Here is a 109,539-nt window from a genome sequence, read left to right on the forward strand (position 1 = left end):
TTGGGGTTGGGGCTGTGGCTCAGTGTTCCATCCCCAGCAGAGAAAGGGGTGGGGTGGGGGAGGCAGGCAACCCTCTAAAACAGCAATGTGCAGCAGAAATAAAATAAGTGCCTTGTGCTCAATGTAGATAGTCTACATTCTAGTGTTATCAATTCTTATGTACAAACCTGACTCTGCTGATCCCAGCTGTTTGCCCTAAAATCAAAAAGAAAAGGTGTTGATTGAAAGCAGGAAAGGAACTTTGACCAGTGCAGCTACACCAGGGAGACAAGGAAACCCTGTCCTTACCCTGTGTTTAGGTGCTGACAAGGGCTTTGAGACTTTCTAGAAAGGGAAATCATTGTCATGAATGTATAGGGGAAATTGTATGTAGGAGTTAGTATTTATTGTAAAAGAATAATATCATATTATTATTGCAATAGATGATATGCAAATAATATCATAATATGTAGAATTGTATTAGGTTAGGCTTCAGGCATCTGTAGTCTCATAACATGTCTGTGAGCTCAAGCTCATTTGCCTCCTTGAAACATGTCATTCTATTGCACAGACTGACCTCATTATTTTCTCTCAGTATAAAGTCCCCCTCTTGTCTACTCTTTCCATGTCAGGTTTCAGATGCACCGACATTTTCCAGAAAAGCCACAGGCTCATCTGCATCGTACCTAAGAAGCAATGTACCCCCAGAAGCTGACCCAGGGCTCTCAGCTTCCTGGGTTTCAACTGATAGTCAAACCAGAAAGAAATAATAACCTTGCTCAGCTCTGCCAGAAAGCTCGCTTATAAAACATAAAAATTTGCCACTTGGGGCCAATACAACTTGTCATATTAACCTCAATAATGGAAAAAAAACGGATTAGGGATGTAGCTCAGTGGTTAAGCACCCCAGGTTGGATCCCTAGTACCAATAGTAATAATACTAATTAAAGGAATTATTTTGTTGATACAACTGCAGAACTGAAAGCTTGACACCTAAGAACATGGAGCCTCTGTGAGGACATGGGCAACAAAGTCAATAGAGTCAAGGGTGTGGCTGGGTCTGAAGAAGGTGACCCAGCCCAGAGGATGCTGAAGAACTCAGAGGTTACAAGGGGGGCTGGAGACAAGGGACACAGCTGGCCCAATGTGCTGGCTTTGTGTTCCACACGGCATGGGTGGTGGGAAGGAAGCAGGGCACCTAGCGATGGCCAGCTGCCATCTCTTTCCTTATCCCAAGATCCACTGGGCTGGAGCTGGCTTTGGCCATCAGGCAGAGGTGAATTTGGCTTCGGCTGGTGGCCTGAGGTCATCAATGAACAGTCAGGGTCTGTGGTCTGAAGGCCAGAGGCTGGGTGTTTGGTTACAGCATCCCAGGAAGACTAATACAGTGACCACCAGCCCTCTGACCAGTGCAATGACCTGAGTGTGTCTGGAGCTGCCACATTGGAACTGAAGGTCCCTTAGCTCTGAGTGATGAGCATGTGGAGAGGTGGCAAGCCAGCCATGGGCTGGGTGTGAACTATGAGCCTGCTGGTCTCTGCCCACCACCTCGTGGAACCAGGGCTCGGAGAAAGGAATGAGGACACGGGTCTCCCAAGTGTCTCTGCAGAGGTCAAGGATCAAAGGTGGGTCAAGCTGGACCACTTGTCCCCAAGGCATGGAAGACCCCTCTCCCTTGGCAGGCTCAGGTGCCCTCTGGTTGGAAGAGCAGGGTCAGGAAGTGCCTGTTCCACAGAGTTGCTCCTGTGGAGGGACAAGGATCACAGAGAGATGACTGAGGACAACAGCAGGACTCAGCCAGGTGTCCTCAGGAGGTGAACAGCACCAGGGGCGGTGGCCCATGTGGGTGGGCATAAGCTGTTCTGTCCTCTCCAGAGCAGAGAGAAGGCAGCCTCCAATTAGATCCCCCCAGACCCATTCACCTCAATGAGACCTGAGAGTGTGACATCCAGAGAGCAGCTACTGCCTGAGGATCTACACCTCAGACAGGAAAAGCCACTCATCAGGATGGACTCCAGCCATGACTGACGTCTGTCTGCTCAGCCTGCTCTGCCCTGGCGCCCTCCAGCCACAGGAACAGCCCACCAGCTCCCAGCCCTGCCTGGCTTCTGGTCGACTTGAGTCCCTTCAGCTCTCACCTTCCTCCTTCACTATTCTCCTTTTGGAAAAACCATACCACTCTCATGGACTGCACAAGTAAACAGGGTTTTTCATACTCATATCAAATAAAGGAGACTTCAAGCCAAAGGGAATGAAAAGGGATAAAGATGGACATTACATACTGCTGAGGGGAACCATACACCAACAAGATGTAACAATCATAAATATATATGCCCCAAACAATGGTGCAGCTATGTTCAAAAAAACGCTTCTCAAGTTCCAGAGTCAAACTGACCACAACACAATAATCTTGGATGACTGTAACACCTCTCTCACCACTGCACAGATCTTCCAAACAAAAGTTGAATAAAAAAACTATAAAACTCAATAACATAATCAATAATTTAGACTTAACTGACACATTTAGAATATTTCAACCTGCATCAAACAGAAACACTTTCTTCTCAGTAGCACATGGATCCTTCTCTAAAATAGACTATATACTATGCCACAAAGCAACTCTTAGCAAATATAAAAAAAGTAGAGACACTACCATATATTTTATCAGATCATAATTAAATGGAATTGGGAATCAGAAACAAAAGAAAAAGTAAAAAATTCTCCATCACCTGGAGACTAAACAATAGGTTACTGAATGAATAATGTATTGCAGAAGGAATCAAGGAGGGTATTAAAAATTTCTTAGGCATAAATAAGAGCATAGAAACAATTGATGAAAATCTGAGACACTATGAAAGGAGTCCTAAGAGGAAAATTCATTGCATGGAGTTCATTCCTTCAAAGAAAAAATAAATAAATAAATAAATAAATAAATGACCTCACACTACCTCTCAAAGCCCTAAAAAAAGAGGAACAAACCAGCAGCAAAAGCAGTAGAAGGCAAAAAAAAAAATTAAAATTACAGCTGAAATCAATAAAATTGAAACAAATGAAACAGTAGATAATATGGACAAAAAAGTTGGTTCTTTAAAAAAATAAATAAAATTGACAGACCCTTAGCCATGCTAACAAAGAGAATGAGAGAGAGAACTCAAATTACCCGTATACATGATGAAAATGATAATATTACAACAGATATGACAGAAATACAGAGGATAATAGAAGACATTGAAGTTATCCACAAATTTCTTAAGTCATACGATCTGCCCAGATTGAATCACGAAGACATACACAATTGAAACAGACCAATATCAAGTGATAAAATAGAAAACACAGCTTACCAACATTGTACACCATGATTAAGTGGGATTCATCCTAGAGATGCAAGGTTGGTTCAACTTACGCAAATCACTAAATGTGATTTATCACATCAATAGACCCAAAGATAAGAATCATATGATCATCTCAATAGATGCAGAAAAAGCATTTGACAAAATACAGCACTCTTTATGTTCAAGACACTAGAACAACTAGGGATAACAGTAACATATCTCAACATTGTAAAGGCTTTCATGCTAAGCCTCAGGACAACATCATTCTAAACAGAGAAAAATTGATGGCATTTTCTCTAAAAACTGGAACAAGACAGGGCTGCCCTCTTTCACCACTTCTATTCAACATAGTTATTGAAATGCTGGCCAGAGCAATTAGACAAATGAAAGGAATCAAAGGGATATTTATAGGAAAAGAAGAACTTAAATTGGCACTATTTGCTGATGATATGATTCTATATCTAGAAGAACCGAAAAACTCCACCAGAAAACTTCTAGAACTAGTAAATGAATTAAGCAAAGTAGCAGGATATAAAATCAACACCCATAAATCAAACGTATTTCTGAATATCAGTGAAAAAGCCTCTGAGAAGGAAATGAGAAAGACTACCCAATTCACAATATCCTAAAAAAAAAAAAAACTTGCAAATCAACTTAATGAAAGAAGTAAAAGATGTATACAATGAAAACTACAGAACCATAAAGAGAGAAATCAAAGAAGACCTCAGAAGATGAAAACATCTAACTTGCTTTTGGATAGGCAGAATTAATATGATCAAAATGACCATACTCCCAAAAGCATTATACAGATATAATGCAATTCCCATCAAAATTCCCAAGGCATTCCTCATACAAATAGAAAAAGCAATCATGAAATTCATCTGGAAAAATAAGACATGCAGAATAGCTAAAACAATCCTTAGACTGAAGTAGGTGGCATCTCTATAAGAGATCTTAAACTATACTACAGAGAAATAGTAACAAAAACAGCATGGTGTTGGCACCAAAACAGACTGGTAGACCAATGGAACAGAATAGAGGACACAGACACTAACCCAGAAAATTACAATTATCTTGTATTAGACAAAGGTGCCAAAAACATGCACTGGAGAAAAAAGCATCTTCAACAAATTGTGCTACAAATACTGGAAATCCATAAGCAACAACATAAAATGAAATCCCTAGGTCTCACCATGCACAAAGTGCAAATCAAAATGGACCAAGGACCTAGGTATTAAACCAGAGACTCTGCATCTAATAGAAGAAAAAGTAGTCTGTAATATTCATCATGTGGGATTAGGCCCCAACTTCCTATAGCCCAAGAATTAAAACCAACAATCAATAAATGGGATGGAATCAACCTAAAAAGTTTCTTCTCAGCAAAAGAAACAATTTGTGAGGTGAACAGAAATCCTACACCCTGGGAACAAGTTTTTACCCCTCACACATCAGACAGAGCACTAATCTCTATTGTATATAAAGAACTCAAAAAGCTAAGCACCAAAAAAACAAATAACCCAATCAACAAATGGGCCAAGGACGTAAACAGACACTTCTCAGAAGAGAATATACAATCAATCAACATGTATAAGAAAAAATGCTTATCCTCTCTAGCAATTAGAGAAATGCAAATCAAAGCTTCTCTAACCTATCACCTCACTCCAGTCAGAATGACAGCTATTATGAAGACAAACAACAATAAGTGTTGGTGAGGATGCAGGGGAAAAGGTACCCTCTTACCTTGCTGGTGGGACTTCCAAATTGGTGCAGCCAATTTGGAAAGCAGTGTGGAGATTCCTTGGAAATCTGGGAATGAAACCACCATTTGACCAAGCAATCCCTCTCCTCAGACTATACCCAAAGAACTTAAAAACACCATACTACAGGGACACAGCCACATCAATGTTTATAGCAGCACAATTCACAAGAGCTAAACTGTGGAGTCAACCTAGATGCCCTTCAGTGGATGAATGGATTAAAAAAAGTGGCATATATACAAAATGGAATTTAAATCAGCAATAAAAAAGAAAATAAAATCATGGCATCTGCAGGTAAATAGATGGCACTGGAGAAGATAATGCTAAGTGAAGTTAGCCAATCCGCCAAAAACAAATGCAGAATGTTTTCTCTGATATAAGGAGGCGGACTCATACGGGGTACATAGAGGGGAGCATGGAAGGATTTGATAAATTGTAGACAAAGCAGAGGACCGGGATCGAAAAGGAGGGGACAGAGGATTAGCAAGGATGATGGAATGTGAGGGACATCATTATACAAAGTACATGTATAAAGACATGAATTGGGTGTCAAAATTCTTTATATACAAACAGAGATGAATAATTGTGGTTTATATGTGTAATAAGAATTGTAATGCATTCTGCTGCAATATCTTTATCTAAAATAAATAAATAAATAGATAAATAGCAGACGGATTTTCCCAGATGTAAATCCTTTAAAATTTTTTTTTTAATATTTATTTATTTATTTATTTTTAAGTTTTTGGCGGACACAACATGTTTGTATGTGGTTCGCAGGATTGAACCCAGGCCGCATTCATGCCAGGCGAACGCGCTACCGCTTGAGCCACATCCCCAGCCCAGATGTAAATCCTTTAATGTCTTTGAATAAAACTGTCAAAATTAAGTACTGCCCAACATGGCTTATCCACAGGATTTTCTACAGTATTTTTTTAATACAACTGAACAAAACTAAAACATCAGAACCCTTTGTATTTCTTACTTGCATAGGATTTATTCATTTTGGCATGAATCTTTCCAAAAGAATCTTTCTAGTACTCAGAAGAAACTGCAAAAATTAAAAGATTTCCCACATTTTTCACATTCATAGGGCTTCTCTCCATGAGAATTTTCATAAAAGAAGAAAAATAGGTCTAGAACATGAAGCTGATAGAGTAGAGCAAATCGTCCCCATTCAAAGTGTTTTTTTCCAGTGAGGGAAATGACTTTGAAGACAACAGGGAAAATGGAATGATTTGCCATATTATTTCACATTTAAACAGTTATTCAGCCAGATGTGGTGATGTATGCCTTTAATCCCAGAGACTTGGGAGGCTTAGCCTGAAGGATCACAAGTTTGAGGCCAGCCTCAGCATTTTAGAACAACCCTAAGGAACTCAGCAAGTCTCTGTCTCAAAATTAAAAATATCAAAAAGAATGAGGATGTGTCTCAGTGGTAGAGGGCCACCACACCAAATCTGCAGTACAATCCCCAGTACAATATTCAGTAGAGTGAGCAGTGTGTTTGAAGGGGACAAGAAATATTGATCCACCACATTTCACACTTAAAGAATTTTTCTCCAGTAAACTTCCAACATGTTGATGAGAAGAACAGTAATAACAGAAGTCTTTGCCAATTGTTTTCATCAGTACAATTTCTTTGCAATATGAGTTTGTTCATGTAAGTGAAGCTGATGGGATGCAACAAAGGCTTTTCCCCATTGTTGACATTCATGGGGCTTCTCTCCAGTATGAGTTCCTTCATGTGAGCAAAGATGAGAGGACTGAGTGAAGGCTTTGCCACACTGCTTACATTGATAGGGTTTCTCTTGAGTGTGAGTCCCTTCATGTCTGTGAAAGAAAAAGCAAGAAAAAGACTTTTCCACATTGTTGGTATTCATTAGGCTGCTCTTCTGCATGAATACTTTCATGTATGTGAGGTTCACTGGATGTGTCAAGGGGTTCTCCACATTGTTGATATTCATAATTCTTCTCTAATGTATGCTATTTTCATGTCTGTGAAGATGATGGGACTGAACGAAGGCTTTGCCACACTGCTTACATTCATAGTGCTTCTCTCCAGTATGTGTCCGTTCATGTCTGTGAAGGTTAGAAGAATAAGTGAAGACTTTTCCACATTGTTTGCACTCTTTAGGATTCTCTCCAGTATGGATTTGTTCATGTATCTGAAGGTAAGACAAAGTAGTGCAGGCTTTCCCACATTGTTGACATTTATAGGGTATGTTTTCATATGTGTTTTTTTATGTGAGTGAAGGTTAGAGGACTCAGTGAAGGCTTTGCCACACTGCTTACATTCATAGGGCTTCTCCCCAGTATGAGTCTGCTCACGTGTCTGAAGGTAGGAAGAAGTACTGAAGGCTTTCCCACATTGTTGACATTGATAGGGCTTCTCTCCAGTATGAGTTTTTTCATGTGAGTGAAGGTTGGAGGACTGAGTGAAGGCTTTGCCACACTGCTTACATTCATAGGGCTTCTCTCTGGTATGTGTTCGTTTATATATATATATATATATATATATATATATATATATATATATATATACATACATATATATATATATATAGAGAGAGAGAGAGAGATGTTTCCAGAATAGAAAATACATGTGTTGTGAGAAGGGAAATCGCATGGAAATGGAAGGCGATCCTCAGGGTTATACAAAATGACATATAAGAGGAAAGGAGGGGTAAGACAAGATAATACAAATGGAAGAAATGATTTCCAGTAGAAGGGGTAGAGAGAGAAAAGGGGAGGGGAGGGGAGGGGAGGGGGGATAGTAGAGAATAGGACAGACAGCAGAATACATCAGACACTAGAAAGGCAATATGTCAATCAATGGAAGGGTAACTGATGTGATTCAGCAATCTGTATACGGGGTAAAAGTGGGAGTTCATAACCCACTTGAATCAAACCGTGTAATATGATGTATTAAGAACTATGTAATGTTTTGAACGACCAATAATAAAAAAATAAAGAAAGAAAGAAAGAAAGAAAATACATGAGTTTAATAAGCATAGGAAAGATATCTTGTTCCTTACCACTAATAAAAAAAGGAATTAATAATGAATAGAATTTTATTTACCAATCTATGAAAAACTCTTTATTTTTATTAAACCCAATGTTGACTAAGTAGGGGGAGTTGGTATCTCAAACATTAATGGGTAAAAACAAGTGAATAGTATTGTTTAAGACAGTGATCTAATTTAGAATTTTATATGCCATTGATCTAGGAATGATCTTGAGGTATTTATGTCAAACAATCTTTCCATATAAAGAAACAGTTGTATAAGCATGCTTAATAACTTTACTTAGCAAAATTAGCTCTAATAGCTATGCATAATCTGTGGCTTTACCAATTGAAAAATATCAATGCATGCAGGGCATTGCCTCATATCATTAAAGTCGAGAAAATGTCTACCATGTTAACGTTTTTTATTGAAATAAACCATTGGCTGTTGAGCTGATTTATTTCTGTCTGATATTTTCAAAGTAACTATTTTTAGAGTGATTTTTTTTGCAATAAACTGTTGATAAGGGCTCAAACTAAGGCCCTGTTTTTAATGTTTTACGGTTCTCAAGGCTTTTTTTTTTTTAATAACTTAAAAGGAGAGTAACATGTTTATCCAGGAAGCGTCTTCCTCCTGGAGCCAAGACTAGAATTCTAGTCCTTTTCTGTCTCTCTGTTTTTGTTTTCCCCATTTGGTCTCCATTTAAACTGTGGTGCAACATCCAGCCTTGGCTAAAACTACGTTAACCTCTGTGAATCCCTTAGAATGTCTAGGGCTAACTGGATGATAAACTCATCTTTTGAAAATGGGTGTCTCTCTATAAATTTAGGATGTTGTACTGTCCGTTTGAGTCTCTCTATGAAAATAATAGGATTTTCCCAAGGACTTTCTATAATCCTTTCGTAGGCATCCTGTTTATTTGTTGGATATTAATCTATTTGGGGAGAGATTGATTTCTATTCTGTGTTCTTGGGACATGGTTAAGATAAATCTCCTTTAAAATTGTTTTAAAGGGGCTGGGGATGTGGCTCAAGCGGTAGCGCGCTCGCCTGGCATGCATGCGGCCCGGGTTCGATCCTCAGCACCACATACCAACAAAGATGTTGTGTCCGCCGAGAACTAAAAAATAAATATTAAAAATCCTCTCTCTCTCTCTCTCTCTCTCTCTCTCTCCTTTCTCACTCTTTAAAAAAAAATTGTTTTAAAGATGGCCCTCTATTTTAATGTTTAGCTAAATAATAGCATAATATGTCTGTAGATAAGATTAGAGCCTGGCATGAATTTTGAAATATTTCTGTGTATGAATTTGGATCTCTTGAAAATCTCTTGGAATTTGTTTTGGTCCATATTAAGTGAGAGAGGTCCCCTTTGATCTTACTTTCCAGTAGGTAATTTTTTAAGGCCTTCTTTGATGATAGTAGTTTAGGCTAGATATGAAAATGAGATACCTTTTATTGATCGTTGTCATTTTCCAATACACACACACACACACACACACACACACTACTTGATCTGCTGCATTCAAGGAATAAAACACTCAAGGTCACTCCAGGTGAACTGGGCTGGTGCAAAATAATCACACAGAGACAGAAACATACCTTTTTCTTTGGGTTCTGTGATGGTTCTTCTGACCCAGCTCCCACAAAGGAGGCAAGGCAGGCAAGAAAGAGAGAGCAGGCCTTGAACCCACTTTTATTGGGGAGAAGCCATTCAAATGAAGCAAGGGGTCAGGCTTCAGGGGGTTGAGTCTAGCTTCCTGATGTCTTGCTGTCAGCAGATTGACCTACAACTTGGAAGGCCACACCCATCTCATGAGCTGTGTGAGAATCCAAAGCAGAGCAAGAGAAGGGGACACACAAAGGGAGCTTCCATGGAACACTCTATCCCAAGGGCAAAGGGGCAGGATTACAAAGAAATAGGTGAGTGCAATTCGACCACAGTGGGTAAGTCTACTCCTAAAACCATGCCCTGATATCTGAGCTAGAACAATGCCCAAGTCACTATGAAATGTAGCGATTGGTCAGAGCCCCTGCAGGACTTAAAGATGTGTTCATTCAGGACAGCTCTTCACATACTCCCCACTTCTTAATAAAAAAAAAAATGGGGAATTATATCCTTCAGCCACTCTATTCCTGGTCAAAGGCCATTATGACCTACTATTGAGACACAAAAGAAATTAGTAGAAAATATAATTTTAATAACATACCATATAAAATATTTCAATAATTTAGGACTAAAAAATCATTTAATTAACTTTGTGAGATCCAGGTTATTATTATTACCCTGCCAAACACTCATCAGAAGATTCTTAATCTTTTCCCACTTTTATTGGGAAGCATTGTGTTTAGCCAAAGTAACACAGACATATTTAATTGGCATGGCATTTAAGCTTTTACTCAAATCACAGAGCAGAGGACATTATTTATTACAGTGGCTTCTAGAGCACTTTATCTTGGTTTCAATCCTTCCATTAGCATTTGCCTAACTATGAAGGATTCTGGAAGTAATTTAAATCAAATTATTAAGAAAATCCATGTTATCAGTTTTGAAACATAGTCACAAAGGCTGTAATTGTAAAAGCAAGGAATAATGTTTAATCTAGTCACTTCAAGGATAATGAGACCAAGAGCTTGGTTAATTGGCATGCATCTGTTTCAAAGCCTGAATGTTAACCTCAGCATGATTAGCTGGCACTAGGTCAAAGGAAGATTGAAGAGGATTGATGTCCTTTTCCTTTGCTACAACTAGTGATAAAATTAGGCAAGTTGTACCATTCAGAGGTTACAGGATATTTAATCATCTTTTTCTCTTAATTCTTACATTGAAGGAGTCTTTTATTTCGGTCAGTAATGTAAAATTCTGGAAGCAGAAGTTAAACATCAAACATCCCTTTGGATGTCACCTTCACTGAAGGTCAAGATGTTACTAGCGAATCCTCCAGGGGTCATGGCAGCATAATTGTTTTTCTGTCAATCCTAGAAGACCAGTCTAAAATATACCCACCAGTCTATTTCTAGATACCTTATGTCATACTGCTAAGATATTTGCACAATCCATCTACTTCTGAAAGGTGTCAATTTCTTCTGTAGAATAATTAGGACAATAATACATTGGTGGACATTTTATGTAAATAATTGGCCTGTATAGAAAAATTCTATTTTAACAATTTTTCTATTTTGACAATTATCCAGATATATAGTCTTATTATCCAAGGGCCAGCATGATTGACTGATTTATGTTTCTCATACGCTATTTTTTTTCTCAAAAGATACTCCCAGACAGCCTGTTTACCATAGGATCAATATATAGATATAACTGACCATTACAGTCGTATGATCATTCTGGTTTCATGGGTTGAACTTACAGTGCACAGTGCAAAGCATATTAAGAGTGGAAATGAGAGGGGGGCCCACAGGGGTCTCTTCATAATCATTACTTACCTGATAAGCTCATGAAGCTGCATGGCTGTATACTCTGCAGATGAAAATTTACCTTCCTGGGTGAGGTTGTTCAGTCATATCACAATGACAGGTTTAAACTACTTTGAATTTCAGTTAATTCACTGAATCATGTTCAATAACATAAGACTGCTAATATCACAATTTAAGAACAATTTTGAATTATTTGTAAGACCTAGTATGTGCATACAAGGTCCTTCCCCCCCCCATTTTCTATATTTAATAAAATTGAATAAAGGCTGGCATAAGCCATAATATCACTAGTTTTAAGTGATAGGCAATAGTACAAGTATTTAAATAATAAGAAAGGATTCATTATCTCAAGCTGATCATAAAACTTCACAAAGGTCATCTACTAGTTATGTTAAGTTTAATATTAATGAATTGGAAAGGGACCATGTTAAATAGAAATTAGCCTTCATTAATTGTATGACTTAATTTTTACTTTAATAGAATTACTAAAAATGAAAACATAGCCAAAACTTATATTTTGAAGTTAGCTCTAGATAAACTTTAATGACTATCTTAATTTGGAATGAAATGAGACAGAGTTTATAACTTAGGAGTGGGGGTCTTTATTAAGGGCGTGAGAAATATGTAAACATCCATCTAAAATAGGAAGTCCGTAGACTAAATAAGCCTGGGGAAGATGTTTTGTTTTTTACCATTAATAAAGAATGAAATAGACAAATGAATAGTCTTTTATCTATGAATCCATAAAAAAACTATCATTATTATTATCAAACACAGTGTTAACCTAAGTAGGGGGAGTTACTATCTCAAATATCAATGAGTAAAAAAAAGTGAACAGTATTGTTTCAGACAGTGATTTAATTAGAATTCTACATGGCATTGAACTAGTGATAACCTTTTGAAGGATCTATGTTAAAACATTCTTTGGGTAAAAAGAAATAGTTGAAAGAAAATTCTTAATAAATTTACTTAATATAGAAAATTAGCTTCAATAATTATGTATAATTTGTGGCCTTACCAATTTTAATAATACCAATATATGCAGGACAATATTCCACACTATTAAGGTTGATAAAAGGTCTATCATGTTAAATTTCTTATTGAAATAAGCTATGGGTTGTCTGTCTAATATTTTAGGGATAACTGTTCCCAGAGTTATTTTTCTCAGGGATAAACTATTGACAGGGGCTTGAAGTAAGGCCCTGTTTTTGTGTTTGGAGGTAAAATTTTATATTCTTAAACATTGTGTTTTCATTAAATGGTAAACAGATGTGATTAACTGTGTATTGCAAATAACAAGATATTTTTTATTAAAATAAAATAATTTGCCTAAATTTAGAAATTTACAAGGATTATTTCAAAAAAATTGGGGTCAACAGATGGGAAAGAGAAAAAGTTCTATTTTAATTTTTTTATTTTATTTTAATGTTCTTTAATGTTCTTAAGGTTTTTCCTTAAGGACAAATGTTAATACACTGATATAAACTAAAGTTCAATCTATAAGTTAAAAGACAAAGATTTCTTAAAACACTAATTTAAGAAATTAATGTTATGGGTAAATTGAAACATTAATTTACCCATAACATTGTGTTTATTAAGTTTTTTTTTTAAAGAGAGAGTGAGAGAGGGAGAGAGAGAATTTTAATATTTATTTATTTTTTTATTTTATCGGCGGACACAACATCTTTGTTGGTATGTGGTGCTGAGGATCGAACCCGGGCCGCACGCATGCCAGGCGAGCGCGCTACCGCTTGAGCCACATCCCCAGCCCAGGTAAGTTTTTTCTTTCTTTCATTTTTTTTGAGCAAGTAAACTTGAAGGAATTAAGAATGATACAACTATGGTTAAACAACAACTGTTTTTTTTTTTTTTGGATTATTGCAATATATTATTTCTGTAAGAGCTAAACAGAATTACTATAAAAATATCAATGAATTGTGATGCTATTACTCTTGACTGTATATTAAATATGTTCATATCTTCCAGGTATACAGGTCTTAAAGGCAGAAGTTTTAAAAGAACATTATTTCAAGCTGGTGTCCTTCAAACTAAAGTTGTATGGTGATTTTGGGCTCATAAGTATGATAAACTTTATTAGAAATATATTTATATTCTTTTATGCTCTATAACTCAACCTGTTATCAATAAGATATAAAGTTTTATGTTACTTTTTACACTGTGGGATAATTTAAATATATTTTTAAGCTAATGAAAGCCTAAGTTATATAAAGGTTCAAATTGTGAAACACAAAATTGTTCTGTTACTTTTTCACAAAAGGTTAAAAGCTCTCAGCCTTTCTCTAATTTATACTTTAAATTAACATCCTATTGTGTTAGCTAATATTCATGTAACCTCAAGCAACATTATATGTAAGCTTTGTAAAATGATATTTAAGAAACAAAGATCAGCTTCAGAACTAGAATACTTCACCGAAGATTTGTAGGAGCTCCACCTTACTGAGATAAAGCTCAGGCTCCCTCCTTCCTACATGTCAGACTGTTTTTTCTTTCCTGAGAGCTGGACTTATCTGTAGCCTGGGTTTGGGAGAGACAGCAGCTGGCCATCATTCTATCTGTACACAATATAAGCTTGCTTTAATTTGATTTAAAATTGGAGTTGGTGGTCTTTTGTTTGCATTGTGGTTCATCACATAGCACTGTCTTTTGACCTTCCTTTCCAAATAAACACCATGAGAGACACAGCAAAAGGCTGGTAACAGAGATAGCAGTGACAATCACCTTATTTTTAGCATGTTTGCTACCTTAAATATTTGGACTCAGGTATGTATGGAACTCTTATCAATGACCACACAAGGCCCCAGGAGAGGGAGCATGGTCCAGGATGGCAACCAAGGCCTTGGGGAAAGAGGAACATGAGTGCGGGGAACTGAGAAGGCTCTGAGCTCAGGCAGTGCAGATAAGAAGGGGACAGAGAAGAGCAGATCCAGGTAAGACTGGGTGGTGGTGGCGCAGGAAGTTCATCAGACCCAGGAGTGAATGGGCATCCATGCAAATGCCTCCTGCTCTACAGGCATTAGTAGACCCCAGGACCAGCAATGTCCAGGCCCCTTGGGCCCAATGACCCCAGCAAAGCACAGCAAGAACACCCAGAACTTTATAGCAACAAGTAGGACCCCCTGCAGCACAGGGCAAGCACTCGAAAGCAGGACTCCTGGGAATTTATTGGCTGTAGTGTTGAGAGTGGTGTTGCCCTCATGAGTGCTGACCACATCCGGGGTGCTGTACCCACTGTGGACTTCACATGGGCCATGACCACTGGGTAAGAAGGTTGCAGCTCTAAAGTGTCTGGAAACCTTGAAACCAGTGCTCCTGAAGTCCCACCAGAGACCCTGCTGTATCATGTCCAAACAAGAATTCCTGGCTATGACCTGGGGTCTTTTGCCAGTGGAGGCCCCATTAGTGATGTGGGGCAGATGAGGCTGGACACCCAGGGAAGATTCAGGGAGCCAACTTACTAGCTGCAGGGCTCACAGGGGTATCCCTAAAATTTTCTGGACCTCCAGTTTGAAATTTTATTATGTTTACCCCCAGTGGGAGGGGGTGGAGGTGTACATTTTTTGTAGGAGTCTACATAAAGAAAATTATGGTGAGGGTCTCTGGAGAAGCTTATTTAAGAATCTTAGGTGGAGAAGGGAGTGCCACTACATTAGGACATCAGACTGGGACCCTCCTTACCTTGCCTTTTGTTACATACTTTGTATGAAAAAAAATCATCACATGATGTTCCCAGGGCTACTGAGGTACCCTAAACAGAGAGAGAGGTCCAGCCTAGATTTTCTGGCATATTCCACCTAAGTATTAATCTTGGGGAGAGAAGCTAAGTGGATATCAGTTTTTAAAATTAACTGATGTCAAGAACCTTCAAGAAAAAAGGGACCAGCTGCAAATGTGGAGAAAACACCTGCAGAGCTGCATCTACTCATGTGGACAGTAGTGGGGTCCACACACACAGCAGCAGCAAACTCACCCCCTGAACTAGGGGAGGGCTCAGTGCTAGGGCACCTGTCTAGCAGGCACAAGGCAAGATTGGGTCCCTGGCACAAGGGGAAGAGAAGAAATAGAAAGGAACTCAATTAAGTACAGGGCAAAGTATATTTTGAGAAGGTGCCTCTCCAGACAATACATACAAATTACAACTTTTATAATGCCCTTTAATCTGCCTACATACAACACATGAGACTTAGAAGAAACACGAGTGATAGAGTGGTGGTCCCAGAGGGTATGTACAGAAAAGGGTGACTTGATCTTTTATATGCGTGTGCACGTGCACAAGCATGTGAGTGTGCATGTGTGGGTGCCAAAACTCACCCCATTTTTAATGTCACTTGGTGCTTATAGAGAACACTCATGTGAGAGCCAGGCCATTTTTGATAGTCTCTGTGACCCTGCTAAGGTGGTTTTCTGGTGCTTGGTGCATGGAAGGGAAATTAACTAAAGTTCATTATATCATGAGCTCTTAATAAAAATGAATAATTGGTTTCCTTAAATATTGAAATAGTTCTTCCACCCGTTTTCAACATAAATTGTCTAATATACATTTTTTTCCAAGTCCACTCCAGTTTAGTTCAACTGAACTAATAATAATTTGGAAGGTGTGAATTAATGTTCTTATGATGATCATCATTATCTTAGAATCTTAGAGCTTGAAGAAGAAACACATGAAGAAGTAATTCCTGCATCTGAATGGGTGACACCTGGAAACTGGACACAAACAAGGCACATTTTGATTTACATCAGGGATTCAGGAAACACCCAGGAGCTGAGCACAGTAGCATATGTCTGTGATCCCAGTGGCCATAGCAGGAGGATCACAAGCTTCAACCCAGCCTCAGCAAGAAATGAAGGCCCTTAAGAAGAACTTAGCAAGATCCTCTATGAAACAAACAAACAAACAAAAAATTAAAAAGACCTACAGATGGGGCTCAGTGCTTAAGGACTCCAGATACAATGATGATAATGTTCCTTTTCTCTTCTCCGTTCTCTGACCCTGGTAATTATTTATCTAAAACCTCTCACAATTTTTATTTTGTCATAACATATGTAAAAGTCATACGATATTTGAGGACACAGAAAATATCAGAATTACATACGGAAAAAGTTTTCAAATTATGAGACCAGAGTTTTAAAATACCATTTATTTGATAAAGCCTTTAGGGAAAAAAAATGAACAATATAAGAGAAAACGTACTTAATGGAAGGAGAGAGAGAAAAACTCTAAAAAAGAATTAAAATGCTGTGACTGAAAGTTAACACAACTTTTTCATACACACATATATGCACAGTATATATGATTATGTCATAATATGTGAGTTGACTACAGATGCAGAAAAGTTAAAATACAGAAAAATTGAATCTAACAATAAGAGAGATTCAATCCAGAAAAACGTGCTACTTTCACATCTTCATGCTGAAACAATCCCTACATCCACTCCAGGCTGCATTTTTATGACCTCTGAAGAGACACAGGAGGAATGAAGGCACACACACTTTCCCCTCAGTGACAGTGGTTTTCTCAAACAAGAGATTGCTGGCTGAGGACAGGGCAGGACCATATCAGGCTGAGGCAGCGGGATCACAGGTTCAAAGCCAGCCTCAGCAACTTAGCACCATGACTAGTGAGACCATGTCTCAAAACTGAAAAAAAAAAAAAAAATTAAAAAGGACTGGGCTGTGGCTCGGTGGTTAAGCACCTTTAGGTTAAGTAGTAGTAGGAGGCGGAAGGTGGGGCTAGAGGAGGTGCTGTTTCTGCTGCTCCCTGGTGAAGCCAAGGACGTAGGCAGGCTGCTTCTCCACAAGGTCTCGCCTAGACGGATCACCGCATCTCAGAGAGAGGGAGAAGCCCCCTAAGCAGTGGGTTTCCACAGAAATCACCAGCGCTGTGACCACCCACGCAGAAACCAGAGCCCCTGGGCTCCAGTGAGTCTTCGGCCTCTGGAGCCAGGGCCCGGGTTCGAGCCCACATGCGGCTCTCCAGCGGCTCAGCAGAAGCGCCTCAGCCCTCTGCAAAGCTCCAGGCTGCGCTGCTCCCACGCAGCTCACTCGGCTGCTACCTGTCCACAGCTCAAGGCCATCGGCCAGCTCCCCCACCTCACCGGACACCCCGGTTCTGGAAGCAGAGCAACTCCATCTTGAATCACCTTCCTTGCCATTTTATGGGGGACATGGCTCACAGATGGAACTGCCATGTCAGCAGGTACCTGATTTCCAGCCACCCCCCAGCGGTGATAACTGTCACAGTGGCCTCCCAATACAAGATCAGCTCTCAGGTGGACAGGAGTGCAGTGCGCCGCCCACCTGGAGTGAGCTGGGGCGGAGAGGCCCCGCAGTTGGGACCTGATAAATAAGAGAGGGAAGGGGACTACAATCTGGGACACAACTGAGAGATCAGGACCTGGGAAATCTCTAGGTGAGAGAGGGAGATGATAGCATACTGGGGGCTCAAGTCGGATGAGTGGCCACAAAAAAGACCTGTGAGACACTTCTCAAAAGAAGATATACAATCAATCAATAAATATATGAAAAAATGCTCATCATTTCTATCAATCAGAGAAATGCAAATCAAAACTCTGCTAAGATATCATCTCACTCCAGTCAGAATGGCAGCGATTATGAAGACAAACAACAATTAGTGTTGGTAGGATGTGGGGAAAATGGTACACTCACACACGGCTGATGGGACTGCAAATTGGTACAGACAGTATGGACATTCCTTGGAAATCTAGAAATGGAACCACCATTTGACCCAGCTATCCCTCTCCTCGGACTATACCTAAAGGGCTTAATAACAGCATACTACAATGACACAGCCACGTCAATGTTTATAGCAGTGCAATTCACAATAGCTAAACTGTGGAGCCAGCCTAGATGCCCTTCAGTGGATGAATGAATAAAAAAAATGTGGCATATATACACAATGGAATTTTACTCAGCAATAAAAGAGAATAAAATCATAGCATTTTCAGGTAAATAGATGGCATTGGAGAAGATAATGCTAAGTGAAGTTAGCCAACCCCCCCCCCAAAAAAAAAAATGCTGAATGTTTTCTCTGATATAAGAAGGCTGACCCATAGTGGTGTGGAGAGAGAAATAGATGAATTCTAAATAGGGGACAGGGATGGGAGGGAAATGGAGGGGGCAGGGGATTAGCAAGGATGGTGGAATGTGATGGACATCATTACTCAAAGTAAATATATAAAGACATGAATTGCGTATCAACATACTTTATATATAAAGAAATGAAAACTGTGGTATATATGTGTAATAAGAATTGTAATGCAAAAACAAACAATCATCATCAACAACAATAACAACAAAAAAACAAACTACATGTATAAAGACATGGAAAACCAAGAGACCTGGAAAGTTGAAAGTGGTACCAATCATTTAAAGAGCAGTAGGGTTTCCTTGATGTGAATCCTTTCATGTCTTTGGAGGAAACTGGGAAACCTGAATACTGCCCCACATGGCTCATCCACAGGATTTTCTGCAGTCTGAGTCCTTTCATACAACAGAACAAAACTGGAACATCTCAGACTTTTGTATTCCTTACTCACATAGGACTTATTCATTTAGGCATAAATCTTTCCAAAAGAATCTTCCCAGTCCCCAGAAGGAACAGGAAAAATTTTCCACATTTCTCACACTCACAGGGCTTCTCTCCATGAATATTTTCATAAAAGAGAAGAAAAATAGGTCTGGGATGTGAAGCTGATGGAATGTAGCAACACCCCCCCCCCACTCCTGTTCAGAGGGTTTGTTTCACAGTGTGACTGAAATGGCTTTGAAGGCAACAGCGAAAATGGAATGATTTACCATATTTTTCACATTTGGACAGTTATTCAGTCAGATGTGGTGGTGTATGCCTTTAATTTCAGAGACTTGGGAGGCTGAGGCTGAAGGATCACAAGTTTGAGGCCAGCCTCAGCACCTTAGGAAGACCATAAGGAACTTAGATAGTCCCTGTCTCAAAAAACAAAAAGGAATGGGGATGTGTCTCAGTGGTAGAGGGCCACCAGACCAAATCTCCAGTACAATCCCCAGTACAATATTCAGCAGAGTGAGCCCTTTTTTGTGTTTGAAGGGGACAAGAAATATTGACCCACCACATTCCACATTTAAAGGATTTTTCTCCTATAAACTTCTAACATGTTGATGAGAGGAACAGTAATAACAGAAGACTTTACCAGTTGTGTTCAAGAGTACAATTTCTCTGCCTTATGGGTTTCTTCATGTAAGTGAAGCTGAGAGGATGTAACAAAGGATTTTTCACATTGTTGACATTCATAGGTCCTCTCTCCAGTATGACTTCGTTCATGTATCAGAAGAGAAGAGGAATTAGTGAAGGCTTTCCCACATTGTAGACATTCATAGGGCTTCTCTCCAGTATGAGTTCGCTCATGTATCACAAGGGAAGACGAAGTAGTGTAGGCTTTTCCACATTGTTTACATTCATAGGGCTTTTCTCCAGTATGTATTCTTTCATGTACGTGAAGTTCACAGGATCTACCAAAGGCTCTACCACATCTTTGACATTCATAGGGCTTTTCTCCAGTATGTGTTCTTCCATGTCTGTTTAGCTGATAGGATGTAGCAAAGGCTTTTCCACACTGTTGACATTCATAGGGCCTCTCTCCAGTATGGGTCCTTTCATGTCTGTGAAGCTGAGAGTATGCAGCAAAGTCTTTTCCACATTGTTGACATTTATAGGGCTTCTCTCCAGTATGCATTCTTCCATGTGTGTGAAGGTCACTGGATCTAGCAAAGGCTCTACCACATTGTTTACATTCATAGGGCTTCTCTCCAGAATGAGTTCTTTCGTGTATGTGAAGCTGAGAAGATCTAGCAAAGGCTTTGCCACACCGCTTACATTCATAGGGCTTCACTCCAGTATGAGTTTGCTCATGGGAGCGAAGGTGAGCAGACTGAGTGAAGGCTTTGCCACATTGCTTACATTCATAGGGCTTCACTCCAGTATGTGTCCGTTCATGTACCTGAAGGTAAGAAGAAGTACTGAAGACTTTTCCACATTGTTGGCATTCATTGGTCTTCTCTTCTGTGTGAGTTCTTCCATGCATGTGAGGTTCACTGGATGTATCAAAGGTTTTTCCACAGTGTTGACTTTTATTGGGCTTCTCTCCAGTATGGATTTGTTCATGCATCTGAAGGTAAGTTGAAGTAGTGAAGCCTTTCCCACAGTGTTGACATTCATAGGGTTTTTCTCCAGTATGCATTCTTTCATGTCTGTGAAGGTTAGAGGGGTCAGTGAAGGCTTTTCCACACTGCTTACTTTCATAGGGCTTCTCTCCAGTATGAGTTTGTTTATGTATGTGAAGCTGAGAAGATCTAGCAAAGGTTTTGCCACACTGCTTACATTCATAGGACTTTTCTCTAGTATGAGTCCATTCATGTATCTGAATGTAAGAAGAAGTACTGAAGATCTTCCCACATGGTTGGCATTCATTGGTCTTCTTTTCTGTGTGAGTTCTCCCATGCATGTGAGGTTCCCTGGATGTATCAAAGGTTTTTCCACAATGTTGACTTCCATTGGGCATCTCTTCAGTATGGATTTGTTCATGTAGATGAAGGTGAGTTGAAGTAGTAAAAGCTTTTCCACATTGTTGACATTCATAGGGTTTCTCTCCAGTATGCATTCTTTCATGTCTGTGAAGGTTAGAGGACACAGTGAAGGCTTTTCCACATTGTTTGCATTTATAGGGCCTCTCTCCAGTATGCATCCTTTCATGTTTGTGAAGCTGAGAGTATGCAGCAAAGTCTTTTCCACATTTTTGACATTTATAGGGCTTCTCTCCAGTATGCATTCTTCCATGTGTGTGAAGGTCACTGGATCTAGCAAAGGCTCTACCACATTGTTTACATTCATAGGGCTTCTCTCCAGAATGAGTTCTTTCATGTATGTGAAGCTGAGAAGATCTAGCAAAGGCTTTGCCACACCGCTTACATTCATAGGGCTTCACTCCAGTATGAGTTTGCTCATGGGAGCGAAGGTTAGCAGACTGAGTGAAGGCTTTGCCACACTGCTTACATTTATAGGGCTTCACTCCAGTATGTGTCCGTTCATGTATCTGAAGGTAAGAAGAAGTAGTGAAAACTTTTCCACATTGTTGGCATTCATTGGGCTTCTCTCCAGCATGGATTTGTTCATGTATCTGAAGGTAAGATGAAGTAGTGTAGGCTTTTCCACATTGTTGACATTGATAGGGCTTCTCTCCAGTGTGTGTCCATTCATGTCTGTGAAGGGAAGAAGAAGTACTGAAGACTTTTCCACATTGTTGGCATTCATTGGTCTTCTCTTCTGTGTGAGTTCTTCCATGCAGGTGAGGTTCACTGGATGTATCAAAGGTTTTTCCACAATGTTGACTTTCATTGGGCTTCTCTCCAGTATGGATTTGTTCCTGCATCTGTAGGTAAGTTGAAGTAGTGAAGCCTTTCCCACAGTGTTGACATTCACAGGGTTTCTCTCTAGTATGTGTTCTTTCATGTCTGTGAAGGTTAGAGGGGTCATTGAAGGCTTTTCCACACTGCTTACATTCATAGGGCTTCTCTCCAGTATGAGTTCGTTTATGTATGTGAAGCTGAGGAGATCGAGCAAAGGCTTTTCCACACAGTTTACATACATAGGGCTTCTCTCCAGTATGAGTTTTCACATGTGAGTGAAGGTGAGTGGACTGAGTGAAGGCTTTCCCACACTGCTTACATTCATAGGGCTTCTCTCCAGTATGAATCCGTTCATGTATCTGAAGGTTAGAAAAAGTACTGAAGACTTTTCCACATTGTTGGCATTCATAAAATTTCTCTGTCATATGAGTGTTTTCAAGTGAGTGAAGGTTAGCAGACTGAGTAAAAACTTTGCTATACTGCTTACATTCATAGGGCTTCTCCCTAGTATGAGTTCGTTCATGTCTCTGAAGGTTAGAAGAAGTAGTGAAGACTTTTCCACACTGTTGGCATTCATTGGGCTTCTCTCCAGCATGGATTTGTTCATGTATCTGAAGGTAAGATGAAGTAGTGTAGGCTTTTCCACATTGTTGACATTGATAGGGCTTCTCTCCAGTATGAGTTTGCTCATGAGAGTGAAGGTGAGCAGACTGAGTGAAGCCTTTCCCACAATGCTTACATTCATAGGGCTTCTCTCCTGTATGAGTCTGTTCGTGTATCTGGAGGTAAGATGAAGTACTGAAGGCTTTCCCACATTGTTGACATTCATAGGGTTTCTCTCTAGTATGTGTCCTCTGATGTATTCTAAGTAAACTGGGATAAGCAAAGTCTTTTCCACATACCTTACATTTGAAATGTGCTTTCCCAGTGTGCCTGATCACGTGACATCGAAGACTTGTGAATGAAACCAAAGTTTTACCACCTTGTTTACATTTATGGAGTTTCTCTCCAGAATGAGTTCTTTCATGTTCTCTAAATAAAGTGCGGGAATGAAAGGCTTTCCCACATACCTCACATTGAAAAGGTTTACCTCCACTGTGTGTTCTCATGTGTCTTTGAACAGCTGGGAGAGAAGAAAAGGCTTCACCACATTGTTGACATTCATAGGGTTGGCACTCAGTATGAGAATCTTCATGTCTTTGAATGTCACTGGAACAACTGATGACTCTTGCACATATTGTATTTTCATATGGTTCATCTCCAGTATGTGTTAACATTTGTGTGTGAACACTTTTGAGAGAAACCACAGATTTTCTGTATTGTTTCAATTCACATGGCTTCTCTTCACACTCTTCATGCTTATAGTGTTCATGCCCACAGTGAGATCTGAAGTGCCTGTGAAGGTATGAAGGACATATGCAGTCAGTTGCACACATAATGCCATCATATGAATTCACTCTATTAAAATTTTTCTTTGTCTACTTAAGAACTGGAATCTCATTGAAAATTTCCCCATACTGTTCTTTGCCTTTGAAGTTTACCATAAGATTTCTTTAAAGAATGATCAGCACATGATTAATGCTTGATTCATTCATGATTTTGTATTTATTTAAAGGTGCTAGGCTTACATTACTACCAACATCAGGTAAAGACTAGGTTTTCCAACTTGTTCAAACTGCCAGAAAATAAAGAGATTGAGAGGAAACAATGCTTTGCAACACAGCTTGCCTATGACTATTATCCAAATAGTGATATTTACATATGCAATTTCATAGTACTTTTGCATGTCAAGTACTTTGAAAAGACTGAGTATATTTTACAGTTAAATATACATGTATGTAAAATTGATTTCAGTTATGAATAAACTTTATTGATTTAAATGTGGTGCAGAGAAGAGAACCCAGTGCCACAAGTGTGCTAGTCAAGCTCTCTACCACTGAGTCATAACCAAGTCTCAGTTAAGTATATGTTTTTGGTAAAAAATATTGTGAGAATAAATACATTTAAAGTTGTGCACATTTCTTGCAAATTATATGACATTCTCAGATTCCCTCAAGGATTCCTCTTCTGAGTACAATTACCTTAGATTACTCCCAGAATTATTGATCTGATCTTCAATGTTCTGGTCATCCCATCTCTTTCCTAAAATGCCAAACCAAAACATTATAAATTTTTAGGAGATAGAAATGCTTTTCCAAATTTATGGAGCATTTTATGCTACAATAATTCACCAATTGATTGTCTTTTCATGTTCTACATGAATGACCAAAATAAACACGACTTCTCTATGTGATTAAATAACTACACAACATTATTACCTATAGAAGCCAGGTTTCTGAGGACTTCCAGCATCACATCTCTGTAAAGGTTCTTCTGGGAAGCATCCAGCAAAGCCCACTCCTCCTGGGTGAAGTTCACAGCCACATCCTCAAAGGTCGCTGAGATCTAAAATATCCCACAAATGTGTAGTGGAGGCCAGGAGAGATTGACAGTGTGAGAAATCTATACTTAACATGCATGATGTTCACATGATTCCCTGGCCTTCCGATTAATTCCACGATTTTGTCCATGAAATCTTTAGTGTACTTAAGTCCTCACAGCCACTCCAACACTAGAATTGGGCCCCACACAAGGTAAACAGAGAGTGTTGTACACCCTTCCTTTGGTGAGTTCACGGGAAGTAAGAAGGGCTCTCGGGTCACCCTTAACTTATTTGATGATTGCATCTCTATCACCATCCTACCAACATCCTGTGCAGTAGAGAGCTAATATTAGCATTCTCCATATTATGTACCCTTAGAAAAGAAAGCTGTCTGAGTAGGAAATTGCTGGAATCACAAAACTTAGCCTGTGAGACAGATCCTGCCAACCACAGTGGCTCACTGGGCCTCCACGTTAATTTAGACAACATGGTATTTACTGATCTCCTGTTTCCTTCTGAAAGTCAATTGTTCCATCCTTAAAGAAGTGCCTAGAATCAGCCCCAACCCACACCCTCCGAGTATGGAGTCACTAAAGAGATTCCCTCATAGACAACAGTTAGACGATCTTCCACACAGGTTGCCACAATATGTTCACTGGGGACTGAGCTCAACTTGGATGATTACGCTGAGGACAACAAGAAGTTTGCAGGAGCTTTACTCCAGAACAAATTTACCCATTAGTAATCAAGCATATGGATTAATAAACACAACAATATAATAATTTCTAGTGGTTAATGTCAAAGCAGAATGGGGTGTATGGAAAGATGGCATGTGTCTTAGAAAAAACTCAATGACCCCCAGAAGTCACCTTATCCAAACAACAGCCTTACAAAATGATATAGGTCTGAAAAACAGTTTTCTTAACAGACGGCAGAAAATCCTTTTCCAAACCTCATGGCAACCATGAATGTCCAATGATTCTCAAGCTCTTCTGAACAGCAGATGTCTCACTCAGGTCATGTACAGTCATGAGACACACACCACGGTTCTGCTCAAGGACACTTTGATCAAGATAGGCCACATGTACAATGTTGGTCTGTCATGAAAGAGATTCCTCATTCCTGTAGCACAGCTGGTGCAAGAAAACCTCAGGCACAAGCACTTCCAGGGTGTGTTAAAGCAGCAGGTTTGCAGCCCAGAATCCTGAACTATGCCACGCTGACTGCTTGTGAAACAGGCCACTCCATGTGGGACTCTAAGCAGCCTATGATTTCTGCACATTGTGGAACAGCCAAAAGGACCACCTACCAGAACACGACCCTGCCACTCACAAAGAACCATGCTCAAGGACTCAAGACACATGGCATTTGAAGGAGGACAGTATCAACAGAGGCTAGTAGAAGCCCAAGAGAAAGCCTTTAGTGGGCTGTTCTTCAAGGCATGGAAAAATTATGGGTGACAGCAGGTGTCTTGGGGAGAGAACACAATGATAGTCCAGGCAAATGAGAATCTACATGCCAAGTACTTCCTCCCTCTATTCTGCAGACAAATGTGATTTATTGTACATTTAACTGTCAAAGACTAAAACCCATTTCAGAAATTTCAAAGAAATATATTTTTATTTACTTACTTATGTGTGACAAATTGAAAAACAAATAAATAAACAAAAACACAGTGTGGATCAAATCCAGGGGAGCAGAACCACACAGTCACATCCCTGACACATTTGATGTTTTGAGACAGGGTGTTGTATGTTGCTCAGGGCCTCCTAAGTTGCAGAGACTAGCTTATAAACTTAGGATCCTCCTGCCCCAGCCTCCCCAGCAGCTAGGATTATAGGCACTCACCACTATGTCTAGGAAAAATTTACTTTTAGAGAAAAATAAGCTAAACAATTTTATAAAAATGATAAGCACAAAAGAAAAAAGATCAAACTAGACACCAACATGACACAAATCAGAGTCTGGGACCCTCAGAGTACTACCACAACATAGACCAGAACAGAGCCCAGAAAGAGACTCCCACAAATATAGTCAACGGACCTTGCAAGAAGGAGAATCATTTACATCCAAGGTGATGATGACTCCAGAGAGAGGGAGTGTTCCACACACAAGCAGAACCATGAGAACAAGAACATCATCATGTGTGAAAGCTCCTGAGGTTCTCCACAGCTCCATGAAGCAGTCTTGGAGAACAGTGGAGAGCAGCAAGCAGGGTGTGACCTTCACTCCCCCTTCAGAAAGCCCCTCTCTGGTGCAGGACAGGGGTGTGACCTCCCAGTGTGAGACCCTAGTCACTGGCTACAGACTGCACACAGCAGATCTTTCCCAAGTTTCTTTAATTTCTATTAAATTTATCACAGAACTAACTATGCTAACATCTTAAAGAAATTTTTAAAAGGTTCTCACTGTTCTAAGTCAGAAGAAATCACTGTGAAAAAGTAGGTGGAATTCCTTAAAAAGAGTTAACTAAACCCACAGCCTGCATATAGGAATAGTAGCAAATTATTGTTTTGCCACTCAACCACCACCTGAAGTCTAGAGAAGAAAGCTGAGGGAGAATTTCTTTTGGAAATCAGGTTTCAAAAATACCCAGGTTCAGGAGGCTCAGGCAGGAGGATTGCAAGTTCAATGCCAGCCTCAGCAACTCAGGGAGCAACTAAGCAATTGAGCAAAACCCTGTCTCAAAATTGAAAAACAAAATTTTAAATACAGGGGGCAGGGGATTTGGCTCATTGTTTAAAAACACTTGGGTTCACTCCACTGTATTGTGCCCCAAAATAAGAATACCTAGGTATACAGAGGAGGTAAGGAAGCCCACACAGGCCAGGAGAAACCCTTTCAGAGAAGATCAAGAGCTGCATTCATTGCAAGCTCAGCACTGGTGTCTCTCCAGGCTGGGGTGGGCAGAGTGCAGGACAGCAGAGTCTGAAGCAGTACCAGTCTGTGTTAAAGCAGAGGCCCCAGCACGGCTCCCTGGAGGAGCCAGAGCACGGAGCTCTTGCTGTTGCCACTGCTCTTTCCTTGCTTCTGGTGAAGCAGCAAATGAGGGCAAGGACACCGAGATCTGGCAGCAACACTTTAGTAGTGGCAGCAGAGCCCAGAGTAACAATTCCCAAAGCCTGAGCCTGAGCACATCAGGGCCTTTACTTTTAAGCATAAGAAACTTTTGAGAACACTGAGGCAGGGGAGTTGGTGCCATCTATTTGATATCCCTTACAGGGACACATGCTTATCCACCGCCTAGGGACTCAGCTCTTAGAGGCCAGGGCCTTTGGCTGCACTCAACCAAAGAGGGGCTGCTCTGTCCCTGCTACTGTGTGGGCTGCTTCTGCTGCTTGGTTCTCTCCTTACAGGGACCTGTCTGCTGCCAGCCTGCAGGGTGAAAGGTCAGAGAGCAGAGCTGCTGGGTGGCAGCTTGCAAATCCACAGCCTGGCAGCTCCCAAACGGCTGAAGCTTCCTTCTGTCCCACCACACTGGCACTCAGGGGAGTCTAGAAATGGACTGAACACAAGCCAATTCACCACACACCGCAGACCAAGCAGTTTTGTGGGGAGCCAGTCTGAATGACTCACACCTTCCAGTCCTGAAGCAAGAGATTCTGACCAATCACTACATTTTATGGTGACTTGGGCATTGTCCCAGCTCAGGAAGGCATGTCTTCAGGTGTAAGTGTGTCACCCACAGGGTTTTGCTACACTCACCTATTCTTCTGTAATCTCACCCCTTCGCCCTGTTTGGGATAGAATATTCCATGGAAACACCCTTTGTGTGTCCCCTTCTCCTGCTGTGCCTTTGGGTGTGGCCTTCCTAGATGTCAGTCAACCTGCTGACACAGACATCAGGAAGCTAGACTCAACTGCCTGAAACCTGACCCCTTGCCTCATTGGAATGGCTTCTCCTCAATGAAAAGGTCCAGCACTTTCTCTCTCTCTCTGTTGTGCTCTCTCTTTCTGCAGACACTTAAGGTCAGAGGAGCCATTACAGGACACAAAGAAAAAGATATCTGTTTCTCTTGTGTGAATATTTCATGCAGCCAGTTCACCTGGAGTGACCCTGAGGGTTTTAGTGTGAGGAATGTGACAATTGGTGGCCCATATGGCCACTCCAGTGTGATTTTTATAAATTTAGTGCATTTGGAGTTTCTCTTCAGAAGTTACGCATGCTTCGGATTGCAGAGTATTGTGGGCTGAATTGTAGAAAGTAAGTGAATTAGACAGAAGAAAAATCTGTGAGGTTAAACTTTTAAATATTTGGGAATATTCTGTCTATAAAAATATTTTTATAATTCTAGACTCTAAATAAATGTAAAGTGTTATTAAGATGATTAGTGGGATATGATTAGTGGGAAAAGTGCTTTTGTGGACTTTTTGGGATTGTTTTTGTGAATCTTTATATTTTGAAACATTAAGATATTTTTTTTTTTTGGAGGGTTTATGTACTAGAAGTCTGTGCTGGGACAGTGAGAAAAAAGGAAGAAAATTTTCATGCTGAGAGATTCTCCACCTGTAGAAAAGTGAATTTTATACTTTTATTGTTTTGTGAATACTCAGAAGGTTCTGAACCTCTGCTACACTCTTGTCCTATGGATCAGAAAGACTGTAACTGAGCCTAGCCTCTGCTCCCTGTGGTGTCTGTAACTAGAGCCACCGCCAGCAGTGCTTTGAACCCTTAAGCAACCTGGCCTGGGTGCAGAGTGCCTTAAAATCTGAGAGTAACACTGGTGTCTGAAGTTAAAACTCACTTTTAAAGGACCCATGTGCTCCCAGGGGAAGCACAAAAGACAGGAGGACACTGTGAAGGGATCATACAGGAAAACATCCAAAATTGCAAGAGTGTGAACAGCAGTGCAGGTCTCCAGATGAGGCTTCATAGGAACAAACCAAAGGCAAGGCAACCCGCTGGGAAGCTCAGGGAGCCTCTGCCCTGAACAATGGGCTGCAGGATCCTTGCTGTTTCCATCACCATGGTAACCGCCCAAAGCCTGGCTGGCCAAGTGGACTTCCTGGTCCCGCCCCCGCATTTCCAAGGCTTCCTATTGGTCCTTCCACTGTCACTCAGACAGTACTTCTGGTCCTGCCTCCCAGCCACTAACCTTCCTTCCTGTTTCACAGATTTGATCCTGAAACTACAGAGCCTGCACTTTTAAGAATCCAACTTGTAAATGCTAAGGAAAGACATCTTTTTCAGGAAAAAATCTAATTCCACAGGTTACTGTGTGGCAGCCCAAGTTTAAGTTATTTTTGAGTTCCACAACCTGACTTTTCTCTATGGTTGTAACTAAATAATGTTCTATTGATAAGAGATATCAAACATATGCCTCTTATGTTTTGCTTTTCATTTTGGAGGTTATGGGAATGCATTTGCTTGTTGCAGGAACAAAAGCCGGCAATGTTCCTGTGATAATCAAGAAATCCTTATTCTCATTCCTATGTAAGTCAAAAAGAATAAAATATACATAAGGATCTTATTTCAGCCACATCGTGGGAATCACATTTAAGAATGCACTCTTAGTTAAAAATAAATTGAAATGGATCCAAAATATCTTAAGAACCACGTGGTTACATAAAGTTAATACAACTACAAGTTATGCTCTTTGAATAACCTATAGTTGTTGATCCATAAAATAATTAACATATGTCAAATTATTTAATTAATATATATTTATCTAATTGTTTTTCTTCAACAGAAAACTCATAATTTATATATTTCTTAAACATGCATTTACCTAATGCTCTGCCTTTTAGTTACCGATATTTGAGATGAATGTATTTTACTATAAATTTACTTTCAAAACATAATCAAGTAATCTCAAATTACTGCACAAATTTTTAGAATGAACAGATATGACTTTGTTTATAAGAACATCCAACGGCTTTAACTGTATTTTCATTCAGACATTTGTTATGAAAGTGCAATAATTTGCTTAGACTCTAAGGTTTTCAGAAATTGTTCCAAAGTATAACTAGGAAAAACTCTAAAAGAAAAAGATTCTTCAACAGAGAGAAAGCACACATAGGAGGTCCTAAGGAGAAGAAAGGAATCATCTTTGGGTGAAACAGGTCTTTATATTCTAGATTTTAATGATAAAAGTAGTTGTCTAAATAGAAAGATCTTTACATCGTTATCTAGACAGATGACATAGAAAGTTAAAACAATTGAGAAGAACATGTATATGTACTGGATTGACCATAAAAATTTAACTGATTAATTCAAGGATATTTCAGGGTATTTCCCTAATTTTACTATGCTGATATGAGCTAAAATATTTGCCCATATTTTGACAAGATAAAGACCTATTAAAATGTTAAGTTTATTTTTGTTAAAGAAGGTCTTTACTGCCTAATGATTTTTTACTGTTTCAGGTAAGGATTAATTTTGGTGAATAAATTCACATCCTTGACTAAACACTAAATATATTAATCTGCTGACTTAGATTCCAATTTTGACAATTCTCCTTGGAGGACTAAAATTGACTCAAATCCTCTGCTAATTCCTATATATTACTTTTGTTGGATAATTGTGAGATTTGGGAGAATATTTTCTTTTAAGAGAGAGGGAGAGAGAGAGAGAGGGGGAGAATTTTAATATTTATTTTTTAGTTCTCTGAGGACACAACATCTTTGTTGGTATGTGGTGCTGGGGATCGAACCCGGGCCGCACGCATGCCAGGAGAGCGCGCTACCGCTTGAGCCACATCCCCAGCCCCGGGAGAACATTTTGTTAAGATTGATATTCTTCAAATTAAAGTCACACATTGGTTTTTAGCAATAAAATTTGCAAAATTGGTTGGACATTCATTGATATAAGTCCTCTGACTAGACCTATTATCCACAAAAAATATGGTAAGATTTATATGTTATTCCCTCCACTGGGAAGTAACCTTCATCATATTTTCTAAAAGATAAAATTTAAGAGACACCTATTGAAAGGATAATATTCTTTCTTTGTTTTTTGAGAGAGAGAATTTTTTTAATATTTATTTTTTAGTTTTCGGTGGATACAACATCTTTATTTTTATGTGGTGCTGAGGATTGAACCCAGCGCCCCACACATGCCAGGTGAGCACTACCACTTGAGCCACATCCCCAGTCCTGAAAGGATAATATTCTAAAATACAGAGATATTTGGAGACCTTCTCTCAAAAAGAGATTGAGACCTTCATAAATTCTGGAGCTTTCTTGCAGCCCAGCTTTATAGCCCAGAAAGTCACCAAAGAGGAGTTTAGAAATTACAGATAACAAAACTCTGAGGAGCATAACACAAGGCTAGTTTACATTTTTGCTGGCCTCCACATCAGAATTTATGAAGGTCATTACAGCCTCAGAGAGGGTCATTTTCTGGCCAGGAAAGGCCAAGATTGATGAGGTGTCACTAAAATTTCAGAGAGGGCTGCTATCTGCCCAGAGAGAGCCAGACATGGGTGAGTTCAAGGCACGGGCAGGCATTCCAAGCAAGATCAGAATTTGCAGTAATTTCTAGTAAACCTGAAATTAGCTTCTCATGTCTTTGTGGTGAGATGGCTCCCAATTTTAAAGAGGGAATCAGACTGTGTTTATCAACAATCTCCTACAACTTACACACAAGAAGAAATACAAAAAAAAACAGGCTCAATAACTAATTACCGCCCCCCACACACACACACAAAAAGGCTCTGACATGTCAAACAGGCTTCCAGGAGACAGTGAAACCTGCCACCAACTTTCTACTGCTTTTTTCCAGAACACAGAAGCTGAGTTAAAACCTCCTAATTCTTTCTGAGCTCTATGTTACTAAATTATCAAAATTAAATAGATAAAGAAAAGTATTATATAGAAAAGGAAAGTATGAATGACTCTCACGATTATGAATGCAAGATTCCTCAAACATTACTTTATTGAGTCCAAAAATAAATACAAAAATTATACACCACAGCCAAGAGGGAATTATTACAGCTATGCAAGGCTGATTTAAAATTGGAAACCAATTAACATTATCCATCACGACAAAAAGCTAAATAATAAATATTGATTATATGAAAAGTTAAAGAGAAAAATCAAGAATAATGAAAAACACTCAAGCTCCGAAAAATACCATGTCTTTATAGAGAGACAGCATGATCTTTTACTCTACATGGAATTCCCCAAAGAATCATAAAAAGCAATGCCATGACATCAGTGTTGTCCTGTTAATAAACAGGGCAATGATTATCCTGTTGACAGCAGCAAGCTGAGCATGGAGGCCATGCCTCTGATCCCTGTTACTCAGGGGGCCGAGGCAGGATGATCCCAGCTTGGAGGCCAGCCTGGGCAATTTAGCAAGACTCTGTCTCCAAACAAAAGCATTAAAAGGACTGGTAATGTAGCTCAATGGTAGAACAGCCCTGAGTCCAACACCCAGCAACAAAACCATAAAGAAAAACAAACACACACCACTTATACAGCACCAATGAAAGAGAAATACTCATATATAAATCTGATAAAAATCTGTATGACAAAAACTGCTAACTTACAATGAGACTATCAAAGACAAGGAATACACATGGAGATATTTGATGTTTACACATGGGAAACCTCAGTGCTATCATCAATTCTTACCAACTTCAGTTATGGATTCAATATAATCCTAATCAAAATTCTTTTAAGTCATTTCTTCAGTAATAAAAGATCCAGAACAACCAACATGGTAATGAACACTCAATTCACAGGATGAACACTACCTGAGGCTAAGAACTACTAAAAATCTACAATCATCAAGACACAGTGGTATTTGGCACAGTATAAATCTATTCCATTGATCTTTGTCAAAGGAGCAAAGGAAAAATCAATGGAAAATATTCTCTAGGAAAATACTGCCAAAACACTTGGATATTAATGTACAAAGAAAGGAAGCATTCTCACTTCACAAATATAACAGAATCAGCTCCCAGTGGAGTCTCAAAGTTAAAGTAGGACACAGTGCTTGGGCTGCAGCTCTAACACAGCACCTGCCTGGCACTTAGCAGGCCCTGGGATCACTTGTCAGCACCAAAAAAATTGCCTATACATCACAGTACTAAATGCAAACTTCAGAACTTCACTAAAATGACACAGAAGTACTTACAGAGAAATCTGGGCTGGCATGACAGCTTCATATGCAACATCAAACACATGATCTGTGAGTGAAAAACTTGTAAATAGAACTTGATCAAAATGAAGTTTGTGTTTTTCAAAGGATACACTTGAGAGAATGAGAAGACATGCTGGAGACCTGGACAAAATGTTTTCATGACACATCATGACACTGGATTGGCATTCAACATGCAGGAAGAACACTCAGTAAGAAAGCAAGCAATGTGGAAGAGAACAAAAGATCTGGAAAGACACTCATCCAAGAAACAGAGACAGTTAATACATGTGTGAGAAGATGTTCATCAGGACATAATTAAGAAACTTCCAATTAAACAATTAGGTGCCACCAGATACCCACTGGAGTGGTCAAATGCCAAACAATGACAGCCCCAAAAGACAGTGAAAACATGAATCAGCAAGAACCCTTCCCTTGCTCATGTGAGTGGAGAGAAGAACACTCTCTCTGGAAGACGGTCACACACTTACAAAATAAACATGGTGCACTCTACAATTAATTCACCACACTCCCAAGTGTCTATGCAAATGAGGTGAAAATTATGCACAGAAAACTTCTCAGCAGTGACTACAGCAGCCATATCCTTAACTGCCCAAAGCTAGTAGCAAGGAAGATGCACCTTTCAATGCTGAATGGACAAGCTGCAGTTTAACCAACCAAACAACATCACCCAGAAAGTGAGCTCTGCAGCCTGCAAAGATACAGCACCCTTAAAGGCAGACTGGAAAGTGAGAGAAGCCAGTCTGAAAGGCCAAGTGCAGTAAGATTTCAAGTCAAAAACATTCCAGAAGACTAAACATTACAGATGCACTAGTAGAACTGATGGGTGCCAGGAACTTAGGGAGCAGAGAGGCAGGAAGGGCTGGGGAGGAGGGATGAACAGGGGGAACACAGGAGTCCCAGAGCAGTGAACCTCTTCTGCATGACATTATTATGTACAGTACATGACACACACAATCACACCAGACAGAGGAGGAATCCTAAGATAAAGGATGGATTTCAGCTGATGATAAGGTGTTGTGAGAAACTGATGTGACTCCATTTTTAAAAATAAATAAATAACAGCAGATTCTACCTCAAGGCCTGTCCTAGGGAAGGAGGCTGAACCACAGAGCACTCCCTAGCAAACCTCCAATCAGCATGAGACAGGGAAAATACCTGGAATGCCAGATGAGCCCCAGTAGTTTATTGTGGTGGTTGATAACACATTGGGAAACCATGTAGTTTAGCATGTATACCCCTTGTGGCCTAAACTAATCAGTTAAAATGAATCCCCCTCTTGCACTAACCAACCACCCCTACCCAAATTTTTCCCACCATTGAATGTGCTAATCAATGTTAAGAGTTGTTGTTTGACTTTCCCGCAGTATGGGATGATTTATTGTGTGATGTTGTTATGCATAGAGTATTCCCCACAAACCTATAAAATCTCACTGGACAAAGGACGGGGACTCACTCCCTGGGACTGCTGAGTCAGAAACAGTTGTGAGTCCAGTCTCAAGCTTGCAATAAAGACTCTTGTGTGATTGCATCAGATTAAGCTCCTGGAGGTCTATTGGGATCCCACGAATCTGGCATAACAGTTGCTTCATCCACTCTCTTAATAAAATGTAGGACACTGGTTCAGTAACTAACAAGCACCCAAAATCAATGCAAGATGTTGAAAACAGTGTGGAGAAAGGGTTTTTGACACTATATGTAATGGCTCATTTGAATTGTCAACCCCATTGGATTAAGAGATACCTGTGATTAACAGGCCTCTGGGTGTGTCCATGAGGGTGCGCCTACAAATGATTGACATGTGGAACAGCAAATCAATCTGGAAAACCTCCTTAAACTAGGCAGCACCATCCAATATGTCAGTGTGTTGGGTGGAACAAAAGTTGGAAGAAGAAGGAAGAAGCAGCAGAGCAAGCTCCTTTCTTCTCAGTGGGTTCTTGATGGCAACTGCAATGGCCTGAGGATATCAGACTCTGCCTTCTTCACTCTACCAAAGTGGACTCTGCCAATGATTCTCCAGGGAGTTTCCAGAACCTTTGGTCTGGACCAGAGCAGCACCATTGATCCCTCTTGTTCTGAGGCTTCAGCCTCTTGGACTCTGCAGCTACTACTCTCAAGCTCTCCAGCTGCAGAAGGCCACTGTGGACATCCAGCTTCGGGTCAAGTAGGCCAATCTAATAAGTCCCCTTTTATAATCACACTTTGTGTGGATGCTGTTCCTCTAGAGAACACTCACTAATAAATGATATAAGCCTGAAATTTCTCTGAAAAACAAAGTTTATCTAATAAAGAAGTGGATAAACTACCAAGCTATGAAGTTTTACAAATATATACATAAGAAATTGTATTATATACTAAATACCTTTCTCATAATAATGCACAACTAAAGCAAAGAGGAAGAGTAATGATTACAAATTTCAAAACTATGGACAAATGCAAGGAAACTGACTTTCAATACTATTTCCATTTGGAAAGAAATTGGATGATAAGTCTTCAAAAATCATTCCAACTGCTGGTGTGGTGGTGTGCACCTGTAATTTCAGCCACTAGGGAGGTCAAGGCAGGGAAATGGTAAGTTGGAGGCCAGTCTCGGCAACTTAGCAAGATACTCAGAAATTTAGTGAGACTGGTCTTCATCAAAAATTAAAAGGGGGTCAGGGATTGTAGTTGAGTGGCAGAGCACTTGCTAGCATGTTTGAGGTACTGGATATGATCCTCAGCACCACAGAAAAATAAACAAAATAAGTGTATTCTGTCCATCTACAACTATACAAAATATATAAAAAAAAAAGAAAAGGAAATAATAAATAAATAAGAAGAAGGGCTGAGGATGTGCTCAGTGGTCAAGTGCCTGTAGGTTTATCCCCCAGTAAAACACCTGCCCACCGCCAGAACGCTGCTCACACATTGAAATTCATTTTTGGAGGACAACATACACATGAGCAAGTCCCTGGCTTCAATCCCAGCACACATAAGCAAATAAGTAAACAACAGTCTACAATACTAATTATCTCAGGCTGGAGAGTAGATCGGTAGTAAAGAACTTGGTAGCCCTTGGTTAAATCCACGGCAGTACACACACACACACACACACACACACATTAAAAAAATCACAAAGAAAAAACTGAAAATATATGTAATGAGTGACAAAAAAGATTATAGTACAAAAGATACACAATGACAGGCAACAAAATTAATGGAAAGACAACACACTTTCTTACAAGGAGACTGAACTTTCCCATGATCTACACTCTTTCAAAAAAGAAAGAACATTTCAGTAAATTATGTGAAATTCAGGGCATGGATTATTGTGTTTTGGGGGTGAACTTAAGAAGCCAGCTCCTAGGAGGCGTCACATAGGAGGGAACAGGAATCAGGTGACATGGTGGGAGTGCTCATTTACTATTTGACTGATAAATTATTCAGTGATTAAATGAGCATAGTTGGGTATTTCAGATATTGCCAAAATTGTACTTAAAATTTTCAATGAAGATGGGTGTGATGGTGCACATCTGTATTCCCAGCTGTTCAGGGATCAGAGGCCCGGGGCAATGTAGCAAGACCCTGACTCAAAAGAAAGAATCTAAATGTGACCAGGGATGTGGCTCAGTGGATAAGCCCCTGTGGATTCCATTCCTGATACCAAAAAAGCACACAGTTAACATGAACCTGCAAAGCCCAGAAAACAACAGCAAAAACAAACTGTCATCCCCTGTCAAATTCATGACCTTGTAAAGGAGAGAAAATAGTTTTTATGAAATTGCATTCATAAATTTATCCACGACTATTTTTGCAAAATTGATTCATTTTCTACAGCAAAACGGAAGACAGAGTTTCTCTGTATGTTAAGTTGCATTCTGGAATCTAGGACATGGATTTCAACTGGAAATCACTGAAAAGACAAGATTGACTCTCAAATTTTCTATACATATCAGAAGTAGCAAAAGGTAAACTAGGTGGGTTTTTTGTTTGTTTGTTTGATACCAGAGATTAAACTCAGAGGAACTTTACCACATACCGAGCCATTTTTATATTTTATTTGAGAGGCAATCTCACCAGGTTGCATAAGGCTTGGCTAAGTCGCTAAGGCTATGTTCAAGTTTGCAATCCTACTGTCTCAGCCTCTGGAACAGCAAGGATCACAGGTGTGCATCACTGTACCTGGCTGTAAATTAGAATTTTTAACAATGGAAATGTGACTAGACTTTAAAATCCACTTCTTTTTTGCCTATTTAATAATAGTCCATCCCATTTGGTTCTGAATAAATAATCCTGGGCCTCAGATAAGTGAGCTCATCATTTCAAAGTGATACACAGAAAGCTTTGGTGCTGAGGGAGCACACGTGTCAGGCTCAAGGGGCAGGGAAGGTCCCTGACAGCTGGGACATGCCCCCTCCTGGTCTTGCTCACTGAAAGCCTCCAGGATCACCCTCCAAGACACCTGGACCATGATTCCAGTCTAGGAGGCTTTTCAGGTTTGCACAGCTCTGCACTGGGGTGGGTGGTCCTTATGCTCTGGGAGAGGTTTCGCTCCTTCACACTGTGAGAGACTGAAAAGGCAGGAGTCACTGGTGACCTGGCCCCTCAGCACCAGCATCCACAGGCTGAATGGCCACCTATCTCCAAGGAATGGGAACAGAGCTTGGGAAAAACAAGGTCCCAAGGAAATATCTGTCTAGATGAGGGCTGTTCCAGGAGATTCCTCAGTCCAGGGCCCCCAGCAGCTTCCCTGAGAGGCTGCACCCCACACCTCAGGCTGTCCTCTAGGAGGAGCTGACCCAGGGCCTGAAGTTCTGTTCACCCTGCAGGGACCAGGGCAGCTGTGGCCACCCTGTGGCAGCTCCAGGAGAGGACAGTGGCTGAGGACATAGGACCCTGTGAGGCGTCCAAAGGGAACCTCTGCCCAAGAAATCTGACATGGTGTCTACACCTAAGGAAGATGCCGTTTAATAGCCAATCATCTTAATTTCTGTATCAGACCACAATTCTCAAAAGTTCTCAGAATGCATCACTACCCTTACCAGACATCTAGTCCCCACCATCTACCAAAGAAAGAATGTAATAGCGACAGAAGAAATTTTATTTTTTCTGTAGTCCACCAGTCTAATGATTCTACTGATATACCTAACCTAGTTATCTCATTAGATCAGAAGCCAGCTTGTCACAAGTTATGAAGGATTCATTTCTGTTTTCTGTAAAAATATCAGGATGTCTGTATGGCCTGGCCATTAGTTGATGTTGTAAAGCTGATTGGAATGCCTGCCCGTGCCCTGAACTCACCCAGGTCTGGTTTTCCCTGACCATATAACAACCCTTTCCTAAACCTTAGTGACGCCTCATAAATTCTGGCCTTCCCTGGCCAGATAACGACTCTCTGAGTCTCTAAGATCTCCATAAATTCTGATGCCGGGGCCAGCAAAAATGTAAACTTGTGTTATGCTCCTCAGAGTGTTGTTATCTGTAATCCCCCTTTGTGCAACTTTTTGGGCTATAAAACTGGGCCACAAAGAAGCCTCGGGACTGTCCTTGGCTCCCACAATTTTGAGGGGCAAGGCAGCCCGGCCGGTCAAAATAATAAGCTTGCTTTAATTTGATTTTAATTGGAGTCAGTGGTCTTTTCTTGCATCATTGGTCTAACACTACTAATGCAATTGGTTCCACAACTTTCTTTTATAAAAGTTCATGTAGGCCAGGCACAGTGGCACACAACTGTAATCCCAGCAGCTTGAGAGGCTAAGGTAGGAGGATTGCTCAATTCAAAGCCAGCCTCTGCTGAGAGCCATTAGCCAAGTAGGTATGATGCATGGCAATCTCCTTGTCAGCCTACCCCATGTTGCTTAGAGGAAGGACTCTCCATTGTGGAAATGGGCTTGCCTTGGTCATTTGCAGTTCCACTTTGCAAGCTGAAAAATTATTTTTGTCAACATTTGCATAACATATGAACATTTATATGCTGCCTGTTATTTAAAAATTTCATCACTAGATTATGAATTTTGCAAATTTTAGGCTTAGGTTTATACTGCGGCCACAAAATGCTGCAGTCTGGCTGGGCACAAAATCACGAGCCACTCATACCTTGTAGATTCAAAGAGGAACTCTTTATTCTCAAACTGTCACCTGCAATCTACACACACTTTCTGGGGAAAATCCACACCTCCACTGGGCTCTGTATCCCAAAATACTCTTTCAATCCCGGGAGAACTCAACAGGAACTCAAGGAGTGGGCGCACCTGAGGCAGCAGGATATGCCCTATTCCCAGCAGGGTACACCTTAAACCTGGAACCGCCCTAAACCCAAGGAGCGGGATATTCCCTATTCCCAGCAGGATACACCCTAAACATGGATCTGCCCTGGTCCTTGAGCAAGGTCACCTTTCATGCAAAGTCACTGCAAATGACCAAGGCAAGCCCATTTCCACAATGGAGAGTCCTTCCTCTAAGCAACATGGGGTAGGATGACAAGGAAATTGCCATGCGTCATACCTACTTGGCTAATGGCTCTCAGCAAGCCTCAGCAACTTAATGAGGCCATAAGGAACTTTGTGAGATCATGTCTGAAAATAAAATATAAAAAGGGATGGGGATGTGGCTCAGTGATTAAGTGCCCCTGGGTTCAATATCTGTCCTCCAGGGTGGGACATATACACCACTTACAGTACTTGAATCCATGTTCCTGAGTATGGTCATTGATATTTGGGTTAAAATGCACTATTTTCCATAGCTGGGGTTGTCAAAGCCTTTAATCCCAACAGCTTGGGAAGCTGAGGCAGGAGGATCATGACTTTCAGGCCAGGCTGGGCAACATAGCCAGACCCTGTCTGAAAATCAAATTTAAAGGGCTGGGGATGAAGGAAAGCAGAATGAATCGGACACTATTACCCTATGTGCATATATGACTGCAGGACTTGTGTGAATCGACATCAACTGCAATCCGAAAAAGGAGCAGTTATACTCTATTTATGGCTGCTGTGTCCAAAGGCATTCTACTGCCATGTATAACTAAAAAAAAAAAACCCAAAAAAACAAATTTTAAAAAATAATTTATGTCAAAAAGGGAGGGGGGCTGGGTACATAGCCCAGGATTCAATATCCCTAGGTTCTATAAACAAATGCCTTATTCCCTTTAAAGTAATTATTTTGACCAAACACAGGAAAGTGTTAAGTGATTACTGTTTCCCCTCAAGTGTAATATTCACAAATAGAAAACAAAGGCTTTCAAAAGTGTTCTTCTTGCCAGGGACAGTGGCACAGGCCTGTCATCCCAGGGACTTGGGAAGCTGAAGCAGGAGGATCACAAGTTGGAGACCAGCTTCCAAAACAAGTGGGAGCCCATCTCAAAATTCAGTATAAGGGGAGGCTGGGGATGTGGCTGATAAAGCTCCCCGGGTTTGGATCCCCAATTAAAAGAAAAGAACTATTCTCTCCAATATTTCACTAGATGAAAAGTGACAATTAGCGGACGGTGTCCATTTGGACCGAGTGGGAAGAACGAATGTCTGGCCGAGCTATGATGTGGAGGGAAGATGGCTTTTAGAGGGCAGGAGGCGCCTGCAATTTGGAGGACCTACAGCAGCCTCCGGAGGAGCTCCCCTGGGAGAAGGAAGGTGCATTTGTGGCCCTGCTTACTCCAGGTTGGGAAGAGTGGGTCGGGCCACCAGTAGGGAGCAAAGGGGACACTAGGGACCTGAGCCGCCCTTCCAAACCCAGGGAACCAGGGGACAGGGCCCAGGGCCACCCTCCAGCGGGACAGCAGGCAGAGGAGACTTGGCCGCATGCTCTGCAACTGACCTCAAAAACACAAAACACAGCTGACCCCAAGATACCATGGGACAGGGCCCAGGGCCACTCGCCAGCGGGGACTCCTCGGTGTTGGGTGCAGAGCAGGCTGAACTGTGTTGTCTGCAGGGCAGGCTGAACAGATGTTGGCTGCAAGATAGCCCATGCACTCAAACCCCCCTCTATCTGGTCCTTTATCACCTGTTTGTGTCAAGTCCCGCTCAAGGCTGAGCACTCAACCCCCCTTGGGCCAACAAGGCAGCTTGCAGACCCAGAGGCCCCATTAGATTTGGGCTATAAAAACTCCCTCCTGCCAGGCCCCCCTCTCTCTTGCTCTCTTTCTCTTGCTCTTTCTCTCTTGCTCTCTCTCTCTTGCTCTTTATCTTTCTTGCGTGCACTCTCTGTCTCTCTCTTGCTCTTGCTCTCTCCCTGTTCATCTCTTCTCTTCTTTCTCTCTCTCTCTCTCTTTCCTTCCTTCTTTTCTCTTTGTTGCACTGCTGCAATAAAGATCTTTTGGTCACTCCGAGTGTTGTGGTCACTTTCCTTTCACTCGGTGCTCTGCTGCTCACCCGCGCACAGGGCCCCAAGGCAGGTGCTGACCGCCTACATTCAGCCCTGGTCGCAGACTCACCATTTTTGTCTTCTGTGGTGACCCGGCGTCCTCTGGTGGAACCTCTGGGCATCCGAAGTCCCCGGGGAAACAGGCTGCGCAAAGTCACCTGGGTGCCTGGAGCAGAGAATTCGCAGCAGGAAGAATTAGGAGCTGCATTGGTGAGGAAGAAAAGCCCGCCCTCCCCCTCCTTCTGCGCACTGATTGGACAGTTCCCTGATGGATGGCATCTAGGCCCCCCTCTGCATCATGACTGACAGCCAAGATGACCCAATCACTGGCTGAAGTTCGCTAATTGACAGATTCTTGGCCCCAGCCCTTTCAGGTGGAGCTTTTCGGCTGTGCTGGGAACTAATCCAGAGGTGACACCTGGCGCTGAGCTAGGTAGGCTTCAGCCATAGAGTGCTTTCTGAGCTTGGCGAGGCCCTGGGTTTAACCTCAACACACACACTAAAAAACCACAGCTCTATTAACCCAAGAGGCAAAGAAAAGACCAGGGACTCCAAATTTAAATTAAAAAAACAAACAAACAAAAAAACAACAAAAACAAGCTTGTAATTCGACTCCTGGAAATAGAAGACAGAACCCCACTCCACAGCTTTATACCACAGAAAATTGCAAAGGCTGGGATTGGGGTGGGGTGGGAGTGGGAATGGTGGTGGTCCTGAGACCTTACAGATAACAGAATTTTTAAAAGCATAACACAAGGCAGGTAGCGGGTTAATAGTCCAACACTTAGGGAGTAAATTTAGATCCCAAATCAGAAATATCTGAGGCACCATTAGCATTACAGAGAGGGTTGTTATCTGGCCAGGGAAAGGCAGAATTTATGAGGCCCCATTAAGGTTCTCAGGGAAAGCCAGGCATGGGTGAGTTCAAGTCACGGTCAGGCATTCCATTCCGAGCAAGTTCAAAACATCAAAGGCCAGGCCAAATAGAAATCCTAATACTTTACAGAAAACAGAAATGAATCTTTTATAACTTGTGACAAGGTGGCTCCTGATCTCAAGATGAAATTCAAGCTATTTGGGGAGGCCGAGGCAGAAGGAGCAAGTGTCAGGTCAGAATCTGCAATCAGTGAGACCCTCTCTTAAAATAAAATGAAAAGGGTGGGATGTAGCTCAGAGGTCCAGGTCAAGCCCCACTGGGTTTATTCCCCAGGACCTCAAAAAAAAAAAAGTGTGATATTTTACATATATAAAGCTGATGCGACTGATATGCTCAAGTACAGGATCCCCCCCAAAATCACCAGAGACTGAGATTGAAGTATGCAGCAAAGAGGTGTTTATGGCCAGCTAGCTGGGTCCTCTGCATACACAGCAACTGGTGACACTGAGCAGCCCTGAGTACAGGGTTTGTGGAATTTCATACACACTTTGGGGAAGGCAGGGACTCCACATACACCAAAGCATCTCTTAGCAAATCATCACACACCATGGGAAAATCAAACAACAACTCTTAACATTGACTAATACACTCACTGGCGGGAACAAGTTTGGTAGGAGTGATTAGTTAGTACAAGAGGGGGATTCCTTTGAACTGATTGGTTTAAGTCACGAGGGGTGTACGTACTGGACTACATGGTTTCCCAACATGTTATCAATCACCATAAAATACTGGGAGGTCATCTGGCATCCCAGGTATTTCCCTGTCTCATGCTGATTGGTGGTTGCTAGGGGGTTGCTATGGCTCCTCACCTAGCCTCACTGAGTCAGGGACACCTGGCTGCTCAGATCTCTCCTGTTATTTGCAGACAAAATCTCAGCAGGGTGGGTTATGAGTCTAGGAGTGCTCTGTGGGTTTTTCCAAGGATAAGAGCCACTCCCCCTTCCTTGGGCAGGCTTTGCTCTGAGGTAGGGGCTGGTTTCTCAAAAATGGAGTCACATCAGTTTCTCAAGACCTCAGGAAAATGAGAAAGACACTGTCTCCAATATTCGATATCTAAAAATGAAAACAATTTTTGCTGAGAGCCATTAGCCAAGTAGGTATGACACATGGCAATTTCCTTGTCAGCCTACCCCATGTTGCTTAGAGGAAGGACTCTCCATTGTGGAAATGGGCTTGCCTTGGTCATTTACGGTGAAAGGTGACCTTGCTCAAGGACCAGGGCGGATCCAGGTTTAAGGTGTACCCTGCTGGGAATAGGGCAAATCCTGCTGCCTCAGGTGCGCCCTCTCCTTGAGTTCCTGTTGAGTTCTCGTGGGATTGAGAGAATATTTTGAGATACAGAGCACAGTGGAGGCCAGTGGATTTCCCCAGAACGTGTGTGTAGATTGTCGATGAGAGTTCGAGAATAAAGAGTTGCTCTTTGAATCTACAAGTTGTGAGTGGCTCATGATTTTGTGCCCAGCCAGACTGCGGCATTTGGTGGCCTGTACGCGGAACGTCTGAAGCTTTGGGGTAAGTGAAATTGCTCGCCCCTAAGGGAAGGCGAGAGAATGGGTGACCATTTCAAAAAACAATGTGTTCTTGTTTTATTTTGTTTTTATTTCAAGTTGCCCGTTCCTAGAACTTTCTCAGGCAAACTGGGGAAAATGGTTGACTCAAGGTTTGAAGTTGTTCGCCCCCAAGGAAGAGAAATTGTTAGAGGAAGGAGGCACCCCAGTAAGACCAAGAACAATTAGGGCATATGTTGATACAATACAAAAATGTAGCCCATGGCTTTATAAAGTATGGGACCATCATGGTATCCTGTAGAAGGATTTTACTTCAACAAGAAAGAGATAGCTAGTTCTGTTTACTACATTTGTCTAAGATCTTGGTTTTTACAGACATCTGATTAATTTACAAAGCTAAAGTGTTAAAATATAAACCACTAAATATAAAATCAATTACTTCACTTATTAAGTTACATAAGGTAATATATCTAAACATTATGTGTGTTTTCATAAATTGGTAAATGGAAAAAAAGTTTAATATTGCTTTGGTCTGTGTCTTTGCTGAAACAAGGTTACTAAGTGCTAAGATTCTATCAGGTGTAATTTATATACAAAGAGTATAAGAAGTTGCAGTTGGGTTTCAATTACAGTATTACATACCATAAAAAACATGAAAGTATTTCATCTTATTAAAGTGGAGTAATTTGTCTAAATTCAAAAATTTTATAAGGGTTGTTTCAGAATGTGAATTTATAAAAAGGGTTAAGGGTTAAAAAAGAGATATAAAAAGATTCAAGATGTGAAAATATATTTTAATATAAAGGTTAAAAAAAAAAGAAATGTTGCTAGATGAGATAATCTCTGTGGTAAAGTAAAAAGTTGTAAAATGCCACTTAAAAAGATTTTGAGGAAACTAGACTTACTTTAAAAGCTTGAGAAAGGAAGAAAGAAGAAAAAGGTATTTGTACATGGCGGATTGAGACAAAGCTTCTTTTTTTTTTTTTTTTTTTAAATGTTGTACATCCAATAACATCACCTCAATATATGATAGAAATTGATTAATCTGACATAGTGGGATATTTTATTTTATTTTATTTTTTTAAAGAGAGAGTGAGAGAGGAGAGAGAGAGAGAGAATTTTTAGTATTTATTTTTTAGTTCTCGGCGGACACAACATCTTTGTTGGTATGTGGTGCTGAGGATCGAACCCGGGCCGCACGCATGCCAGGGGAGCGCGCTACCGCTTGAGCCACATCCCCAGCCCCAAGACAAAGCTTCTTAATGGAGTAAAAAAAAAAAAAAGCCTTTAGTTGAAGGGCAGTCATGTAAGCTAACATTAAGCAATTTAAACAGAATCTAAGCCTCGTTTAAAAGAGTGAAGCTGTAGGTGGTGAAAAAGTACATTTAAAAGTACAGTATAGGTGATAATTGGAAGGCTTTAAAAGGTTAAATTGAAGGTGGTTGAGATACCTTTATGGCAGAAAAAAGAAAAAAGAGATATAAAAAGATTCAAGATGTGGAAATATATTTAATATGGAAGGTTAAAAGAAAAAGAAATGTTTCTAGATGAGATAATCTTTGGTAAAGTAAAAAGTTGTAAAATGTCTAAGTAAGTTGCAAAAGGCTTTAAAAGGTTAAATACAAGATGGTTAAGATGCCTTCATGACGGAGGAAAGAAAACCCATGAAAATGGGAACATAATAGGATAAAAGCAATTTGGAGAAAGAATATTAGAAATTTGAAGTGAAAAACTTTAAAGACAGAAATACAGAAAGGTAAAAAAAGATTGAAAAGATGTAGGAAGATAGAAAAGATGTCGGAAGACAAGAATTTTAAACCCACAAAATAGGAAGAAAAAAAAAACTAGGAGGAAAAAAAGCAACTAAGGGTGAATGTACAAACCTTAGGTGGGGGAGGGGACTAGAAGATAGAAATAAGATAGAAAATGGTTGAAAATGTCAAGTAAAGTTATTTCAATTAGAAAATGTAAAAAGCTAAGACAACTATTAGATACAGACATTCAACATAGAAAAAGGTAGAAGAGACAAGGTTAAAGTCAAATATTGGATAAAATAGAAGAACAAAGAGATTATTAGTAATTTTTTTCAAAAAGCCCATCAACTTTACTTATTAGGGCAAAACGAGGAAATTGGAAAGAGGTATATATCCCCCAAAGATGAACTTAAAATAACCCTTTTTACTCTAAACTTTTTAAATTTGGATTCATCAGGGCTTAGTGCTGCGGAAAGACATATGTATCCAAAAAATGTACATAAGCCTAAGGTACTTTGGAAAGATATTCTAACAGGACAATGGAAAGGTTCTGACCCAGTGATTGTCTGGAGTTGGGGTTCTGTTTGTGTATTTCCCCAGGGAGCACAGCAGCCAATTTGGATTCCAGAGAGATTAACCAAAGCAATTTCTACAGATCAAAAAGAAGATGATTTGACTCAAATCCATAACAGCTGATATCCAGAGCTCCAGCTTGACTATTCTTACATCTGCGACAGTGATTAATCAGGATGCTTTTTTCAATATCTATTTTATTGCCTTTTCCCACATCATAAAGTTCTATTTTATTTTTTGAGCTCATACAGACCTAGGTTAATGTTTTTCTGATCAGTTTTATTTTTTGACTGTGGAGTTTTAAAACATTGCAATGGAGATTTCACCTTGGTAAAGCTACAAGGCCTTTATTATTGTCTTATGTGTTGTACGTTTGTGTGCACATTTGTGTTTTGTGTTGTATGTGTGTGTGTATGTCCATATATCATATATGAGGAACGCTCATGAAAAAATGGGTCCGAATTATTTTTTTTATTCACGTGATTTAAGTGGTTTAATTTAAATTAGGTAAACAGCTGTTAAGGATTGTTTTTAAAAGTGATTAACAGATCTGTTTGTTTACTTTCACTTTTCCTTTTCATTATATTTAATAATTCTGTTCAGAATAATGTCTCTTTAGCATCATTGCTAGAATTCCCATCTCCATCCCAGTGCCGGTGAAGACTAAGATAAAACCAAACTACAGCTTCTATGATAGCTATCACAGTAAACTGTATAAACTGATGCATCAACGAATATAACTCAACAAGTAATGTTCAGTCAAGGACTTGGTTTACTTTGGGAGGAAATGGACATGTTGATAGACTCCTCCACTCTGAACTGCTTGCAGAACTTGCCTGGACTATGTATCACTTGTATACATTGTGAACTATTGTTTGGTGCAGCGAATTGTGGTAGTGCTGGCATATCTTTGCTGATGGTGTCACCAGTGATGCAATTTTTCCAAAGGAGCAGTCAACTGTCTTGGTGTTGTGGCATTTCTGTATCCTCCTTTCTTCTGCTAGTAATGGTCTAAAATTTGGGGGCCAAGAGAGGTGAGGCAAGAACCTCACCCCCCCACTGGTGCATAGGCCTATCCACAAGTATGGCTGTATGCTGGACCGGTAGTCAGTGACAGGTATGATCCAATTGCAGTGGTATCAACCTAAGACAGGAGGCTGACACCTAGAGGTCAGTTTTTCCCATGATGGGTAAGAACCATATGTTGAATTGGACAACCTACCAGGCACGGTTCTTAAGCCACATTGCTTGTTGTTTAATTAATCAGAAGGGGGGAGATGCTGAGAGCCATTAGCCAAGTAGGTATGACACATGGCAATTTCCTTGTCAGCATACCCCATGTTGCTTAGAGGAAGGACTCTCCATTGTGGAAATGGGCTTGCCTTGGTCATTTACAGTGAAAGGTGACCTTGCTCAAGGACCAGGGCAAATTTTTAAATTATTTTAGTAGTTCTCATTACCTCCTGGCCTCTGGTCTTTGAGGAGGCAGCCTGAGCTCTGAAAGGAAATATTTGAGGTTGGTGCTGTGCCTCAGTGTTCCATCCCCATCAGAGAAAGGGGTGGGGTGGGGGGAGGCAGGCAACCCTCTAAAACAGCAATGTGCAGCGGAAATAAAATAGGCACCTCGTGCTCAATGTAGATGATCTACATTCTACTATTATGATGTCTTATGTACAGACTTCACTCTGGTGATCCCACAAGTCAACTCAGCTGTTTGGCCTAAAACCAAAGAGAAAAGGTGTTGATTGAAAGCAGGAAAGGAACTTTGACCAATGCAGCTACACCAGGAAGACAAGGGAACCCTGTTCTTGCCCTATCTTCAGGTGCTGACAAGGACTTTGAGGTTTTAATAGAAAGGGTAATCATAGGCATGTATGTATACAGGAAATTGTATGTAGGAGTTAGTATTATTGTAAAAGAATATTATTTTTTCATTGTTATTGTCATATGTGATATGTAAATAATATTGTAATATGTAAAGTTGTATTAGGATTTAGGCATCAGGCATCTGTGGTTTCATAACATGTCTGTGAGCTCACGCTCACTTGCCCCCTGGACACTGTCACTCTATTGCAGACTGACTGATAAACACAGCCTAATTCTCTCTTAAGATTGGGAGCCATTTCAACACAAAGCCATGAAAAGATAATTTCAGTTTTACTATAAATTACTGCAAATTCTGATCTTGATTGGAATACAATGCCCGTGCCTTGAACTCATCCATGCCTGGCTCTCTGACCAGATAGCAGTCCTCTCTGAAACTGTAGTGACGCCTCATAAATCTTGGACTTCCCTGGCCAGATAACAACCCTCTCTGAGGCTCTAATGACCTTCACAGATATGACCTTCATAAATTCTGATGTTGGGCCAGCAAAACTATAAAGTAGCCTTTGTGTTATGCTCCTCAGAGTTTTGTTATCTGTAATTTTACAAGCCGTTCTGTGTGTAACTGTCTGGGCTATAAACCTGTGCTTCTAGATAGCTGGGGGGCTGGCTTCTGTCCCTATGGTTGTCGGGAGAGGCAGCCCAGGCCAGTTGAAATTATAAGCTTGTTTTCATTTGATTTCAGTTGGAATCAGTGGTCTTTTCTTTGCGTTGTTGGTCTAACACAACCTCATTTTGTCTCTCAGGAGGAAGTCCCCCTCCAGTGTGCACTTTCCATGTCAGGGTTCAGATGCACCAACATTTTCAAGAAAAGCCACATGCCCATCTGCATCCTGCCTAGGAAGCAACATACCCCCAGAAGCTGACTCAGTGCTCCCAACTTCCTGGGTGTCAACTGATAGTCAAACCAGAAAAAAACGAAAACCCTGCTCAGCTCTGCCCAGAAACCCTGCATGTGAACCGTAAAAACTTGCCACTTGGGGCCAATACTGCCTGCCATAACTATCCCCCTCTTGGAAAATGAATACCATTTTATTCTCTGCTCTTAAGTTGGACTTTGTGATGCCTTTCACATGCTGCACACTGGCCTAAATGTATTCTACCTAACAATATTGCCCATGGACAAGGCGGGCTATTGTCTAAAAATCATATTCCCACAAGTGTGGAAAAGTGGGTACATACCTACTCAGGGCTGAGAATTGAATCCCAAGTGCTTTTATTGTCCCTCATGTAGAGATTGAATTGAGGGCAGGGGCACTTTGGCACTGAGCCCCAGCCCCAGCCCCAGCTTTTCATGGTGGTTCAAAGAAGGTGGGTGGGAGCATAAGTGTATTGGGTGCTGCAGTCTGGCTGGGCAAAAATCACGAGCCACTGAAGCAGGAACAAACTTTATTTCTGAACTCCACTAGCACACTCCACACAAGCTCCTGGGAAATCTGCTGAATGCCACGTGGCTCCTCCAGGAACCAGCAGCCGGCAATATCCCTCCTTCGGCATTTCCCAACTCTCCGGGAATCCCCACGAGAGCTCAACTGGAACTCAATGAGAACTCGAGAACTTGCTGGCGTCACCTCTCAACCACTACTTCTGGCAAAAATGTCATGCGTCATCCTGACTCAGCTGAGGCCCTCAACATTGGGTCTGAGAAAATAACTCCAGATGGTGACTCCAACTTGTTATCAGTCCAATGAGAAAATAAAAAGTGCACGCATGGTGGTGCAGGACTGTAATCCCAGCCCCTCAGGAGGCTGAGACAGGAAGATTGCTTGTTCACCAGCATCAGCAAAAATAGGGTGCTAAGCAACTCAGTGAGATCCTGACTCTAAATAAAATACAAAACAGGGTTGAGGATGTGGTGAAGTGGCCAATTGCCTCTGGATGAATGGAAGGATGGGTGAATGGGTGGGAGGATGCATCGACTGATGGGAAGATGTATGTATGTCTGAATGGATGGCTGGATGAATGGGTAGATGGGTGGGCAAATACACAAATCCATGATGCATGGGAGAGCAAATGAGCAGATGGGTGGAAGCAGGGATGGCTGGTAGATAGACAGATGGATAGATATATACACAGATGCATGCTGATGGATTTGCAGTACAATTCTAGTGATTTGCTAATCCTGAGAATAAAGGGCTCAGAACAGAGTACAATTTTACAAGCCTGTATGTAATCCTCTACACAGTGTAGCCCAAATAAGATAATACCCCACACTCTCTAAGATTCTCAGACACCCCAAGACCCCCACTGCTGAGAGCCACAGCCGAGTCTGTATGGCCCCTGGCATTTTGCCAACAGTATTGATTGACAGGCAAGGCGTTAATATCCGCCTCTGCCGCTACTTTTGAGTTCTAGCGCTAATTTTGAGTTCTCGCGCTATTTTTAGTTCTCACGGGGATTCCCCGGGAGTTCCCATTGGTTGGCGAAGTGCAGGAGGAGGGTTTTCCCGGAGAGATATTTCCGGCTGGGGGTTCCTGGAGGAGCCTCGTGGCTTGTCGGGAGGATTCCCCGGGAGCGTGTGTGAGGTTTCTTTCTTGCAGTAAAAAAATAAAGTCTGTTCTTGCTTCGGTGGCTTGATTTGTGCCCAGCCAGACTGCGGCATTTGGCGGCCCGGACGGGGAACGTCTGAAGCTTCGGGGTAAGTGAAATTGCTTACCCCTAAGGGAAGGCAAGAGAATGGGTGACCATTTTAAAAAACAATATGTTCTTGCTTTGATTTGTTTTGGTTTTGTTTCAAGCTGCCTATCCCTAGAATTTCCTCAGGCAGACTGGGAAAAATGGTTGGCTCAAGGTTTGAAGTTGTTTGCCCCTGAGGAAGAGATAGAAATAGACCACAAATGCACATGTCCAGAAAATAGGAAAATTGATACAACGATTTTTTGTTCCATTTTTGTTTCATTCTGTTTCGGTCTTGTTTTGTGTTATCTTTTTGGGTTGCGTTATCTTTGTAACAGATTAGAAATTAGTAAAAAACAAACTGAAAGAGTGTTAAATAAATTGTTAGAGGTTCAAACCATGGAGAAAGACAATTTAGATCAAGCAAAAGAGAAGGTCTCTCAAGCTAGTCAGACAGAGGAAGAAAATTTAAAGGAAGAAAGCTTAGAGGAGAAACAGCTATCAGGGGGGAAGCAACAACAGGAGGCTGCTACTAACACCGATCTATCACCAGAGGGCGTAATTCAGCCAACAGCTCCACCTATGGAGATAGCTGAGTGGCCCTCAACCCCCTCAACCCCCGTAGTTGATAGATGGGATCCTGAGACAGGACCTCAAAGATTAGCATGCCCTGTACTTGAGCAGGAAGGAGGGCAGCGAATTCACCGTGAGTTAGAGTTCAAAACAGTGAAGCAATTAAAGGAGGCTGTAACAACCTATGGTCCTCATGCACCCTTCACTGTAAGCATGGTCGAATCCATTACTAACTTGGACATGACTCCAGCAGATTGGGCTAGCATGTGTAGATCTGTGCTAAATGGAGGACAATATTTGTTATGGAAGGTTGCCAATGAGGAATTTTGCAGGGAGACAGCTAGACGAAATGCAGCAGCCGGTTACCCTCAAAGAAGTCTAGAGATGTTGCTAGGAAAAGGACCTTATGAGGGTCAGCGGCAACAAATTCAATATGATCCTGCTGTATATGCACAGATTGCTGCAGACGCAGTTAGGGCATGGAAGACTTTACAAGGACAGGGAGATTTACAAGGTCAGCTATCTAAGGTAATACAGAGACCTAATGAACCTTACGCTGACTTTGTAGATAGGCTTATTCAAACAGCCTCCAAAATTTTTGGTGACACAGAACAAGCAATGCCATTTATAAAACAACTGGCTTATGACCAAGCAAATCGTTGCTGCAGAGAGGTCATTAGACCATGGAAACATGAAGATTTAAACACATATATTAAATTATGTAGAGACATTAATGAACAAGGACAAGTCTTGGCAGCAGTACAACAGGCTTTAGATGCCAGGCCAAAAACATGCTACAATTGTGAACAAACAGGACATTTTAAAAGGAGTTGCCCCATAGGAGGAAGGTATAACAAAGTTAGGTATCAAAGGAATAGAACACCAGATATTTGCCCACGATGCCGTAGAGGGAGACACTGGGCTAATGAATGCCGTTCTCAAACCACCATAGAGGGTACTCCATTATCAAAAAATGGACAAGGACCAGGTGGTTACCCACGATATCGTGGAGAAAGGCATCAGGCTCCATTGCCAAAAAACGGACAGGGGGGCCCAATGCTCCGGGGCCCACGACCACAAATGTACGGGGCACTGGAGGAACCCAGAAAAACCATGGAGGAACCCAGCAACCCCATCAGGGTAGTACCCAGGACACATTATCCATCCGATCTCTCATCAGACGAACCAGAGGGAGCGCAGGGTTGGACATCTGCGCCTCCGCCAGAGCAGTACTAACTCCAGAGATGGGAGTTCAAATCATTCCCACAGGAGTAAAAGGACCTCTTCCCAAAGGAACAGTAGGCTTATTGTTAGGACGTAGTTCTTCTACGCTAAAAGGACTTATGATAAGTCCCGGGGTAATTGATCCCGATTATGAAGGTGAAATAAAAATTATAGCTAGTTCTCCAAAGGGTATATCAGTAATTTCACCAGGAGATAGAATAGCACAGTTATTAATAATATCCAGCCTACATGATAAATTTTCCAGTACTACTATGGAAAGAGGTTCCAGGGGATTAGGCTCCACAGGTGTAGATTGGGCTATGCTGTCTTTGAATTTAGATTCTCGCCCAATGCTAAAACTAAATATTCAAGGACATGAATTTAATGGGCTACTGGATACAGGTGCAGACCTTAGCATCATATCTCGTCAAGAATGGCCAAAACATTGGCCATTACAACAAGCCACTCAAACGCTTCGAGGCCTAGGAGTGGCAACTAATCCCCATAGAAGTGCAATGGTCTTAGATTGGAAGGATCCTGAAGGATGTGAAGGAACTATACAGCCATATGTATTGGATCATCTTCCCGTAAATTTATGGGGACGAGATGTCTTAGATCAATTAGGTTTGACATTAACAAATAATATCAATCAAAATGCACCCACTATTATGGCTAGACAAGGTTTTAGGAAAGGAAAAAGATTAGAAAAACAAGAACAAGGTATAGCGGCACCAATACAAATAGATCAAAGAATAAATAGACATGGACTGGGTTTTCAGAAGGGGTCACTGAGGCAATAAAAATCACTTGGAAATCAGATAGACCAGTATGGGTTTCTCAGTGGCCCCTGACTAAAGAAAAGATACAAGCAGCCCATGACCTGGTCAAACAACAATTAGCGGAGGGACATATACAACCTTCTGTATCTCCCTATAATACTCCCATTTTTGTCATTAAAAAGAAATCTGGTAAATGGAGATTATTACAAGATTTAAGAGCCATTAATAATGAGATGGTTATTATGGGACCTGCTCAATCAGGGATTCCTCAATTGTCTGCTTTACCAAAAACCTGGTATGTTTTAGCTATAGATATTAAAGATTGTTTCTTTTCAATTCCAATTCATCCTGAGGATAGTCCACATTTTGCATTTACTATCCCTGCACTGAATCATGAAGGTCCTGATCAGAGATATGAATGGAAAGTGCTCCCTCAAGGGATGGCTAACAGCCCAACTATGTGTCAAATTTATGTTAATAAAGCAATCCAGCCACTTAGAAATCAAAATCCTGAACTACAAATATTTCACTATATGGATGATGTATTGTTAGCACACAAAGATAAAAACACATTGTTGGAATGTTATGCCACACTTACAAATTTGTTAAAAAATTATAATCTAGAGATAGCAATAGATAAAGTACAATTAAATTTTCCAATTAATTATTTAGGAGTTCTATTATCCTCAACCATGGTCCGTCCACCTAAAATTCAAATACGAGTAGATCAACTCAAATCGCTTAATGACTTTCAAAAGTTGTTGGGAGATATAAATTGGATAAGGCCTTATCTAGGCATACCAACAGGAGAGTTGGGACCTTTATTTGATATCCTAAAAGGTCCATCAGATCCAAATTCACCCCGCATATTAACTCCTGAAGCAAGAAAGGCATTAAAAATTATTGAAACATATATGGAAAATATGCATTTGGACAGAATTGATATAAGTTTGCCTTTATTATTCATTGTAATACCAACAAAAAATATTCCTACAGGAGTATTTTGGCAAGAAGGTCCATTATTGTGGATACATTTATCTTACTCTCCTAACACTATTCTTACTAGGTATCCTGAGGCTGTAGGACAATTAATACTGAAAGGAATAAAAGCAGCAAAGGGAGTGTTTGGAATTTCTCCCAATAAAATTATTACTCCATATACTATGGAGCAAATTGATGAGTTAGCTAATGAGTTAAATACATGGGCAATAATCATGTGTAAATCAAATGTTTCATTTGATAATCATTTACCATCTAATCCTTTGTTGTCTTTTTGGTCTAAGCATCCTGTAGTTTTTCCTAAAATGACAAGAAAAACACCTATCGTGAATGCTCCAAATATATTCACTGATGGGTCTAATAATGGTACAGCAGCAGTAGTTACCCCTGATCAAACTTTTACATTTTTAGTTCCCAAACAATCAGCTCAAAAGGTAGAGCTCAATGCAGTTTTACAAGCTTTTGTGATGTTTAAAGATTCTGTATTTAATTTATTTTCTGATAGTCAGTATATAGTTAATGCTATAATATCCCTTGAAGATGCTGGTAGGATTTCCCCTTCCTCTACTGTTTTCTCTTTGTTTTCCACTATACAAAGTCTAATCTGGGATAGAAAAGATCCATTCTTTATAGGACATATCAGGGCACATACAGGATTGCCTGGAGCCCTTAGTTTGGGCAATGATTTAGCAGATAAAACTACACATGATATACATATTTTTTCTACTGTAGAAGAAGCTACAAATTTTCATAAAAGGTTTCACGTTAATGCTAATACTTTACAAAAGCGTTTTAAAATAACTAAGGAACAAGCCAGGCATATAATAAAACAATGTCAAAATTGTGTGACCTTTTTACCACAAGTTAATCTTGGAGTCAATCCTAGAGGACTGATACCTAACCATATTTGGCAGATGGACGTCACACACTTGCCAGAATTTGGAAAATTAAAATATTTACATGTTACAGTTGATACTTCTTCCGGATTTTTGATGGGCTCCCTTCATGCCGGAGAAAAAACTAAAGATGTTATAGCTCATTGCTTACAAAATTTTGCCACTGTGGGTGTTCCTAAACAGTTAAAAACTGATAATGGTCCTGGTTACACTTCTAACTCTTTTAAACAATTTTGCTCATCTTTTGGTATTACTCATATAACAGGAATCCCATACAATCCACAGGGGCAAGGCATAGTTGAAAGAGCTCATCAAACTATTAAAACGTACTTATTAAAGCAAAAAGAGGGAATTGGAAAGGGGTATATATCCCCCAAAGATAAACTTAAAATAACCCTTTTTACTCTAAACTTTCTAAATTTGGATTCATCAGGACTTAGTGCTGCGGAAAGACATATGTATCCGAAAAATGTACATAAGCCTAAGGTACTTTGGAAAGATATTCTAACAGGACAATGGAAAGGTCCCGACCCAGTTATTGTCTGGAGTCGGGGTTCCGTTTGTGTGTTCCCACAGGGAGAACAGCAGCCGATTTGGATTCCAGAGAGGTTAACCAAAACAATTTCTACAGAAAAAGAAGATGATTTGACTGAAATCCATAACAGCTGATATCCAGAGCTCCAGCTTGGCTATTCTTACATCTGCGACAGTGATTAACCACGGTGCCTTTTTTCAATATCTATTTTATTATTGCATTTTTCCCACATCATAAAGTTCTATTTTATTTTTTGAGCTCATACAAACCTAGGTTAATGTTTTTCTGATCAGTTTTGTTTTTTGACTGTGTTTTATTTTTTGACTGTGGAGTTTTTAAACATTGCAATGGAGATTTCACCTAGGTAAAGCAACAAGGCCTTTATTATTGTCTTATATGTTGTATGTTATGTGCGCACACTTCTGTTTTGTGTTGTATGTCTGTATGTGTGTATGTCCATATATCTTATATGAGGAGCGCTCATGAATAAATGGATCCGAATTTTTTTTTATTCACGTGATTTTAATGGTTTAATTTAGATTGGGTAAACAGCTGTTGAAAATTGTTTTAATATGTGAACAAATAAGGAGGTTAACAGATCTGTTTGTTTGCTTTCACCTTTCCTTCTCATTATATTTAATAATTCTGTTCAGGATAATGTAAATTGTTCAAAAAATTGTTTTCTTAATGCCTGTTGGAATGTTACATAATTTTTTTCCTAGCATCATTGCCAGAATTCCTATCTTCATCCCAGTGCCGGTGAAGACAAAGATAAAACCAAACTACAGCTTCTTCGGTAGCTATCAACAAACTGTATAAACTGATGCATCAGTGAATAATAACTCAACAAGTAATGCTCAATCAAGGAGTAGATTTACTTTGGGAGGAAATGGACATATTGACAGATTCCTCTACTTTGAACTGCTTGCAGAACTTGCCTGGACTATGTATCACTTGTATGCATTGTGAACTATCTGTTGGTGCAGCGAATTGTGGTAATGCTGGCATCTTTGCTGATGGTGTCACCGGTGGTACAATTTTTCAAAGGAGCCGTCAATTGGCTTGGTGTCATGGCATTTTTCATCCTCCTCTCTTCTACTAGTGATGGTCTAAAATTTGGGGGCCAACAGAGGTGAGGCAAAGAACCTCACCCCCCCATTGGCACCAAGGACAAGTTTGGGGGCCAACAGAGGTGAGGCAAAGAACCTCACCCCCCCACTGGTGCAAAGGCCTATCCACAAGTATGGCTGTATGCTGGACCGGTAGTCAGTGACGGGTATGATCCGATTGCAGTGGTACCAACCTAAGACAGGAGGCTGACGCCTAGAGGTCAGTTCATCCGATGACGGGTAAGGACCATATGTTGAATTGGACTACCTAACAGGCACGGTCCCTAAGCCACATTACTTGTTGTTTAATTAAACAGAAGGGGGGAGATGCTGAGAGCCACAGCCGAGTCTGTATGGCCCCTGGCATTTTGCCAACAGTATTGATTGACAGGCAAGGCGTTAATATCCGCCTCTGCCGCTACTTTTGAGTTCTAGCGCTAATTTTGAGTTCTCGCGCTATTTTTAGTTCTCACGGGGATTCCCCGGGAGTTCCCATTGGTTGGCGAAGTGCAGGAGGAGGGTTTTCCCGGAGAGATATTTCCGGCTGGGGGTTCCTGGAGGAGCCTCGTGGCTTGTCGGGAGGATTCCCCGGGAGCGTGTGTGAGGTTTCTTTCTTGCAGTAAAAAAATAAAGTCTGTTCTTGCTTCGGTGGCTTGATTTGTGCCCAGCCAGACTGCGGCACCCCACTGAGACCATCTGTTTGGCCCCCATGTTGGCCTGTCTCCCCCCACCCTTCTAAGACAAAATTTTTGCCCTGGTTCCCAGTCATACTGGGAATCAGGGTTTCTGTGAACACAGAATATGCAAGTGTCTTTTGGAGTTATTGCTTTCAAATTCTTTGCATCTGAACCCGACAATGGCATTGCTGGGTCATATTGTGATTTAATGTTTAAGCTTTTGATGGGTCACCTTATTGTTTGTTCCCAGGGCATCCTGAAATCTCAGGAGCTGTGAGAGGAAGAAAGGAACCTCCCTGGAGCCTGTGGAGGGAACTGGATACCATTATAAGAGGCGGATCCTGTCCACATCTAAACCCCAGAACTTGCGAGTGGGACCTTGTGTGGAAACAAGGTCTCTGTAGTGGGAGTTAGTGAAGGGTCCTGAGATGGGCTCCTCCTGGGTCAGGTGGCCCTGATGCAATGGCACTGTCCTCAAAAGAGACAGAAGAGGGGACACAGCACAGAGAAGCCACATGGAAACAGAGGCAGAGACTGGAGTGATGTGGCCACCAGCCCAGCTCCACCTGGAGCCCCAGGAGCTGGGAGAGGCATGCAGGGGCCCCCCTAGAGCCTGTGGAGGGAGCTCAGTCATGTGACCCCTGATCTCAGTGTTCTGCCCTCCAGGGCTGGGGGATGGGGTGTTGGTCCCAGGATAACTTTGATTTTAGTCTCTGTGTTTTTGGTTATTTATTACAGCAGCCCCTGGAAAACCCTTACAAACTCAGTATTGTCTCAAGTAGCTTCAGAGGGTTAAGACCCTATTTTTAGAGTTGAAATATAATCATTTTTGGTGCTGAGTTCTGCAGCACTGAGAAATTTTAAGGTTGATTTTAAATGAATTATTCTACTAACTAAACACACAGCACCACCCACCACCAAAACCCGCACCTCAGTGTACCCATAGCAATCAATATCCCTGATATCCCGATCTTCAGCCAAGATTATCCTAGAGTAGCAGCCTAGTATGTTGTTTGGATTGGTTCCTCTTCATTTTTATTTTTGCTTTTTGGTACTAGAGATTAACCCAGTGCACTTAAGCACTTAGCCACATCCCGGGCCCTTTTTCATATCTTATATACAGACAGGGTCTTGCCGAGTTGCTTAGGCCCTCACTACATTGCTGAGATTGCCCTCCAAATTGCAACCCTCCTGCCTCAGCCTGCCAAGCTGCTGGGATTACAGGCTTGCACCACCACAGCACATGAGACAATGTTCTTTGAGGAGACCTTGAGTCCTGGGAGCAAGGATCTCTAAGAATGCAGGAAGCAAGAGAGTTGAGTGCTGCTAGGCAGATTTTCAAATGCACTGAGCACAACCATGGGTTACAAATGGCCTAGGGCCATGGGAGCTGGTTCCCTTGGGAGCAGAATTTGAGGAAGGTTGTGAGGGTAGGGGAAGGTGGGTGGGTCCTGATTCTGCTGTCTCCTGGCTCAATATAGGGAATATGGGTAGAAAGTTAAATACAGTACATAATATAGAATCTCATTACATAATAACGAGCATAACCATAACGTAATAATACGTAAACTCTACATTATGATTTCCAACCTATGTGAATGCACCTGTGTCAATAATGGTGTTGAAGAGGTGCACACCTGAAATCCTGGGACTTCGGGAGGCTGAGGACTGAGGATTGCAACTTAGAGATTAGCCTCCTCAATTCGCAAAAGCCTTAAACAACTTAGAGTCTGTGTCAAAAGAAAATATAAAAAGGGGCTAGGGATGTGGCTCAGTGGTTAAGCACACCAGGTTCAATCTCTAGCACCAATAATAATAATAATAATAATTAATACAATAATTTTGTTGAAACATTTGCAGAATTGAAAGCTTGACATTTAATGGGTTCAGAACATGGAGCCTCTGTGGGGACTTGGGCCTCAAAGTCAACAGAGTCAAGGGTGTGGCTGGGTCTGAAGAAGGTGACCCAGCCCAAAGGATGCTGAAGAACTCAAGAGGTGTCAAGGTGGGCTGATGACTAGGGACACAGCTGGCCCAATGTGCTGGCTTTCTGGCCCACACAGCATGGGTGGTAGGAAGGAAGCAGGGTTAATAGTGATGGCCAGCTGCCATCTCTTTCCTTTTCCCAAGATCCACTGAGATGGGGATGCCTTTGGCCATCAGGCAGAGGAGTTGTCTTCGGGTTGTGGCCTGAGGTCATGAATGAGCAGTCAGGGTCTGTGGTCTGTAAGGCCCCCAGGCTGGGATCTTTTGTTACAGCAGCCCAGGAAGACTAATACAGTGACATACCAGCCCTCTGACCAGTGTGTGAACAAGGAGCACCAGCACACAAAGTAGATGGACTGAACCGCATTGCCCCTCTGTCTGGGCCAGTGATGTAGGTGGCCTTTCCCTTGCTCTGCCTATGATGCCCACACAGCACATGAGATGGGCGTGGCCTTTTTAGCTGTCAGTCAATCTGCTGACAGCAAGACATCAGGAAGCTAGACTCCACCCCCTGAAACCTGACCCTAGCATCATTTGAATGGCTTCTCCACAAATAAATGGGGCTCCAGGCCTTCTCGCTCTTTCTTGCCTGCCTTGCCTCCTTTGGGGGAGATGGTTGAGGGAGCCATCACAGAACCCAAGAAAAAGGTATTTCTCTGTCTGTGATAATTTCATGCAGCCTAATTCTCCTGGAGTGACACTGACTGATTTAGTCATTTGTCTCGGTGGCTGGTACTAGAACTGCAGCATAGATTTTGGAAAGTTAGTGAGTTTGGAATTTTTCTCCAGAAGTTATGCACGCTTAGGATTTCAGAGTGTTGTGGGTTGAATTGTAGAAAGTAAGTGAATTAGACAGAAGAAGAAGTTGTGATGTTAGATTCATAAGGTCTCAGATTTTTTTGTCTGTAGAAAGATTAAAAAGAAAATTTGCAATTCTAGAGACCATAAGTAAATGTAAAGAATCGTGAAGGTCAAAAGTTAACTCAAAATGGATCAAGGATCTTGATATCAAATCAGAGACTATGCGTCTGATAGAAGAAAAAGTTGGCTCCGATCTACATATTGTGGGGTCGGGCTCCAAATTCCTTAATAGGACACCCATAGCACAAGAGTTAATAACAAGAATCAACAAATGGGACTTACTTAAACTAAAAAGTTTGTTTCTCAGCAAGAGAAACAATAAGAGAGGTAAACAGGGAGCCTACATCATGGGAACAAATTTTTACTCCTCACACTTCAGATAGAGCCCTAATATCCAGAGTATACAAAGAACTCAAAAAATTAAACAATAAGAAAACAAATAACCCAATCAACAAATGGGCCAAAGACCTGAACAGACACTTCTCAGAGGAGGACATACAATCAATCAACAAGTACATGAAGAAATGCTCACCATCTCTAGCAGTCAGAGAAATGCAAATCAAAACCACCCTAAGATACCATCTCACTCCAGTAAGATTGGCAGCCATTCTGAAGTCAAACAACAACAAGTGCTGGCGAGGATGTGGGGGAAAGGGTACATTTGTAAATTGCTGGTGGGACTGCAAATTGTTGCGGCCAATATGGAAAGCAGTATGGAGATTCCTGGGAAAGCTGGGAATGGAACCACCATTTGACCCAGCTATTGCCCTTCTTGGACTATTCCCTGAAGACCTTAAAAGAGCATACTACAGGGATACTGCCACATCGATGTTCATAGCAGCACAATTCACAATAGCTAGACTGTGGAACCAACCCAGATGTCCTTCAATAGATGAATGGATAAAAAAAAAATGTGGCATTTATACACAATGGAGTATTACACAGCACTAAAAAATGACAAAACCATGAAATTTGCAGGGAAATGGATGGCATTAGAGCAGATTATGCTAAGTGAAGCTAGCCAATCCCTAAAAAACAAATGCCAAATGTCTTCTTTGATATAATGAGAGCAGCTATGAACAGAGCAGGGAGGAAGAGCAGGAGGAAAAGATAAACATTAAACAGAGACATGAGGTAGGAGGGAAAGGGAAAGAAAAGGGAAATTGCATGGAAATGGAAGGAGACCCTCATTGTTATACGAAATTACATATAAGAGGTTGTGAGGGGAATGGGGGAAAAAAAGGAGAGAAATGAATTACAGATTACAGTAGATGGGGTAGAGAGAGAAGATGGGAGGGGAGGGGAGGGGGGATAGTAGAGGATAAGAAAGGTAGCAGAATACAACAGTTACTAATATGGCATTATGTAAAAATGTGGATGTGTAGCCAATGTGATTCTGCAATCTTTGTAATGTTTTGAACAACCAATAAAAAAAAAAAAAGAATCGTGAAGGTGATTCATGGGATATGTTTCTAAGTTCAGTCCTTTCCTATGGGAAAATCACTTTTGTGAAAAGTTTTTATTGTTTTTGTGTATTTTTTTTTAAATTTTAAAGTATTAGGTAAAGTGTTAGGATGGCCTTAGGCCTGAGCCTAAGCCACTCCATTAAAAAACAAACAAACAAAAAAACCCCTTCATTTTAAAAGACCTGCAGTTTCACCAGGCACATCCCAGAAAGTGAGCTCTGCAGCCTGGAAAGATACAGCACCCTTAAAGGCAGACTGGAAAGTGAGAGAAGCCAGTCTGAAAGGCCAAGTGCAGTAAGATTCCAAGTCAAGAACATTCCAGAAGAGACAACATTATAGATGCACTGAAACTCTTCTGTATGACATTATTATGTAGAGTATGTGATACACAAAATCACACCACACAGAGGAGGAACCCTAAGGTAAAGGATGGATTTCAGCTGATGATAAAGTGTTGCTTCATCCACTCTCTTAATCAAATGTAGGACACTGATTCAGTAACTAACAAGCATCCAACATCAATGCAAAATATTGAGAACAGTGTAGAGAAGGGTGTTTGATACTATATGTAATGGCTCATTTGAATTGTCAACTGCATTAGATTAAGAGATACCTGTGATTAAGAGGCCTCTGGGTGTGTCCATGAGGGTGTGTCTACAAATTATTGGCATGTGGAACAGAGAACCAAACTAGAGAACCTCCTTAGGTATAGGCAGCACCATCCAATAGGACGGTGTCTTAGGTGGAACAAAAGTTGGAAAAAGAAGGAAGCAGCAGCAGAGAAAGGCCTTTCTTCTCCAATGGCTGCTGCAATGGCCTGAGGATATAAGACTCTGCATTCTTCACTCTCCCAAAGTGGACTCTGCCTGTGATTCTTCAGGGAGTTTCCAGAACCTTTCATCTGGACTAGGGCAGCACCACTGATCCGTCTTGTTCTGAGGCTTCAGCCTCTTGGACTCTACAGCTACTACTTCTCTTTTCTCTCTGTGGACATCCAGCTTCAGGTCAAGAAGGCCAATTTAATAAGTCCCCCTCTATAATCACACTTCGTGTTGGTGTTGTTCCTCTAGAAAACATTGACTAACAAACTATAAGACTAAAATTGCTCTGAAAAACAAAATTGATTTAATAAGGAAGTGAATGAACTACATGCCATAAACTTTAGCAAATATAAACATAAGAAATAATATTACAGAATGAATACCTTTCCCAAATAATAATGCAAAAAATAAAGCAAAGAAGAAAAGTCATAGTTACAAACTTGAAAACTATGGACAAAGGCAAGGAAACTTATTTTCAATACTATTTCCATCTGGAAAGAAAATGGATGATAAATCTTTTTTTTAATATATATTAATTCTTTAGTTCTAGGTGGGCACAATTCCTTTATTTAATATTTATGTGGTGCTGAGGATCGAACTCAATGCCTCACGCATGCTAGGTGAGCGCTTTTTCTCTGAGCCACAATCCCAACCTCTGGATGATAAATCTTTAAAAGGTATTCCAACTGCTGGTGTGGTGGTGTGCACCTGTAATTTCACCACTAGGGAGGTCAAGGCATGGAACTGGCAAGTTGGAGGCTCTCTCAGCAATTTAGCAAGACATCCAGAAATTTTGTGAAGCTTGGTCTTCATCAACAATAAATGGGGGGACTGGAATTGTAGCTGAGTGGCAGAATAATTGCTAGCATGTATGAGGCACTGGGTATGATCCTTAGCACCACAGATAAATTAACAAAAATAAGGTATTCTGCCCCTCTACAACTATACAAAATAAAATAAATAGATACATAATACATAGGAAGGGCTGAGCACGTGCTCAGTGGTCAAGTGCCTCTAGGTTTGTTCCCCAGTAAAAAACCTGCCCACCTCCAAAATGCTGCTCACACATTGAAATTCATTTTTTTTTTGAGGACAACATAAACTGAGCAAGTCCCTGGCTTCAATCCCAGCACTCTATACATCAGCAAATAAGTAAACCCCAGTCTACAATACTAATTTTCTTGGGGTGGAGAGTAGCTCAGTAGTAAGAACTTGGTATCCCTCGGTTCAATCCTCAAAAGTCCATGTACAAACTCACACACACACACACACACACACACACACACACAAAAAAAAACACCCTGAAAATACATGTAATGAGTGATAAAAAAGATTATAATACAAAAGATACACAATGAGGGGCAACAAAAATCAATGAAAAGACAACACACTTTCTTACAAAGGATACTGAACTTGCCCATGATCTACACTCTTTGAAACAACAAAGAGCATTTCAATAAATTATGTGAAATTCAGGACATGGATTATTGTGGTTTTGGAGGAGAACTTTGAAAAACTATCTAAAATGAAAATAGTACACTGTATCTAAGACCAGTGAAAATATTGTACAGGACAGAAAGAGTAGACAGAGCATTTCTGTTACTCCCAAGTTTCATAAGATAAAAGGCCAGCGCACAAATGGGTAGCCCTAGGAGGAGGTAATTAGGAGGTAACAGCAATCAGGTGATGTGGTGGGAGTGCTTGTGAGAGGATCAGCACCCTCACTGAGACATATATATCTCTCCTTTTGAGAAAACAGATGTCATTTATTATTTCACTGATAAAGTATTCAGTGATTTTTAAATGATCACAGTTGGGTATTTTAGGTATTGCCAAAACAGTCCTTAAAACTTCCAATGAAGATGGGTGTGATGGTGCACACCTGTAACCCCAGTGGTGCAGGGGTCAGAGGCCCAAGGTGACATAGCAGGACCCTGACTCAATAGGAAGAATCTAAAAGGGGCCTTGGATGTGGCTAAGCACCTCTGGGTTCCATTCCTGATACCAAAAACAACACAGCTAACATGAACCTGCCAAGTCCAGACAACAACAGTAACAACAAACTGTCATTCCTGTCAAATTCATGAGCATGTCAACGACTGTAACTAATTTACATAAAATCAAATTCATAAATTTATCCACTACAATTTTGTAGAAATGGATTCATTTCCTGCAGCAATAATGGTAGACAGAGTTTCTCTGTATCTTAAGTGGCATTCTGGAATCTAGGACATGGATTTCAATTGGAAATCATTGAAAAGACAAGATCAAATCTCAACAATTTTCTATGCATACTCAGGGGTAGCAAAAGATAAATTAGATGTGTTATTTTTGTTGTTGTTGTTGTTTGTTTTTCTGTTCTGTTCTTTTTCTTTGATTTGGGATCAGAGATTAAACCCAGAGGAACTTTACTGATAAGTCATATCCCCAGACATAAGGCCTGGCTAAGTCGCTAAGGTTGTCCTCAAGTTTGCAATCCTACTGCCTAAGCCTCTGGAACAGCAAGGATCACAGGTGTGCACCACTGTACCTGGCTGTAATTGTTTTCACAATGGAAATGTAACTAGACTTTTTAAAATCCACTTCTTTCTTGCCTATTTAATAATAGTCCATCCCATTTTGCTCTGAACAAAATAGACCTGGGCCTCAAAATGTGAGCAGATCATTTCAAAGTCATACACAGAAAGCTTTGGTGCCGAGGGAGCACACATGTGTCAGGCTCAAGGGGCAGGGGAGGTCCCTGACATCTGGGAGATGACCTCTCCTGGTCTTGCTTCCTGAAAGCCTCTAGGATCACCCTCCCAGGGACCTAGACCATGACTCCAGTCTACGAGGCTTTTCAGGTTTGCACAGCTCTGCACTGGGGTGGGTGGTCCTTATGCTCTGGGAGAGGTTTTGCTCCTTCACACTGTGAGACTAAAAGGGCAGGAATCACTGGTGACCTGGCCCCTCAGCACCAGCATCCACAGGCTGAATGGCCACCTCTCTCCAAGGAATCTGAACAGAGCTTGGGAAAAACAAGGACCAAGGAAGTAGCTGTCTAGATGAGGCCTGTTCCAGGAGATTCCTCAGCCCAGAGCCCCCAGCAGCTTCCCTGAGAGGCTGTACCCCACACCTCAGGCCATCCTCTAGGATGAACTGACCCAGGGCCTGAAGTTCTGTTCATCCTGCAGGGACCAGGGCAGCTGTGGGCACCTTGTGGCAGCTCCAGGAGAGGACAGTGGCTGAGGACATGGGACCCCGTGAGGCGTCCAAAGGGAACCTCTGCCCCAAAAATCTGACATGGTGTCTACACCTAAGGAAGATAAAGAAGCATAAGATTTTTACAGCTGTGAACTCATGTTCTCTATACAGTTGCATCTCCATCAAAGAACCTTCAGAGTACTTGACTTGGCTAACCAGACCACCATGAGGGTGCAAAGGCAGGGTTCTGTATGGAGAGCAAAAATTATCTTGGGCTATCTTAAGCCCTTTAATAGCCAATTATCTTTATTTCTGTATCAGACCACAATTCTCAAAACTATTAAATTTCTCAGAATATATCACTACCCTTACCAGACATCTAGTCCCCACCATCTACCAAAGTAGGAATGTAATAACAACAGTCAGAAGAAATTTCTTTTTTCTTTATTCCTTTCTTTCTTTCTGTAGTCCACCAATCTGATGATCCTACCAATGCAATTGTTTAATGTAGTGATACACAGTTTCTTTCATAAAAGTTCATGTAGGCCAAGCCCAGTGCCACACAACTGTAATCCCAGTAGGTTTAGAAGATAAGGTAGGAGGATTGCTAAATTCAAACTCAGTCTCAGCAATTTAGTGAGGCCAGAAGGAACTTGATGAGATCATGTCTCAAAATACAATCTAAAAAGGAGTGATTGTGGCTCAGTGATTAAGTGCCCCTGGGTTTAATCCTTGTCTTTTAGGGTGGGACACATACATCATTTAGGGTCACTTGAATCCATGTCTGAGTATGGTCATTAATACTTAAATCAAAATGAACTATTTTCCATAGCTGGGATTGCCAATGTCTTTAGTGTCAACAGCTTGAGAAACTGAAGCAGGAGGGTCAGGACTTACAGGCCAGGCTGGGCAACATAGCCAGACCCCATCTGAAAATCAAATTTAAAGAGTTGGGGATGAAGAACAGAAGAATGAATCAAACACTATTATCCTATGTGCATATATGACTACAGGACTGGTGTGAATCCACATCAAGTACAACCAGAAAAGGAGCAGTTACATTCTATTTATGTGTACTGTGTCAAAATGCATTATAATGCCTTGTATAACTAATAAAAACAAATTTAAGTAAATAAATGATTTATGTCAAATTGGAACATATGTCAAATTGGAATATAACCCAAGATTCAATATCCCTAGGTTCTATGTACAAATGCCTTTTTCCTTTTAAAGTAATTATTTTGACCAAACCCAGGGAACTATTAATTGATTATTCTTTCCTCTCAAGTATAATAATCACAAGTAGAAAGCAAATGCTTTCAAAAGTGTTCTTACCAGGGACAGTGGCACAGGCCTTGTTAGAATGGCCTTAGGTCTGAGCCTAAGCAACTCCATTTAAAAGACATGCAGTTTCACCAGGCACAGCCACAGATCCCTCCAGTAAGGCCTCAAACAGGTTCCTTCCCCTCACCCTGATAAAGAGAGTGAAGCCTCTGGCAGTCTGCCCTTGCCAGATAAGAGGGAAAGACAAGGAGATCAGGGTGGAGATGACCCCAGGGTAAATGATGTCACTGAGAAATAGGGTGGTAGCTGATAAGGATTGAAAGCCTGATCAAAAGCCCCCAAATTTAGTATAAATGATCCAGCTGATGAGCAGGAATTCAGCCAACAGAAACAAGGATGCACTCGAGCTGGAGAGTCTGCTGAGGACCTGACATCCCATCACTTGGCATCTTCCTGAGCCTCTGCAAGATCCTCACCATTCTCAAAATCTACTGCCTCATCTGGACCTTGGTGAGAGCTGCACCTCCTCCCTAGGACCCCCTCCTCAACTGGTCCTCTGCTCCACACCAGGAAATGCTTGCCTTAATTCCAGACCTGGTCACCGAGGTCTGAGTGACTGTGCATCTGCTGGACTCACTGATATACCTAGCCTAGTTATCTCATTAGATTAGAAGCCAGCTTGTCACAAGTTATGAAGGATTCATTTCTGTTTTCTGTAAAAATATCAGGATGTCTGTATGGCCTGGCCATTAGTTGATGTTGTAAAGCTGATTGGAATGCCTGCCCGTGTCCTGAACTCACCCAGGTCCGGTTTTCCCTGACCAGATAACAACCCTTTCCTAAACCTTAGTGACGCCTCATAAATTCTGGCCTTCCCTGCCCGGACAATGACCCTCTCTGAGTCTCTAAGATCTCCATAAATTCTGATGCCGGGGCCAGCAAAAATGTAAACTTGTGTTATGCTCCTCAGAGTGTTGTTATCTGTAAGCCCCCTTTGTGTAACTTTTTGGGCTATAAAACTGGGCCACAAAGAAGCCTCGGGGCTGTTTTATTCCCACTGTTTTGGGAGGGAAAGGCAGCCCGGCTGGTCGAAATAATAAGCTTTCTTTAATTTGATTTTAATTGGAGTCAGTGGTCTTTTCTTGCGTCCTGGTCTAACACTCACAGCCTAAGACATAAGATCTTTGAACTTAGCATGCAGAGGGAATGTCATTAGCTTATCATAATTGTGTTTTCCAGTGCTTAGAATGAATCTAGAATTGTTTGCTGTGAATTAATTAACCTAGAATTGTTTGCAGTTAGGGTGATAAACAAGTCAAGATGGCACCTGGCTTTTAGCCAAAGGAAGTAGTGGTTCAGAAGTAAGGCCAGCAAGCTATTAAGATGATAGATTCCTTAATGAGTGACTGCTGTGTCTAGATCATGTCAATTAAGTTAAGCTGTGTGTAATCATTAAGATGATGATTCCTTATTGGTTGACTGTTATACCTAGTTTATGTTAACTGAATACACAGCCTGTTCTTAATTATGTGTATATACTCCTACTGTCCTACAATAAATGGCTCCCACTCCTGCTGCATCCACCTTCACAAGTTGATCTTCATCCCCCGGTTAGTTTGCTGCTTCCAGGCTGTGGCACAGTTTGCTGTGAATTGATTATGTCTATGGCAATGCCTAGCATTAAGGATTGTTGTTTTTTTGATAAGAACCTACACAGTTAAACTGTATTGAGTAATTTGAGTGAATAGAGCATTGAAAGGGGCAGAAGTGTGTGGACATTCTTTATTTCTCCCCTTGACTGCATAAGTCAAAGTTTTGCCCCCTCCACACAGCCCTGAAATCCCAGGAACTTTGGAGGCTGAAGCAGAAGTGAAGCCAGGTTTACAGATAGGTAGTTAGGCAAATTGGGTTTAATATTCTGTAAAATAAATAAAACAGAGGCCCTTATAGAGAATGGAGTCCAGGAAACCAGAGCAGCAATTGAAATGTTAATGTCCCCAAGGCAGGAATCTATTCTAAGGAACTGTTAATCATAATCCAAAGCCACCCCAGGGCTTTCCTGCCCAGATTACTCCTCCAGCCCACCAACCTCCCACCTCTAGGACCTTCCCACCTGCATTCTATCACTGCAACATAATGAGAAACAAAGTGTGGGAAAGCGGAAAGAAGACTCTAGCTATAAAAGAGGGAAGTCCTCCCCCTTACAGGGATTCCACCTCCTGGGTCCCCTTCTTCCTGCGGGGAGAAGTCTTTTCTGCTGTCCTTTAATAAACCTTCTACTTTCCCCTCCACACTTGCCTCAGCGTGCTTCTCTGGTGTTCTACTTCAGCATTCGGGGAAGCAAGGACTCGTCACCGGTAAACAGCCGGAACAGCAGGATCACAGGTTGGAGACCAGCGTCCACACCAAGTGGGTGCAGGTCTCAGAATTCAGTAAAAGTGGAGGCTGGGGATGTGGCTGAGAAAGCTCCCCGGGTTTGGGTCCCTTCCAAACCCAGGGAACAGGTTCTAGGGCCACCCGCCGGGGTGTAATCTGCCACTCTAAGCAGCTCCCTTCAAAAACCCCAAACCCAGCTCACCCCACGAGACCAAGGGACAGGGACAGGACTCGGCTGCGCTCCCCAGCTCACCAGGGCACCGCGCCCCAAAGCAGGTGGTGACGCGTGCCTTCAGCCCTGGTCGCAAACTCACCATTTTTGTCTTCTGTGATGACCCGGGGTCCTCTCGAGGAACCTCCAGGCACCCGAGATTGGGGGGGGGGATCACCGGCAGAGCAGAGTCACCTGAGTCCCTGGAGCAGAGAACTCTTGGCTTGAAGGATTAGGAGAGGAGTCGCTGAGGAAGAAACGCTTGCGAGATTGCGGAAGCCCGCCCTTCCTCTCGCTCTGCGCACTGATTGGGCAGGTCCCCCAGCATCCGGGATGGACGGCCTCCAGGCCCGCCTCTGCATCGTGACTGACAGCCAACATCATCCAATCACTGACTGAAATTGGGTAGAGTGACAGATGCTTGCCCCACCCTTTTCAGGCGGAGCTTTTCTGCTGTGCTGGGAACTAATCCAGGTGGGACGCCTTGGTACACAGGTGACACCTGGCGCTGAGCTAGGCTTCAGCCATAGAGTGCTTTCTGAGCATGGCGAGGCCCTGGGTTTACCCTCAACACAAAAACAAAGCACAGCTTCTCAGGGAGGGTGAGGCTGGAGGAGCCCAAGGTCAGGTCAGCGTCTGCAAACAGTGAGACCCTCTCTTTTTATTTTATTTTTTTTTAAGTTGTAGATAATACAATATTTCTTTCTTTTTATGTGGTGCTAAGGATCGAACCCAGTGCCTCATGTGTGTGAGGCAGGCATTCTACCCCTGAGGTACAACCCCAGGCCCGAGAGACCCTCTCTTAAAATAAAATGAAAAGGGTGGGGATGTAGCTCAGTGGTCAGGGTCAAGTCCCACTGGGTTTTTCATATATATATATATGTATCCCTCAGGCAAATTAGAAAGACACGGTCTCCATATTTTTGAAACACTCTTTAAAGCTATCATATATATCCCACATATATATGATATCTACTAGTGAAAACAATTTGAAAATTATTTTAGTAATTCTCATTACCTCCTGGCCTCTGATCTTTGAGGAGGCAGCCTGAGCTATAAAAGGAAACATTTGGGGTTGGGGCTGTGGCCCAGTGTTCCATCCCCAGCAGAGAAAGGGGTGGGGTGTGGGGAGGCAGGCAACCCTCTAAAACAGCAATGTGCAGGGGAAATAAAATGGGCGCCTTGTGCTCAATGTAGATAGGCTACATTCTACTATTATCAATTCTTATGGACAGACCTGACTCTGCTGATCTCAGAAGTCTACTCAGCTGTTTGCCCTAAAAGCAAAAAGAAAAGGTGTTGATTGAAAGCAGGAAAGGAACTTTGACCAGTGCAGCTACACCAGGGAGACAAGGAAACCCTGTCCTTACCCTGTGTTTAGGTGCTGACAAGGGCTGTGAGATTTTCTAGAAAGGGACATCATTGTCATGAATGTATAGAGGAAATTGTATGTAGGAGTCAGTATTTACTGTAAAAGAATAATATTGTATTATTACTGCAATAGTAGATATGCAAATAATATCATAATATTTAGAATTGTATTAGGTTAGACTTCAGGCATCTGTAGTCTCATAACATGTCTGTGAGCTCAAGCTCATTTGCCTCCTTGAAACATGTCATTCTATTGCACAGACTGACCTCATAATTTTCTCTCAGTATAAAGTCCCCCTTTGTGAACTCTTTCCATGTCAAGGTTCAGATGCACCAACATTTTCAAGAAAAGCCACAAGCCCATCTGCATCCTGCCTAGGCAGCAATGTACCCCCAGAAGCTGACCCAGGGCTCTCAGCTTCCTGGGTTTAACTATCAGAAAGAAATACTAACCCTGCTCAGCTCTGCCAGAAAGCCCGCATATAAAACATAAAATTTTGCCACTTGGGGCCAATACAGTGTGTCATATTAACCCCAATAATGCAAAGTATATACAATTTTATTCTCTTCTCTTAAGTTGGACTTTGTGAAGTCTTTCACATCCCGCACAGTGCGTCACATTCATTCTACCTAACAATATTGCCCATGGACAAGGGGCGCTCTTGTGTAAAAAGTGTGGAAACGTGGGCACATAGCTGCCCAGAGCTGAGAATTGAATCCCAGGTGCTTTTATTGTCCCCCATGTAGAGATTGAATTGAGGGCAGGGGCACTTTAGCCCTGAGCTACATCCCCATTTCCCCTTTTCATTGTGGTTCAACGAAGGTGGGTGGGAGCATAACTGTGATGGATCTGAGAAAATAACCCCAGATGGTGACTCCACCTGTTATCAGACCAATGAGGAAATAAGAAGTACAAGCATGGTGGTGCAGGACTGTAATCCCAGCCTCTCAGGAGGCTGAGGCAGGAGGATTGCTTGCTCCAACCAGCATCAGCAAAAAGAGGGTGCTAAGCAACTCAGTGAGATCTTGACTCTAAATAAAATACAAAACAGGGTTAGGGATATGGCGAAGTGGCCAATTGCCCCTGGATGAATGGAAGGATGGGTGAATGGGTGGGAGGATGCATGGACTGATGGGAAGATGTATGTATGTCTGAATGGATGGCTGGATGAATGGGTAGATGGGTGGGCAAATACACAAATCCATGATGCATGGGAGAGCAAATGGGCAGATGGGTGGAAGCAGGGATGGCTGGTAGATAGACAGATGGATAGATATATACACAGATGCATGCTGATGGATTTGCAGTACAATTCTAGTGATTTGCTAATCCTGAGAATAAAGGGCTCAGAACTGAGTACAGTTCTACAAGCCTGTATGACATCATGTCCACAGTTTAGCCAAAATAAGAAAATTCTCCACACTCTCTAAGATCTTTGGCCTTCAAAGTCCCCCTGTCAGACCATCTTTTTGCCCCCATTTTGGCCCTGTCTCCCCCACACCCCACTAAGACATATTTTTTTCCCTAGTCCCCAGTCATACTGGGGATCAGGGTTTCTGTGAACTCAGGATTTGCAGGTGTCTTTTTCACCCATAGCTTTCAAATCCCTTGGGTCCGAACCCAGCAGTGGCATTGCTGGGTCATATTGTGATTCAATCCTAAGCTTTTGAGAGGCCACCACATTGTTCTGCCAAGGGCCACCTGGAGCCCCAGGAGCTGGGAGAGGCAGGAAGGAGCTTCCGTGGAGCCTGTGGAGGGAGCTGGACACCATTGTAAGAGGGGGGTCCTGTCCACATCTGGCCCTTAGAACCCCTGAGTGGGATCTTGTGTGGAAACAGGGTCTCTGCACAGGTAGTTAGTGAAAGGTCCTGAGATGGGTTCCTTCTGGGTCAGGGGGCCCTTATGCAATGGCAGTGTCCACACAAGAGACAGAAGAGAGGACACAGACACAGAGATGGAGCCACATGGAGACAGAGGCAGAGACTGGAATTATGGGGCAACCTGGAGCCCCAGGAACTGGGAGAGGCAGGCCAGAGCCTCCCTGGATCCTGTGGAGGGAGCTCATCCTTGTGACCACTGGTCTCAGCCCTTTGCCCTCCAAGGCTGGGGGAGGGGGTGGTAGCTTTTTATTTCAGTCTCTTTGTTTTGGGTTATTAATTATAACAGCCCCAGGAAAACCCTCACAGCCTCAGTATCATCTCAAGTTTTTTGAGAGGGCTAAGACCTTAGCTTTACAGTTGGAAAATGATAATTTCTGGTGCTGAGTTCTGCAGCACTATGAAATTTCATTGCACTGGTCAATTTTCAATAAATTTTTTCAAATAAATAAACACACAACACCACCCCATGAACAAAACTGCACTGTATTTCAGCATATGCTTCCCATAGCAACCAACATCCCTGATGTTCAGTTCCTCAGCCAAGATTATCCTAGATTAGCAGCCCAGTAGGATGTTTGGATTGTTTTATCTTCATTTTATTATTGTTTTTTGGTACTGCACATTGAACGAAGTGAGCCTAAGCACTAAGCCACATCTCCTTTTTTATATCATTTATACAGAGTCTTGCCCATTTGCTCAGGCCCTCACTACATTGCTGAGACTGGCCCCCAAATTCAACCCTCCTGCCTCAGCCTCCCAAGCCACTGGGATTACAGGCATGCCACACCACAGCAGATAACACTATGTTTTTTGAGGAGACCTTCAGTCCTGGGAGCAGAGATCTCTAAGAACACAGGATGAAAGCAAGTTGGGTGCTGCTAGGCAGATTATCAAACAGACTGAGCACGATCATAGGTTAGAAATGGTCTAGGGCCATGGGAGCTGGCTCCCTGGGAAGCAGAGTTTGAGGGAGGTTTCATGGGTAGGGGCAGCTGGGTGGGTCCTGATTCTGCTGGGTCTCATTGCTCCAGATAGGGAATACACATACAATGTTAAATAGAGAATATAGCATGGAATCTCATTATTTAGTAATAACAGTATAATTATAATGTAATAACACAAAAGCTCTACATTATAATTTACAACCTATGTTAATGTGCCTGTGTCAATATTCATTTTGAAGTGGCACACACTATAATTCTGTGACTTGGGAGACTGAAGCAGGAGGATTGTAAGTTGGAGACCAGCCTCAGCAACTCAGAAAGTCCCTAAGTAACTTAGAGTCTGTGTCAAAATAAAATATATATTAAAAAAAGGATTAGTAATGTAGCTCAGTGGTTAAGCACCTCAGGTTGAATCTCCAGTACCAATAGTCATAATAATAATTAAAGTAATAATTTTGTTGATACATCTGCAGAATCAAAAGCTTGACACTTAATAAGTTCAAAACTTGGAGCCTCTGTAGGGACTTGGGCTACAAAGTCAACAGAGTCAAGGGTGTGGCTGGGTCTGAAGAAGGTGACCCAGCACAGAGGATGCTGAAGAACTCAGAGGTGTCAAAGTGGGCTGGTGACTGGGGACACAGCTGGCCCAATGTGCTGGTTTTGTGTTCCACACAGCATGGGTGACGGGAAGGAAGCAGGGCACCTAGCGATGGCCAGCTGCCATGTCTTTCCTTATCCCAAGATCCACTGGGCTGGAGCTGGCTTTGGCCATCAGGCAGAGGTGGAGTTAGCTTGGGTGGTGGCCTGAGGTCATCAATGAACAGTCAGAGTCTGTGTTTTGAAGGCCCCAGGCTGGGTGTTTGGTTACAGCAGCCCAGGAAGACTAATACAGTGTCCAGCAGCCCTCTGACCAGTGCAATGACCTGAGTGTGTCTGGAGCTGCCACATTGGAACTGAGGGTCCCTTAGCTCTGACTGATGAGCATGTGGAGATGTAGCAAACCAGCCATGGGATGGGTGTGAACTATGAGCCTGCTGGTCTCTGCCCACCACCTCGTGGAACCAGGGCTCCGAGTCAGGCATGAGGACACGGGTCTCCCAAGGGTCTCTGCAGAGGTCAACGATCAAATGCGGGACAAGCTGGACCACTTGTCCCCATAACATGGCAGACCCCTCCCCCTTGGCAGGCTCATGGGCCCTCTGGCTGGAAGAGCAGGGTCAGGAAGTGCCTGTCCCACAGAGCTGCTCCTGTGGAGGGACAAGGATCACAGAGAGATGACTGAGGCCAACAGCAGGACTCAGCCAGGTGTCCTCAGGGGCTGAACAGCACCAGGAACGGTGGCCCGTGTGGGTGGGCATAAGCTGTTCTGTCCTCTCCAGAGCAGAGAGAAGGCAGCCTCCAATTAGATTCCCCCAGACCCATTCACTACAATGAGACCTGAGAGTGTGACATCCAGAGAGCAGCTACTGCCTGAGGATCTACACCTCAGACAGGAAAAGCCACCCATCAGGATGGGCCCCAGCCATGACTGATGTCTGTCTGCTCAGCCTGCTCTGTCCTGGCGCCCTCCAGCCACAGGCGCAGCCCACCAGCTCCCAGCCCTGCCCGGCTGCTGGTCGACCTAGTCCCTTCAGCTCTCACCTTCCTCCTTCACTATTCTCTTTTTGGAGAAACACAGCTTATTTTAAAAAAGAATCTTAGAGATTAAAATTCCTCTTTCATCTCACTCCAGGGACAATGGCAGCTTCTAGGAACACAAACAACAGTGAGCGTGGCGCGGGGAATGGTGTTAGACTAGGACGCAAGGAAAGACCACTGGCTCCAATTAAAATCAAATTAAAGCAAGCTTATTATTTTGACCAGCCGGGCTGCCTCTCCCACCCAACACTGACCCCAAGACCTGTCTGCACAGCAAGGCCCCTCCTCCCCCACCCATCTCCCTTCCCTCCTGTCATCCTCTCCACCAACCCTGACACCCGCTGGTTCCATTCTGTACTCCAGAGGCTCCGCAGTCTTCAGCAACCTGGCCCTTTTCTGGGTCTCTATTTGAGGGAGATGCGCCTGCACATGCAAGGGACTGAGTATCTTCTCTCCCTGAATCTCTCTTACTGCCAATTTAATCCCCAGCAGCCTACAGGCCCTTAATGGGGACAGTTTCCTTGCCAACACATCCAGAGACCTCTCTTTCACGTCTCTGCAGTCACTCTCTGCTCTGTGGGCTGTGCTCCTGTGCAGAGGCTTCATCCAGTTTCCTGAGTTTACAATCCTCTCCTTTATGCAGGGGGCCTGTTTTCGCCGTGAGCAGAGTGCCCCCTGCTGGCCGTCCTGAGTTATGACCGTTTCTTTTACAGGCCTCCTCCGTGGTGTTCAATCTTCAGTCCCCACGTGCTTGTGTGTCTGGTGCACTGCTCCATGTCTGGGTCCATGCGTTTGCTTCTGTACATTGCTTCCGGGGAAACCAGGCCTTTGTGTTTGTGTGCGCTCTTTCTCATCCAGCAACGAGGCCCACGGAACAGGGTCGAGGACAGTGTGGCTAGAGAGTCACGAATCAAGACCTCCAGACACCAAGCAGGAAGCAGGTCCGATTTTATTGCGCAGTTACCATGTGTATACACTCGGGCAGCAGCTAAGCACATTACACGCAGCCACCAATACAATTTCTTTTTTTTTTTTTTTTTTAATATTTTTGAAGTTTGTAGAGGAGACTCTCTCTCTTTTTTTTTTTTTTTTCTTAATATTTATTTATTTTTAGTTCTCGGCGGACACAACATCTTTGTTTGTTTGTGGTGCTGAGGATCGAACCCGGGCTGCACGCATGCCAGGTGAGCGCGCTACCGCTTGAGCCACATCCCCAGCCACCACCAATACAATTTCTGAACAACTCTAGGAGACCAAAGTAGGCCCCCCAATATTCCCTCTGGCCTACTGATGATTCCAAGGTTGTTCTGTTGAGCAACTGCTGGCACAGGAGAGGTTCTGAAGAGCCACAACCAATCAAGTAGCAGGCCATGGAGCAAGTGCAGGGTCTGCAACAGGTGGCCTCACACCCAGGGAGGGGCCTACAGGGTGAGCAGCCTGAAGCTCACACCCCTAGCTGGAGGGGAGTGGCCTGCCTCTCAAGTGCTCTTCATGTATGCCACATATGCAGTTCTCCATGCACTTGTGCCCACGTCTCCCCCTCAGACTTGCCACAAGGACTTTTGCTAGCATCCCTTATTTTTGTTTGGTGGCCTTCACATGCTTGCATAAGCATCTCACAACACAAGAAAAAAAAATTACTGTCACACTCAGTAGGGCCAGGGTAATAGCGTTATAAGGGTTAGTAACTTGGCTCTCAGGTTTTTCCAATGTTCAGCCAATCCCTGGAAGAAAGAGGAGGCTGATGAGACAGACTCCTTCGTCCCCTTGATTTCGACCATGGCCTTAGTGACGTCATGCAGCCCTAACACAGTGAGCATCCCAAGCGCCCTTCATGAACTGAGAAAAAGTGGAGATCTGCAAGGTTCCATTGTCAGATACAGCGTATTGGGTGACGCAAATACTATGAAATTCAGGGTGACCGTGAGCCTTAGCAACATAAACAGAACACCTCGTGGCTCCTGGTGGAGGTCTGGTTCTTGCTGAATGAGGCAAATAGTGGTTCAGTTCAGTTTATTTAAGTCATTTTGAGAGGCGAAGGCTGCTGCCACACAGGGGACACATCGTTTCCAGTGTGCAGTGTGGATCCTCTGAGTGAGCGCAGCAGTGGCAGTGGCTGTGGCGGCGATGGCGGCCACTAGGGCAACAATCCCAGCAATAATGAGGCCAATATCACGCCTTGTCCGGTGCAGGATCTCACTCAGAGGATGCTTCCTCTGCATGTCCCATGGACTCCTCCACTCCTTGGACGGGTCCACTGGAAGCCAGGCTGCGGGGGGCATCTGAGGATCAATGCACATTTAGCTTCATAGCCGGTGTAGACAGGTTGGGAGGCAGCAGGATGCATTGACTGCACAAGGGATCTCTGCATGAGTGATATTTACACCATCAGAGGCAGTGATTATGAGCATGGCAAGGGTGGCGTGACACAAGCTTGTGCACAGTGGGTATGGGTATACTTAGGGATGAAGGCACATGTTGCATTTAGGGCCTTTATCGACCCATTCATGCAGCCTGCTGATGCCTATTGGAAGGGTCTAGTGGCCAGCAATATTGGTGTGATGCGAGATTGATTTCCTGCATAGTGGTGGATGACAGATTGTCCCAGGTAGCAGTTACTTTGTAGCCCACATGGTATTTGGGCACATAGGTTACATTCCAGGGAGCTATGCCCACCCAGGTGCCTAGGTATTGATCTTCGCAAGAGAAATTTCTCTTTCCAAGGAGATAAGGTGTGGCTGCCACACATGGATTTCTTGGGGTGCTGTCATTATCAGAGGGGAGCTTTCTAAAGAGTGTTGTTGGGCATGTTGGCAGCCAGGGTTTCTGGCACTTGCCATGGGGGGGGTGTCTATGGCTATTGGTAGCGTTAACTACCAAGCGTCAGTGAGAGACAGCCAGCATAGGACTTGTTATATTGATCTACAAAAGTTTCATTAGCAAGAGCAAAACAGAGGACGGTCCTGGTTGTAGGTCTCATCAACGATGGAGAAACCACTCGGCTGAGCAGGCGTGGGAGTGCTGGTGTTCCCCTGCACAGGTGGTCCTTGTACAGCTACCTCAGGATCAATCAGGAAGGAGTTATTAGAAAAGAGCTTAGATAGGGCTCCTTCCCAATTGACCACTGCTAATTTGGTGGCCAAGGGACCAAAGCCCAATTTACGTGGCAGGTAGTTTCACTGCAGGCACCCAGATGGGGTGAGGCTTCTGTCAACATGTACAAACCCTGGACCCAGTTTTAGGAGGGTCGCTAGACCATTCCATGCATTTGTGATGGGATCCAGCTGGGAGATTATAGGTAAACGGCAGGGCACAGTGAATGGGGACCTATGATTGTGGGTGGCTGTTTCCATGGAAAACTTTGAAATTGAAAGAAAATTTGAAGTAAATAAGATTTTGCTCAATGCATTGAGAGGAGATTGTGTAGAGTCTCTTCCCTCCCCCTGCCCCGTTTTTTTAGTATGGCCTTTAATTCCTTGGGTGTTCTGACTATGATGCATTAAACCTGAGGATTATAGGGGATCCAAGTGACATGGTTTATATGCCACGTAGAGCAAAATTCCTTGAAGGCTCTGCTTGCCTAGGCTGGAGCAGTGCCAGTTTTGATAGAGAAAGGAGCTGCCATGATCCCAAAGCACTTAAGTAGCTGGGGATGGCCATTCCACAGCCTGAACAGGTATCAGTGATCACATACATATATTTTAATTTCCTGAAGGTACATAGTGAGTGACATCTACTTGCCATAAGGCATTAGATTTTAACCTTGGGGATTTTCTCCAGCAGGTTGTTAAGCGACAACAGGAAGGAAAGGGGCATATTTTTGTGGTCTTGACTAGCTGCTTGCAAGCCTCCTTGGTCAGTTCAGGAAATAATTTGCAGAGGCTCTGGGCATTCTCGCCAGAACTGTCTTGTCCCTCCACCCCCCAGCAAGTGGAGCTGCCTCCTCCTTTATAGCTACCTTATTCCTGCTTTCCTGCAGTGGCCAAGGCTGAGGCCAGCAGAGAGGCTTGAGCCCCTTGTGTCCCTGTATCCTGGGTGGCCAAATCCAGTCATCCACTGGGCTGCATTGTGCTGGCGCCTGCTGCTCTCTGTCCCTTGTTTAGTCCCTCCCTGATCACCTCCTTGGCTGCGGCTTCCCGTCTCTTCCATGAGACACTTTTCCTTTCTTGGATTATTCACTCTGTCCATAAACTGTGACTGAGTGATTTGAGCACATGCTCTGCAGATGACCCTGGGGCCCATCCCCTGTACTGCCTTCTTTCCCTCCTTCAGGGCACCCAATGCCTGTGGGTACCAAGCAGCAGGGCGCTGTGGCGGGGCTCTGTTGGTTGCAGGCTGAGGTCCTCTCCATTAATTTTCATCTTATATCTTCCACAGACCTTCCAAAGGCTCTCTGGCCTCTTGGAGTGGGTTTCTGGAGACCATGGCTCAGGCCTGTCTGGTGGCCTGGTCATTTCCAAGCCATCAGGGCCCCATGCTGCGCAGTGCTAATTGCATTCTTAATTATCCATTGCTACAAGTTTGATGGTTAGGAGGAAGCATCCTTATGTTTCAGAATCTGCTCTGGCAAAAGGGTCACAAAAGTCAGGCCCTTCATACTCTCTTGGGTTCCTCTCACGCATACAAATTCCGACCTGCATTTCCATGCAGACAACAGGTGGTTTGCTGGGGAATGGGACAGACCCTGTCCACTTCCTCCAGGCAGGGCTGCAGCGACATTGCTTTTTGGCAAATGAATCACATGGGGTCTGCCCCCTGGGCCACATTTATAGTTACTCTCTTAACCTTGTGCTCCCACCATTCATTTATCTGTCTCCTAACAGAGGGCAGAAAAAGACAACATGCTTCCTTGCGAGCCTATGTCAAACTCAGCTTTGACACCATCCAGGAAGACACAGTGGTTCACACCAAGAGCCCTGAGAGAGCTGGGGGGTTCCAGCTAAAACGCTGAGAGCTCCACTGTGAACTCAGCAGACTACAGAAGCAGGACCCGGGAGGCTGCTGCCAGTGTGGCCCTGGTAGCAGTCTGCAGGTTCAGGGCTGCACATCCGGGTGTGGGGGACAGGCCCTGTGCTGTTATAAAACCCACAGCGCTGGCCTTAATCAGGTGCCCAGAGGCCAGCCCTGCAAGGGTGCTGAGAGCTGCAGGCGGACACCTCATCTGCCCCATGGCTCAGAGGACACCAGTGGTCTTATGGAGCTGACCCTGAGCCTGGGTGCTGGTCACTCCCTGGGCCCTCCCTCCTTGTCCCCTTTTCTGTTCCCCAGCATCAGCCTTCTCACCTCCCTGTTTCTGAGGGTGGAGATGAGGGGTTGAGGAGGGGGTGACGGGTTGTAGAAGAGCATGAGGACCTTGCCCTGGTACTTGAGGATGATGTTCCCGTAGGACAGGGAGCCCAGGGTGAGGGGGCCGCAGGTGTTGAAGACTGAGTCTTCCTGAGGACGACTGCATTCTGAGCACAGCACTGACGATGTGACCACAGGAGCCCAGGAGGAAGACCACGGGAAACAGCATGATGCCCACATCCAGGACAAGGACAGTGCCCTCAATAGCCACCATGCTGACACAGGCCACACGCATCAGGATAGGTATCTCACACAGGAAGTGATCCTTCTTCTTGTGCGCACAGCAGTGTAACCATAGGGTCGCTGACACATGACCAAGGAGTTGACTGCACCACAGCCTGGAAGTCATGATCACGGTGTAGGCCAGGGGCTTCCAGATAGCCACTAACCTGTCATTGGCCGTGACACTCAGCAGCAGTCCCTCCACTCCACCAGGCCCAGGAACAGGAAGAGCTGGACTGTGCCCCTGCAGAGCTGATGGTCTTGTTGTGGACACGTAGGTTGTGCAGCAGCTGGGGATGGAGCTGGGGGTGAAGCTGAGGTCCATGAAGGACGAAGGGGGTAAGGAGTACACGGGCTTGTGGAGGTGGGGTCCAGCTGTGACACCAGGAGGATGGAGTGTGGCCCAGGAGGGTCAGCAGGTGGGCTACCAGGAGGACCACAAAGAGGACCCTCTTCACATTGGGGAAATTGGAGAATCCCAGGAGGATAAGGAGGCCCTGGGAGCTGCCATTGGTCCCATCCATCTCTATGGCACCTGAGGAGAGGTGTCAACAGCAGAAATGGCAAGGGCTGCTGCAGTGTGGGCTCCTAGCCAGGCTTAAAGCAGCACCGTGAGGACTTGTTTACTGACTCACATAACCTCTATCTGTGCTGTGCAGGCTCTGCTGGGATTATTATTATTATTCCCAAGTTATAGAAAGGAAACGGAGACACTTGTGTGAAGTGAATGTCCCACGTGGAGGGGCAGAGCTGGTCTGTACCCAGGAAATGTGGCTGCCATCTTCACCCTTATCCACCCCCGATTCATTGTTACTGCAGAACAGGAGGACACACACCTGCCGAGCTCCATCCTTTGCTTCTTCCAGCTATACAAGCTCTTGAGCTCCTGTCAAAACCTCAGAGGCACAAAGAACACCCCAAACAACCACCTGATAGGATTTAGGAAACACCATGTGCTGCTGATCCTTCAACATCACGGGGTTGAAGTACAAGGGCAACTCATACAGAAATCTGGGTTCAGTATATAAAACAAGCTTAGAGATTTGCAAGCATTTGATAAAGTAAAAGACAAAACATGTAACTAAATATTTAGTCTTTAAAAAAATATTTATTTTTTCAGTTTTTTAGGTGGACACAAGGTCTTTATTTCATAGTTGTGTGGTGCTGAGAATCGAACCCAGTGACTCCTGCATGCTAGGCGACACTCCACCATGGAGCCACACCCCACCCTACATATTCAATATTTATCAAAAATTTAGAATGTCATGAATGCATAAATCTACACTGTCATTATGATACTTTATCATTTACTACTATAAAATACACACAAATCTCATGTAAAAAGGGAAAATATATCAACATTTCCAGAAACAGAGACTATACAAGGTGCCACTTGCAAAGGAGAGAAATAAAAACCAAAGCAGAACTGCAGCAGCAGCATCCCTGCAGGAGAGGAACTTGGGGAGCCTGGCGCTGTGCCATGACCTCAGCCACCCCTGTGGGGGGAAACGTGTCCTTCTCCTCACTTGAGCAATGGGGACAGGATCCTAAGCCCCTGGCCCCTGTGTGGAGGTTACTGCTCAGGCTTCTGACTCCCAACAAGGAATGTCCTATTACATTTCTACATACAAGGCTTTTCTCCAGTTTGAGTTCTTCCCTGCTGTTTAAAGAGGCCTTGACAGTTGAAAGGGTACCATATCATGTCAATAGCAGAGGGGGGAAATTCAAGATGGTGGGCCAGAGACAGGCAGCATCCTGTGTTGTTCCAAGGCCAAGGTCTCACCTCATCGGAATACAGGATTTCAGAGAGCATGAAAATACACTCTAGAGTGGATTTTCACAGAAATCACCATGGTGTAAGCCCAGTGCAGAATTCAGAGCCTCAGCATTCGAGTAAGACTATGGACTCCAGGCCCAACCCCCGCAGCTCTAGCCACAAGCAGCTCTTGAGCGGCTCAGCAGAAACACCTCTCAGCCCCTCTGCAGAACTCCAGGCTGCACCCCATTCTCACACAGGCCACTCAGCTGCTACCTACCCACAGCACAAGGCCATCACAAAGCTCCCCCCACATCACTGGAAGCAGAACGGCTCCATCTTGGATCACGTTTCTCCTCATATTTGGTGAGCATGGCTGGCAGATAAGAACTCCCTCTGAGCCACATATCATCCTGCTAGATCCCCAGTTCATTGTCCTAAAGAGACTCTAAACCTTTTTACAAAACTACTGATTATATTTTAAATAATAATTGAATCCAACATTTCTGGACATTGAGACGAAACTGTAAATGTCTTCATAACAACAAATTGTTCATACTGATGTATTGTTGATATTGGGATCTGTTAACATCGTCCTCCCCCACAAAGGAGGGATCTTGCAAACCTACAAGAGCACTACAAAAATATAGGACAAGAAAAATAACACCCCAGAAACACAGAGCTGGAAAGGAAGACACACAAGTAACATGAAAAGACAAGGGGAGAAAGTGCCCAAACAAATCAAGACAACACATCATTAGAATCATTGGAAGCTACAGCAGAAAAATGGACCCAGAAAGATTTCAGGATATACATGGTTAAAATGTCCTGTGAACTCCAAGAAGATATAAGAGAGCAAAGACAAAGAATAAGAGATCACTTTGATAATGAGGTACTTAAACAAATCCAAGAAGCAAAAGATCAGCTCAACAGAAAGACAGAGGCTCTAAAAGAAACAAACAAACAGAGATCCTTGAACTGAAAGAAATAATAAACTAAACTCAGAGCTCAAATGAAAGCATCACGAACAGAGTAGACTACTGGGAAGATAGAACATCAGACAATGAAGATAAAATATATAATCTTGAAAGGAACATAGACCATAGAGTGAAAATGGTAAGGAACCAGGAGCAGAACATTCAAGAAATAAGGGATAGCATAAAAAGTCAAATTTGGGAGTTATTGGGATTAGGGAAGCATGGAGGACCAAACCAAAGGAATCAAGGATCTATTCTATGAAACAATATCAGAAAACTTTCAAAACACAAAGAATGAATTGGAAATCCAAATTGAAGAGGCTACAGGATGCCAAATGTACAAACTCAAAACAGATCCATACCAAGGCACATAATAATAAAAATGCTCACCATACAGAATATGGAGAGAATTTTACAAGCCATGAGAGAAAGGAATCAGATTATATATAGGGGAAAATCAGTTGGGATAATGGCAGATTTTTTCATCACAGACCCTAAAAGCTAGAAGATCCTGGAACAACATCTATCAAGCTGAAAGAAAATAGGTGCCAACCAAGAATCTTGAATCCAGCAAAAGTAAGCTATAGATTTCAAGATGAAATAAAATCCTTCCATGATAAACAAAAGTAAAAAAAAGAATTTATAGCTAGAAAACCAGCACTACAAAACACCCTTGGAAAAATATTCCATGAAGAGGAAAAGAAAAATAACAATGAAAATCAAAAGAGGAAGGTAGTACCTCAAAGGAAAAACAAATCAAAGAAGAAAATCAAGTCAAGTTAAATAACAAAAATAAACAAATATGGCTGGAAATACAAACCATGTCTCAATAATTACCCTGAAAGCAAATGGATTAAACTCGCCAATCACAAGACATAAGCTAGCAGACTGGATTAAAAAAACAAAAAAAGGCCCAACAACATGCTGCCTCCAGGAGGCTCACCTGATAGAAAAAGACATACACTGACTGAGGGTGAAAGGTTGGGAAAAACCATACCACTCACATGGACTGCACAAGTAAGCAGGGTTTTCCATACTCATATCAAATAAAGGAGACTTCAAGCCAAAGTAAATGAAAAGGGATAAAGATGGACATTACATACTGCTCAGGGGAACCATACACCAACAAGATGTAACAATCATAAATATATATGCTCCAAACAATGGTGCAGCTATGTTCAAACAAACTCTTCTCAAGTTCAAGAGTCAAACTGACCATAACACAATAATCTTGGGTGACGTTAACACACCTCTCTCACCACTGCACAGATCCTCCAAACAAAAGTGAATAAAAAAACCATAAAACTCACTAACATAATCTATAATTTAGACTTAACTGACACATATAGAATATTTCAACCTGCATCAAACAGAAACATTTTCTTCTCAGTAGCACATGGATCCTTCTCTAAAATAGACCATATACTATGCCACAAAGCAACTCTTAGCAAATATAAAAAAGTGGAGACACTACCATATATTTCATCAGATCATAATTAAATGGAATTGGGAATCAAAAAAAAAAATGAAAATTTCTCCATCACCTGGAGACTAAACAATAGGTTACTGAATGAACAATGCATTGCAGAAGGAATCAAGGAGGGGATTAAATATTACTTAGGCATAAACAAGAACATATAAAAAACCGATGGAAATCTGAGACACTATGAAAGCAGTACTAAGAGGAAAATTTATTGCATGGCATTCATTCTTTCAAAGAAAAAAAAAGTTAACAAATAAATGACCTGACACTACCTCTCAAAGCACTAAAAAAAGAGGAACAAACCAGCAGCAAAAGCAGACGGCAAAAAATAATTAAAATTAGAGCTGAAATCAATAAAATTGAAACAAATAAAACAGTTGATAATATGGACAAAAATTTGGTTCTTTAAAAAAATAAATAAAATTGACAGACCCTTACCCATGCTAACAAAGAGAATAAGAGAGAGAGAGAGAACTCAAATTACCTGTATATGTGATGAAAATGATAATATTACAACAGATCTGACAGAAATACAGAGAATAATAGAAGACATTGCAGTTATCAAGAAATTTCTTCAGTCATACGATCTGCCATGATTGAATCAGGAAGACATACACAATTGAAACAGACCACTATCAAGTGATAAAATAGAAATCACAGCTTACCAAGATTGTACACCATGATTAAGTGAGATTCATTCATGAGATGCAAGGTTGGTTCCACTTTCGCAAATCAATAAATGTAATTTATCACATCAATTGCCCAAAGATAAGAATCAAATGATCATCTCAATAGATGCAGAAAAAGCATTTGACAAAATACAGCACCCCTTTATGTTCAAGACACTAGAACGACTAGGGATCACAGTAACATATCTCAACATCGTAAAGGGTATCTATGCTAAGCCTCAGGACAACATCATTCTAAACAGAGAAAAATTGAAGGCATTTTCTCTAAAAATTGGAACAAGACAGGGCTGCCCTCTTTCACCACTTCTATTCAACATAGTTCTTGAAATGCTGGCCAGAGCAATTAGACAAATGAAAGGAATCAAAGGAATAGGATATAGGAAAAGAAGAATATGTATAGGAAAAGAAGAACTGAAATTGGCACTATTTGCTGGTGATACGATTCCATATCTAGAAGAACCAAAAAACTCCACCAGAAAACTTCTAGAACTAGTAAATGAATTAAGCAAAGTAGCATGATATAAAATCAACACCCATAAATCAAGGCATTTCTGTATATCAGTGACAAAGCCTCTGAGAAGGAAATGAGAAAGGCTACCCAATTCACAATATCCTCAAAAAAAACAAACAAACAAAAAAACCAAAAAAATTGGGAATCAACTTAATGAAAGAAGTAAAATATCTATACATGAAAACTACAGAACCATAAAGAAAGAAATCAAAGAAGACCTCAGAAGATGAAAACGTCTAACTTGTTTTTGGATAGGCAGAATTAATATGATCAAAATGACCATACTACCAAAAGCATTATACAGATATAATACAATTCCCATCAAAATCCCCAAGGCATTCCTCATACAAATAGAAAAAGCAGGGGCTGGGGATGTGGCTCAAGCGGTAGTGCGCTGGCCTGGCATGAGTGCGGCCCGGGTTCGAACCTCAACACCACATACAAACAAAGATGTTGTGTCTGCTGAAAACTAAAAAATAAATATTGAATTAAAAAAAAAACTCTCTCTCTCGTTAAAAAGAAAATAAAAGACAAATAGAAAAAGCAATCATGAAATTCATCTGTCAAAATAAGACATGCAGAAGAGCTAAAACAATCCTTAGACTGAAGTAGGTGGCATCTCTATACCAGATCTTAAACTATACTACAGAGAAATAGTAATAAAAACAGCATGGTGTTGGCACCAAAACAGACTGGTAGCCCACTGGAACAGAATAGAGGACACAGACACTAACCCAGAAAATTACAATTATCTTATATTAGACAAAGGTGCCAAAAACATGCACTGGAGAAAAGAGCATCTTCAACAAATTGTGCAAGGAAAACTGGAAATCCATAAGCAACAACATAAAATGAAATCCCTAGGTTGCAGCATGCGCAAAGTGCAAATCGAAATGGACCAAGGACATAGGATTTAAACCAGAGACTCTGCATCTAATAGAAGAAAAAGTAGTCTGTAATATTCATTATGTGGGATTAGGCCCCAACTTCCTATAGCCCAAGAATTAAAACCAACAATCAATAAATGGGATGGAATCAACCTAAAAACTTTCTTCTCAGCAAAAAAAAAAAAAAAATCTGTGAGGTGAACAGAAAGCCTGTACCCTGGGAACAAGTTTTTAACCCTCACACATCAGACAGAGCACTAATCTCTATTGTATATAAAGAACTCAAAAAACTAAGCACCAAAAAAACAAATAACCCAATCAACAAATTGGCCAAGGATTTGAACAGACACTTCTCAGAAGAGAATATACAATCAATCAACATGAATAAGAAAAAATGCTTATCCTCTCTAGCAATTAGAGAAATGCAAAGCAAAACTTCTCTAACCTATCACCTCACTCCAGTCAGAATGACAGCTATTATGAAGACAAACAACAATAAGTGTTGGTGAGGATGCCAGGGAAAAGGTACCCTCTTACCTTGCTGGTGGGACTTCCAAATTGGTGCAGCCAATTTGGAAAGCAGTGTAGAGATTCCTTGGAAATCTGGGAATGAAACCACCATTTGACCCAGCAATCCCTCTCCTGAGACTTCCCCAAAGAACTTAAAAAACACCACACTACAGGGACACAGCCACATTAATGTTTATAGCAGCACAATTCACAAGAGCTAAACTGTGGAGTCAACCTAGATGCCCTTCAGTGGATGAATGGATTAAAAAAAGTGGCATATATACAAAATGAAACTTTAATCAGTAATAAAAAAGAAAATAAAATCATGGCATCTGCAGGTAAATAGATGGCATTGGAGAAAATAATGCTAAGTGAAGTTAGCCAATCCCCAAAAAACAAATGCCAAATGTTTTCTCTGATATAAGGAGGCGGACTCATAGGGGGTACATAGAGGAGAGCATGGAAGGATTAGATGAATTCTAGATAAAGCAAAGGTTTGGGAGGGAAAAGGAGGGGACAGAGGATTAGCAAGGATGATGGAATGTGAAGGACATCATTATACAACGTACATGTATAAAGACATGAATTGGGTGTCAAAATTCTTTATATACAGATATGAATAATTGTGGTTTATATGTGTAATAAGAATTGTAATGCATTCTGCTGCAATTTCTTTATCCAAAATAAATAAATAAATAAATAGAAAAATAGCAGATGGGTTTTCCCAGACGTAAATCCTTTTTAAAAAAATTTCTTAAAATATTTATTTATTAATTTATTTTTAAGTTTTCGGTGGACACAACATATTTTTATGTGGTGCTGAGGATCGAACCCGGGCCGCAGGCATGCCAGGTGAGCGCACTATCGCTTGAGCCACATCCCCAGCCCAGATGTAAATCCTTTTATGTCTTTGAATAAAACTGTCAAAATTAAGTACTGCCCAACATGGCTTATCCACAGGATTTTCTACAGTATTTTTTTTTTAATACAACTGAACAAAACTAAAACATCAGAACCCTTTGTATTTCTTACTTGCATAGGATTTATTCATTTTGGCATGAATCTTTCCAAAAGAATCTTTCTAGTACTCAGAAGAAACTGCAAAAATTAAAAGATTTCCCACATTTTTCACATTCATAGGGCTTCTCTCCATGAGAATTTTCATAAAAGAAGAAAAATAGGTCTAGAACATGAAGCTGATAGAGTAGAGCAAATCGTCCCCATTCAAAGTGTTTTTTTCCAGTGAGGGAAATGACTTTGAAGACAACAGGGAAAATGGAATGATTTGCCATATTATTTTACATTTAAACAGTTATTCAGCCAGATGTGGTGATGTATGCCTTTAATCCCAGAGACTTGGGAGGCTTAGCCTGAAGGATCACAAGTTTGAGGCCAGCCTCAGCATTTTAGAACAACCCTAAGAAACTCAGAAAGTCTCTGTCTCAAAATTAAAAATATAAAAAAGAATGAGGATGTCTCTCAGTGGTAGAGGGCCACCAGACCAAATCCCCAGTACAATATTCAGCAGAGTGAGCAGTGTGTTTGAAGGGGACAAGAAATATTGATACACCAAAATTCACATTTAAAGAATTTTCTCCAGTAAACTTCCAACATGTTGATGAGAAGAACAGTAATAACAGAAGACTTTGCCAATTGTTTTCATCAGTACAATTTCTTTGCAATATGAGTTTGTTCATGTAAGTGAAGCTGCTGGGATGCAACAAAGGCTTTTCCCCATTGTTGACATTCATAGGGCTTCTCTCCAGTATGAGTTTGTTCATGTGAGCAAAGATGAGAGGACTGAGTGAAGGCTTTGCCACACTGCATACATTGATAGGGTTTCTCTTGAGTGTGAGTCCCTTCATGTCTGTGAAAGAAAAAGCAAGAAAAATACTTTTCCACATTGTTGGTATTCATTAGGCTGCTCTTCTTCATGAATACTTTCATGTATGTGAGGTTCACTGGATGTGTCAAGGGGTTCTCCACATTGTTGATATTCATAAGCCTTCTCTCCAGTATGCTTTTTTTCATGTCTGTGAAGATGATGGGACTGAACGAAGGCTTTCCCACACTGCTTACATTTATAGGGCTTCTCCCCAGTATGAGTTTTTTCATGTGAGTGAAGGTGAGTGGACCGAGTGAAGGCTTTGCCACACTGCTTACATTCATAGGGCTTCTCTCCAGTATGCGTCCGTTCATGTCTGTGAAGGTTAGAAGAAGTAGTGAAGACTTTTCCACATTGTTTGCATTCCTTAGGATTCTCTCCAGTATGGATTCGTTCATGTCTCTGAAGGGAAGACAAAGTAGGGCAGGCTTTCCCACACTGTTGACATTCATAGGGTTTCTCTCTAGTATGTGTTCTTTCATGTCTGTGTAATTTAGAGGAGTCAGTGAAAACTTTGCCACATTGTTGACATTCATAGGATTTCTTGCAAGTACGTTTTATTTCATGTCTGTGAAGTATAGAGGAGTCAATGAAGGCTTTGCCACACTGCTTACATTCATAGGGCTTCTCCCCAGTATGAGTCCGCTCATGTATCTGAAGGTAGGAAGAAGTACTGAAGGCTTTCCCACATTGTTGACATTCATAGGGTTTCTCCCCAGTATGAGTTTTTTCATGTCTATGAAGTTTAGAGGACCTAATGAAGGCTTTGCCACACTGCTTACATTCATAGGGCTTCTCCCCACTATGAGTCCGCTCATGTATCTGAAGGTAGGAAGAAGTACTGAAGGCTTTCCCACATTGTTGACATTCATAGGGCTTCTCTCCAGTATGAGTTTTTTCATGTGAGTGAAGGAGAGTGGACCGAGTGAAGGCTTTGCCACACTGCTTACATTCATAGGGCTTCTCTCCAGTATGCGTTCGTTCATGTATGTGAAGGTTGTAAGAAGAAGTGAAGACTTTTCCACATTGTTGGCATTCATTGGGCTTGTCTCCAGTATGGATTTGTCCATGTCTCTGAAGGAAAGACAAAGTACTGCATGCTTTCCCACATTGTTGGCATTCATAGGGTTTCTCTCTAGTATGAGTTTTTTCATGTCTGTGAAGTATAGAGGAGTTAGTGAAGGCTTTGCCACACTGCTTACATTCATAGGGCTTCTCTCCAGAATGCATCCATTCATGTCTGTGAAGGGAAAAAGAAGTAGTGAAGACTTTTCCACATTGTTGGCATTCATTGGGCTTCTCTCCAGCATGGATTTGTTCATGTATCTGAAGGTAAGATGAAGTAGCGTAGGCTTTTCCACATTGTTGACATTGATAGGGCTTCTCTCCAGTATGCGTTCCTTCATGTCTATGAAGAGAAGAAGAAGTAGTGAAGACTTTCCCACATTGTTGACATTCATAGGGCTTCTCCCCAGTATGAGATTTTTCATGTGAGTGAAGGTGAGTGGACCGAGTGAAGGCTTTGCCACACTGCGTACATTCATAGGGCTTCTCTCCAGTATGCCTACGTTCATGTCTCTGAAGGTAAGACAAACTAGGGCAGGCTTTCCCACATTGTTGACATTCATAGGGTTTCTTTTTCATATGAGTTTTTTTATGTTTGTGAAGGGTAGATGATTGAGCAAAAGCTTTGCCACACTGATTGCATTCATAGGGCTTCTCCCCACTATGAATTTGCACATGTATCTGAAGGTAGGAAGAAATACTGAAGGCTTTCCCACATTGTTGACATTCATAGGGCTTCTCCCCACTATGAGTCCGCTCATGTATCTGAAGGTAGGAAGAAGTACTGAAGGCTTTGCCACATTGTTGACATTCATAGGGCTTCTCACCAGTATGAGTTTTTTCATGTAAGTGAAGGTGAGTGGACCGAGTGAAGGCTTTGCCACACTGCTTACATTCATAGGGCTTCTCTCCAGTATGTATCCGTTCATGTGTGTGAAGGGAAGAAGAACAAGTGAAGACTTTTCCACATTGTTGGCATTCATTGGGCTTCTCTCCAGCATGGATTTGTTTATGTATCTGAAAGTAAGATGAAGTAGTGTAGGCTTTTCCACATTGTTGACATTTATAGGGCTTCTCTCCAGTATGTTTTCTCTGATGTATTCTAAATAAACTTTGGGAAGCAAAGTCTTTCCCACATATGTTACATTTAAAAAGTACTTTCCCAGTGTGCGTGATCACGTGACTGTGAAGACTTCTGGGTGAATCCATGGTTTTACCACCTTCTTTACTTTCATGGGATTTCTCTCCAGAATGAGTTCTTTCATGTCTTCTAAATAAAGTGGGGGAATGAAAGGCTTTCCCACATACCTCACATTGAAAAGCTTTACCTCCCCTATGTGTTCTTGTGTGACTTTGAACATCTGTGGGAGAAGACGAGGCTTCATCACATTGTTGACATTCATCAGGTTGACACCCAGTATGAGAACCTTCATGCCTTTGAATGTCATTCGAACAACTGATGACTTTCCCACATACTGTACTTTCATACGGTCCATCTCCAGTTTGTGTTAACATTTGTGTGTGAACACTTTTGAGAGAAACCAGAGATTTCCTGTATAGTTTCAAATCACATGGCTTCTCCTCAAATTCTTCATGCTTGTAGCGTTCGGGTACATAGTGAGATGTGATCGGCCTATGAAGGAATGAAGGGCATAGGAAGTCTTTGGCACACGTAATGCAGTCACATGAATTTACTCTATTAAAAATTTTCTTTGCTTAAGAATTGGTATCTCATGACCGGCACATTATTAATACTTGATTAATTCATGATGTTGTATTTATTTAAGGTCCTAGGTTAACATTACTTCCAACATGAGGTAAAGCCTAGGATTTTCAAACTTGTTCAAATTGCCAGAAAATAGAGATTGAGAGGAAACAATGCTTTGCAACACAGCTTGCCTATGGTCATTATCCAAATAGTTATACTCACATATGCAATTTCATAATACTTTTTGCATGTCAAGCACTTTGAATAGAGTGAATATCTATATATCTATATCTATATATATAATTTATTTCAGTGGACAATAGACTTTATTGATTTAAATGTGGTGCTGAGAAGAAAACCCAGTGCTTCAAGCATGCAAGGCAAGCTCTCTACCACTGAGCCACAACCCCAGGCCAAGTGAAGTATATATTTCTGGTAAAAAATCTTATAAGACTAAATACATTTAAAGTTGTGCAAATTTCTTGCATTGGTTTTAAAAATTATATGATATCCCCAGATTCCCTCAAGGATTCCTCTTGTGAGTACAATTACCTTAGATTGCTTTCAGAATTTTTGATCTGATTTTCAATGTTCTTCTCATCACATTTGTTTCCTAAAATGTGAAACCAAAACATTATAAATTTCTAGGAGCTAGAAATGCTTTTCCAAATTCATGGTGCATTTTATGCTACATTAATTCACCAACTGATTGTCTTTTCATGTTCTACATAAATAAAAAAAATAAACACAAATTCTCTAATTAAGTAAATACACAAATTATTACCTATAGATGACAGGTTTCTGAGGACTTCCAGCATCACATCTCTGTAAAGCTTCTTCTGGGAAGCATCCAGCAAATCCCACTCCTCCTGCATGAAGTTCACAGCCACATCCTCAAAGGTCACTGACATCTAAAATATCCCACAAATGTGTAGTGGAGGCCAGGAGAGATTTGACAGCATGAGAAATCTATACTCAACATGCATGATGTTCACATGATTCCCTGGCCTCTTGATTAATTCCAAGATTTGGTCATTGAAATCTCCAGTGCATTTAATTCTTCACAGCCACTCCAACAACAGATTTGGGCCCCACACAAGGTAAATAGTAGAGTGTTGTACACCCTTCCTTTAGTGAGTTCACAGGAAGTAAGAGGGGCTACTCGGTCACCCTTATCTTTTTTGTTGACTGCATCTCTATCACCTTCTTACCAACATCCTGTGCAGTAAAGAGCTAATATTAGCACTCTCCTTATTACTTACCCTTAGAAAAGAAAGCTGACTGAGTAGCAAATTGCTGTGATCACAAAACTCAGCATTTGAGAGATCCTGCCAACCACAGTGGCTCACTGGGCCTACACAGTTAATATAGTCAACATGGTATTTACTGATCTCCTGTTTCCTTCTGAAAGTCAATTGTTTCATTCTTAAAGAAGTGCCTAGAATCAGCCCCAACCCACACGCTCAGAGTATGGAGTCACTAAAGAGATTCCCTCATAGACAACAGTTAGACAATCTTCCACACAGGTTGTCACAGTGTGTTCACTGGGGACTGAGCTCAACTTGGGTGATTACGCTGAGGACAACTAGAAGTTTGTAGGTGCTTTACTCTAGAACAAATTTACTTAATTAGTAATCAAGCACAATGATTAATAAACACAACAATATAATAATTTCTGGTGGTTAATGTCAAAGCAGAATGGGGTGTGTCAAAAGATGGCATGTGTCTCGGAAAGAACTCGATGACCCCAAGATGTCACCTTGTCCAAACAACAGCCTTACAAAATTATATCGGTTTGAAAAATAGTTTTCTTAACAGACAGCAGAAAAACCTTTGCAAACCTCATGGCAACCATGAATGTCCAATCAGTCTCAATCTCTTCTGAACAGTATATGTCTCACTCATATCATGTACAGTCATGAGACACACACCACCGTTCTGCTCAAGGACACTTTGTTCAAGATAGGCCACATGTACAATGTTTCTCTGTCATGAAAGAGATTCCTCATTCCTGTAGCACAGCTGGTGCAAGGAAACCTCAGGCACAAGCACTTCCAGGGTGTGTTAAAGCAGCAGGTTTGCAGCCCAGAATCCTGAACTATGCCACGCTGACTGCTTGTGAAACAGGCCACTCCATGTGGGTCTCTAAGCAGCCTATGATTTCTGCACAGTGTGGAACAGCCCACAGGACCACCTACCAGAACACGACCCTGCCACTCACAAAGAACCATGCTCAAGGCCTTAAAACACATGACATTTGAAGCACGACAGTACCAACAGAGGCTAGTAGAAGCCCAAGAGAAAGCCTTTAGTGGGCTGTTCTTCATGGCATGGAAAAATTATGAGTGACAGTAGGTGTCTTGGAGACAGATCACAATGATGGTCTAGGGAAACTGAAATCTAAGTTGCAAAGGGTACTTCATCCCACTATTGTGCAGAAAAATATCATTTAGTATACATTTAACTGTGAAAGTCTAAAACACATTTCAAAAATTTAAAAAAATATATAATTAACCCACCCCCCTCAAAAAAAAAAAAAAAAAAAGGCAACATATGTCAAACAGGCTTCCAGGAGACACTTAAGACCTGCCACCAATTTTCTACTGTTATTTCCAGACAACAGAAGTTGAGTTAAAACTTCCTAATTCTTTCTTTATATATTTATTTTTTTAGTTCCAGTTGAACACAATAGCTGTATCCTATTTATTTATGTGGTGCTGAGGACTGAACCCAGAATCTTGGACATGCTAGGCAAGTTCTCAACAACTGAGTCAGAATCCCAGCCCCCCTTCTAATTCTTTATATGGCATATTTTAACATATTATCAAAATTCAATACATAAATAAAAGTATTAAATAGAAAACTATGAAAGACTCTCATGATCATGAATGCAAAATTCCTCATCAAACAATACTTTACTGAATCCAAAAATAAATAAAAAGAATTATAACCACAGCCAAGAGGAAATTATTACACCTAAGACTGATGCCACATTTAAAACTCAGTTAAAATTTTCCAGAGACCAGCATACTACTGTGGGAAGTCAAGCCCAGTTGCCAAGATCCACTCACATCAGCCTCTGCAGGGCCCAGGAACCCAACACACATGCAAGGCTGATTCAGAATTTAAAAACCAATTAACATTATCCATCACAACAAAAAGCTAAATAATAAATATTGATTATATCAATAGTTAAAAAATCAAGAATAATGAAAAAACACTCAAGCTCAAAAAAACACAATGTCTTCATAGAGAGACAGCATGATCCTCTATGCTACTGGAATCCACTGAAGAATCATGAAAAACAATGATGTGACATCAGTGTTGTCATGTTAATAAATAGGACAATTATTGTACTATGGACGGAAGGAAGCTGGGCATGGAGGCCATGCCTGTGGCCCTTGCCAATCAGGGGGCCAAGGCAGGATGATCCAAGGTTTGAGTCCAGCCTGGGCAATTTAGCAAGACTCTGTTTCTAAACAAAAAATTAAAAGTTTTGGGAATGTAGCTCAATGGTAGAGCAGCCCTGAGTCCAAAACCCAGCACCAAAATGAAAAGAAAAACAAACACACACCACTTATACAGAACCAATAAACGAGAAATACTCATATATAAATCTAACAAAAATCTGTATGACAAAAACTGCTAAATTCTAATAAAAATATCAGAGACATGGAAAATATTTGGAGATACTTTTATGTTCACAGATGGGAAGCCTCAGTTACCATCAATTCTTATCAATTTTATTTATTGATTCATTATAATCCCAATAAAAATATTTTATGTTATGTTTTCAGTAACAAAAAATCCAGAACAGGGGCTGGGGATATAGCTCAGTTGGTAGAGTGCTTGCCTTGCATGTACAAGGCCCTGGGTTCGATCCCCAGCACCACCAAAAAAAAAAAAAAAAAAAAAAGATCCAGAACAACCAACACAGAAATGAACACTCAGTTCACAGGTTGAACACTACCTGAGGTTAACAGCTACTAAAAATCTACAATCATCAAGACACAGTGGTATTTAGCACAGTATAAAAATATTCCACTGATATTTGACAAAGGAACAAAAGAAAATTAATGGAAAATATACTCTCTTGGACAATGTTGCCAAAGCACTGGACATGAATTAACATGTAGAGAAAGAAAACGGTCTCATTTCACAAATGTCAAAGAGCTCCCAGTGGAGCCTCAGTCTCAAAGTAGCACACACAGCTGGGGCTGCAGCTCTAGCAAAGCACCTGCCTGGCACATAGGAGTCCCAGGGTTCACTTGTTGGCACCAAAAAATTGCCTATACATTGTAGTACCTAATGCAAAACTCCAAACTTCACTAAAATAACAAAGAAGTACTTACAGAGAAATCTGAGCTGGTATGACAGCTTCATATACAACATCAAACACATGAACTGTGAGTTAAAAACTTGTAAATAGAAGTTAATCAAAATGAAGTTTGTATTTTTCAAAAGATGCACTTGAGAGAATGAGAAGACATGCTGGAGAACTGGACAAAATGTTGTCACAACACATAATGACACTGGGTTGGTATTCAACATACATGAAGAATACTCAGTAAAAAAAAGTAAGCAACCAACTTGGAAGTGGGAAAAAGATTTGGAAAGACACTCATTCAATAAATAGGCACAGTTAATACGTGTGTGAGAAGATGTTCACCTGCATATAATTAGGAAACTTCAAAATGAACAATGAGGTGCCACCAGATACTCAACTGGAGGGGTGAAATGCCAAACACTAAAAGCTCCAAAAGACAGTAAAAACACGAATTAGCAAGCACCCTTCCCTTGCTCATGTGAATGGAGAGAAGAACACTCTCTCTGGATGACAGTCATGCTCTTACAAAATAAACATGGTGCACTCTACAATTAATTCACCACACTCCAAGGTGTCTATGCAAATAAGGTGAAAATTCTGCACAGAAAACTTCTCAGCAATGACTACAGCAGCCATATCCAGAACTGCCCAAAGCTAGAAGCAAGAAAGATGCACCTTTCAATGGTGAATAGACGAGCTGCAGTTGAACCACACCAAAGAACATCACCCAGAAAGTGAGCTCTGCAGCCTGGAAAGATACAGCACCCTTAAAGGCAGACTGGAAAGTGAGAGAAGCCAGTCTGAAAGGCCAAGTGCAGTAAGATTCCAAGTCAAGAACATTCCAGAAGAGACAACATTATAGATGCACTGAAACTCTTCTGTATGACATTATTATGTAGAGTATGTGATACACAAAATCACACCACACAGAGGAGGAACCCTAAGGTAAAGGATGGATTTCAGCTGATGATAAAGTGTTGCTTCATCCACTCTCTTAATCAAATGTAGGATACTGATTCAGTAACTAACAAGCATCCAACATCAATGCAAAATATTGAGAACAGTGTAGAGAAGGGTGTTTCATACTATATGTAATGGCTCATTTGATTTGTCAACCGCATTGGACTAAGAGATACCTGTGATTAAGAGGCCTCTGGATGTGTCCATGAGGGTGTGTCTACAAATGATTGGCATGTGGAACAGAACCAAACTAGAGAACCTCCTTAGGTATAGGCAGCACCATCCAATAGGACGGTGTGTTAGGTGGAACAAAAGTTGGAAGAAGAAGGAAGCAGCAGTAGAGAAAGGCCTTATTTCTCTAATGGCTGCTACAATTGCCTGAGGATATCAGACTCTGCCTTCTTCACTCTCCCAAAGTGGACTCTGCCTGTGATTCTCCAGGGAGTTTCCAGAACCTTTGGTCTGAACTAGGGCAGCACCACTGATCCCTCTTGTTCTGAGGCTTCAGCCTCTTGGACTCTGCAGCTACTACTTCTCAAGCTCTCCACTCTGCAGACGGCCACTGTGGACATCCAGCTTCAGGTCAAGTAGGCCAATATAATAAGTCCCCTTTTATAATCACACTTCGTGTTGATGCTGTTCCTCTAGAAATCATTGACTTAACAAACTATAAGTCTAAATTGCTCTGAAAAACAAAATTGATTTAATAAGGAAGTGAATGAACTACCATGCCATAAACTTTAACAAATATAAACATAAGAAACAATATTACATAATGAATACCTTTTGCAAATAATAATGCAAAAAATAAAGCAAAGAAGAAAAGTCATAGTTACAAATTTCAAAACTATGGACAAAAGCAAGGAAACTGATTTTCAATGCTATTTCTATTGGAAAGAAACTGGATGATAAAATTTAATTTTTAATATATATTAATTCTTTAGTTCTAGGTGGGCACAATTTTTTTATTTAATATTTATGTGGTGCTGAGGATCGAACTCAATGCTTCACGCATGCTAGGTGAGCACTTTTTCTCTGAGTCAAAATCACGAGCCTTGGATGATAAATCTTTAAAAGGTATTCCAACTGCTGGTGTGGTGGTGTGCACCTGTAATTTCAGCCACTAGGGAGGTCAAGGCATGGAACAGGCAAGTTGGAGGCTCTATCAGCAATTTAGCAAGACATCCAGAATGATCCTTAGCACCACAGATAAATTAACAAAAATAAGGTATTCTGCCCTTCTACAACTATACAAAATAAAAATAAAAATAAATAGGTACATAATAAATAGGAAGGGCTGAGGATGTGCTCAGTGGTCAAGTGCCTCTAGGTTTATTACCCACTAAAACACCAGCGCACCTCCAAAATGCTGCTCACACACTGACATTCATTTTTTTTTTGAGGACAACAAGCATGAGCAAGTCAATGGCTTCAATCCCAGCACTCAATACATTAGCAAATAAGTAAACCCCAGTCTACAATACTAATTTTCTTGGGGTGGAGAGTAGCTCAGTAGTAAGAACTTCATAGCCCTCAGTTCAATCCTGAACAGTCCATGTACACACACACACACACAAAAAAAAAAAAAAAAAACCCTGAAAATATATGTAATGAGTGATAAAAAAGATTATAATACAAAAGATACACAATGAGAGGCAACAAAAAAATCAATAAAAAGACAACACACTTTCTTACAAAGGAGACTGAACTTTCCCATGATCTACACTCTTTGAAACAACAAAGAGCATTTCAGTAAATTATGTGAAATTCAGGGCATGGATTATTGTGTTTTTTGGGGTGGACTTAGGAAGAACTATATCAAAAATGAAAATAGTACACTGTATCTAAGACCAGTGAAAATATTGTACAGGACAGAGAGAGTAGAGAGAGCATTTATGTTATTCCCAAGTTTCATGAGCTAAAAGGCCAGCTCCCAAATGGGTAGCCCTAGGAGGAGGTAATTAAGAGGGAACAGCAATCAGGTGACATGGTGGGAGTGCTTGTGAGAGGATCAGCAACCTTACTTAGACATATATATCTCTCCTTTTCAGAAAACAGGTGTCATTTATTATTTCACTGATAAAGTATTCAGTGATTTTTAAATGATCACAGTCGGGTATTTTAGGTATTGCCAAAATTGTCCTTAAAACTTCCAATGAAGATGGGTGTGATGGTGCACACCTGTAACCCCAGTGCTTCAGGGGTCAGAGGCCCAATGTGATGTAGCAAGACCCTGACTCAAAAGGAAGAATCTAAAAGGGGCCAGGGTTGTGGCTCAGTGGCTAAGCACCTCGGTGTTCCATTCCTGAAACCAAAAACCACACAGCTAACATGAACCTGCCAAGTCCAGACAACAACAGGAACAACAAACTGTCATTCCTGTCAAATTCATGAGCTTGTCAACGACTGTAACTAATTCACATAAAATCAAATTCATAAGTTTATCCACCACAATTTCTGTAGAAATGGATTCATTTCTTCAGCAGTAATGGTAGACAGAGTTTCTCTGTATCTTAAGTGGCATTCTGGAATCTAGGACATGGATTTCAATTGGAAATCATTGAAAACACAAGATCAAATCCCAAAAATTTTCTATGCATACTCAGGGGTAGCAAAAGATAAATTAGATGCGTTTATTTTTTTTGTTGTTGTTGTTTATTTGATTGTATTTCTGTTCTGTTCTTTTTCTTTGGTTTGGGATCAGAGATAAAACCGAGAGGAACTTTATGGATGAGTCACATCCCCAGACATAAGGCCTGGCTAAGTCGCTAAGGTTGTCCTCAAGTTTGCAATCCTACTGCCTCAGCTTCTGGAACAGCAAGGATCACAGGTGTGCACCACTGTACCTGGCTGTAATTGTTTTCACAATGGAAATGTAACTAGACTTCTTAAAATCCACTTCTTTCTTGCCTATTTTATAATAGTCCACCCATTTTGCTCTGAAAAAAATAAACCTGGGCCTCAAAATGTGAGCAGATCATTTCAAAGTGATACACAGAAAGCTTTGGTGCCGAGGGAGCACACATGTGTCAGGCTCAAGGGGCAGGGGAGGTCCCTGACATCTGGGAGATGACCTCTCCTGGTCTTGCTTCCTGAAAGCCTCTAGGATCACCCTCCCAGGGACCTAGACCATGACTCAGGTCTACGAGGCTTTTCAGGTTTGCACAGCTCTGCACTGGGGTGGGTGTTGCTTATGCTCTGGGAGAGGTTTCGCTCCTTCACACTGTGAGACTAGAAGGGCAGGAATCACTGGTGACCTGGACCCTCAGCTCCAGCATCCACAGGCTGACTGGCCACCTGTCTCCAAGGAATGGGAACAGGGCTTTGGGTAAACAAGGTCCCAAGGAAGTAGCTGTCTAGATGAGGCCTGTTCCAGGAGATTCCTCAGCCCAGAGCCCCCAGCAGCTTCCCTGAGAGGCTGCACCCCACAGCTCAGGCTGTCCTCTAGGAGGAGCTGATCTAGGGCCTGAAGTTCTGTTCACCCTGCAGGGACCAGGGCAGCTGTGGGCACCTTGTGGCAGCTCCAGGAGAGGACAGTGGCTGAGGACATGGGACCCTGTGAGGCGTCCAAAGGGAACCTCTGCCCAAGAAATCTGACATGGTGTCTACACCTAAGGAAGATAAAAGGAGAAGCACAAGGTTTTTACAGCAGGGAACTCAAGTTTTCTATACAGTTGCATCTACATCAAAGAACCTTCAGAGTACTTGACTTGGCTCACCAGACCACTAGGAGGGTGGAAAGGCAGGATTCTGTATGGAGAGCAAAAATTATCTTGGGCTATCTTAAGCCCCTTTTTTTTTTTTTTTTTAAGAGACTGAGAGAGGAGAGAGAGGAGAGAGAGAGAATTTTTTTTTTATTTTTTATTTTTTTATTTTTAGTTGGCGGACACAACATCTTTGTTGGTATGTGGTGCTGAGGATCGAACCCGGGCCGCACCCATGCCAGAAGAGCGCGCTACTGCTTGAGCCACATCCCCAGCCCCTCTTAAGCCCTTTAATAGCCAATTATCTTAAATTCTGTATCAGACCACAATTCTCAAAACTATTAAATTTCTCAGAATATATCACTACCCTTACCAGACATCTAGTCCCCACCATCTACCAAAGTAAGAATGTAATAACAACAGTCAGAAGAGATTTTTTTTTCTTCCTTCCTTTCTTTCTGTAGCCCACCAATCTGATGATCCTACCAATGCAATTGGTTAATGTAGTGATACACAGTTTCTTTTATAAAAGTTCATGTAGGACAGGTACTGTGCCACACGACTGTAATCCCAGCTGGTTTAGAGGATAAGGTAGGAGGATTGCTAAATTCAAAGTCAGCCTCAACAAGTTAGGGAGACCATAAGGAACTTGATGAGATCATGTCTCAAAATACAATCTAAAAAGGAGTGATTGTGGCTCAGTGATTAAGTGCCCCTGGGTTTAATCCTTGTCTTTCAGGGTGGGACACATACATCATTTAGGGTCACTTAAATCCATGTTCCTGAGTATGATAATTAATATTTAAATCAAAATGAAGTAGTTTCCATAGCTGGGATTGCCAAAGCCTTTAATGTCAACACCTTGAGAATCTGAAGCAAGAGGGTCAGGACTTACAGGCCGGGCTGGGCAACATAGCCAGACCCCATCTGAAAATCAAATTTAAAGAGTTGGGGATGAAGAACAGAAGAATGAATCAAAGACTATTATCCTATGTGCATATATAACTACAGGACTGGTGTGAATCTACATCAAGTACAATCAGAAAAAGGAGCAGTTACACTCCATTTATGTGTACTGTGTCAAAATGCACTATAATGTCATGTATAACTAATAAAAAACAAATTTAAGTAAATAAATGATCTATGTCAAATTGGGGCAGGGGGGCTTATCCCTAGGTACTATAAACAAATGCCTCTTTCCCTTAAAAGTAATTATTTTGACCAAACACAGGGAACTATTAAGTGATTATTCTTTCCCCTCAAGTATAATATTCACAAATAGAAAACAAATGCTTTCAAAAGGGTTCTTACCAGGGACAGTGGCACAGGCCTTGTTAGAATGGCCTTAGGCCTCAGCCTAAGAAACACCATTTAAAAGACCTGTAGTTTCACCAGGCACATCCACAGATCCCTCCAGAAAGGCCTCAAACAAGTTCCTTCCCCTCACACTGATAAATAGTGAAGCCTCTGGCAGGCTGTCCTTGCCTGATAAGAGGGAAAGACAAGAAGATTAGGGTGGAGATGACCCCAGGGTAAAGGATGTCACTGAGAAATAGGGTGGTAGCTAATAAGGATTGAAAGCATGATCAAAAGCCCCCAAATTTAGTATAAATGATAGAGCTGATGAACAGGAATTTAGCCAGCAGAAACAAGGATGCACTGGAGCTGGAGGGCCTGATGAGAATCTGATATCCCATCACTTGGCATCTTTCCTGAGTCTCTGTATGATCCTCACTGCTCTCAAACTCTACTGTCTCCTCTGGACCTTGGTGAGAGCTGCAACTCCTCCCTAGGACCTCCTCCTCAAAGGGTCCTCTGCTCCGCACCAGGAAAAGCCTGCCTTGGTTCCAGACCTGGTCACCGAGGTCTGAGTGAGTGTGCATCTGCTGGTTTCAAAGCCTAAGACATAAGACATTTGAACTTAGCATGCAGAGGGAATGTCTGTCATTAGATTATCATGATTAAGTGTGTTTTCCAGTGCTTAGAATGAATCTAGAATTGTTTGCTGTGAATTAATTAACCTAGAATTGTTTGCTGTGAATTGATTATGTCTATGGCAATGCCTAGCATTAAGGATTGTTGTTTTCTTGATTAAGAACCTATACAGTTAAAATGTATTGAGTAATTTGAGTGAATTCAGCATTGAAAGGGGCAGAAGTGTGTGGACATTCTTTATTTCTCCCCTTGACTGCATAAGTCAAAGTTTTGTCCACTCCACACAGCCCTGTAATCCCAGGAACTTTGGAGGCTGAAGCAGAAGTGAAGCCAGATTTACAGATAGGTAGTTAGGCAAATTGGGTCTAATATTTCCTAAGATAAATAAAACAGAGTCCATTATAGAGAATGGAGTCCAGGAAACCAGAGCGGCAATTGAAATGTTAATGTCCCCAAGGCAGGAATCCATTCTAAGGAATTGTTAATCATAATCCAAAAGCCACCCCAGGCCTTTCCTGCCCAGATTACTCCTCCAGCCCACCAACCTCCCACCTCTAGGACCTTCCCACCTGCATTCTATCACTGCAACATAATGAGAAACAAAGTGTAGGAAAGAGGAAAGAAGACTCTAGCTATAAAAGAGGGAAGACCTCCCCCTTACAGGGATTCCACCTCCTGGGTCCCCTTCTTCCTGCGGGGAGAAGTCTTTTCTGCTGTCCTTTAATAAACCTTCTACTTTCCCCTCCACACTTGCCTCGGCGTGCTTCTCTGGTGTTCTACTTCAGCATTCGGGGAAGCAAGGACTCGTCACCGGTAAACAGCCGGAACAGCAGGATCACAGGTTGGAGCCCAGCGTCCACACCAAGTGGGTGCAGGTCTCAGAATTCAGTAAAAGTGGAGGCTGGGGATGTGGCTGAGAAAGAGCCCTGGGTTTGGATCCCCAATTAAAAGAAAAGAACTATTCTGTCCAATATTTCACTAGATGAAAAGTGACAATTAGCGGAGGGTGTCCATTTGGACCGAGTGGGAAGAACCAACGTCTGGCCGAGCTGTGAGGTGGAGGGAAGGTGGGTTTAGAAGGCAGGAGGCGCCTGCAATTTGGGGGACCTACAGCAGCCTCCGGAGGAGCTCCCCTGGGAGGAGGAAGGTGCATTTGTGGCCCTGCTTCCTCCACGTTGGGAAGAGTGGGTCGGGCCACCAGTAGGGAGCAAAGGGGACACCAGGGACCTGAGCCGCCCTTCCAAACCCAGGGAACCAGGGGACAGGGCCCAGGGCCACCCTCCAGCGGGGACTCCGCCACTCTCAGCAGCTCCCCTCAAAAACCCAAAACCCAGCTCACCCCACGAGACCAAGGGACAGGGCCACGACTCCGCTGCGCTCCCCAGCTCACCCGGGCACCAGGCCCCAAGGCAGGTGGTGACGTGTCCCTTCAGCCCTGGTCGCAAACTCACCATTTTTGTCTTCTGTGGTGACCCGGGGTCCTCTCGAGGAACCTCCAGGCACCCGAGATGGGGGTCGGGGTGGGGGACACAGGCAGCGCAGAGTCGCCCGAGTCCCTGGAGCAGAAAACTCTTGGCTTCAAGGATGAGAAGCCAAGTCGCTGAGGAAGAAAAGCCCGCGAGATTGTGGAAGCCCGCCCTTCCTCTCCCTCTGTGCACTGATTGGGCAGGTCCCCCAGCATCCGGGATGGATGGCCTCCAGGCCCGCCTCTGCATCGTGACTGACAGCCAGCGTCATCCAATCACTGGCTGAAAATGGGTAGAGTGACAGCTGTTTTCAGGAGGAGCTTTCCCGCTGTGCTGGGAACTAATCCAGGCGGGAAGCCTTGGCTTTGCCTCTGGTTCAGAGGTGACACCTGGCGCTGAGCTAGGCTTCAGCCATAGAGTGCTTTCCGAGCATGGCGAGGCCCTGGGTTTACCCTCAACACAAAAACAAAGCACAGCTTCTCAGGGAGGGTGAGGCTGGAGGAGCCCAAGATCAGGTCAGCGTCTGCAAACAGTGGGACCCTCTCTTTTTATTTTATTTTTTTTAAGTTGTAGATAATACAATCTTTATTTCTTTCTTTTTATGTGGTGCTAAGGATCGAACCCAGTGCCTCATGTGTGTGAGGCAGGCATTCTACCCCTGAGGTACAACCCCAGGCCCGAGAGACCCTCTCTTAAAATAAAATGAAAAGGGTGGGGATGCAGCTCAGTGGTCAGGGTCAAGTCCCACTGGGTTTTTCATATATATATACATGTATCCCTCAGGCAAATTAGAAAGACACGGTCTCCATATTTTTGAAACACTCTTTAAAGCTATCATATATATCCCACATATATATGATATCTACTAGTGAAAACAATTTGAAAATTATTTTAGTAGTTCTCATTACCTCCTGGCCTCTGATCTTTGAGGAGGCAGCCTGAGCTATAAAAGGAAACATTTGGGGTTGGGGCTGTGGCCCAGTGTTCCATCCCCAGCAGAGAAAGGGGTGGGGTGGGGGGAGGCAGGCAACCCTCTAAAACAGCAATGTGCAGGGGAAATAAAATGGGCGCCTTGTGCTCAATGTAGATAGGCTACATTCTACTATTATCAATTCTTATGGACAGACCTGACTCTGCTGTTCCCACAAGTCTGCTCAGCTGTTTGCCCTAAAATCAAAAACAAAAGTTGTTGATTGAAAGCAGGAAAGGATCTTTGACCAGTGTATGTACAATAGGGAGACAAGGAAACCCTGTCCTTACCCTGTGTTTAGGTGCTGACAAGGGCTGTGAGATTTTCTAGAAAGGGACATCATTGTCATGAATGTATAGAGGAAATTGTATGTAGGAGTCAGTATTTATTGTAAAAGAATAATATTGTATTATTACTGCAATAGATGATATGCAAATAATATCATAATATGTAGAATTGTATTAGGTTAGACTTCAGGCATCTGAAGTCTCATAACATGTCTGTGAGCTCAAGCTCATTTGCCTCCTTGAAACATGTCATTCTATTGCACAGACTGACCTCATTATTTTCTCTCAGTATAAAGTCCCCCTTTGTGAACTCTTTCCATGTCAAGGTTCAGATGCACCAACATTTTCAAGAAAAGCCACAAGCCCATCTGCATCCTGCCTAGGCAGCAATGTACCCCCAGAAGCTGACCCAGGGCTCTCAGCTTCCTGGGTTTAACTATCAGAAAGAAATACTAACCCTGCTCAGCTCTGCCAGAAAGCCCGCATATAAAACATAAAATTTTGCCACTTGGGGCCAATACAGTGTGTCATATTAACCCCAATAATGCAAAGTATATACAATTTTATTCTCTTCTCTTAAGTTGGACTTTGTGAAGTCTTTCACATCCCGCACAGTGCGTCACATTCATTCTACCTAACAATATTGCCCATGGACAAGGGGCGCTCTTGTGTAAAAAGTGTGGAAACGTGGGCACATAGCTGCCCAGAGCTGAGAATTGAATCCCAGGTGCTTTTATTGTCCCCCATGTAGAGATTGAATTGAGGGCAGGGGCACTTTAGCCCTGAGCTACATCCCCATTTCCCCTTTTCATTGTGGTTCAACGAAGGTGGGTGGGAGCATAACTGTGATGGATCTGAGAAAATAACCCCAGATGGTGACTCCACCTGTTATCAGACCAATGAGGAAATAAGAAGTACAAGCATGGTGGTGCAGGACTGTAATCCCAGCCTCTCAGGAGACTGAGGCAGGAGGATTGCTTGCTCCAACCAGCATCAGCAAAAAGAGGGTGCTAAGCAACTCAGTGAGATCTTGACTCTAAATAAAATACAAAACAGGGTTAGGGATATGGTGAAGTGGCCAATTGCCCCTGGATGAATGGAAGGATGGGTGAATGGGTGGGAGGATGCATGGACTGATGGGAAGATGTATGTATGTCTGAATGGATGGCTGGATGAATGGGTAGATGGGTGGGCAAATACACAAATCCATGATGCATGGGAGAGCAAATGGGCAGATGGGTGGAAGCAGGGATGGCTGGTAGATAGACAGATGGATAGATATATACACAGATGCATGCTGATGGATTTGAGTAATGATAGTGATTTGCTAATCCTGAGAATAAAGGGCTCAGAACTGAGTACAGTTCTACAAGCCTGTATGACATCATGTCCACAGTTTAGCCAAAATAAAAAAATTCACCGCACTCTCTAAGTTCTTTGACCTTCAAAGTCCCCCTGTCAGACCATCTCTTTTGCTCCATTTTGGCCCTGTCTCCCCCACACCCCACTAAGACATATTTTTTTCCCTAGTCCCCAGTCATACTGGGGATCAGGGTTTCTGTGAACTCAGGATTTGCAAGTGTCTTTTGGACCCATAGCTTTCAAATCCTTTGGGTCCGAACCCAGCAGTGGCATTGCTGGGTCATATTGTGATTCAATCCTAAGCTTTTGAGAGGCCACCACATTGTTCTGCCAAGGGCCACCTGGAGCCCCAGGAGCTGGGAGAGGCAGGAAAGAGCTTCCGTGGAGCCTGTGGAGGGAGCTGGACACCATTGTAAGAGGGGGGTCCTGTCCACATCTGGCCCTTAGAAACCCTGAGTGGGATCTTGTGTGGAAACAGGGTCTCTGCACAGGTAGTTAGTGAAAGGTCCTGAGATGGGTTCCTTCTGGGTCAGGGGGCCCTTATGCAATGGCAGTGTCCACACAAGAGACAGAAGAGAGGACACAGACACAGAGATGGAGCCACATGGAGACAGAGGCAGAGACTGGAATTATGGGGCAACCTGGAGCCCCAGGAGCTGGGAGAGGCAGGCCAGAGCCTCCCTGGATCCTGTGGAGGGAGCTCATCCTTGTGACCACTGGTCTCAGCCCTTTGCCCTCCAAGGCTGGGGGAGGGGGTGGTAGCTTTTTATTTCAGTCTCTTTGTTTTGGGTTATTAATTATAACAGCCCCAGGAAAACCCTCACAGCCTCAGTATCATCTCAAGTTTTTTGAGAGGGCTAAGACCTTAGCTTTACAGTTGGAAAATGATAATTTCTGGTGCTGAGTTCTGCAGCACTATGAAATTTCATTGCACTGGTCAATTTTCAATAAATTTTTCCAATAAATAAACACACAACACCACCCCATGAACAAAACTGCACTGTATTTCAGCATATGCTTCCCATAGCAACCAACATCCCTGATGTTCAGTTCCTCAGCCAAGATTATCCTAGATTAGCAGCCCAGTAGGATGTTTGGATTGTTTTATCTTCATTTTATTTTTGTTTTTTGGTACTGCACATTGAACGAAGTGAGCCTAAGCACTAAGCCACATCTCCTTTTTTATATCTTTTATACAGAGTCTTGCCCATTTGCTCAGGCCCTCACTACATTGCTGAGACTGGCCCCCAAATTCAACCCTCCTGCCTCAGCCTCCCAAGCCACTGGGATTACAGGCATGCCACACCACAGCAGATAACACTATGTTTTTTGAGGAGACCTTCAGTCCTGGGAGCAGAGATCTCTAAGAACACAGGATGAAAGCAAGTTGGGTGCTGCTAGGCAGATGATCAAACAGACTGAGCACGATCATAGGTTAGAAATGGTCTAGGGCCATGGGAGCTGGCTCCCTGGGAAGCAGAGTTTGAGGGAGGTTGTGTGGGAAGGGGCAGCTGGGTGGGTCCTGATTCTGCTGTGTCTCATTGCTCCAGATAGGGAATACCCATAGAATGTTAAATAGAGAATATAACATGGAATCTCATATTTAATAATAACAGTA

At 42.0% G+C, this 109,539-nt stretch overlaps 2 protein-coding genes and 1 pseudogene across 3 annotated transcripts; all 3 read right to left on the reverse strand.

Moving 5' to 3' along the window:
- Nucleotides 1-18,806: 18,806 nt before the first annotated feature.
- On the reverse strand, nt 18,807-70,268 carry LOC144250813 (uncharacterized). The gene is made up of 5 exons (XM_077793989.1): nt 70,141-70,268; nt 41,856-41,951; nt 24,239-24,365; nt 24,002-24,062; nt 18,807-23,315 (listed from the first exon to the last, which is right to left on the reverse strand). The coding sequence occupies exons 2-5, from the start codon at nt 41,856-41,858 to the stop codon at nt 19,718-19,720; spliced, it is 3,789 nt and encodes a 1,262-aa protein (XP_077650115.1). The 5' UTR covers nt 41,859-41,951; nt 70,141-70,268; the 3' UTR covers nt 18,807-19,717.
- Nucleotides 70,269-77,874: 7,606 nt separating this feature from the next.
- On the reverse strand, nt 77,875-86,336 carry LOC113178303 (olfactory receptor 2W3-like; annotated as a pseudogene).
- Nucleotides 86,337-89,289: 2,953 nt separating this feature from the next.
- On the reverse strand, nt 89,290-105,400 carry LOC113178304 (uncharacterized). 2 transcript variants are annotated; one of them, XM_077793772.1, is made up of 5 exons: nt 103,213-103,303; nt 93,695-93,821; nt 93,463-93,523; nt 90,274-92,835; nt 89,290-90,119 (listed from the first exon to the last, which is right to left on the reverse strand). In XM_077793772.1, exons 1-5 carry the CDS (start codon nt 103,270-103,272, stop codon nt 89,915-89,917), a joined length of 3,015 nt encoding a protein of 1,004 aa, XP_077649898.1. In that variant the 5' UTR covers nt 103,273-103,303; the 3' UTR covers nt 89,290-89,914. The 2 variants fall into 2 exon arrangements, with proteins under 2 accessions (XP_077649898.1, XP_077649897.1); XM_077793771.1 differs by lacking the exon at nt 103,213-103,303 and adding an exon at nt 105,288-105,400 and having other exon boundaries at nt 90,034-92,835.
- Nucleotides 105,401-109,539: the final 4,139 nt, after the last annotated feature.

Source organism: Urocitellus parryii, chromosome X (genome assembly GCF_045843805.1).
Source record: "Urocitellus parryii isolate mUroPar1 chromosome X, mUroPar1.hap1, whole genome shotgun sequence".
Lineage (NCBI taxonomy): Eukaryota > Metazoa > Chordata > Mammalia > Rodentia > Sciuridae > Urocitellus > Urocitellus parryii.

What these genes read in the sequence shown, in the direction of transcription:
- LOC144250813 (XM_077793989.1), bottom strand. An exon ending in CAGAAACCTGGCTTCTATAG is followed by an intron (nt 24,063 to 24,238) that starts GTAATAATGTTG and finishes TTGGCATTTTAG; the next exon opens with GAAAGAGATGGGATGACCAG. An exon ending in AATTCTGGGAGTAATCTAAG is followed by an intron (nt 23,316 to 24,001) that starts GTAATTGTACTC and finishes ATACCTTCACAG; the next exon opens with GCACTTCAGATCTCACTGTG.
- LOC113178304 (XM_077793772.1), bottom strand. Translation starts at nt 103,272, where the DNA reads ATGGTGTTTCTTAGGCTGAGGCCTAAGGCCATTCTAACAAGGCCTGTG. An exon ending in CAGAAACCTGTCATCTATAG is followed by an intron (nt 93,524 to 93,694) that starts GTAATAATTTGT and finishes TTCACATTTTAG; the next exon opens with GAAACAAATGTGATGAGAAG. An exon ending in CTTCACAGACATGAAAAAAA is followed by an intron (nt 90,120 to 90,273) that starts GCATACTGGAGA and finishes TTTCTTTCACAG; the next exon opens with ACATGAAGGGACTCACACTC.